Here is a 138,988-nt window from a genome sequence, read left to right on the forward strand (position 1 = left end):
TTTTTACATAACTTAAATTGTGATAGTTTTGGATGTATACAAAATTGTCTTTAGTTGATATTATTACGTAACAATTATTGTAGTTTTTAGCAAAAATGAATGGAAAATTCGCGTTCTATAAATTATAACGTATTTGAACTCACTTTGTAGATTTATTGGTTTTAAATTAATAATAAATTGCACTAACTTTGTGCAATAATGGAACAAATAATGTGTCCTAATTAATTATTTACGCTTATAATAAATTCAGTTATAGTTGATGCATTAATTATAAAGTTTGCTTTATACTCATGAATTATTAAAGTGTGTTGCAGCGATTTGTTATAGTTTATTACAAAATAATCTAAAACTAGTTTAATAGTTTTTCACGATGCAAAAAGATAATTATAAAAATATTTAAATTTAGTCTTTTTCATTTAATAATATGGAAGTTTATAATAGTCCATTTTTATGATTATATAAATACGTTTATTTAACTATTTCAATAAACGTTATTAATGTATACAAGAATGTATACAAAACAAAATTAATTATAGTATTGAATATGTTATTATATAATTGTACATGATTTTAATTGGAGTTACAAAGAGTTAATTACATTTTTTTATATATTATATTAAATTCTTTTAACACATGTTATTTCTGTTAGGTGCAAACACTTTCGAAAAGCAAAAACCTTTCCGAAGTCTGTCAGATTACAAAAGATATTACTCATCGAATGGAGGTATGGCGGGACTGGGTTTATGCCACCTGTCACACCGTACCCAACGACCCAACAGATTGCATTTTGGAAACTGTGAATACAACCGTGAGGGTGGTGATTAAAACGCTCAGGTATTCATGGAAAATTCCAAATTTCGAAATTGTACATTTTGAAAATCTTGAAGAAGAACTTATTTGCATACTAAAATTATCAACCAAATAGAAAAAAATACACTATATAAAATGTATCTATGAACAATTTACAAAAAGAGTTTAATATTTTGAAGAAATAACGTATACAAAATAATAATAAAATTATATAATATTTAATACAAAATTATGTAACTGTTACTGTAAATTTTAATATCTTACATTTACATGTTTAGTTTAATATTGTATAATATTAGCCAATAGTTTGATACAAGTGTCAATTCGTGTTAGTATTTTTTATATAACTTTATAGTTTTAATAAATTTATTATTAATATAATAAAAGATAATTCAAGATAAAAGTCATAAAATATTTTATTAAGAAGATGCATACATTCTGTTAAATAAAGCATTCACATTTGACTGTATAAAACCTATTACAAATTGTATTTTTTTCTGATAGTAAATATTGTTATAAAAGTCTTTTGCATGAAATGAAATTGCAGTTAAATGTACTGTTCCCTTTAACTTTGTATTTGCGTTTCTTTGCTTTGTTTTCAATAAATAGTTTATCCTGGTCGAACATTTTATTACAAAAACTCTCCTTTATACTTGTAAACGAAATTAAACGACAATAGCGTTTCACCGCTCAGTTCTCTTTAATTTTTCGTTTGCTTTGCTTTTTGAAGGGAGAGAGAATTTCGTATTTATTTTAAATTCGCATTTGCATATGGCACGCGTAATTAGCTTATCTTGAATTTCAAGCGTGTACGTTTCGCATTATAAATATTTGTGGTAAATGGAATGGAAAATAAACGCAAATCAGAAACAACGGAGCATTAAGCTGTGCGATTTATGGATGCGAAAACCATAAGCTTCTTGCTGTTTTTTTATATATAATATATTTTTTCTCGTTACATAGTGCATAAAAATCGGTTGCAAACAAGTTATTTTAATTATACATTTAAAAAAAAGTAACAAGAAGAAGAGAATCGGTGGTAGAGGCGAGGAGGGTCAGATAAGGTCCTCTGGGTCTGGTTGTCGAACTCACCCAACCCTTTGGTACTCGGTGTTCACCATCTGCCGTCTACGTCATGACCTGTTACGATCAGCTGTCACCGTTTTTAAACTTTCCTCCGGTCGTTCTACCTTTTATTTCGCTTCTTTTTTTGTTTACCCCGGACTCAACGTCTCTCTCTCTCATTCTTTCTATCTGTTTTCCTTTATTATTTGTTTCCTTTCATCATTATCATTATTTGCTTCAAAGTCTCGCTTAAGTTTTAAAAATAGCAACGTGTTTGAAGGAAGAGACGTTTTATTTATACAGCCAAGAGACTTCAATGAGACTGAAATTAAATTTCGCATCCGATTAAAATTTACCACCCCTCTTTGGCCCAAGAAACAGATCCACCCTCTTCATCCCCCTTATTTTCATTATTAATATATAAATACGCTTTTTTTTTATTTTTCAAATTTATATTTTGTTATTGGAAGAATTCATATTGTGGAAACTTTTCTTTCCAAAGTTCAGCTTATTATTTGATTACTTTTTACAGTTTATTGCTTTGAATTAATTAAAATGTTTGATCAAAGGCTGTTCCAGGCTCAGTATATTAAATTGTCGAATTTAGTAGCAATTTTCAACGGGAATTTTATGATCTACGTAAATATTGAACTATTTTCTGTTGTTTCCAATTTACATTTTTTTTATTTTCTTATTTATATGTTTTTTAGAATAATTCGTAACGATGAAATATTTCTTTGTAATTAAAGTTTAGTGATTTTTTTATTTCTAAATCAGTAGCAATTTTGTACGCGTATTTTATAGTCAAAATATTGAACGAATTTCTTCTTGTTTCCATGTTATATCTTTTTTACAAAGTTGTTCTCTGAACAATTCATAGTCATGAAAATTTTCTTCTCGAATTGAAACTCAGTTAATTATTTTATTACTGTAAATAGTTTACTACTTTCAATTAATTACTTTCCAGCTTAGTATATTAAATTTTGAAATTTAATATCAATTTTTAATGCACATTTGATGGAATAAATATTTCATGAATTTTGTAAATACATTTATATTTTGTTCCCTAAATAATTTGTAACAATTAAAATCTTATTTTCGAATCAGTAAATTAATTGATTCCTGATTACTACTTCAATTTGACAAAAATATTTTATTTAAGAATACTTGAAGCTTTATATAATATTTTCGAATTCCGTAGCAATTTAGAATTTATAACAAAAAATATTTCCAAATTTGTTTTGTTTTCTCTGAATATTTTTTAACGATGAACGATGGTTATTAATAATTTTTTAAATTTATTTAATTTTTCGTTTCCATGTTGCATTATTTCATCAAATTTATATTCTGTTCTCTGATCAATTCGTAAAAGCGAAACTTTGATGTTGCAAAACGAAATTCATTTCATTATTTAATTACTGTTGACTGTTTGAAATTAATTAAACTATATGCTTCATACAACTTCAATTATCGAATTCAATATCAATTTTGAATGAGTATTTTTATGGTATATAAATGAGTGAATGTATTTTTGTTGTTTCCATTTTTTTGTCGCGAAAGGAATTCTCGTCGTGATTTATGCGGGAGCCGTGGGGAAAACGCGAAAGTCAACTGTAATATGAGTGCTTCAGATAAATGGCCCTTTCTGCCGTTTTCAGAGAACGAAATTCAGCCGAAGGTGGTTACTTCGGCTCCGGTAAGTTCTGCGACTTCATTCACGAATGAAGCCCTATTAATGATAAAATAACTTAATAAAATTTTTATGACATTGAATAGTTCATACTAGTATGAATAGTATAGTCTGATTAAATCACGACTATTGAACGATATCATTGTATTATGTTGCATCTACACAACGCATGACTTGGAACACAGATATGTATCAAGTATACCAATCACATTTGGTAATCATAAAGTTGGATAAGCAACTGAAATTGTAAGTTGTGCTGCTATCTATATATATTCAAACCTACATTTTTTTGTAACATACCAACAATCGTGTGTAGGCAGCATTATATAAATTACAATTAAAATTTGTTACATTTTTTTTATGAAAATCCGCGTTAATTCTATATTTTAAAACATTTATTTATATGCTTACAAATAAAATTTTCATTTTAACAGTGATTTATAAAATTCACCACGGTTCCATTCACCGTGACGCCGTGGAACCGTTTTGTTAAGCGAGTTCTTTATCTTGAGTTTCAAAAAGTTGGTTGCACCTGCCCTTTTTAAGGATAACTGATTTACAAGCTACTTATGCTTTAATAGGATAGTGAAGAATTCCAGGTCATTGTTTCTTTTCTTGATATAATTTAAATGTGTATACCTGAGTCAAATGAAAATCAATAGTTTAAGATTTTACGATAAGTTGGGTTTTTTTACTGTAATGTTCTGATTATCAGTATTGATTTTTAGTTTTTTTTTTCTTAATTAACTATTTTGTATAAATTGGAAACTAGTTATAACATTATTATATGGCAATACTTCGCATAGTGCGAGTAATTGCTTGAAACCGGACTAATCGAGGACGCTAAAACCGCATAAATATAAACTTCATAATAAGAGACTGGACTGTTTGAATAAAGGTAATATATGTATAAAGAAAATAATTTTATTTAATATTTTTTTTAGAATTTATTTTAAATTTTTCAATTAAAATTTAGTTTCTCTTGAATCTTTCAAACTTTAGTGAATCGGTACTATAAAGGTATATCTGAACTACTAATTATAGAAATATATTTTTATATATTTATAAACATTATTTTTCCAATTATGACCAAACTAACGTAAAATTGATCCCATGACAAAGTGTACGTTCGAATGGACGTAAAGTATATTCGTATACACGAACAAATACATGTGAAGAATAAATAAATACATACTTTTAAATTGATATTTACTTCTTGATAATATCTTTCTAAATATTTACCAATACGTACTGTCATTTATGTACGGTAACTGAACACTGAATGTATATACATTATAAGAAAGTAATTTGTATTCATCATAATGCTTTCAATTAATTTGAAAATAAATTAAAATGATTGATATTTACTCCATAAAATACCACAACCACAAACCAATAAAAATTCATGGGTTTATTTTAATATATACTTAGTTTAAAAATATGTATAATTGTGGGCATCGTGTGCAAGTTTCCCTTTTTTCTCTTCTTTTATTATAGAGGTCGTGTTTCCTTCGTTTTTTTTTCCTCTCTCTTCATTTTTTTCTTCTCCTTTCTTCTTCTTTTCCTTTTCTTCTGAGAGGTGCATTTTGATGTGAGGCATGTGCCTTCGGAAGACAGCTGCCGGCCCGTGCGTTTACATGCAATATACACCTGGCTCCTACGCCATCAATTATATATAAATAAAAATCGTTCCATTTCTTTTGGACGGTGGTTGAAGAAGGCTGAGTCCTCTGCTGCTGCTGGTGCTGCTTTTGTTTACAAGCCCACTTGTGTTTACTAGCTTTCCGAGCAGCATCAGACGTCGCCGTGCCGGGAGGCATGTTTGCACAAACAAGTGGCCTTCGAAAAAGGAAAAGACAAAAACATGGAGACTTCCTTCGTGCGATTGGGAGTTGCACATTAAAAATTCTTGAAAATTTTTATTATGATAAATTCGCGTTTTCCTCAATTATATATAATTCTCTTATATTATAATTTTCGTCAAAGTTTTACAATGTAATTCAATAAGAATGACGTCAAAATCTGAAGGAGTCTAATGAATACGAGTTGGAGAAGTATTTAAAAAAGTTTCGACCATTGTGCATATTCAATTGTGCTTTAGATATTAATTGAATCTTTCAAACTGTAACATCGCCAATTATTATGTATTTCTTATTTCCAGCAATACTTTGATAATAGAAGATGATGTGTGTAATACATCAATCATGACATTAATTTACCGAATTAAGAATAACTAAAATTATAATTGACAAATATTTAAATTAAGATTAAAGGCTTATTTTGTAATATGTATACATTGTAAGGTGGAAAGGCTGAGGTCATTAAGGTCAGTTGCCCTATTTCTTTGTATACTTTTATGTTATAAATATTTTTGACTAATACTAATTATTGTCATACAATAATATTTAAAGTCTACAACAAAATTTGTTTTACTTACTTATATACTGTATTTAGCAATTGTATTAGTACTATCGCTACGACATAAGCAATATTTTCCAAGTAGATAAGAAGTATTTGTGGTGCAACTGTATAAAAACTGACTGTAAAGCAATTGAATCTTACAATTTTTTTTAGTTGACCACACATTCTAATACTTGAAAAAGTACATTTTTTATGTGTAAAGTCCTTTAAACGATTTATCAAAATTTACACTTTTTTGTTTGTAATTTTACTAAAATAATTGTTGCTATAAGTATTTTTATACAAGAATACATCTTGTTCTTATTTTATTTTAAATCTTTCACAAAATGAATGTTCTGTAAAAATAAATCACATTTTATTTAATAAATATTTTTCGAAATTTTTAATTTCTTACTTATCGTTCATTGTAATTTAATGCTAATCTAATACTAATTTAGAAATTAAATAGCTGTAATAAAATTTCTAATTATTTAGTATTTCCATAGGTTATTATTATACAACAATTCTATGAAAAAAAACATTTACTTTCAACTCATTCAAATTTTAAACTTTAGATTAAGTAACATTAATTGTGGAAATGAACAGTCTTATTACCAATTCTGATTGTTTATCAACCTTTCCATAGTTTTCCAATTCCAATTTGGTTTGAATCTACGTCAAAAATGTTATAAGTAATATATTTTCTTTAAATTTAACATATATGAGAAGCTGTCCAAATTTAGATGTTTACTGACATTCCTCTTCAACGCCAGGTGTTTTGGTTTCAGGCGTAATCTGAATGGAACAGGTCTCGGATGTTGTTTATTTCTGGTGTATTAAATGTCCATTGTTGTGTGCATAACACATTGTTTTGTTATTATTTATTGCAGCCAGCGTTACATTGAGATAATACATTTTTAGTACACTTCCAATAGTCCATGAAACTTCAAACTAATTACTATCTATTAGATATTTGATTTATTCTATTTTTTAATTTTTTTTTATTTGTATGAGCAAAAGAACAATAAATTGTGTTTACAATATAAATTTACATATCAAGAATTAAAATTGTTACGTTTTTACTTTAAAAAAATAACACAATTCCTCGCAAAGTCCAGGTATTCCGCCAGGACTATTTGAAACAGGTTTAATATAGAAACTTAATACATACAAAAATAAACAAAAATAAAAATCTGATTATTTATTTATAAAAAATAAATTTTTCTACTAGTTTCTTTAGAATTTATTTTTGTTTTGCTTAATTAAAAATCCGGATTAAAGAATTAAGATGTAGTTAAAACATGTACAATTTCATTATTACATTTCATATAATTATGAAATATAGAAGCTATATGCCTGCACAATGTGCAACATATATTTACTTACAGGATATAAATAAGACTGTTGAATCAGTCTATAATGCGGGTTTTATATAAAATAAACAATTTATAAATTCAAGTTAATTTAACAAGAAAAATATCTAGCATAGACAGATGTATTTACAAATAAATGACAAGCATTTAAACACAGGTAACTTTGTTGCTACGGTACAATGGTTACAATAATTAATAATGATAAATCAATGAAGTTAACAAATTAAGTTTATTTATTGAAACTTATACAAAATCTATCAAAATACTTACCAAGTTAACCAAAAGTTTTAATATAATCTACTTAATTTAACGGTTTATATCCATCGCCTAAAACGAGGTAATAAGGAATATATTATAACCACAACATTATTTAATGTGTGACATATGGTAACAATAGGATAAGCTTGGTTTGGCACAACTAAAACCATATGTAGATCAATTTTGGTGTATCAAAAATTTAATAATGTACACGGAAGGAGAAAATATTATTATACAAATTCAGAAAATTAATCAAAGAAAATTAAGTTGTAGTATTTTTTTATTGAATATTTCCATTACATCTTAGACATTAATTTACATACAAACAGTACACACAGTTAATTTCCTCGTGAATAGAATAAAGAACATTTTGTAACAAAAATTTAAAAGGACATTAACTCATGAAAAAAAGCATTCTAATTTCGCAATTAAGCTTTAACTTTTTTTATCTTTTGTTCGACCGAAAGAAAAATGTAATTTTGAAGATGCAAACCGAAATAAAGCAAGCAATTTGCGCAACACGGTATGAAATAATTTCGCGCCTGAATAATTGCTCGCATTTTTTATACGGCTCGGGCGTCAAGAAGAGAAGCTTAAAACTTTCAGATGTGCTCGAAACTTTGCCCATATCTCTTTTGATTTCTCTCCAGTTAACATTGTACACATACAGCTTAGAATAAACTTTAGCACATGATCATTTGTATCTATCCACTTTAGATTTAAATGAACAGCCATAATAATAATAATATGAACGTGGTAATTGCTCAAGCATTACGCGAAACAATCTGACATTTGTCAAAACGATAAAATAAAATGTAACATGGAAATATGCGAACTGATAAAGATATTAATCTGAAAGGAATACGGGCATTTTATGCTTGAACGATTAGAAATCACTTCAATTATAGAAACAAATTTATCACTGTAATATATGAGATTTTCGGTATATGAATGATTTATTTTATATACGTTTAATTTGTATTAAGAAGTGTATTCAAAACTATTACTTTTCATCAAAATAATGGATGATATTAATAATGTATTATAATGCACAGAAGTAAGATAATCCATGGTTTATGATAGTATAATGATATCAACAGTTAAGTAGATGAAAACGGACTCAAGAGGTATTCATGTGTCGGTATCTCAGCAACTTAGCAACAAAATATATATTGTTGAATTCTAATTCAATATTTTATCGTGGGCCCCAAACTATCTCGTGGGCCCCAAACTATCTTCTAGGCCCCAAACTCGTATAACGAGTAACGATGTGAAGCGCGTGCTAGATCATTTTTAAAACTTATGTACTCATATTTTGTGTATTTTGAATATGTTTCACTATACGAGTATATAAATCAAAACAAAATAATGCTTTTCTTTGGTAATGAAAACATTTATTTTGAAGTAATAGCGCGGTTATCAGTTCCGCTAATATCGTGCATTATTTGAAACCAGACTAATCGAGAAATTTAATAAAATAAAAAATAAACTTGTATTTTGCTCTATTAAAGTTCGTGTTGAAATTTTCAAACCATACTAATGAATCCACATTTTTCAAATTTGAATTTTATCTGTAAACAATAATAAATTACAGTTTTATAATGGCATGTCATTTGTTTAAACAAAGTAAAAATTGGGTTTAAACTAATTTTTGACAAATGTTTTATTTAATTTATAATATTTATTGTTGTGATGAACTTAGATAATTTATTTTATTGATAAGAACTGTCACAAAATTTATCTTCTTATTTTCTTTATTTTTCGACCAAATTGCCACATTTTACTTTGATTTTAAGCAATTTATAGAAAATAATGTAGTACTATTTTTAAATGTTTATTAATGTTTTATTATGCCTGAAAGTTAGTCAATTTCTTCTTAAATTTTTGCATTCACTGGGAATCGCATAAATTTCGATTTTAATCAAACGAGTTTGAAATGTGTTCGAGTCTTGGTGTATATTTTTTTTGTAAAAAGAAAAACAAAAATGTTACATAAATCAAAAAGCGGCAATGTGGGAGGTATTCTCTCTCATTCACTACTTAAAAATGCGACTCGATGAGTGTTCTGCATTTCGTTGCAGTGAAACTTTCGTAAGGTCAATGGCGTCAAAAGTTTGGAATCGATTGTACATCTGAATGTCTGTATCCTCTATTTTCTCTTAACAAAGTGATTCATTTTGTAGTCACGTTCTTCGAGAAGTTTCACCCATCCCCATTACATTTATATTGAAATAGTTTTACAAACGTAATATCAAGTCAATACATTAGTTATGATACAAATAAATTCCACTAAAATGTTCAAAATAAATATTTTATTTTCTGTTTTGATTTGATCAGTGTCACATTAGTATTTATTTTATATCTAAAAAAATACTTGAATTATAAAATACATTTTGGATTATTATTTTTATATATTTACGAATCCGTTCCAAAGGGTTGTTCGTAAGTCGGTGGAATTTAAAAAAATTCAAAATATACTTATCTTACCATACTTTATCATGGTTTTTAATTTTATAAATGTTAAATTCCGTATTACTGACTGCATAAATTTGATTAAAATAAACAAAATACTTACTTACAAATACTTTTCAAAGTAGACATCACAATTATTTAATAAAAAAACGACAAAAGAAACAAATGCAATAAAACAGACAGTACATCTTCCAAAAATATAATATTTTATTAAAGAAATTATTATTTTTTGTTTAGACAGTTACTTTTTTTTATCACTATAACTAGTTAGAGCTTTTAGAATTTTGTTCGTAAGTCCGAAAGTTTGTAAGTCGAGGAATACTTGTACTGTTTTCTAAATTACAACAATTTAATAAAATCGTGTACAATTAAATATTAGATTATACAGTTTTTTTGTATTAATATTTAAAATTATAAAGTGAAATAACTATATAAATGTATGTACTTTAACGTAATATGTTGTTGGGGAAAATCAATAATCAAGCTTGAAAGTTTAGTAACTATTCAAAATAATCCCATCAACAACAAATCGACAACCTACTTAATATGAAGTTACGGAGTTCACATCAAAATTATCGATTGAACCCTAATTGTTCTATCAATTACGACGTTTAAATTCAATTACGAAAGTTTTTTAAACGCAGTTTCAATATAAAACTTCTATTAATTTATAAGAAATAAAAATTGCTTAAAGGATTTAATTTAAATTTATTACAAGAGCGGAAAGTCTAAATTTTAAAAAACACACGTTTCTTTTTTTTTAAATATCGAAATATTAATTGTAAAGTACATATGTGGAAGTTATATATGAAACAACACATCTGATAAATGCCTTGGTTTTGCTGGATTGCTGATTAAGCTTGCTGACATAAATTGTTGACTTCAAAAAACCACAAAGGAAGAGGTTCAAAGACGATAACTCTTTGAGGGGAGGTGGTAAACGCAATGTACCACCTTTTTATAATGCCTAGTAGGGCATTATTATAATTTTCTAGAAAATGTACAATGTATTTAGTTGGTATGTCATGATACGTATCTTGATAGACCATGCCAGTCGATGTTGATTTAGTTGACGAATTTGACTGATTCAGTTGTCTAAAAATTTGTTGGGTCTAGAAATTTAGGAATTTCTTGACTCTCAAAAAGTTAAATCGCATGACCTGAGCACATAATTCTAGTCAACCACGAATTGTCTCGTGCAATAATGTCATTGTTTCACTTGATGTTTTGCATGTAGACCTATCCTGTCTTCGAGGTCCATATCATCCATTTGAGATACAAAAAACTGGGTTATTATGTGAAAAAAAAGATGAACGGTAGCTTCACTTTATTGGAAAACTCACTATTCACTTGTTGTTAATGTGCCAGCAAAGCCTAGGCATTTATCGGATGTGTTGTTTCATACCTAACTTTCAAACGCCTACTTTACGATTATATAAAAATTTCGGTATTTACTAAAAAAGAACGTGTGTTTCATTTAAAATGTAAATTTCTTGCTGTGACACCCTATATTACAAAATTAGAAAAAATAATCTTTTAACAATGAAAGGGTTTAACACCATAAGATTTCTCAAGTTTCTTGTTATTCATACAAATTTTGCTAAAGTCCTATTATTTGCTTCTTTTTAAAATAATAGTTGCAATCTCCTATTCTTATTAATTTTTCATTTTACACTTACTTTTAGTTAAGTGTGATTTTTTTATATAATTTATTAAGTAATCTGGCATAAACTTAGACCGAAATTATTTTCATAGATCAAGCTTTTTATTGTTTTTTTATTTTTGCTCGAGAAACAAATTATTGTTAAAGAAAGATTTCACTGAATAATAGACAATTATTATACAAAAGTGACTAGCCTACTATTATGCTTTTCATATATTGGAATAGATAGATCAGTTTTTTTGTCAGGATATGTAGTTGAGATTTAGAATTCAGTGTTTTCCAATCTACATGAAAATTGTTTGCTCATTCGTATTTTTGTGTTGTTTTCAATTCCTACAATATTTCCTGTTATATTTGCCGTGTACAGCTTACATATTTAAAATACATAAAAATAAAATGCAAATTTACCGAGTTGGCCAAAAAAAGAAAAGTCGAGAGGAATCCCCAAGAGTGCTTAATGATTAATTTAGCGTTGATATTTAAATTTCCATCTGAAGAGAGGTTACTTTAATCATCGTCACTGCTGAACCGACTTGTTCTCTCTTTTTTTACCTTATTTTGTTTATATAATTTTTTAATTAAAACGCATTCTGCTTCAAGTAACTTTATTTAAATCTTTTTGGTTATTTCCTTCACAAAATATCACTAAAAAAAATAACTACAATTTGCTTATGTTATCATTGCTCTATTTTTTTCTTAAATATATTCAAAAATCGACTATTCCTATACACAAAACTTTTTGATAAATTATGATATACTAGACAAACTAAAGATAAATGTTTCATATAAATTTTACCTAAAGTTATCTCTAACTGATAAAAGTATATACTAAAACTTGAATAACAAACTAATCTTAGTCCAATTGTATCAGACGTTCCCGAGTTTATTGACCTGGGTCCATTATCCATTTACTTCATAAAATTTTCAAAAAAAGAACTTCCTTTATCAAAAAAAATAAAAAATGTATTCTCTTTCATATTAATCAAAACACGGGATTAGAAAAGAAAAACAAATGTAAAGAAATGCTTAATGAAAATAACATATAAAGAAAATAAATTAAGTTCGCTTCTCAAATTTTCTTTGTGTTAAATTACTTTTTTAATTATTATTTATTAGTTAAATTTTGTTCAATAATATTAATAAAGAATAGAACAAATGGAGATATTTTATATTTTGATTTTTTTAAATAAAGCGAAACTAGAATGAAATTGAAATACTTGCAAAGAAAAACATAAATTTTCACTCACTGTAGACAGCTAACAAAAACTGCACATTTATAATAAAAACGATTCAACTCCAAACAAATATCATGCATTTCTTTTGACTTTCAAACATTACTCTCATATAGCATTTTTAACTCCCCTTTTCACAGAAAAAGCATCATTAATTATCCAATGCTTCACCATAGTAATATTTCTTTTTGCGCTATAAATATGCTTTGTAATATGGAAACACATTTAATAACTCTCATGTAGAAAATTTAATAGAAATATATATATAGTAAAAAATACTAATTACAACAATACCTCACATAGTGTGTGTGGTAAACGCTTCCGCCAATGTCCCGGACTGATTAAAACAGGACTAATCGTGGAACTAAATACATATAAAATATAAACCATGTAAAAAGAATTTGATTGATTGTTTTAAGAATAAAACACATTATTTATGTACACAAAAATAATTTAGTTTACAATTAAATGAATGTTTAAACTGGACTATCGAGAAGATGCACTATTGTGCACTATTTATGTTAACAAACAGTTCAGACTGCGAACAAATTGGACAATAAACATTTTTGTGTAAGCTTTCCATGTTTAACAAACATCTTGTAACAGAAGAATTGTTATTAAGGAAGAATTCATTTAGCGAATTTTGTTTTAAACGGATTATGTTTGTTATTTGAATGACAAATAATTAAATGTCTCAATAGATTCTTTTAATAAAATTCATATAATTTAATAATTTTTACGTATTTTCATTACAAATTGATCACAACTTATTAATTACATGTATATTTAAAGAAAATATGTTTTCATAATATTACAAAGTAGTTACAAAAACAACTAAATCTTTCTTAGAGGTTGATTAAGGTTGAGATTTCGAAATGAATTGCAAAAAGTCATCCTTAATTAAGATTGAGTATACAGCACCATCATCATTTGATCCTAAACATTTTTCGGCAGATATCGTCTATTATTACGAGCATCCTAAAACCGAAACTCTGTGAGTGGAGAGACGTAGGTATAAAATAAAAAGGAAACACTGAAGACTCGTCTTCCCCGCCCTTTCTAAAGAATTTCTCTTTGTGAATATTACCTGCTTTTCAGGTATTACAGCAATTTCTGAGTAAATGAGATTTTTGGACAAAATACAGCCTTCACATATAAATATACACACACACACTCATACATATATAGGCACTCACATATATAAGTATATGTATGTATATGTATAGGTGCGTAAAATTATGTTGCCTGCTGATAATACACTTTCGTGTACATATTTAATTTAAAAGTAATAAACATCTTATTACAAAAATTGCAAACACTTTCAGGCGAACGTTTCATTTTTTGTTGTTGTTTTTCTTTTTATATGTTCGGCTTCGACTTCTGTTTTCTGTCTCTCTCTATGCTGGATCAACTTTCATACGTTGTCTTTCTCACTTCAACCTCGAAGTAGTGAATGGTCCGTGCAAGTAAGATTAATGTAATGAGGGCCCAGGAACAATGCAGATTTGAGTAATTAACGTTGTGTGTAAATGAATATTTAGTAATTGCTGCATATAAAAATGAATCCGTCTGACCAAAGCCGTGCAGCTCAGTTGCAGCGGTGTCTATCTGTATATGTGTGTGCTTCTCTGTGTACGTGTACGGATCTGTGTGTTGTGTATGTGTCGGTGTGTGTCTGGGTTCGGCAGCCGCAATAAAAAATGGCAGGTGCGGTCAACAATCACCTGGCGTTTTGGTCGTGCAGCTTGCATCTCTCAAGGTGCCACATTTGATAATGCATAAAGAGTCGTCCACTGCTAATAAGACGGTGGTGATTTCGAAAGTAAAAATTAACCCAATTATGCAATCGAAGAACGATACGGGCTCGAGGAAGGTAATGGTAATGAGCTGATTGAGATGGTGCGGGAGAAGCGATCGTAATCCAAAGTAATTGAAAAAGAAAAATTATCATTTCTTTATATGTACATAGGTATACAGAAAACGAGCAAAAATATGTCATTACAGCCTTAAAAAGTATGTTTGTTTAACTATAGTTTATAATAAGAGTTCAATTAATGCAATTAATAATTAATCTAAGCTAAAATGTTTGTAATTATTTGTAGAAAAAGCCAAATTATTAATTAGAAAAAAAAATATCATTGCTTTATATGTATTCAGATATACAGAAAACGTGCAAAAATATGTCATTACAGCCTTATAAAGTATGTTTCCTTATCTATAATTTACAATAAGAGTTTAAATAAGGCAATTCTTAAATAATGTAAGGTAAAATATTTTGAACTAGAAAAATATATCATTGCTTTATATGGACACATGTATACAAAAAAAACAAGCAAAATATGACAGTACGGTCTTATAAAGCATGTTTATTTAACTATAATTTAAAATAAGAGTTGAAATAATGCAATTAATAATTAATGTAAGGTAAAATGATTGTAATTATTTGTAAAAGTAGCCAAATTCTGAACTAGAAAAAGTTATCATTGCTTTATATGTACTTAGTTATACAGAAAACAAGCAAATTATGTCATTACAGCCTTATAAAGTATGTTTCTTTAACTATAATTTTTAATAAGAGTTGAAATAATGCAATTAACAATGTAAAATGTAAATGTAAAAGTAGCCAAATTCTGAACGAGAAAAAAAATTATCATTGCTTTATACAGGTACAGTGAAATCTTTTTTGGTGCGGTAGATAGGGACCGCATAAAAAGAATCGCACAAAAAAAATCGAGATTTTCATAAATTCTTACATATAACAAATAACTTTACATAACAATAACAATACATTTAAAAAAACGATGGATAGGTACCGCATAAAAAAATCGCACTTAGAAAATACGTCAAAGATTTACGAAATATATGAGAAAGTGCATCCAAACAAAATAAATAATTAAATTACACATGGAAATATTTTAAAAATATTTATTTATTTTTCATTGTACATATGGAGAAATTTTCAAAATGAACATACATAATTCACTGCTACTTCAAAATCGACTAACAGAATCGTTAGAGCAGGCTGTACATATGCACACTGATAGAAAACATTACAATGGTGCCAATTCCGGTACAATTCATACCAAAAATCTCATAAAAACAGGTTCTACTGTATACAGAAAACGATCAAAATATGTCATTACAGCCCTATAAATTATGATTTTTTACATACAATTTACAACGAGAGCTTAAATAATGCAATTAATAATAAGGTAAAATGTTAGTATTTATTTGTAAAATTTGTGAAATTCTGAACTAGAAACCGTTGCTTAAATTGGACTTGAAGAAAAAGGCACTTAGAGAATATAGCTCAAAATTTTATTTTATGTAAAATATTTGTAATTATCTAGAAAAGTTGCTTAATTTTAGACCATACACAGCACTTTCATTGTGTTTTTGTATTTTATGTCAATAAACTAACGAAAAAGCAATTGTTTGCCAATTTTTAATATAATTTTGTAAAATTTCAAAACTGTTATAGAATTAATATTTAAAAATAAAATCTTTCCTTTTTATCCAAATAATAAATCCAGTCTTGGATATGTTTTTTACTGCTTAGAGTTGATTGTTTTTTTTATATGTACTGTTTTGTATTATATTAATTTTATATGCACAAATTTGAAAATTGGATTGAGCACAAGCATTTAACTTTAGCAAAATTATGTATAGTTGCTTTGATTGGATCGTCGACTTATTTTATTTTCAAGTTTTATATCATTTTCCAATTGTATTTTTACCTCACAAGTGATAATATATACAAATCTCAGTAAGTAAATGCATATATTCATTATAAATTCGCACAAAGGACACAACTATTCCTACAGTTTAAGTTATTTGGGTCGAACAATTATTACCTCTCTTACACCTGAGACGTAAAATGCTCTCTCGTAGGTCGTTCTCATTCTCCTTACTTATTTCATCTTTTTTTTGTGTTGTTACTGTATTTTTGTTTTCTCCTTTTCTCTCGGTCGCTCTGGTCCGAACCATTACGAACATTTTAATAACCCTTTAAAAAAATAATTATTCTTCTGAATGTTACCGTTGTGAAATGCTTCGCGCTTAACGGTCCCGGCTTTGCCAATAAAAGGGCTTTAAAACAATCACCGATATATTTTCGCCGTTAAACCAAAACCCGTACAAATGTTACCCCGGTATTTCTACCATTCTGCCAGCATGTATAAATCACATTCCTCTTGCTTACATGTAAGACAAGAGAAATGCTGTTTATTGTAATCAACGATAACATTAACCGAATGTATATAACCCGAACGACAACATTTGAAATACGCAATATTTGAAGGAATCGATCGATACGTGATATGTAATGGAAAAGTACAAATAAAATAGATTGATTTTTAAATAATTACAACTAAATTTTCCTCAATATTAACTATGATTCATTTAAATTTTGTTAAATCTATATAGTAAGTATAGCATTTGGTACCAGTAGTCACGCAAAATATCACTGTTAATTACACACAGTGCACGAGAAACATAAATATAACTAAATTCAGTTTAATTGCAAATAATACTTTTATTCCAATCTATTATTATTATTAATTTAATTAACGAGGTAGAAACATGCGATAGGAAAAATTTAAACGTTATTCTTTGTATTTCGAGTTCCTTTTACTATTAAATTAACAAATTGTTTATAAAAATATAGAAGATTTAGTTAATTAGTTCATTCAAAACTAATAGTTCACTTTCCGAACATAAAGAAAATAAAAACGAATTTATTTCCAATCAGTATAAATTCGTTTTCCAAACTAGTATAATTGTTTTGATATTGGTATTGTTAATTTTTTTTGCCAACTTTCAATTATTTTTTAACAAATGAAATACAATAGAACCTCGTTTAACGAGTTTAATCCGTTCCAAAATTTCCGGATTTTTACTCGTTTAGTGAAACATATTTAAACATACACATAATATGTGTACATAAGTTTTAAAAATGATGTAGCAGGCGCGCAATCCTGGTCTACTCGTCTCATCGTCACTCGTTATGTGAAACGTCGCTCGTTAAGCAAAATGCTCGTTATGCGAGGTGCTCGTTAAGCAAGATTCCACTGTATATTAAATAAATTGTAGTATAAACATTGTTTCAATCAAATGATGTCTTTTTTATGAAATCTTCCACGTAAAGTAAAGATATTAAGACCAGTGACCTCGTCGAGCGTAGAAAATAAAACTATCAAATTCAATAGTTTCCAAGAATTTATTTACAAACTCTATCCGAGTTCTCATAGATAGGTGTCCAGGAACTTTATGAAGCTCTATTAGTGTCTAAAACGATCTAATATATATTTTTTGTCAAATAATCAATTTTTATTTTATCTGTCTACTACTGACATTTTCTATTACCAACAAAACATCAATGTTATTATTGATTATAAAAAATATTCTGTGTTTTACTTATATACCAAGTGAGTCAATTATGTTTTAACAAATGCAAAAATATTGAATAAATTGTAGTATTAATATTATTTTAATCAAATAATGTCTTTTTTATAAAATCTTCCACGTAAAGTAAATATATTAGGAGCAGTGATCTAATGCAGTGTTTCTCAAACTTAAAGGAACCCCATCATCATCAATTTTACTGCGACCCCCCTGACGTGCACGACCCACACTTTGAGAATCACTAATAATCAATTGATCTATATATTTTCCTTCAAAAAATCTATATTTTTTATCTACTCTACTCTAATTCAAAACTACCGACATATATTAGTAATAGATTACCGGTAAATATTTTAAGTAGAAAACCGCTTAACAAGTAAATTACCGGTAATATTTTTAATTGAAAATTTTGTATGATATAGTACTACTCCATATATATAGTGTGTGCAAAAGGGTAATTAACAATAATCGATTAAATTAATAAACAAACGCAATTCATTCAAAGAGATAATTATAAATAACAACAAATATATTTTTTTTTAATATAGTAATAAAACAAAAATCAATTCTTAGCAATATAAAAGACAAAACATTTTTTTAAATGTTCAGATCCACAATTAAAATGTGCACGCTGTAGACAAATCGAATCTTATGTCTTATAACTCAAACTTCTTCGAATTTCAGTACATTCTGGGGTTTCATTAAGACAAGCTAGAAATTTAAAATTTTTTTTTTCTTGATTCTTATTCATATTAAAAACCACTGAAATTAGCGGTATTTGTTGTCAAAAATTACCGGTAAAACCGGTTAACCGTTTATCGACAATAGAAACTCATTATATAATATCTTATTTAGCTAAAAATATTTGTATACAAATATCTAATATTTTTGTAACTTAAAGCTTATCTCTTTGTTCTTATCGTGAATAGTTTTTTTGTATTTTTTTTTATGTATTTGCAGTGATAAAATTTATGATTGAAAATTTAAAAGTCATTGTTATTTATAGACGTTTCAAAAAAGTACTAGTTCAATTTCCATAATAACCAACGTAATTGATATATGCAAAAATAAGCATTTTAGTTTTGTAGATATTGAACGCAGTTTGCATCCACATATAAATTCATACAAAATGAATATATCATGTGGCATTTGCAGCGAAAAAGCAAATACTTTATATATGTTTCATGTAAACTACGCAGTTTAATTTACCCAATTATTTCATGATTTGTTTTATTATACGAATTTACAAATAATTAAATGTTTTCAATCTTCGTTACAATAACAGAAGCATATATTAATGTATATAATTAGATATAATTAAAATAATAACATAATTTATTGCAATAATAAAAAAGGACTCCGGGCAATAATACTTTTAAAAAGGTCTATTTTTGTCTAAAATAAATATAACAATATTGTATTCTAGTGTTATTAATCACTTAAATATTGATTTCTGTTTGATTTAGAAATATGTTTTGCAAAGAACTAGCCGTGAACTTATACAATTCAGTTTTCCATCTTTCTCTCTGGTTAATTCACTTCGCTCCAGTATTTTCATTCATATTACCCAATGCCACGCTCTATTTCTTGCGATGTGTATTAGTCCTTTTGGCACTTTTACATCTTCACCTTTGATGATTATCGGTATTTCAATACTAAATAGTTCCCAATGGTTTCCTCACTATAAATGTCGATTACATTCTTGAAATCTACTTTAAGCAATATTTACGTCTATTGCGTCCTTCAATACAACATTCGCAACTTTTAATCATGAAATTTTATTTAACATTTGTTTAGTTTTGAAAATAAAAATATATTAAAGTTTATTATTAAGCACTTGACATAATTTAACATTTTTTAGTGTAAAACAAAACAAAATTTCGGACAATTTTTTTTTAATTGAAATTAGAAATATGTCAACACCTTAAACTTCAAGTTCTGTTTTCATAATAATGTTATTGTTCTTATATTAATTGTTAATAATTGTTATTTTTGTCTTTAATTGTATAATTGTTTCAATCAATATCGTTTTTATTAAGTATTTGTTTTTTATTAAAAAATAAAATCGTCTTTAATATTCAAATTGAAGGATTTATATGAAATAATTTTGCAAAATTCTTGATTGAATTGACTTATTCGATTCATACATTTGTTAAAAAAAAGTACAATAAATTACTATGTATAATTAATTTTCATTTTATTCGTGTTAATTGATGATAATCCTTTAATACCCAACTATAGTTTAATGTAAATAATCAATTTAAATCAATACTAAATATATTATACTATTTCTCTAACCATACTCATATTCAATTTCTCACAACCTCACTAATTGCAAGGACCCCTTTTTAACAACCCTTGGCTCCCACTATTATCTGTACCAAAGAGGGGTTGTTTTTTATGCAATATAATATATGCAATGTTGACTGTTTGAAGTTCTTTCTGCTCCAAAACTTATCGGCATATTTAAATATCAATGCGGAAAAAGCAAATGTTATAAATATGAAACATACGTTTCTCGAAAAATACGAATGCAAACCTTCGCAGATGGAGTAAACATTTCAAAGGAAAGTCATCAGCGATCTGAGATGTAAACGAGCAAAGGGAATGTGTGACCAGAGAACCGTAAAAAAGCGCGTTTATATAAGAAGCAGTCAAAATCAAGAGTGTGTAATCCGATCAAGACAAATGACTGAGGAACATGTTTGTAAAGAGTGTTTTTTACTTCTTCACGTCTTCTTTATCGACCATAAGCACTAATGATATAAATATTAAATAATAATGATACAGTCGATATTTGAACAATTTATTCGCTTGAATATAATCTAATTAATTCAATATTTGTTTTGATGTGAAGAAACAATGGTAATTAAATATTACAATTTACCAATGAGAATGGATAAAAGGTCCTGAACAAATAAACTTTGTTATTTTCCCCTTTCATTTCATTATTTAATCACGAGTATAATTGACCGAAGTGGATTCATCATGGTGATTTTCGAAAAATCGATATTTCCTACATGAATGACATATGCAACCAACTAATCATTTTTGTATGAAATATATCTAACTGTAATAAAATTAGTAGAAATTACGTAACATACTATGAAAATATTAATATTTTAAGATCAATATAAAAATATAACCTTTCTAATCTCACAAAATGAACTCTAGTTCTAGTCTAGTAATAATTATATCAATGTAAATATTGTGTGTTAAATGAAAATCTATATTAAATGAAAGAAAACTATTTTAAATATAAAAATCTAAATCTATCAATAATATATATATTCAAATTTTCTGATTATTGCTTTTAGAAAGTCATAAAACTTTTAAAATTTTCTTCAACCTAACGAATAAACTGGTTTAGCAATATCTCCTGAAAAACAAAATATTTGAAAATTACTTTGCTCAACTTTTTGAGTATTTCCCAATGGAAGCTTCTGAATAAGAATACGTTATCATCGATTTCCTGGAAACGTCGTTCCAGTTGGGTAAACCAATTCAGCTACAATCTAAAACCAAGCAAAACTTCAGATCTACTGGAAGAGTTTGAGTTAAAGGATCAAAGTTAGTTAAAGTTAAATTTATCTTCTTTATTGCTCAGCAGCTTATAAAATTTGTTAAACTTTATGAATGTGAGGAAGAATTTATATAATTAGTTCCTAGAACTGTTTTGTAACCCTTTGAAATGATTGATTTAATTTATTTCATAAAAACTATTTTCAAAATTATAAAAACTTGTCCGCAAATTAAATACGAATGTTATTATGAATCGTATCAATATGATTAAGAATATATAACACAATTCTGAAAAAAAAAATATGTATTATTATTTACAACAAAAAAAAACAATCATTATGCACATACTTGATTGTTATATAGATATAATAATAAATCGCTTATTAAGTACAACAACTTCTCTCTATTCAGGACAACTTCAAAATGAGTTAAGACACAATTCATTCCGAGCAGAAATGAGACTCATGCAAAGATCAAGATGAAGTGCCACGGCATTAGTCTACGTTCTTAATTGGCAATTAAATAAATATTGACTGTAAGCTAAACGTAATTACGTAATTAAATAAACACTGACCTTCTCGCATTAGTTACAACATGTTAATCATTTGCTCGGAGATGAGATTTATTGCGTCGTCTGTATTTATCGCAAGTATCAAAACGAATAGGTAACACATTATGCCGATTCGAATCGATTTTATAATAGATTTGCTTTTAGTATTGTTTTTACAGTCGAAGTTAATCGTGAATAGACAATAATGTTTGTAGTATTTTAATTTCAGTGCCGAACGATCTGGTGGTAAATTAATATTGCCCAAATTAATTGTTATTTTATCGAAATAATTTCCGCGATTCAGCGAATGTATAATATATACATGCGAATATATTAATTAGATTGAATTTAATTGCTTGGTAAATTTAACATAATTTTAGATTCATTGATGTGTGCGTCCCTTTCAATAAATGCAAAATTTGATTATTGCATTGCGTTTTCGAAAATCCTATCAACGATTTTTGTTTTGTATTTAAAAGATTTTAATAGAATTATTTAAAAAAAAACTTTATAAATGGATTTAGATCAATAATTTAAGTTCAATTATTTAAATGAAAAAAGTTGATAAGACTATTAAAAAGTTACCTTTAACCTGGCTATACAAGGTTGGTATTATAACAAATTTCTAAAGTCCAGTTTGAGTTAAATTAGGTTATGTTCGATTTAGTTTGGTAGGTTTTATGTTAAGTTGTAATCCAGTGGCGTATTTATTAATATTGGGCCCTTTCTCAGTTCCAATTATGCAATAAAGATCATGCTTGGTCCAAAACCAGGGTCCCACACTCGCGGACCCTTCCGCATTGCAGACTCTTGCTATGCAGAAGCTACGCCACTGATGTAATCTACAAGTTAACATAATTGAAGTACTATTATTTTGACTATTCGAAGATAATTGTGGTTAATGACGAATTGGTAAGTAATTTGTAACATATTTAGTATTAAAAATTATAATCAAATGGTTTTAATAAAAATATAGATTTATTAGTATAAATAGTAAAAAATAATTAGCAAACAACATTTACAAGATTTAAAAATAGTGTATTTCTTGCATTTGTATATATTAATAATTAAGTATTTCAATTTCAGTTGTTCTTTCTAATTAAATGCTAATTAAACACATTAAATAATTTAATTGTTGTGAACATTAAAATCAATGTTAATGGTTGCAAAAGCAAATCTTCAAGGGCGTGAAAATAAAGTTGGTCCTTCAATGATTTTAACAGAAGGGTGCCGTACGTTGAGCTGCTCAGAAAATGCAAATATATGCATGCAATTAGCAACATTGGAATTTAAACTGGTGCCAATTGTCAGAAACATTAGGCGTTTATTTTTATGTTCGATTTAAGGGTTGACAGCCGGGAAGGGAGGCAATTCAAATTTCGCAACGTTCATATTGCATAAATGAAAACAATTCGAAAATGTTGTGAAATGACAGCCCCCCGATGGTATTATAGGAAGGGGGAGGAGGTTGTCCCAGCGTTTTTGAGATTGCGAGAGGGTGGCATAGAAGTTGAGCGATCCTAATACTATAGTTAGCCCGGAGTTCTCCACCGGGTGAATTCTAAACGGCCAGAATGTAATTAGACCGCAGTAATGAAATTCCATTACACGGGCTCTGCAACGAAAACTTTTGCCACCCTCTTGCCACTGCCTCCGCTACTGCTGCCCCTTCTGAACAAAAGGAACCACCGAATTACACAGTAATTTGTTATATAAGAACCCGTTTCTTCAACGGCCGATGTCGCCGTAGTCCGTCCGAGCTTAGAGATGGGCCCTGTTTGGATACGCAATTATGTTTTTAGCGTGAAAATTTCAACCAGTTAATTATTATCTACTTAATCTGCTCCAATTATACATCAACTTGACGTTTATTAAAATTATATGGTACCAAATTCCGGAAATCATTTAACGCAACGTTCGATAATACGTACATGATTATTTACAACAATTTATCGAATATCATATCTTTTATAAACAGTTTGATTAACGTATATCCATGTACCTTCTATGATACGTACATGACTATTTCAATTTTTACTGAACTAACATACCAATATACAAATATATGAACACAAGGATGAAAATCAGAAAGTCAGAAAATATACACTTATTTTATATATTTGTTTTAATTAACAGGTCGACTAATAGCCAAATGGTTAAGTCCCCCTACCCACGATCGAACCGGCGCCGGTTCGAATCCTGGTCAAGCCAGGCCCTTTGTGAGCCCTCTCTGTGCTTGCAGCAATAGGACCTTCAGCCAAGTCGATGGACAATGACAGTTTTAAGGATAGCTGAAGATTCACAGTCAAAAGAAAATAGTGGAATCGCAGAGCATCAATATACTACTAAAGATAACCTACAAGACGACAGCCAACCAACAAATTAAAATCAAATCATCATAATGGTAACTATCCACCGGGAAAGATTATCCATTTAATGTCAACCGCGATTTTAAATTTACTCAATGTTCACAATGATGAACAGATTGTAATTATACGACTTAAAAAATATTAATTAACAAATATTTTAATGAACTAAATAAACATTTTTATATATCTTAAATAATCGTTGATGCTACTATTTTCGAAATAAATATAAAAATAGTGTATGTTCGTGCTAACGATTAATATTGGAATTTACCTACAATTAATATATATTTGTATTGATACACATTATGTACGTTAAAGTAAGCGTTTTACTATACAAAATGGATTTAATAAAATTGAATTTATCCTATTAATTTTGTATATATTAATTCTATTAATTTCGTATATAAACTAAACTAAGATTCAGAATAAAGCAAAATACATTTTTTTCTAGATTGTACATCAGAAAGAATTATTTTTAATGTTATTTCATATTTTTATTAAACCAAAGGTAAATATATATTTTTATAATGAGTCATTATTTGGCTAAGTAAACAATACTCGTTATAACATTGACCCTTTGCTATTTTAGCAAAAAGTTAATCACTGTAGAGAAAGCTATCTGGATCCTAAATAAACATTATCACTGATTTTCCTATACGGAAACAGATACTCAACTAAATCTTAAAGTAACGTTTTAAGCCATGTTTTTTTTAACAAATATTGTTTTTCAATCTACAGCAATACCTTGCATAGTCCGGACTACTAGATGACTTTAAAATAAATGAGGTGACTTTAAAATAGAATGAGACTTGACTGGATAAAGTGATTATTTATGTATAAAAGTAGTATTTTTATGAGATATTATGGTGAATTAAAATTTACTTTGTTTTGATTGACAGAGAATTATAGTTACAAGCTAAACTATTGCTGTATTTCTAAATTATAATACAGCATTGTTTAAATAAATATTAGAAATATTAAGGAACTAATATTGCGATTAATATAGATATTAAATAAATAAATAAACATAATTCTTAATTAATTATACCAAGTTTTTCTCTTAGAAGTAATAATTACGCCTCTAAATGACTTTAATATTATGCAATTGAGGTAATTTTAATGCAAGAACTGTAATAATATTCCGCAACTTCGGTTCCATTTCAACCACAACGTATGTGATTAATAACAAAATGTATGAAAGGTGCACATGTTGTTTATTGTATTTTTTTTATTGTGGACCACTTTAAAATAAGAATTTATATTCAACAAACGTAAATTGAATTGCTATCGCTCCGTCCACTTTTATCCGACGGAATGGAGTAAAAATGATAATGGCTCTGCAATATACGGAGAGAGAACTTGAGCGCAGGATTTAGTTACATCAAACAATTAACACAATGTTTCGAATGATTGAATATTAATGAAAGCAAATGCATTCGAGTACGTGCGCCTATTGATTTCTAAAGTTAACCGTGGAATTGCTTAAGTATTAAAATGCACACGGCTCTCTTGCATTGCCCGCAAACGTAATTTATCAAATCGAAACAAACAAAAAATGAAACACTTTATACAGGGTGATTCTTTATAATGCGTTGTAAATAACAATACTTTCTATTGTTAAAATAATATTTTTTATGATCTATTAATATGAATAATAGTTTGGATTGTATTTTACTAAATGTAACTTGTACAAAGTTAAAAGTAAGTAATAACCTTGAAAATCTTCTGCCGCGTTATGTGATGTTAAGTTTTGTTACTCAAACAAATATATTATGTTATACTAATACATTTTGGTAAAGCGCATCCATCCAAATGCAATACGTTTCTTTACTTTCTCAGTCGGTCTTTATCATATTAATGATATGGTAATATTTGGAAAACTCAAATAATGTCTCAAGGACAAATAACTTCGCTGCCATGTCTAGCCTAGAGAGTGTATACATTAGTATACAAGGATCACTTTGTAATATAATTTGTCATTCCATGATGCAATCAGTATAACAGCAAGAAAACGATAACTTAGTAATCATTAAGTAAAGGCTAGTGTTGTCATAACAATTTTATACCTATCTATAAAAAATATCTCGTAAATATTCTTAAACCTTCTTAAACTTAGTTATAACCATGTAAAAATTAGTAGAATTCTATAAATTTAATACACGTAAGGTAAACTTAACTACCTCTTTTATTTGTTTCTTAAATAACAAAATTATCTTAATAATATTTATATAACAAGTAAATATTAAGTAAAGCAGATTATTATTATTTTATCCCTGTATAATACAGGTGGGTGTTATACAATTCCGCATTGTGGCCTTAGATCGAATCAATTATTAAAGCAAACCATTTATTACCTCGGGGATATAAATTAAATAGCACCGTTGTAGTTTCCAATGTAATGTTATGAAGAAGAAAAAACTACAATTGTATCACACATTGTACCAATTGTATCACACTTATTTAGCAGAATCTTGTTAATTAGTAAGTGTGAGATTTATAATTCCAACAAATGTTTGTAAATGTAATCTATTTTCATAAATATCAGAAGTATCAACAAGGATTTAAATTTCAAACAACTATTGAATATTAAATCGTTGAATATTTCAAACTACTAAATTTGTTATAAAATAATTTATTGTATATGAAAACACATAGGGGTATTGACCGCAGTTCATCCACCCTATCTATTATTCAAGGTTACAGATATTTCAATAATATTTTGAAGTATAAATAAAAATGGACACGTTTTATTTGAAAATCATGTTTTTGTTATAAAATGGTAATAATTTAATGCATTCATGAAGACACATATTGACTGCAGCCTTTCCACCCTATGTAGTATTCAAGGTTGCAGATATTTTAATAATATATTGAAGTATAAATAAGAAATCGTATGGTTTATTTCAAATTTGGTTCTGTTATCAAATAATTTACTGAATATATGAAAGCACATGTTTGATATTGACTGGAGTATTTCCACCCTATGTTATAATATTCAAGGTTGCAGATATTTCGATAATATTTTTATGTATAAATCAAAAACTTCTCGTTGCATTTGGTGGATGCAATAAAGATATTATGTGGTATTGTTACTTTTTTCTTTCTTGTGTGTTATGGGCCATTATTGCGACGTCTAACAGCTATTAAAGCAGCGGGTATGTGTAGAAAAGAAAGGCTCGATATCGAGAAGGAAATCTGTTACATGCAGCTTATCTAGAATCTATCGCGTGGAAGTCGGTTATTCGATGTCAAGGCTGCATCCCTGCAGAAAACAGGGCTGTACCGAGAGTAGCGTGTGCTTGTTATACACATTTCCTTGAGCCATTCAAACGACAAGCAACACAACAACAACAACAAAAAATATGTATTTACATACACACAATAACTTAACACGAATTGCACAGCAGCGAGAATAACACAAATGCCCAATATACATTGTAATTTTCGGGATTGTTTACCATGGTAAAGACGTTGAAGAATAATGAAATAACGTAAATAAAAAAAGTAAAAGGGAATTGGCCTCCATCTCTTTTATTTTGTTTTTCGCTTTGTCGTTGTTCTTCTTCCTCTCTATGTTCATTCTTTCATAAATCTAACCGGGAATAAAAAGGCAATTTCAATTACATGGCCAGTTTTTCTCTCTTTTCATATCGTCATGTTTGTGTGAGTGTTCATAATAAGAATTCTTTGGTTCTTCCCTCCCGTAGAAGAGAGGAACGAACGGGTCGATATGGCGCCCTCCTGCCTGCAGGAGAGGACGCGCTGTTGCCAGACCATTCATGCATTCACCCTGTCCTCGATCCTGCTGCTGCCTCCACCGCCGCCGCCTCTGCTGCTGCTGCTCTATCAACCCCCCAGTCCCTACGATCCCTGAATTATAATGCTTTATTACTCCTGCCAGACTCAAACATGAATTGTTGGCGTTTGCGGACTTGATTCACTCCTTATATTGCACATAATGCAAATGCGATGATGATGATGCACCGTCGTCAATTGCAATCCCAGAAATTAATTTCACCATTATTTACAGGCCACTCTCGAAATATTCTTCAGCCACTCAATCTGCCTCGCCCACCCTCGATATGGTTTATCGATATTTTTACAAACACAGCCCCTAATCATATTTACATACTTCACTTCGTAGTGTGCTACATGAAGCACAATTTCTTTAGTCATGCAATACGTTTCACTACATGACTCTATGGTCATATTCGTCACTGTCATCATAATTATGTCTGCTACCATTCAACACACTATCCTTAATATTACTTAATTATCCGTTTGTCAAAGGTTGAATATTTTTGATGTTTTCATAGAAATTATATATCAATTATGTCACTTCCGAAAATAAAACATGAAATGTTTGTTATTACATTAATTTCACTTATTGTAATATGTTTAATTTGTATCTGATGTATCTACCTACGTTTTGAAATATAATATATAAAACATTTAGACATATAGAAATATAGACATGATATTGAATGTTTCCTCAGCAGATTATGTTTGAAGTATATAAATGCAATAATACATTTCGATACTTCGATTTTTAATAATCTTCATTAATAAATTAATAGGACTATTGCTATATAATTATAAAATTTTAAAAATCTTATATAATTGATGTTATATTTCATGTTGTTTTGTGAAATTGTGTATAAATGTAGGTGTCAGCTGATTGAATCGAATTTTTGTTTTTATTTGAAGTATTTGTTTACATTTTCTGTTATTATTGATCCTATACAGAAATAGCTGGTGCACGAAATGCGGTCGGTGATTAGATTTCAAGTTTGAATTTCCTCTCATCGGGATTTCGCATTAGTTAATCGATGATCCAAGGGAAAAAATGCAGGTGCAACTGAATCTCCTTCGCGACGAGATGATCTCGTTTCCATAAATAGCTCAATTTTAATCTCTCATCACTTTGCATAATATTATTTACGTATTTTTAATGAGAAAATATTTACTTCAATGCATCCGTTTGAATGATAACGTAAATTAAATATATAATCGTTACAATAAAATTATATATGGTCGTAGTAGATACGTGATGTTTACGAAGGTGCTTGAGTCGTGCATCATATAACAATGTTGGACCACTCTTCCTGTTTCCCCCTCGGTATTCATCATCAGTTTTTATTACGTTATTTGATGACACCATCGAAATGTGATTACCCTCGGGAGTAATTAGATACACGGAGTATTATACATCTACGTGTATCCCTGTACAAAGAATTCCTGATTAACCTGGGGCTTCTTCGGAGGATGAGTCTGCAAATCTCGTAATTGCTGTGATGATATTAAAAAAAAAGGGGGATGAACGATGAACCGGGTGTGAGCTTCGAGAGTATGGATTTAGTGTAAATTAGTTACGTAAAAATTGCATCGATTATTTTAATCCAGCTGTATTTCGTTACATCAGCGTATTAAAGCAGCTTTTACCAATATTCCTAACGGAAGCTCGCCTGTTCCTGTTAACGACATTGATGGATGTGAACGTTATAGTAATTTACCTGCGTCTTTTACGCTAACTGCACCTGCTAATGTTTTCAAAGTGTTCATAGAAATATACATGGAATTATAATTTTTAAACAATTCTAATTAATAATAATTAACAAAATTTATTCTGCATTAACATACAAAGACCTATTGACCGCAGTCTTTCCGCCCAATTTTAATTATTTTGACAGTAATTCTATTAATTAATTATATGTTATTTTTTATAATTAAACAGTGCGGTCAACAGCCCTTTGTGTATATAACCAATACATTTTATTTTACACAAACTGTGCGCTGTACTACAGGGGCTCTGCGAAAATTGAAGAAAAACTACTATTAATAGACAAACAGACCAATGTTTTGAATTGGAAAAATTCCCCTAGTATAAATAATTAAATAAATCAAATATTATTAGCACAATTTCGTTTATTTAGAAGACATGCATTTTATGTTACTTAGGCTTTATGGGCTGCAGCCCACTTTCTAGGGCCTTCAAGTATTTGTTGTCGGTCGAGATATCTCAAACAGTGTGAGGGCCCCAAACAGTGTTAGCCTTCAAACTTAGCGGTTTCCCCTGATTTATTGTAAATATTTAAAAAAATTACCAATAAATAGCGTGAATTCTGAAATTTGAAATTTTCTATAATTTATCTAATATTGCAGCCATATTTATTTCTTTAATTTCGTTAGAGTGCGTTATTTAGTATTCAGTAGGAATATACATTTTCGAACGGATCATTCCGTTTTACTGGCAGTGGGATGCAGGTTCGTTGGACCTTTTATAAATATTTCAATTTCTCGAGACGTCCATTAAGATTGGTTTATCCGTCATGAAATTGAATTGCAGCGGAGCCGTCAATGTTTATGGGCCACGCATTAAAGCCCCCAAGTGAATCAGTTACCAATATTAAGTAATACTTAATTGAATCATCGATTATCCTGTTTAAGGGTGTATTTGAATCTTTATTGATGGCGCAGAGAGGAAAGGGTTTTAGGGTTTGAAGGAAAATGACCGCGATGTCACAGCGTAACCTATTGTGTTGCTCTAATTGCAAGACTTAATGAGTGTATGGTGTAATTAAAGTCTAGGCTAGGGTGGTGTGAAATATGGTTTTGAACGGCACCTGGTGCACCCTCGCAGATGCGCCCCTAATATCTAGCCTCGCCTCCGAAAACTAAAACTTCTCGTTATCTTCCAACCATGCGCGCATTGTTTGAAGCACAGATTAGACGGCTTTTGTCATTGGGGGGGAAATGAAATGCACGAAGGTTTTATTTTAATTTTTGCTAAAAATAGACTATAAGCAAAAACTAGTTCGCAGTAATGAGGGTGGAAGGTAGATTCTACTATGTATATTTTTTTTCTGAATTAGGCTTCGCTATCCGGAATAAATATTTGAACATTCGCACCCTTCATATTCCCCCGTGTACTATCCTGGATCGCAAGGAGCAGCAAACTTCGTAGACTTTGTAGATTCGCGCGACGAGCCAATAAAATATATAACTAAAAGCATACTCATTACGTTAAATTCAACCAATCGAAAAAGTTTAAAGTTTTTATTAGTATATTTTCTTTTTTTTTAGTTTTAATCAAGGCATTTCTCGATAAAACAATAGTTTTATTTTATAATTTATTAAAATTAATCACAATAAAAGATTGAAGAGTGACTTTTAGTAATTGAAGAAAATATAGTTAAAAATATGTTCCTATTTTTTTGAAAATTATATTAGTAAATTAATATTATATAGGCAGAAAGACCTATTATTATGTTATTTTGTTGCGTTTGTAGTATGGTCATTTGTTGCAATAAATGTTTATATTCTTTATTAATACTAAAAAGATAAATAAGTATAGAAAGGTTATTGACCGCAGTCTCTTCGCCCTTTAAAATTATGTTGTCATAAATCTAGAATATAAATTAAAATACTCATTCACTGATAACTTAGTATTCAATAAGTAATAGACATAGCTTTTATTTTAAATCGTAACAAAATATATACTTCTAGAAAATTGTAACATTAACGTTTATTAGGAAATTTACCATAATAATTTATTGAAAATTTTTAATAAAAAATACATTATTTACTTCAAGTTGAAAATATACGTATTTCTGTAAATAACCATGACAAATAATAACATTAAAATAGAATTTTATTTAATAAAATATAAAAATAACTTTTTTGCTATAATTATTAATGCTTATATAATTACTATAGCAAATAAGCTTTATTCATGACATTGAATAATATAAAACCTAAGGAGATGTGAATATGTTTTATTATTTGACTATTAAATTTCTCAAATATTTAATTTGTTATATCGAAAAAAAGGATAATTTAGATTTACTTGACAGTACAAATGTGTATTTTGCTAAATTTCATTAGGAAATATTTGGATTTTTTTCTATACATTTGAGTTTTATTAAAAAATCGAATGTACTTTTTATTTCAAAGTTTGTGGATGATTATACTTGAATTGAATTTTGATTTGAATATTAGCAAAATCTAAATCTTTATGCACAGTTTAATTATATGAATATTTACTTTATTTGAGCAAATTATAAAACCGAGAATCGAATTCAGGCTTCTTCTAACTCGTTCCAATTTATGTTTGATACAAGTTTTCATTTGGTTACCGGAATAGATATTACCTTTATATTGGACAAATCCAATAATACAGTGTGATTCTGCACTGAATATATTAACTAAATTGAGTGTGGAAGATGATATTGCACTCAAGAAAATATACTTATAAAATATTCATTTGTAATACACAGTTTTCTTTATCTAAAGAAATTTACTTACAATTGGGATTCTTTTATTTTGTTTTTAAAAACAATTGAAAATTTGGGTGCGTCTTATAGTTTTAGAAATGTATCAATGGTTTTTTTCAAATGTAAAGTTTTCATAAAATACTGTAATTATAGCTGCAAATAAGTATTTGGCAGAAGGAATTATTAAAAAACATTTAGTTGGCCATTCACAAGTATTTCGATTTTTGCGCAGCTATATGTTTTCAGTTTTCGCTGTGCTGTAATTTGCAGACACGTCGCACCGTGAATCCAGAGGAGGGGAGATTTCTCCCGACAGGAATCCATGGCAACCATGAATGGTGAAACACTGCCGATAACATTTCGCTTCCACCCTCAGCCTTTTGAAGATATTTTACTTTTAATATGACTATTTTCATCAACATGTTATAATCATGCATACACCTTACTCCAAAAAAGAAAATATCTTAATACCATCGAAGTACATTCCCCCAGTGTTTTTCATCATCATCGTATGTCTGCTCCATACAACCAGTACAATTTTTTCCCCTCTCTTTCAACAGAAAATTTCTCATTCCATAGTTCTATGCCCCGTTGAATGCACGTATATCCGACAAACTGCAAAAATATGTAACATCCGTGCAACATAAAACAAATATTCGACTAATTGGAATTCAAACATATTTCGAATAGGTACTAGCTTTTTGTAGTCTGGCTCGCAAATCCGGTGCGTTTTTGCGATGCGAAATTTTTGTTTCCACAATTCGCTCAGTAGCATAATATGGAAATATCGAAATTATTTTTTGCATCAAAATTTTTACTTCACAAACAAAAATAATACGATCGGTCTGTACGTTTGTTTTATTGAAATTCCATAATGAATACGCAATATTCATTAAAAGTTATTTTTGTTTTTTTAATGCAAGTTACATGTTACATCATTTGCTTAATTTTATTCTGACCAATTCTGTTGAAAAGTTATGAAATATTCTTCGTTGAAAAGTTATGAAATATTTTGTATATGAAGGAAACGCCTGATGCTTACGGCAGACATCAAAAGTGAATCACCGAATGGCTTCTATCTGCTATGTGTAAGCTGTACCTTAGAGCCGTGGGCTAAGCATCAATATAATCTCTTCAGTAAATCTTATATCTAAGTATATTTATACACTTCTTTAATAATCCTCCCTGGAGACACAACCTGAAAGATCTTAATGGTAAAATTATTAGCTAGTAACGCACATTTTCAATTGTAATAATTGAACATCAAAAAAGTATATTGTTATCATATTCAAAATACTTTAAATTAGTAAATATTATGATTTTTATTAATTAATTAATCATTCCGCCATTTAAATATTATTTTACTTTAATTAATAGACAAAATTTTTAGTTGAAATGAAATAAGTTGTAATATTTGTATGGCAACTATAATAAATTTAATTAAACAAAACAGAATAACAAAATGATCAATATTTATTATTTCTGTTGAACACACTTTCGTGCTTATAAAATAGAGCCTACTCACGCATAAAAGAGTAATTTAGTGTAAGCTTTTACTTTAATCCAGTCTGAGAAATGCAAATGTAAACCGTTAACACGTTACCTTCATAAAAAGATTTTATTATAATATAGTTAAAACACAACAAAACTCATATAACATAATACACTTCATTTATGATAAGCTAGCATCTTTGAAAAAAGAAAAATACAAATTTATATAATCATAATCATAACAATAATAAAAATATTAATGTATTAAAAGATTAATTAACTACTATCAAATTATTTTGAACATGAAAATATGTAACGTATTGTGTTTATCTGTTTTTAGTATTACGGTTGCAATATTTGGATGTTTGTCAAGTAATTTATACTTGGTTACTTGAAGAAAATCAAAGAAATAGTCGTACGTAATTATAAGATTTTTATATTTACATATTGTTTTTTTTATGAAAGTATTATATTAAGTAGATTACTCTCTACTTACCAAGTAATTTGTACATGGTTACTTGATGTAATTCAAAGAAATAGTCGTACGCAATTAATAGATTTATAAGATTTTGATATTTTCATATTGTTTTTAGGAAAGCATTATGTTAAGTAAGCTACTATCTACTTGCCAAGTAATATATACTTGGTTAATTGAAGTAATTCAAAGACATTTTTTTAGGAAAGTATTATATTAGGCATGCTTCTCTTTTCTTGCAAAGTAATTTTAATTTTTTACAAACAATAGTTGCAGTATTGTACACAATGTATATGTTTTGTCAAGTTTTGCATGTTGAGTATTTAACATATAAACACATTTATTTGTAACAAAATTTTGATTATAAGATATAAGGATTTACAGAACAGACATAACTAATTATAAATGTGGTGAAGAGGAATTTTTGTAGACGAATACGTAGGTACTTTCCGTTCCCTAAATCGAGTTAGGAATAATGGCTAAAGTTTAGATACAGGGCTCAGGTTCTCCCTTTTAAAATGTACTGAGTCATAGTAATCTCAACGCCCTTCGCAGCACACTAAGAAAATTCGGGTGCGAAAGTGGAAGAGGGTCGACGGAGAAAATCAATGGCCTCTGTTTTTTTTGTTCTGTTCTGTGTGCGTGATTTGCCCTCGTCGAAATTGTCTCGCTGAAAAATCGCTTCTTGCGGATGGCAATTAATTAAAAAAAAAGAAACAGAAGAAGTAGGAGAAAGGAACACGTAGAAACGTTTTTCATCCTCGCAGAAAAAAAAATAAGAACATAACATATAATAAATATTTTGTTTCCTGGATTTTGTCTCGCGTGTAATCGATGATGAATTATCTAGCATATTGAAGCATAATGTGGAACAAATTGAATTTTTTGGAGGGTGAGTTTTCAGCGCGTGGGGAAGTGGCGCACGTGGCCGCACTAACGCGATAATTCATGCTTTTTTCCTGTTCCATTTTCATACTTCGCCTTTGTTTTATTGTTAGTTTTCCCGGCGGAAATCTGGACAGAAAATTGTATTTAGTTACATATTTAGGGCCGCGCGCTCCATCAATCCCAGACGTTTCTCAACTAATGACGACGGAATACAGGCAAACAGAAGAGAAAACAACAACATTCGGAAGAGAAAGAACCCGCACATCGATCAATCGCAATCCTCGCCCTCCCGGCAATGTTTAACATTCCTCTTATTTACGGACGGAGGAGGAATGGTAATGTATGTGATTCCTGTTCCATTGGTCCTATTTATTTATCAGCTTAACATTGAAATTCGATGTCTGATATATTTACGAAAGACAAATTAATGCAATATAAATACTGGCAGCGTTCGGTTAACGTACATAATGTATATACTAATTAATACACACCCTAAACGAATGTATGTAATTGATGAATTATCAAAAAAATATGCGTTTAATTTATTTACGTTCATTTCATGTATTTTTTATATATGTATTAAAATATACCCATAAAAAATATCATTATTTCTCTAATATTTATTTATTAAGTCTCTAATACAGTTTATATTCAAATATTATTTAAATGAGACATTTTTTAGTAAATTTAAATAATTTTAATTACATTAGTATTGTCATTTGTACGTATTATCGAACATAAAAAATCCTTTGTCATGTCCTTGAATTCCTTGGATAGTGGAATAAAAATAACACGTCAAAAGTGTTATCAAATTTTATATATAGATTATAAATATTTTTAATTTGTGGTTTCTTATATTTTCATTCCTTGATTATATTTCTAGACAATATAACATATAGAAAAAGTGATATAATTCATGTTTGATGGTCCAAGATATCCCATAAAACTGTCTACCCTCGTTTTATTTCTAATAAAGCAATTTTATAGCATATTATATAATTGATTTATTTGATGTTGATGAACTCTAATTAATAATAAACTGAGTTATTCGTGATAAAAAAAAATCACATTAAGCTAAACATAATTTCTACACAATAATTATTTTTTTTTATTTTACAAATTTTTGTTTCTAAATATTTACGTACACTCGGTCCTCTTTTTATGCGGTTTTTATTTCAAGAAGGATTTTTTTAAATAACTATTTTAGGCCATTTTGACATGTTTTGACACAAATTGGCAAACCATTTCATCGAAAAAGATGATAATTCGATAAAAGATGATGAGAATTGCATTTCTGGATATCAGGAATTGTACAAAAAAAAAAACTAGCAAAGCCATCGCAAAGTTTAATCACTGATTATATTGTCAAAAGGAAAAAATCAACATGCGAAGTTGAGACTAATTTTAATTGTGAAGTATCATTATCTTTAGGACATAGATCTGATATGCTGACTATCTCTTCTAGTAATGAAAGTCATTTCGAACCAGTTCGCAAATTATGCCGAACACTCTCATATAGATTTGAATTTAGAAGGAAGATTATATTTTTCTAAAATTTAATAAACTTGTCTATGATTGTTAATGTTTTTATAAAATTATGAATAAACATTTCAGAAAGAATATAGTAAGACTAATTATTTTTCTGAAATTTAATAAACCCTTTTTTATGCGATTTTCGGTATATTGTAACTCATTGATTTAGTTTTATGTGGTTTTAAAAAATTATGGAACGTATCCTTTATTTTTATACGTGTGTCTAGTCCTTTTTTGTGCGATTTATTTTTATGCGTTTTCCTGTGGAACGTATCTACCGCATAAAAAGAGAACCAAGTGTAGTTGTATAATTATAATTAAAATAAAACTTATAGCAAAAGGCTTATTTTTTAAAGTTAAACTAAAATATAAAAACTATCATGTATTTGAAATTTTCTATGTTATATAAGTATTTTTTTTTCACAAATAGTCATTAATTGTCGTGGAAATTGTAGATGTAATTAACAGCCAGATTACATCTACAATAATATATAATTGCGTATTAGTTATTTAGGTATATTTTCATTAAATGTTACATTTTAGTATTGCAATTTTGATGATATGACTTACTCAAATTAACGTACGTTAAACTGCACGTTTATCAAGTACAAACAAAGAGACTACTTGATAAACGTACAGTTTCCATGTTTTGTTTTTTAATGGCTGTAGAAAAAAAACAATATTTTTTGAACAAACATAAGATCGGTGTACGTATATATTGTACTTCATTTATACGTAAGTTCGGACAGAGATAAAGTAAATAAATAATTTATAGTAATTACATTAAGAATTTGTAAGCAATTAAAATATTGTTGGGTTTTTATAACAAAGAATAATACATTTTTGAAGTGTATCCTTTTTTTATCAAAATTTTTTATATTTATTATGACTTAAATAGCGAGAGATTAATTTTAAGCTAGTGGCATTATGTAAAGCAGAGCCGAGGAAAAAGTTTCCTGTTTGAAGTTGTATAAAGAGAAAGGTGGCCATTGTTTTATTTTTATTGCTCACAAAAGGGCCTTTGTTGGGTGAAATTTGGAGGAGAAGAAATTGCAGTCAGCGGTGGCTGTGCTATCTATTATGTATAAACTACCACCGTCTTTTTGTTTTCGGTCCGAATTCATCCGTAGGACGAGAATAAGGAACGGAGGATAGAAGAAAAAAAACAACAACAACAACAAGGAAGCCATCCAATCTACATTAATTACTGTATTATTAATGAGAAAGCCGAGTGTCAAAATGGGAGTGATTAATCGAGGGAGGCGTGCATTTCGGGTGTTTAGATGCGGAGATTATTTATAAATTAATATGTATTTTATGAAATTAACAATGGAAATACTTCTTTGGACTTTTGCAATATCATAATTATGCAACTAATGTAACCAAAATTCAAATTACATACATATCATTATTTTCTGTACATTTTTATAAATTATTTTCACATAATGGACTAATTCTACTTTCAACATTAGTAAGTTTTAAACTTCATAGAAATAAATAATAAAAGATTTATTTGATTTGATAATAACAATATTTATAAAGTTACAAAAATAATTACAAAAAATGTAAATGTTTGAAATATGTTTATTGCAACGTGATTTATAGTCATTTATTCATGTTTTTCATGAAAGGAAAAGTTTATAAAATATCTGAAACATTTCAAGAAATGGAAAAATAATATAATGTTTTTGTAAGTATCATTTTTATATAATATTGTGTATTTAAACTGACAAGTGATATTGAGTTTGTCAGTCAAACGAAATCAGGAAATTGATAAAAGTAAGCGTCACGTGTCAAATCTGACGCGTCGTTCAATATTACCCATGAGTAAATTTAGAGTTATTTTTCTACATAAAGAAAATCTTCCATACAGTTTTTCAACTTATTCTCTTTTGACAGCTTATCGATATTCCACAATTTATAACTTATTAATTGAGTTGCTTAGTTTGTTATGTAAAAACAATACACTATAAGTAATCAGTATAAATGTTCTAGCAAATACAGTGGTGCCACTGTACAAAGTTTTTCTATTTACTGCATCGAATAGCTATCCTTATAGCCAAATCAATACATCTGCCGCCACCACAATGTCTGGGATAAAATCTCTGAAAGTATTTAATAAAAGGAGACATTGTATCCTTTTTACAATTAATACATGTAAATAACATAAATGTAATCAAATACAATTCCTTACTTAATGACGTAAAAACTTATCGAATTAACTTGTACATAAAATAACACCAGTATTATTTATCAATAATAAACGCAGTAAATTAATAATTATCTTATATATGGAAAATTCAATTGTATATTTAAACCTTTATTACCTGTACATTGTTAAATTTAAAAATAAGTGGTACTTCTTTGTAAAATCAGGCAATTTTAAGCTTAAATCTTATAATAATTGAATTATAGTGATTTAGATACAAAAACGGAACAATTTTCATATATCTATTTATTAATAATATTATTATATAAATTTATTTCATGGCATTTTCATATAATTTTTCTTTTCTTTTCGTTACAAGATAAAGTATTACTTGAATGTAGGTTTATACTTACTTTGTGTTTCCAATTGCAAAACAAATCTTCAAGAGTCTTGTTGTGGCTAGTTAATTGTTAAATATTAGATAATAATTAAGAACAAATAAATAATAAGTTAAATATATTTTCTTCTTCAAATATATATTTTTCAATAATTTAAATAAATTCCTCATTTTAAATAACATAAAATATTTTTAAATATTGTTACAATCTAATAAAATTAGAAAATATACACCAGTTGAAGAATGTATTTTTTTTCATGCGAGAAATTGCTGAGCTCCGTGATATATAGTGTGGATAATGAAGGTTTTAGTATAATGGGGTAGTTTCGTGCATTCGATAGTAAAGCGTTTTTGCTCATTTGTGAGATCCGCCGTCGATAGGGAAGGAGTCCGCGTGTTGGAAATGCACCGGAGTTTAGGAGGTTAGAGCCGGGGTAATAACAGGACATACATCCTGCTGGAAGGTTACTACCCCTTAGCCTTGCCCGGGCCGCCGCAGTAGAATCCAGAGAAACGCACCACAGCAGAGAAGGATAACTCGGTTCTGAAGGCAGCCGAGCCGAGCCAAGCCTTGAGAGTTTCCTGCACTGCAGTATAATTCCTTTTTACAGGGGGCGAAGTAACATAAAATCGCCATGCTTTTCACATCCAGAGATCTACATACGCAATTAAACTAATTGGAAGAGACCCGTGCCTAAAGCAAACCCGGAATCATAAACAATCGAAGCAAATCCCAAATGACCATCACCGAAAATCAATGCCAATAGAAACACAGCCTCTCCACTTTTTCTCCCCCACAGGATTTCCTATTACAATTTCCCGGAGTGGTTTCCAGCCCGGAATATAGAACCTTGATAATTCAGAGATGAACCCATGCATCACTCCCACTTTTTCCTTTTACTACAGTTATATCCAAGGTTTTTTTTCTCTCTTTTATTTATTTATTGATTTACTTCTTTCATGATTCAATACAAAATAAGCCTCCTAAACATTCGCATTATATAGGGTTTTTTTTTATTATATAATCTGTAATTAAAATTGTAACAGCAATGGCAGTTAAAAAAATCAATTCATCCAGACCCCTCGTCACAGACTAATGCAACCAACTTCCCTCCACGCCGGGTTTATTCCTCTTGTTCTGTCTGAATTCCAAACTGTCTGCTCTTTAAATGAATATTTGATTCACAAATACTACAGCTTACAGAAGCGTCTCCCCGAAAATTCCTTTATAAGAAAAAACAAATAATTACACTTTTACAACGAAATAGAATTCACAAAATGCTGTTCGAAATAGATACACTTTGGGTTCTTTCAGTAGAAGGAAAAATACTTTGTAATAGATCTTCTCCATATGAATAGCTTTAGCCAATTTATTGCTGAAATCCTACAACTATAAAAGAAACTTTTAAACCTTAATTTTCAAAACATCTGCATACATTCAACGTATCTTTTTTCATATTAGTTACTTCCTCTCATAAAAATTGTATACTGTACAAGGATAATCAATTCAGGAAAACCATTTTGAATATGTATTCGGAAGGAAAATGTACGTGGGTGGTATTCACTTTAGTCTAAATATATTGGAATCCTGTGTATGTTATTTATCAGAAGCATGGAACGCATTCCGCCTCTTTGAGATCGAGCATTTTCAATTCGTTTCTCTCGGAACGCTAAAGAAATCTTGATGGTAGGTGAATACGAAGATTTTACGGTTCTACATGCAATATTCTTGAAGTAATTTGCTACATATGTGATTTAGAATAAAAAAATAGCAAGTGTTAAAGAAATAAGTAAAGAATATTACATTCCTCAACATAATATTGGTTGCATTATATTTATATTAAAAAATAAAAAAAATATATTTATATCGTAAGTTCTTTTTATTGTAATAATGAATAAAATGTGGTATTTATATATGACAATATTGACTGCATTAAAGAAACAGATCGAAAAAAGGAATCACTAGCTTTGTGCCTTTTACTGTACAAATTAACTAGAATCCGAAGATCCGTTATACATTTTAAAAATCTCTCTACTGTCCTTGCAAATGCAATTCCAAGATTCGGTGGATTATGTAGATCAGTGCTTATCGCTGTGGAAGTCATAAAATAATCTCATAAAATATACTTAAATAGATTATTTTGACGCTAAGAATTCTGAATTTGCTTTGAATTTTTGTATATACTTTAGATAAAGCTAGATTCACTATAATACAGTTATTGATTTTAATTCGGATGACTAAGTATAGTATGTGCTGTCAAGTATGACCTATCATCGATCTCAAGAAACATTAGAAATGTTTTTTTGAGAATGAAGTAGGTGAAATGATGTGTATTTAATGAATCGATATATTTTTTGTTTGATTGAATAGTAAATTAATTAACTACAACTTTAGAAATTAGTCAGTAGATGACACTTACTTATGAAGAATACTGGTACATGTATTATTTTGATTTGTCGCCATTAATTTATTCAAAAACCTACTTTTTTCGAATTTTCCCAAAAAAATGTATTGTATAATAAATATTATTTACAACTTATTTTAGAACTTTTCAATTTATTTCATATTTACAAAATTTCAGGAGTACTGCAAAATAAAATGGACCAATGTCTGCATAAAAAATGCTTAGTAAATGCTAGTATATCACATAAAAATAAACAAAATAAAATTTTCTACTTAGAAATCCTTAAAGAAAAACGAATAACAATAAAGAAAGAAAATATTATTATTATTTTAAAAAGTATATACATTTTATAGATTATTGTTCAACCGTGTCTTTGTTTTGCGCACAAAACACATTTAACAAACCTCAGTTTTCGAATTATACAAATTTCTTCAAAAAACAAACTAAAATTATATCATATAAGCTTTTATCTGATGATTCTATAGTAGGGACCAATTTAATCCTAATAATATTAAATTGTTAAAAACGAATGTAGAAACAAAACTATAATAACAAAATTCAACGAACCACTATGAAATTATATAGTTAGTTACAAGCAAATAAATTACATAAAATTAAAAAAAAAATCATTATGATATATTATAATAATTTAGTGATAATTTAGGTCTGCACTGATTTATATATAATTTATATAATATATCCTTAAAAAATAAAATCATTGTTGTGCACTGCAGCAAAATATTACAGTTAATTATTTCATAATTACCTTGCAAACTAGGTAATATATTTTCGTTATGACCGGCTAGTCCCTCGGTAAATAGTAATTAAACTCAGCAACTAATATTTTTTAATTAAAAATTAATATTTCAAGCGAATGGACTTATCGATCTTCACAATTATTATCTTTATTTTAGATTTAACCCTGTACCTTTTTTTTATATTTACATAGTAATTATTATAATCCAAATACAAATAAATTACTTTAAAGCTATAATTATTCATAATTGAAATATTTATTTATTAATAACTATTTATTTTTTATTTTGTTACATTATTTATTATCCATTTAAAATGTCTTTTTAATATACATATTTCATAATGAATTATTTTGATATTTTCATTATTATTTATCTCTCAGTCAAATAAAAATATTAATGATTAATAACATCAGTGAAATGACAATGATAAATTATTTTTTTTACTGAATTAAAATGTTCAATTCTGTTTTAATTGTAATAAAGTTTCAAGGTAAGTTTTTAATCATGTCGCAGAAGCAAAAGTGTGAAGAAACCGCAAGATGTGTTTAATTAAACTTTAGGTTGTAACTTTAAGAAGGCAATTTGGCGTTTTAATTTAACGTCTACGCATAGTTCCTTATATAATATAAATGTAACTAATTGCAAGGTTTTAATTAAACTAGAAGATCAACTTAACAACACATATAAATTTAATACAGTGGGGACTCGGATATCGGAAATACGAAAAAACGAAACTATTTTCCTATAAGAAATAATGTAAAATTAATGCAGTCTAAGTATATTAAATTATAACCAATAATGAGTTAAAAAATGTGGGCAAAATTTAACATCATTTTATATGAATAGAAGAGAATCAAAATCCCAACTTTCAATATCCCGACAGTATCAACCATAATCCCGACAGTATCTTTAGACCCAATGTAAAGGGAGTAAATTTTCGTTCAAGAACTGAAATTTTGTTGCAAAGCCTTTTTATACTAGTTTTTTTGGATTGTATTAGTTAAAATCTATTATGTATCAAGAAAAATCCATTTATAAATGTACCCAATAAAAAAAAATAAATTGAGAAAGAAAAAGTTGGAGAAAGAAATAAACAGAATAAACATACGTCTTAACGATAAAAGCAAACGTAATGATTAAATTTAGTATTGATCAGATTTGCAATTTAAATGTGTCGGGAAAGAAGTTGTACGGTTGAGGTGAAGAACTTAAAAAAGTCCCATCGTTGAAACGTTAGGGCGAGGAGGGAATCTCGACTCTAATCCTTATAAATGAATCTTAACGGGACGCCGCTTCTAAAGGAAAAACCAATTTCATCGGGAAACAGGAAGAGTTTTCCTTCCCAATTTCCAATAAATTAAAATGCGATATCGCACAAATCTTCCTCTTTTCTCCATACATACATGTTGGTTTTCACTGTGTATTTTTTTTGCGGGAGAGACAGATAAGCGAGCAATAAATTTCCCTTGGGTATATGTGGAACTGTTTTATATGGGTACACAAAAATGATAGACGGTCCTCGATGCTGGCTGGTTCTCCACATTGCTTGCTTTTATTTCGGTCATTTTCAGTTTACTCGTTTTTTTTGTTGTTTGTTTTTTTTTGTTCGCTTTTGAATGATCGATTCTGCAATGTTAATGAGAAATAATAAGTTTACCACAATGCTCCATCCAGTTTTTATGGTCCACTTTTGGACATAGTTTCATGAGATGACAACACTTGCAGCAATTAACAACCCCGCACAATTGCACCAATTACACACACTTCCCAAGTTTTAACGCACTCCAGTTCCTCTTCGCGTTATACAACAGCCCTCTGGACACTAATTACTTAAGCTAACTTTTCTATTTAGTTCAGAAATTAATTAAATATAATGTATTAATAATATAAAATACATTTAGTTCTACAAATATACAATTTCATAAACAATTAGACTATATTTGTACATTTACATTTATTGATGCATATAATAACAAAAAAATAACAAATACGGATATTTGTACGTTACTTTAGTGTGTAAATAATTATGTACGTATTATTTAAAATAAGTGAGTGCCAAATGGTTTAAGTGAATAGAAGCTCAATAGGTGAGCTTTATGAAGGAATTAAACATTGTCATTTATTTATATAATTTTATATAAAATTTTAAATTAAATGAATTGAAGGAATTTTATTCATTTATATAAATATAGGGAATTGTAATTTATATTAACTTCTGCTAGTTTACTTTTCTATTTAAGATTATAAAGTAAGTAGATAGAGATACCTCGCCACTATCTTGGACTATTTAAAACCGGACTAATCGAGGAACTAAATAAATACAAAAAGAATCACACAGACTGGGGAAAAAAGTATAATTTATATATTAAGTATTTATTTATTAGAATTTATTTTTGCTCCATTAGTTGAATCTAAAAAAATAGAATAGTTCAATATTATATGAAACTTTTTTTTATTCTTAGTTAATTTTATCAACTGCCACTTAATATACTCTAAATTACTGGGCAAAAAAAACTGGCCAATATATTTTCATGCAAATAATTATGCAGTTTATTTAATTTGAAATTATTGTTGTTTTTAATTAGAAAATATATTTATAGTTGTACCGTTGTATATAAATTATATCATAAGTGCTATGTAATTATGTAATTACTTTTGACCTAAAGCCGTTGGCGTAGACAGTGTATCCAAATAACCTTAGTCTACCATTTATATTAGGCAATGGTCAACTGGAAGCCCTAATTAGATCCTGCAGCGAATAGTCGACTTACGATATTTGGGATAATCCAGTTGGGTGCGTAATTTGTTCCTGGAACAATTCACTTACATTTAGGTGAAGCCCAATTGAAGTTAATATAGGTCTGCACAAAACAGCAGTTAGTTATAATCAGGGGTCGGCAATTTATCTCTATAAGTAAATACGACCAGAAACGGATAATACCACGCTCCACGTTCAGTGTGATCTGAAACCCAACAAATGCAGATACTGTAATAGCATTAGATTTAATGCGTTCAACTTCTTTCAACAAGCAATCAACTATAATAGCATTTCATATAAACATTATATAGAATCTTAATATTCAAAAAATAAATTTGATTATAATATCTTATGTCATTTAAACAAATACAATAATAAATGAATAATAAGACCAACTATCAAGCAAACAATGAAACGGTTCTTGTACTTTCGATTCATAATTATATAATATTTTTTGTTGCAAAAAATGTTATTAATTAGTTTATTTTTAGATTATTTTAATGTTACGTATCTATCTATAAATTTAGGCCGAAAACTGCGCCCTTTTTATATTGGATAATAATTGTAAATATATATATTATACATAAAATGCACATTTTCAGTTTTACATAGTTTTTTCTATTTTGAATTTAAAATGTATATTATTAGGTATATTTCAGATAGTAGCATTTAGTTATAATTTTAAGTATACAATAACTCGCAAAGTGCGGACTGTTTGAAATGGAAGTAATCAAGTAATTTTTATAAAATAGATTGTAACTATAAATTAACGTTAAGTACAAAAAATATTGTAAGTAAACTCTAAATTTATTATCAAGTTTTACATTTGTTTCTGATTTTGATGATATTATATTTTTATAATAATAATTACAATAAATCAGGTTGTTATTATAAACTATGATTTATATTTTGGGAAATTTCAATTATTAACATGATTGAGTTTGATATTTCCCATTAGTAAGCTAAAAATAATAATATGTATTTCCTGGAAAATGTATTCCCAATTCCCATAAACACGTCATCACAGATATTCTTAAAGTTCCTTGTATTTAATACAAAATAATTCTATTTAAAATTGATTGTCATAATACTCAGAAATAAATTATATAACCTTTCATACATTCATATTGGAAAATTCTAAATATCATTTTTTTTTCTTATATTAAGTATTGGAGTTTAGTATTCATAAATCAAATATTTTAAATTGCAAAACTTATAGAACAAAATTAAAAAAATAATGTAATTATTTGCACTATTGCAAAATAATCCTTTTATAATAATATTATAAATCATCATATAATAAAGAACACGTTTATTATATTAATTCAACATTTTTATTGGAAAAAACATAAATTTTGTATAAAAAAAATAATTTTGTCTACTAACTTTTTATTCAATGAAAATCTTCAAACCGAACTGATCGAGTCCACAAAGTATTATTGTATTTAGAAAGTTTATTACATTAATATTTCTTTCAATGCATTAAAAAATTCTTAGTGAAATAAATTTTATATTATAAAATCAAATAACTTTACCTTTTAAACAATGTAGTTTTTTTTCAAAGTTTCATCGCGTTTTATTTCCTTGTTGAACATACATTTTACATAAAAAAAAACTCGCATTGCAATGTAAGCAAATAAAACATAATTGTTTTTTTATTAATATAATTCTTTGTTCTTGACAGACGGAAGTCACAGCAGGGGAAATACATAAGCCATTACGTTTTGTAACTGTGCCCAGGGATATTTGTCTGTATTTTTTCTTGCTGAATTGCTGTGTTTGTACAAAAGTTGCTCCCCGTCTCTGGGGTAATCGAGAATGCACGATATGCTCTCCTGTTTTCCTCTAATTATATCTGTATTCGTCGGGTAAAATAAGAACAGGTATTTGTTTGGTATAATTAATAAAATGCAAATGTGTTTGAAAATATATTTTTACATTCTAATAGATTTACATAAAATGTATAAGTTTAAATTTATATTATAAATACAAAATATTTTTACCCTATATTTTTAGTATTCTCGAAAATAATTGAAGTTATAACAATAAACAAATATAATAGTTATTAATCTACAATAAAATATACACAAATACGCATAATCCAACTAGTCAATTCCATCAATATGCAGCACTATTTGAAACCGCACTAATCGAGGACATTAAAACCGCATAAAAATGTAAAAAAAATAAGTTCTATCCGCCCAAAACAATATTATTCATATATTAGAACTCTGAAAATTAATTTTGTTTTTAAATTGTCTTAATTTGATAGAATCTCATAATTTACTCAATTCAGTAATTTCAGAAAAATTGAAATTAATTTGCATTTTTTCTTGGCTTTTCTAGTAGAAAACAACATCATACCTGAACACCAGTTTGGATTTCGAGAGTGCTATGAGAAGGAGAGTGCTGTGAAACAGGTAGACAGAGTTGTGGATGTAGTCGGCAGAAACTTGGCTGCTTTTCTTGACATCTCTCAGGCTTTCAACAAAGTATGAAAGTTAAAATAAAGTATACTACAATATATATAAATCGTACCTGGTGGCAAGAGAGTATCACGTGAAAATAAAAAATATAATTGGGGGCCTTATTGTACCTGATCTTCAGAGCAGATTTGCAAACAACACATCAGGTCACAGTGGCTACCTTTGCAGATGACACTGCATTCTTGCATACGATACTGACGGGGTACATGCTTCAAATCTGCTGTAGGAGACCCTTGATATTATCCAATATTGGATGAAAAGGTGGAGGATAAATGCGAATCAAACTAAATCCGTATAATTACCTTTATAATACGTAGACAAAGGTGATCACCAATTTTTCTAATCAACACCCCCTTACATCAAGCTGAAGGAGCCAAGTACACTTAAAGCCCAAGAGGAATCAAGTTGGATTGCAATTTAGACTAATGTACTGGCAATTGTAAATTATATCTGAGATATAGATGAATGAGGTACTAATATATAAAGCCATCCTATGACCAATATGTATAACATACAGTTTTGGGGTCTGCTTCCAACTCGAGAATAGATATAATACAGACGTACCATCGAAGACATTTCATTTTTGATACCTAGTTAATATGAGTTCAGAAAATCTTCCACAAACTACCATCAACAACTAGAAGTCCAACCAAACCATCTAGTCAACCCTGCTCACCAACACAACTAACCATCGACGGAGAATCAAACATACAAGCTACAAGATTTGCCAAACCGTTTCTAACTACTGTGTAAACTGTGCTTGTTCGTGTACATATAGATGATATAAGCTAGAAGTGAAGGATGGACTAATTATTTAGTTTCTTTCTGAACAATCGCAGTATTACAGCTTATTGTCCTGGTATATATATTGCTCAATTTGAAAAAAAAAACGTTTCTGTTCAAAGTAATTACAATTTTAATACTAACTACTATTTAAAATACTTAACATTATAACAAATTAATATAATTGTCGTTGTCACAAATAAACAACTATTCATGATGCTACATAATCCGTGATGCAATTACGGAGACAAAGTATAAATGGTGGCATCGCCTGGCACTATAAATGATGTACTTTCATATTTTATATTTCATAATAGAGTATTTTGTTTTATGTTATTTGATACAGACAATTTAGCTTAAGAATGTTATAACAAATTGAGATACGCTGGTGAACGTGTGATTTAAATCATCGTATAATAATGTCAGATTACGCAATGCACGTAGTTAATTATCCTGTAGTTGATTAATCTGAAGTATAACTAATATCCATACTAAATTGAGCCCGCCCGCGGTATATGTATTTTATATCAATTGATCCTAAATTTGAAATTCAATGAAAAAAACATAAAAAAATAACTATTCATTATTACTCAAGCAAATAAATATATACATTTATCAAGCTTCTTTTCCACGTATTTAATTATTGCCTAAATAATTATTTCTATACGTTTCTTTAAATGAACTTCTTCCATTTCCAGCCATTTACATGTAAAGAAATTGTCATAATTATATGTAAGAAATATGCGTAGTAAAATTTATCAAACTTTTTTTGCAATTAGTTGATAGCATGTAAATGCCTTAATAATTGCTACAAACCCGCTTCTGATATTGACTATTTGTAAGTTCCTAGCAGTTTGTAAATTTACATCTTTGTAATAGAGTCTTTTACTTGTAAAGTAATTGTCATGTATAATTGTATGTTCAAATGTTGTGTAGTAAAATCTACCATAAAATATTTCTACATATTATTATTTTCCAATTATTAAGAAGTATATATTTGTAAGTTCATAGAACTAGAATATTTTACTTGTATAATAATTGTCAGGTATATTTAAATCTATCATAACTTCTTTTGCAAGTATTCGTACAAGTTACTTTTCAATTGTTTGGTAGTGTGTAATTGCCTTCAGAACCACTTCTAATGTAGACTATTCGTGGGTGCATAACAGTTTGTAAACAAGTTTGGTATATTATAGAAAATTTGTGGAATAACAAGAGTTTGGAGGAGCATAACTTCTAGGAAAAAAGTAAATCAATGGCCTAGATGTGGCGTGCACATATTCTGCTCTTCGTAATTAGGACAACTTTTGGTATTTGTGTTTAGCCTGTGCTTTTTCCCTCGTCGCATACTTTCGTTTCTGCCACTCGAAAATTTGTTTTAATTAAGCAAACACGTCCTAACTAAACAGCGATAGCAAGGACCGAAAAGATAAGAGGCTCGAAGTTGATCGGTTACGTAACCCATCCGCCCCCTCACGCCGGGTCTGTGCTATAATGCAGGAACGAAACAATGCGTATACACAGCAGCAGCAGCAGCAGTCGGAGAGACATCGGGCTCTGGGGGGGTTGATTTTGGTTTGGATTCGAGGGGTATGGGGTTTGGTTGTGGGTGGTTGGTTGGCAGCGGCAGCGGAGTTGTTGTAGGTGAACGACCGGGAACGACCCAGACCGACGGCGGCAAGGATCGATTCCTGCACTGCACCCGGCTTGCGCATTGCGCACTTCCTCTACCGGGGGGCGGGAGGGACGCCCGGATTTTCCACCCTTTTTGTGCGCCAGCTCCTGCTCAGTTAAAATCATCCTAGGACTTATCAGAAGACCTAACGAAATTAACGGCCGCCCCTCCGCTTCTTTCAGACCACGTACAACAATAAACAAAAGGAGCGGCCGCCGTTGCCACCGCCACCCCTCGATCGCAACATGATTTTCTGTTTTGTTACAAATAATGCGAATCTCTGCTACATTATTAATTAGCCTTTTATATTTTGGCGGGTAAAACCAGCAGCACCTCTGCACACACACACACATGCACAGACTCATACAACCCCCGACCTGCAGCCGCAACGCTCCCCCCAACACCCCGCAGTCGGGCTGCCACCAACTATCGAGCTACGGTGGAAAACCTGCTGTCCATGGAGTTCCATAAACGCGTGCTAAAATGGAAAACCGGAACTCACCCCGCCTAGGCGCGCTTACACACACATGCACAAACCCATCCATACATACACACACCGAGAGGGCAGAGCTCCACTGCAGCACACATACAACCCCTCCGCATTTATGATTTATTTATGCCGCCAGTTAATATTAAAGTCCGCCAGTTATTTCCGTCCTCGTTTAAATGTTGCCTGCTGCAATCTACCACCCCCTCCCCATACGAAGGGAAACAAAACTTCATCCCCCCACTCCCTGTCTGCTTATTTTTGTTGCTGTTGTTCATTTTTTTTTGTATGTGTTCCATTCGCACTATTCTGAACCCATTGTTTTATTTCGGCCTCTCCCATCCCATGCGTTATTAATTACAAAACCTGGAAACATCCCTCATGCATGCTCATTTGCTACGGCCACCAAAACAACAAAGGCTTCTAAATTCAATTTCGCCCCAAGTCCAAATTTCATAACAATAATAATGGGGAACGTCGGTCTACTTCGTGCATATGCATTTGCAAAATGTGATAACATAACGTACACCACGCCATTTTGGGTTGTTTAACATCTTTATATTCCTTTGCAATTTCCATCTAATTATTTATAATATTTATGTAATAGCAATAAATAAACAATATATATTCAGAAAATATACATTCTATAAAACGCTGCTTACAATAAATTTTCTCGATTTATGTAAGTTTTCCTATTTTTAATATCAATAAATAATTATTATCTTTAGTAAGAAGATATAAATTGCTGCGCTCAGTAACACTATGTATTTGTTGAAAACATTAAAATTTATTTTACTGATATTATATAAAATACTATTTATAAATATTTTATTCGATTTATGTATCTTTTGCAATTTAAAAAAAAATATTTTTTTACATGTGGCTCTTTACAAAATATAAAAAAAAACGAATTGCGACCTCTTTGGCCTCATGTGTGTCCACCCCTATTAAATACTCAGTTCAGTTGACGTACACAAATTGCCGTTAAGCAAATATACATTAATCAGATGGTGAATTTGCTATAAATGCAAGTATTTATGATTTGCTAGTGTTTTTCCTATGTTTGTTCACAAGTCACGTCTAATCCAGTGTTTCCCAACACAATTTGATTTTTAAGCGAGACAATTCGAAAATGGACACATTTAGAATTTAACCTTATGGCGTATTATGTGTATGTTACATAGGGGTATAAGAATTTTAGAAAGGTTTTGGTGAGGCATGACGCAAAATAATAATAATATCATAGATATGACCGGATTTGAAAATTATTTGCAGTTAATTGCAGTATTCTAAATAGAAACTTAAATTGTGATTATGTTAAAATACTCATAAAAATGCTAAATATATTTATTAAATACTTAATTCTATCAGACATATTTGTAGCACCAAAACTAAGAAAAAATAAATAAATAAATGACCTATGCGCTTTGCAACAAATATTTTTTTTATTTTATTATTATATTATATTAAGGTTTAATTTTGTTTTTTTTATTGTCGCTATAAATGTTATTATTATTACAAATAAAATAATTTAAAAGTTGCATTCATTCCGCTTATTTGGTATTTTATATTTTGAATGGGGGAATGGATTTAAAGGTTTATGGAGAGGGTTATTAGATAGTCGGATTTCATGAGAATGCGGGGATCTGAACGTTTGGATATTTGGAGGCTTTTCAAAGTAGGGTTTCTGCATTAGAAAAGGATGAGGAATCCGTACGTAAGCAATTTATACATGGACGTACAACATTTGTTATATATCTATAAGTTACGAAACATCAAGCAAACTAAATCACATGAACTGGATTTACTATTATCTATAGAATTATAGAGGTGGTGAACATAATTAATCGACTACAGAAGAAAATGAGTGCGCAAAATAGGTGTGATGTTATTGGCATACTGAAGGATATATAGGTTATGATGGAATGTGATTGACGTTGTACATGTAAGCACAATGAATTATGTAATAGGTGTCAGATCGAAGAACCTTGGGGAACCTCCTGTCCGCAGAGAAGGATTTGGAATAGGTGGAGCGGATCTCTACATCATCTATTAGAATGACTTTGAAAACATGATCGAAGGAAGTTAAAAAAAAAGAAAAACAAGAGAATATTTGAAATAAATGTATTTTAAAACTTCATACCGGCAAAATAGACTATTTTGTCAGTATTAAGTTTGGAAATTTGAAGTAAAGATTGTGAGAACAACGATTTTAGATTTTCTAAATATATTCAATAAACATATTCAATATAATAATTATAGAGAAGTAAATATCTTTATTTAAATTTGCTATTGACCAGTTCTAAATATAATTATTATTTAATGAAAACAATCGAAATTGTTAGTGCAATGCAAATGACAATATAAAAATAGTCACAATAAACAAAGTATGTGAATTCCAAAGAAATGCAAGTGTTGATAATTGAAATATTTGCTGATCCTATACTTATTATTTATTATTCTTATAAACTTTTTTTTATTAATAGTATACACAGCTAAAACAAACAATGAAAATTATGTATTAATATTTTGGATTAATGATCCGAAATATTAATAACAAACATGTTAAAAACGACGCAATTTCCTGGCAATACTGCAAATAATAACTTCTCTTCAAGTGCGCAAACAACATAAATGTAGCTGACTAAGTTCAAATATCATATTTAACAATGGAAACACTCTCAGCATAAATATTCATTTGAGAAACACGGAACATCTGTAAATAAAACTTCCACGTATTCCAAATATTTACATTATTTCATTTATATAATTTCTTATTTATAAATATATTTAACATTTTTTAATTTTCTAAACATAATATAAAACTACAAATTATTTACAATAATTAATTTCATTATTTTTCATATCATGATCTAATTTGTTCATTTTTTTTTGCTTTTACATTAAAACATTTCTACCATAATTTTCCTTCATCTAAAATTATGTTCATATCCTTCTAATTTGCCCATGTTAATCCATTTCTTGTTTAGTTTGTATTTAAAACAGCTTCTACTTAAAGTACAACAATACCTTGTGCGGCCAATATGCCGAACTATTTGAAACCGGGCTATAAAGTTGAAACAAAAAATGAATTATGTGTACAAGGATAATTTTGTGCCCTGATTATTTGGAATTATTTTGATTATATTTTATTGAATCAAAATTTAGTTTGTTTCAAAATTTTCAAATCGAAACTGATCGAAGTCGCACTATGCGCAGTATTGGAATATATTGCAGTATTGAGTACAACATTGATATATACATTTATCTTTAAATTATTTTTTTCGGATTTCGATTTGATTCATTTTCTTTTTAAATTTCAAATCTGAATCTGTTGTCTTCAAATACAAAAGTTCTTTCAATAACAAATATTTTCAGAAATTGTAATATTACATCAAATCCGCATTTCAAACTTAAAGTCACTTAAAATCACTTAAATATTAGATAGAAACTTTTATAATATAAGTATTTTTTTAAATTTATAATATTCAGATGACATTTTACCTAGTAAAATAAAATGATATATAAGCAGAAATCATGACTAGACAGACAGCAAGTAATATACGAGAACTTTAGCTTTTAAAGTTGGTTCTATACGGACATTGAAAGAGATATATCATCAAAGGAAATTACATTTTGCACTGAAATGCATAGGTTCATGCGATGAACAGTTTTGCACTATGGAGTGAGTAAAATTTCACTAACTAAAAATGTAATAATCTTTGCAATGATATTTTTACATTACAATATTCGATAAAAGCCTATTTAATCAAATTATATTTTTTGTAGATTCATCAGCTAATCTCATCATAAAATATATTTTCAATTTTATGATCATGGACATTTCTGATTTATCAAATGCAGCAATGCCTCACATAGTGTTGGTAATCGGTTCCGCACTGTTTTAAACCGGACTAATCGAGGACTTTCAAACTGCACAAAAATAGACTTGACCATATAGAAGAAGAAACAAAAACTGATAATTTAAGTATAATATTAACTTTGTAAACTAAACTCTTAGAATTTATTTTTATTTTGCTCAATTAAAATTTATTATACTAAATAATAAACCAATTTAAATTGAATAATAATTATAAAATTAATCTGATATAATTTTATTGTATTCCAGTCTTATATGTAAGTGATTTTAATTACATAATAAAGAAATATTACAGAAAATATCCTGATGTTGTGCTACTACATATTTAAAACGATATTAATAATTATGGTTATCTAGTTTGTTAGTATAGTAATTTTGGTGCAAAGCACCGTATTATATAGGCCCATTTTCAAATACCATCTACAATAATGTGCTTACACCGCGCAATATTCATAAAATTTCATGAATAGTATGGACACATACAAATTGTTTGAAAAATTGCCTTTGGTAATACTACACTATAGTACGATATAAAAACATTTAATCAATTTTAACCAATTAAATTCTATTATGTAATAATTACATAAACCTAAACCATATAAAATTGGAACTATTTAATAGTAGAAATAATTCTCTCTTTATAAAATTCTAATTCATAGATTTATAAGAACATTTCTCTGGTGTAAAACCAATCAAAGTTTATGTTATTAATATATCTTACTTATCATAATTATTTTGCAAAATGTATGTATTAAATGTTATGATAAAATAAAGTAAAATCCAAAATAAATGTTTAATCTAACTATAACTAATTATGTATTTAATGGCACGTCTACTTTTTCACCTTGAAATAAATCTGATATCGGCTAATCCTAATCGATATATACGTTCAACTAATCTTGACCATCTCTACACAACGACAACTTTTTCCTTTACTTTGTATAAAGAAAGTTTCATTTTAAGATTCTTTTAGTATTGTTGGTTATTTATACTTAGCTCTTTTTACTTATTATTAGTATATTAATTCTGTATGTTTATAAATCTTCTTTTAGTTGTTTATTTTGTTGGATTCATTAACATATATTCTTTAATTTTATTTGTATATTAACACCACCTACATTAATATTATAGACTAAAATATGTTCTATATTATAAACATCTATACATAAGAAGAAGAAAAAAAGTACAATTTATACATAAATAAATTTTAACATACAATAAAAAAATATATATTAATAGGCTGGCAAAAGGGCTAACGACCGAGGTCTTTCATATAAGTATCTATTTATTCAGATAATTTAAAAAAATGTTAATAAAAAAGTATTGGATTTTTTTTACAAAACATACATTAAATTTTTATGTCTAGACTAGACAGCAGCTCCAATTTTAATAGTGAATAAAATAAAATGTACTATTGAGTATAGGAGAATACTGAATCAATTTGAGAAATTCCAATTCAATTAGATAGCTTTTTAAACATAATAATCATCAGTAATATATTTTTTTAATTCAGTTCAATAGGTGTTTATTTATATTTCAGAATATTAATTAATGGATGTTACTTAAAAAATGTAACAAACACCAATTACATAACGTTCAAACTAAATTTAGAACAGATATATTAAAATTTAAATAAGTGCTTCAATTTTGGTATTCTTCACAGAGTGAATGCACACGACACCTAGATTGTAAACTTCAATATACAAATATGTGCGCGAGTACAGATAACTACAGAGCGTGGATCTTACACGCTCACTAAAAATACAATCGTTAAAAGTCAAGAGCAATTTTAATACATAAGATACGCCAAGATAACAGCATTTCTCTTGTCCTTGATGACGTATCGTGTATAAGAGCGCGATATCTATACTACTCGCGTTAGAACTTTCTAAACAGCTGGCAGTCAAGTATAGACAACTGCAGTGAACGGCAGTTATCGAAATGGCTTCGCAGGGTCACCCGTTCGATTCCGATTGCATTACTCTCACCAGATTTGTTCTGGGTGAGCAGAAGAAATGCCCAAACGCCACCGGAGATCTGACCCAACTTTTGAACTCCATCCAAACTGCCGTCAAGGTGGTGAGCTGCGCCGTAAGGAAGGCTGGAATTACAAAATTGTGAGTTAACGGGAATGTCAATTCAAATAACGACTTGACTAAAATTGTGTTGATCGGCAGGTTCGGAACCGTCGGCGAAACCAATGTCCAGGGTGAAGAGGTCAAGAAATTGGACGTCCTCGCCAATGATTTATTTATTAACATGCTGAAGTCGTCCTATACGACGGCCCTCATGGTTTCTGAGGAGAACGATAACGTTATCCAAGTAAGTTTCCTGTGGTACGACGAGAACGCTTTGAATTAATAGTAATCCAATCAGGTGGAAACTGATAAGCAAGGGAAGTACATTGTTTGCTTCGATCCCCTCGACGGCTCATCCAACATCGATTGTCTCGTATCGATCGGCTCGATCTTCTCCATTTTCAAGAAGGAAGACGATAGCCCGCCTAGCTTGAAGGATGCCCTTCAACCTGGCAGCAAGGTCGTCGCAGCCGGCTACGCTCTCTACGGAAGCGCAACCATGATGGTCTTGTCCACCGGAAACGGAGTGAACGGATTCATGTTGGACCCTTCCATCGGTGAATTCGTCCTCACCGAAAAGGACATGAAAATCCCATCCAGAGGAAAGATTTACTCCATCAACGAGGGATACCAATACATCTGGGATGATGCAATCAAGGAGTATGTCGAGTCTAAGAAAGATCCTGCTAGAGGAAAACCATACGGCGCTAGATACGTCGGATCCATGGTAGCCGACGTCCACAGGACCATCAAATACGGCGGTATTTTCCTATACCCAGCTACATCCGCCTCTCCAAAAGGAAAGGTATTGCGTTAAACAATTAAATGAAACACACTTATTTCAACTGTTACGTTTTCAGCTGAGGTTGCTGTACGAATGCATCCCTATGGCCTATCTTGTTACACAAGCTGGTGGCTTGGCAATCGATGGACAAATTCCGATCCTCGACGTCGTACCCGAAAACATCCATCAGCGTTGCCCCATCTTCTTGGGCTCGAAAGAGGACGTCTTGGAAGTTGAATCTATCATCAAGAAACACGCAAAATGAATGTATACAAATACTGTGATAATTTAAGAAAAAAGTAAATGTTTATTTTTTGAATTCGTTCGACAATTTTCCAAGTATACAAATTAATGCAAATAAATACTTTTTGTTGCTTCCATTCAGTGTCACAAAAAAAAATCATTTCATTACAAAATAACTTAATCGCTTGTGGACATTATCTAATCGACACGGCTTACGTTACTTTTAATCGAATGTAAACAATGTACCAATATTACGATAACTGCCGGGTTTATCAAATACTTATCATCTATGATGTGTACGTTGTTTAAACTGTGAAATGTAAGACCTAAAAGAACAAAAATCAGAAACATCACTTCAAAACATTGTACATATACAGTAACACGGATTAAGTACAAAGTCCTTTATATATTTTATCGTTTGCAATTTTTTTTGTATATATTAGGATTTGTTATATGTCTATTATATCTACAATGTCTTGGTTGAAACGTAATCTTATACGAAAATATACAGCAATCAGATTTGAAGGTCAAGGTCACTAAACTTAACTTTAATTTAATTTGAAATAAGTAATCATATATATTGCCTAAACCACAAAATTCGTAACTGTAACAATTTAACCATACCTTATAATATATTTGATTGAACTGATATAAACTAAATTAAAGAATGTGATAATTTGCAGATAATAGTAACCTTAAATATAATATAATTCGCGCCATCTCAGTAGTAGTTTATGAAGTTGCTTGTTACAAGTAGTTGAGTTCAAAACCATTTAACCCTAACGGCCGAATTGTTAGTAATTGCTAGTTATACTCAGTTATACTGACAACATTAAGGAGAAAAAGTCCCAAAGTTTTAAACAGTTAGTGATAATAACAGAAAAAGTGTTCAGTGGTGTTAAGAATGGCTTGCAATGTGAGTTTATTCAAAACAAAAACAATTAAAGATAAGGAGAACAAGATCCATGAGGAACTGTACAATAACATTTATTTGTTGACATTAATGTATCAAACTTCAAAGGAATTTGATCATGTTTTTAAGAAGGATATGTTTACGAAGAATAACAAGGCTGGTTTCCATCAGGTGATATATTATTTGCTGCACATACTAAATCCCAATGTGATGAAACAGAAGTTACCATCATGGCCTCCCTTGGATATAAGATCTGAAAATCAATTCCGCAATGAAGTTATGAAATATTCAAATGAGCTGAATAGCATTTATGAGAATGCTAATATCCCGACAGTGCTGACTTCACACTTAATTTCACCAGGGGGTTATAAATTTGTTAAGTTCATGTTGAAAATTTCACAACTTGTTCTGTATGAACATCTAAAAGAGGCTAAACAAGATGTAATGTTGACAATGATTAAGCCAACAAAATCAAAAATAATGAATAAAAGGAATATAAGCCATTTGGGAATCATACATACAAAGATACATGAAGAATGTGATCAAATTAAAAGTGAATTTAACTTAGTGTTTGCTTCTTATAAAGAAAAAGCTGAAAGTATGAAGAACCAACTTCAAGGATTTAATAAATCATTGCCTGCATTAAGGAATGAAGTAAGAGATTTAAAAGAGAGCAATACAGACATTGATATAGATGAGATAGACTTAAAATTAGAAGGCATCAAGAAGAAAGTGAATGAAGTGAATGATGTTAGGGATAATTTTGTTCAAGCTCAAAAGTTGCTGAATTCTTTACTGTGTAAAGAAAATTTGTTGGAGTATAAACCTGGTGAATATAAAATTCCACAAGAAATATCTCACCTTATAAATCCATATGCAAACCAATTGAATTTGTTTAACATTTTGGAAAGTTTTATACTATTGATGGAAAGGAAATTCTTCCAAATAAAACCAATTGATGCCAGTGAAGTTACAGCCAGTAAAGAAAAATATGAATCATTTAATGAGGAATTGGAGAAACTGCTGAAGAAGCTTCATGGAATTTGTGACCATCTAACTATGTTTAAAGCAACACTCAATCATGTTGCAATCATCAAGAAGAATAAGTCCAAATCACTTGATATGGTGGAATCTGTAGAGTCATTAGATTCAGTATTGGCTGTGCCGTTATTGGATACTCCTCCTAGGAATCGTAGTATCCTAAAATAACTTTGTAAAAGGGAATATATCAAATAAATCTTACTTTTAAATACGAAATTATTGTTTCTTTGGTTGCATATATCACTGAATGTTTCAATGTTGGCATTACTTATTAAAACTTCGAGTTGTTGAAAAATGTCAGTTGTTGTGATTAATCTGTCAAAATGGCACGTCAGCAACAGGACGTTGATGAATTGTTCGAAATTAAGAACTTTTTCTATATTGGAAATTACCAGCAATGTTTGAACGAAGCTCAGAAATTGCGCAAGGTATGTGTACCATAAAATTGTCGAAGCATCATTACTTATTCATCACATTTATTAGGTGTCCACTCCAGAAGTGGCTGTCGAAAGAGACATCTTTACCTACAGGGCTTACATGGCCCAAAAGAAGTTCCTCGTAATTCTTGATGAAATCAAGCCTTCATCTCATGAGAAAATTCAACCATTGAAAATGCTTGCTGAATATCTCCATCAGAAGAACAGAAGAGATGCAATCATTGCAGATTTGGATCAAATGATGTCTGGCAATGTCAGTGTTGATAATGACACTCTTATTATTGTTGCTGCAACAATTTACATGAATGAAAAGAACTATGAAGCTGCATACAGAGTTTTGCACACCAGTGAATCTTTGGAGGCGATGGCATTGATATTAGATATATTGCTGAAGATTAATAGACTTGATCTTGCTAAGAAGAAGTTGAAGGAGATGTTGGAGAAGGATGATGATGCTACTTTAACTCAACTAGCACAAGCCTGGTGCAATGTTGCAATTGTTAGTATATTTCATAAATGTTGTTTTAACTTAATTAACTGTTTTTATTGAAGGGAGGTGAAAAAACTCAGGAGGCCTTTTATATTTACCAAGAGATGGTTGATAAATATGGTTCTACACCTATGCTACTTAATGGACAAGCTGTAACTTTTATTTCACAAGGAAAATATGAAGAAGCTTCTGTTGCTCTGCATGAGGCTTTAGATAAAGATCCCAATTACCCAGATACTCTTATTAACATGATTGTTTTGGCACATTGCACAGGAAAGGAAGCTGAGGTATTTAATTCTGCCAATTCTTTTTTTTTTAGTAAATATAATTTTATTCTAGGTTTCAAATCGTTATCTGTCCCAGTTGAAAGAGTCTCACAGTGAACATCCCTACCTCAAAGATTTGCAAACCAAGGAAATGGAGTTTGAGAGACTGTGCACACAGTACACGTTTTCTAAACCAGCTTCTGTTCAGGGTTAACATTCCTGTAATTAAGTATTGTATTCATTTTTTTTTGTATATTTTAATGTAATAAACCTTTAATCATTATTGCCTTGATTTCTATTGACTACAAATTTGTGATTGACATATTTCGATATTTAGTTGATTTAATATATTAAAAAAAAAATGGATTTGAATGGTAAGTTCTTTATATAAATATACAATTCGCGCTGATGGATTTCGTTTAAATATTAGATGATGGAATGCCGAAGGTGAAGAATAATCCACCGTTGTATCCGATTTTCGTGATTCCCATTTTTCTGATGCTCAGCATTCCAGTTCGAATGCTCATCAAAAGATTCTCGCTGCCACTTGCTCCAAACGTTTTCCATGTTATTCTTGCTGCTATTTTCACCGCAATTTTGTGTAGCTTCAGTGCGTTACATGATAGTTATTCCGGCATATCCGGAATTCACCCAGACTACTTTCTTTCCATATTCCTTCCGGTTTTTATATTTTCACGTATCTACAGAATGGATTTTTACATATTTGTTCGTTGTCTTCCACAGACTATTATTATATCGACTTTCGGTTTTCTCCTGAATGCCATTATACTTGGTTACATTATTCGCGATATTTTGCATCCTAAGTGGAATTCAACTATGGGCATAATCGCTGGTATAATCGCGGTACCGGTTCAGCCGAATTACATAATAAATATGTTCAAAGAATTGGCTAAATATAAGTATTTAGGAACGATGCTTGAATCGGAAACAATTCTCACATTTATTCCAGTTATTATAAGTTTCGATTTAAGTACTGGTTACAACGAAGGAATTATTTCCAAATGGTATCATTTCCTTTTAATAACTATGCGATATTTGATAGGTGGAATAATTGCAGGTCTTATAATGGGGAAAATAACTGCATTATTGATGTGTTGGTTATATAATGAACCACTTGGAGCATTGAGTGTATCTATCGGTATGACCTTCCTTACATATTACCTTTGCGTTTTCATCTTTGCATTTTCTGGCATTTTGGCTATTATTTGTGTTGTATGTTTTATAGCTGTCGAGAAGCATAGGTTTTCATTAGAAGTAGATGGATGTTTGTTCAGTTTCTGGGGTACTTTGAATTATGTTGTTGAAATAATAATTCTAATGAATTGTACAACTGAAATAATTATACATATCAGTAGGATATTCGATATTCGCGAGATATACGGTACAATTATCACGTATTTTGCTGCTAATATCACCAGATTTTTTGTGTTCCTTCTGATGGGCTTAATTTTGAATAGACTTGCGTATGACGTTAATTTGCGATGTTTGATGGTTTTGGGATGGAGCGGAGTAAAAGGTAACGTGAATCTGTTACTCATTCTGCTTTTGCTTGAGGATGAATATACATTTAACATGGCACAAGAATTTATATTAGAAGTGATGATTTATACCTTTCTTTCATTGGGTATAAATAGTACTTCAATGAGAATGACCTTGAAACTAATTGGTTTATCCGAACTATCCACTGCTCGTCGCACAAATATGAATAACTGTATGCGATTTATTATGGAAAAACGACTTTGCATCATCAATATTTTGAAGTTGAATCGTTATCTATCTGATGCCAACTGGTCATTGGTTAGATTAGAAACAGTCATGAAACATCCATACAAATTGAAGGTGAGCGATGATGTTGATGATGACGAGGACGATGAATTTATGTGGAATTCACGTAATATGATTTGCCCCGACTGTTTGAAAGAAGTTCCTTTGGAAATATCAGACAAGGAGATGGAAGAAATGCTGAAGTATTTAATATTTGCTCTTGAACAGTATTCACTTAAAAATATTGTATCTTAAATTTTAGGGATGCGCAGGTTAAGATTTTGAAGGCGAAAAAGGTTTCCGTAATAAAACAATACGAGAAAGGAACAATAAATAAAAATTGTCTACAAGTGTTAGCAAACGCTTTAGAAGTTATGATCGAATCAAATCCGAAGAGTAATTCATTAGAGCTTAGAGCATATTTAAGACAAGATGTAAGTTTAAAATTTATTTACTATATTTATTTACTTTTGTACTACTTTAAATTTTAGACATTTCTAGTTTTTATTCATGGTTTGCTAATGAAAGTAAATAGTGATCGTCTAATTAAACCACCAAAATGCACTTTCAGAAGACTATGCTTTTACTTGATGATGCACAAGGGATATGATTTTGTTAATTATTTGATAATAATTATATGTACAGTGATGATAATTCTAATTCGGACACATCCTCTATATACATGGAAAATGTTCCAGCTTTATACAATGTGGTTGTTCTTTGTCATTGATTTCCTAATCAAAATATACGGATTGTCTCGTCTTGGACTTTGCGATGGCGTGAAGAAATATTTTAAGTATAGTTTTTAAATATATAAAAAGCGAAAGTTATTAAAATAATTTTAGATCATATTGGAATGTTTTCGACTTCGTAATGTTAACCGAGGAATTTGTTTACCTCGATTGCACACTTTACATGTATATTAGAGGAGGCAGGATAATATATTATTATAAACCAATGAAATATATTAGAACTTTTAGAATTTTCAAAATAATTTATTTACTACGTAGTTTATCTCGAAAAATGTTGCAAGTAATTGAGTACAAAATAGATACAAAAATTTGCTTCGGTTATGATTTAGCTACTGTACGAATTTAGATACTTATTTAATATCAATATAACATTAAGACTTTTAGGCAATTGTCAATAGCTGCGACGAAATAACAGACATAATATCGCAGTTGATTGAAATCCGTGTAATTCGTGATATACTTTTGAAACAAGTACGTGATGAAAAGCATATTTTGATTAAAGAGATGGAACAAGTACAGAAAGAGCGACCTTGGATTGCGATAACTGTTAAAACTAAACAAGCCATCAGAACAACTTTAAATGCAATGGAAGAATCACTTAACGACTTGAAGATGTCCGGTTTCGTTGATAATATTGAGTACACATTGATTTTCAAAGAAATATTTGAAAAGCAGAAGTTTCTACGAAATATGAAATTCGTTCAACCTAGTCCACCTAAAGTTATCTTTAATGAAGTACCGTGGATGGCGGAGGATGAAGAAATCATTGATTTCTTATATAAACATGTTCAAACCGTTTCCTGGGATGCTGGAGAGGTGGTTTGCAAAGATGGATCCTTCTCGAGCGGAATTTATATTGTAGTTACAGGTAAGTATTCTAGATAAAAATAAGTAAATTATTGGATATGTAAAATTCAACTAGGTTTGTTGCGTTTGAAATATAAACCGAAGGAACAAACGTTAGAGAATCTTCGTGAGTTTGGAAAAATACCAGTCGTGGATTATTTATCAACATTGAAGTTCGATACAAAATTAGATGATAATATTATGTCTGGTAATAGTATTGGTGAATTAAGTGTTCTTACTGGTAGACCCTATGATTGTAACATAATTACCGATTCTCCGAGTCAGGCTTACTTACTTACTACTGAAGTAATGAAAGAAGCTATGAGATTGAATAGTAATCCAGTTAGAGGGTAAATTTGTATAGATTAACAAATTGTTAATAAATAATTAAATTTGTTTAGATTGGAAACACGAATATGGAAATGCTCTACAATTAATTTAGCTGTGGCATTATTAATGGATATTCCTTTATATCAATCTTTCACTCAAGAACAGATTAAATTCAAATTGGAAAAATCGTTCGCGCCGAACCTACGTTGCTACAAAATGTTTGTAGTTACTGAAATGATGGATGACATCATATTGTTAGAAGGTATTGCATCAGATTACAACAGTGGAGAATTATTCGTTGCTCCAATGGTAATACCCAGGTAAAAAGAACGAAAAACTAAATCAAATCAAGATATAAAGAATTATTTCATTTTAGGACCATACAAAAATTAATTCTTCCTCAGAGTAGTTATTTAGAAATTGAGGAAAAAATTGATACCAGATTATTAATAATACCAATGGGAGATGCTAAAGCATATGAAATAATGGAGTTTGAAGAAGAAGTTGCTGAATTGGTTACTTAAAATATTGGCAGTTTTTATTTGAAAATAATAAACAAACATATATGTTTTAGGTATCAATTGCGTCCAGTAAATGCCTTTTGCATTCGGTCCTGGATCATAATGCCAAAAAGAAGAAGTTGAAACGAAAAATGGAAAAGGAATCTCGCATGTTTACTAAAGAATCTGTAATATTATTATTAGTTGTAGTTGAAAAAATATAATATACAATATTTTGTAGGATCTAACTATATTCAACGAAAGTGATAACAAGTTTGAGGTGTTGGATGATGTTCAATTATTACAAGTTCCTGTTTGTAAGTTTACGCGTTTTTTTTAAGTTACTTAAATATACAATATTTCATTTAAGCTTCAAAGAATACAGTAGTTAGTGAACAATTGATAGACAAATTGCAAACTCTACAAAATTTATCCGACGAAGATAAGATTCAAGCTGGCCCATCAGCAAACAAATCTAGTAAAGATTCCACAAAGCAGAAAAAAACAAGCAACTGATTGTAATAATTTATTTTTATTCTATTTAGTTATGTATTTCTTTAATTTCAATGTTATAAAATGTAAATACAAATGAAGTCTGGATTTAATTAGATTATTTCATTGTTTTACAAACATATTACACAAATTATAATTTTAGGGCGCTAACAATCGGTGGTCAGGGATTGAACGTTACAACCCAAACATTTATATATAAAATGATTCATCGATTTTGCCTTAATTTATATGTTACCTACCGAAAATAGATATGACCAAGCTTACACACAAGAACAATCCAATACATAAAACTCCCAACGAACTGCTGTATGAACATACTAATATTACACCTATTTTGAAACGCATTGGCAGAGTTTTGCTCCAGACCGTTTGCATGTTAAAAGACGGAGGTGAGTCTCTAATCAGCTTTCCTACTCTTACTATATACGAGAACATATCGGCAACTTAAGAAGTACTGTTAGAATTTTGGTGTTCTTTATGATCTTTTGTACATTATATTATTATTTCCCGGGCAAAAAGACCTATGATCAGTAGCCCTTTGTAGCAATTCAATTTAGTTTTATTTTTATTATGTTATTTTCTTAAATTTGTATTATGTTTATTGCAATAAATATTATTATTATTAGAATTGATGTATATATTTCAAATTTTGAAGGATTGAATTTGATGAAAGAAATAAAATCATCAATGCTATGATCTCTATTAAAAAAACAGATAAGCAAGACAGGTTTGTCATATTAGATATATAATTAAAAAAAATCGTGATAAGTTTTCACTAAATAACAATGGATGCTAACGGTGAGTAAACTCTAATATAATGTATTAAGTAACTTCAAATCATTGTTCTCTTCAAACAGATGACAACGATATGCCCAAAGTTAAGAACAATCCTCCACTTTATCCGGTATTCGTAATCCCGATTTTCCTTCTTCTAAGTATTCCAGTGCGTATGATGATTAAAAAATTCACTCTACCATTAGCACCAAACGTTTTCCATATTTTCATTGCTGTCATCTTTACTGCTATCTTACTTTCTCTGCCAGTGTTTAGTGACAATTACTCTGGAATATCCGGAATTCACCCAGAATACTTTATTTCAATTTTTCTCCCAGTATTCATAGTCTCTAGAATATACAGAATGGATTTTTACATATTCATACGTTGCCTACCGCAAACGGTAATAATTTCCACAGCCGGTTTTCTCATAAACGCTATCATACTTGGATATATAGTACGAGATATTTTACACCCTAAATGGACTGCAACGATGGGAATTCTATCTGGAATAATCACAGTTCCAGTCCAACCGAATTACATTATTAATATGTTTAAAGAATTGGCTAAATATAAGTATTTAGGAACTATGCTTGAATCCGAGACCATCCTCACATTTATACCTGTTACTATATGCTTTGATTTGTGCACGGGATACAACGAAGGTATTATATCCCAATGGTACCATTTTCTCATCATATCTATGAGATATATTATTGGTGGCATAATAGTAGGAGTTATAATGGGTAAATGTACTGCAGTTTTAATGTGTTGGTTATACAACGAACCACTTGGTGCTTTGAGCGTTTCAATTGGTATGACCTTTCTCACGTATTACCTTTGCGTTTTCGTTCTGTCATTCTCTGGTATTTTGGCTGTGGTCTGTGTTGTTTGTTTCATTGCTGTTGAAAAGCACAGATTCTCTTCAGAAGTGGATTGTTGTATATTTAGTTTTTGGGGAACTCTTAATTACATCATCGAAATTGCGATTATCATGAATTGTACGACTGAGATCGTGGTGCATATTAGTAAAATTTTTGATATCCGTGAAGTGTATGGTACAATTATCACGTATTTTGCTGCAAACATTACAAGATTTTTCTCGTTTCTTTTACTTGGATTGTTGTTAAACCGATTGTCTTACGATGTCAACTTAAGATGTTTGATGGTTCTGGGATGGAGCGGCGTGAAAGGAAATATGAATCTTCTGCTTATTTTGCTGTTACTCACCGATGAACATACCAATGTTATGGCACAAGAATTTATATTGGAAGTAATGGTGTTTACTTTTCTTTCGCTGTGTATAAACAGTACATCCATGAAGATGACCCTAAAACTTATTGGATTATCCGAGCTTTCGACGGCGCGTCGAACTAACATGAACAATTGCATGAAATTTATTATGGAAAAAAGAATTTGCATCATAAACATATTGAAATTGAATAGGTACCTATCAGACGCAAATTGGTCGTTGGTTAGGTTAGAAACGATCATGAAGCATCCTTACAAGCTAAAAGTAACTGATGATGTGGATGAGGATGACGAGTTCATGTGGAATTCTCGTAACATGATTTGTCCCGACTGTCTTAAAGAAGTTCCTCTGGAAATATCAGAAAAAGAAATGGAAGAAATGCTTAAGTATATTAAATATAATTAATTATTAACTAATAACTAAAAACATTTTCTTTCAGAGATGCGCAAGTTAAAATTTTGAAAGCAAAGAAAGTGTCTGTCATCAAGCAATACGAGAAAGGAACAATCAATAAGAATTGTTTACAAGTGTTGGCAAATTCGCTAGAAATTATGATTGAATCAAATCCTAAAAGCAATTCATTGGAGCTTAGAGGATTTTTGCGGCAGAACGTAACATATTTTTATTATAATTATACACCAATATTTGTATAATTTACGTTTACAGAGATTCTTAGTCTTCGTACACGGATTGCTTCTAAGAGTAAACAGTGATCGATTTTATAAACCTCCAAAAAGCATGTTCAAAAAGCTTTGCTTCTATTTAATGATGCACAATTTGTATGATTTCTTTATATATATTGGTATTATTGGGAGCATCGTATGGATTTTCGTTGTACCTACATTTCCACAAACACCATGGAAATTTATTATAATACTTTTTATTTGGGTTTTCTTCTTAAATGATTTCTTGATAAAAGTATTTGGATTATCTCATTTAGGATTACGCGATGGCCTTAGAAAATATTTCAAGTACATTATAAAACCAATTTTGAATATAAACCTTACATTTTAATTCATATTTTAGATCTTATTGGAACATTTTTGACTTTGTCCTCCTGGTATTTGAATTAGCCTACTGCATCTTCTATTTGTACAATTATATCGCAGAAAGACAACGTCGCTATTATTTCTATGGCCTGAGATATTTTAGGGTAATTAGAAGTCTTAGATTCTTCTATCTGCTACGAAGCATGTCTCCAAAAATGTTACAAGGAGTTGAATATCAGATTGATTCAAAAATTTGCTTTGGATACGATTTGGCAACTGTACATAAAATTTACTTAATAATTACAAATTTATTATTTTTTTTAATTTTAGGCTGTTGTTAACTGCTGCGATGAAATTATAGATATAATATCGCAATTAATTGAAGTACGTTTGATTCGTGATATTCTTTTGAAACAAGTACACGATGAGAAACATACTTTGATCAAAGAGATGGAACAAGTTCAGAAGGAACGACCTTGGATTGCAATCACTGTGAAAACTAAACAAGCTATCCGGACAACTCTGAATGCCATGGAAGAGGCTCTAAATGAACTAAAGTTTTCTGGTTTCGTTGATAATATAGAGTACGCTTTAATTTACAAGGAAATCTTCGAAAAACAGAAAGTTTTGAGAAACATGAAATTTGTTCAGCCTAGTCCACCTAAAGTCATTTTCAATGAAGTTCCATGGATGGCCGAAGACGCTGAAATTATCGAATTTTTGTATAATCATGTTCAAACGGTATCTTGGGATGTTGGTGAAATTGTTTGTAAAGATGGTAACTTTTCTGCAGGAGTTTACATAGTAGTTACAGGTGAGTAATAAATTACAAAATACCTTTTTTTATATTTATTCAGTTATTACAGGTTTATTACGATTGAAATACACACCAAAAGATCAAACTTTAGAAAAATCTCATGACTTCGGAAAAATACCAATTATTGATTATTTGTCTACATTGAAATTTGATACCAAATTGGATGATAATATAATGTCGGGAAATAGTATTGGAGAACTGAGCGTTTTGACTGGTAGACCTTACGATTGCACAATAGTAACTGATTCACCAAGTCAAGCTTATTTACTTACATCAGAGGTGATCAAAGAAGCAATGAAGATTAATAGTGATCCAGTAAAAGGGTATTTTTTATATGGTAACAGTGAATTTGTAACGTAAATGATATCATATTAGATTGGAAGCGCGAATGTGGAAGTGCACTACAATTAATTTGGCTGTAGCAGTTCTTATGGATATCCCTTTGTATCAATCTTTTACACAAGAACAAATCAAGTTTAAATTGGAAAGAGCTTTCATGCCTAATTTGCGTTGCTACAAAATGTTTATTATAACAGAAATGATGGATGATATCATATTATTAGAAGGGGTTGCTTCGGATTATAATAGCGGCGACTTGTTCGTAGCTCCAATGCTAATTCCCAGGTTACATTTAAAATTAATATCATTGTAAAATATCATTTTTAATTTTATTTAAAGAACAATTCAAAAATTGATATTGCCTAGAAGCAGTTATTTGACATTGGAAGAACCCGTGGAGACAAGATTGTTAATTATACCTATGGGCGATGCTAAGGAATACGAGATAATGGAATACGAAGAGGAAATTGCAGAATTGGTTATAACTATTTACTTAGAATTTATTGCATAAGTGACCAGTAAATTGTTTTAGGTTTCCGTGGTATCGAGCAGTTGTTTACTGCATGCTTCACAAGATCAGCCTAAGAAGAAAAAGAAGAGCAAGAGAAGAATCCATAAAGATTCTCGTATGCTTACCAAGGAATCCGTAAATGCTGCACATACTAAAGTTAAATTACAAGACTATAATTATCTTTATGTTGCTTTTAGGATGAAAGTTTATACCAATCGAGTAACGTTAAGTTTGAAATCTTAGATGATGTTAAAATGTCTTTCCGTATAAGCTCCGCTAACAGTAAGGTAAAGTTAATTTAATAATATAAATTATCTAATTTGTTTAATGTTTGTAGTTGAAGAAAGAAAGAGAAAACAGTTGGTGGATAAATTAAAAATTCTAGCAGATACAGAAGCATTCCCCGCGGATGATAATGTTGATGAAACAAAAGTTACTGATATTAAATAATGTTTATACTATTTTCTTTTTAATTACATGTAAGTTGTGTATTTTCAAAAATAAAATCTAGTTGATACTTAAATAATACAAATTCTATTAAAAATTTAGTTGAATAACTACAATTTATAAAAAAAAAATGTTACAAGAAGAAAACAATATTTATGATTAACACTTTTATATAAGTGATTATAAATTATATACATTTACAAAATATATTGGTCCATAGCAAATGGTTATCAACCGAAGTCTTTCTGTTTGATTGAATCTATTTTATAATCGATCAACTCTTTTGAAAGAAAATCGACAAACTAAAAGTATTATCTTAAACAATAAATTTATTCAAATAATTAATTATCTTCAATTATATATAACATATATATTATCAAAAATTAAATCTAGTTGGCAATTAGGAACAAAATAATAATAAAAAAAATAATCATAAACAAATGTGATGTCGCTGAATTAAAACTTGTAGTGATTTAAATGTGTTAAAGTTTAAAATGAATGACAATAGTGAATCCGAATTAGAAGTGATCTTTTATGGGAAAAAGACGTTTGATATTTGGCCAGCTGCATTTGCAGTCACGTTATTAAGTTTAACAATTGCAATACCCACATGCAAGATAATTGCGGTCTACACGCGATTCCGTATTCCATTGCAATGCCCCTGCTTTGTGTTCACCATAATATGTGCACTCCTTTTTCAAAATTTGGAGTACCTATCATACTTCATGAGATTCGACTCGTATTATTATGGTGCTGGTCCACTACTTATGGGGTTTTATTTTCCGCTGTTTGCAGTTAGAACAGCGTTTAGTATTGACAGAAGGAAGATTTTGAAGATATTGCCGCAGATGTGGTTGATATCGCTCAGTGCTTTATTGATAGGAGTGATGCATGGATTTATCATGAAGGTAGTAAAGAATTCATTGAAAGCCGATACTCTCGATGCATTACTGCAAGGATTCGTATTTTGCACAACTCAACCGCATTTTATCTCTCAAATCTTTCGAGGAATGGAAAAATACAAATACTTTCATTACTTGTTAGAGGGTGAATCTGTATTGACGAATACCTGGATCTTGACCTGGTTTCAGGTATTGCAATTGATATATAAGTTTTATGACCATTCTCTCTCAGAAGTCGCTTTCGTAGTATTTCTTATGATCTTCGGTGGTTTTATATTAGGTTGCATCTGCGGAAAACTCGCCACATTTCCTTTAACATATATGAACATTGATTTAAAAGGTTCTACAGGTATCATTATTTCAATGACTATTATTACATATTACGTTGCTAATTTCATTTGTCTTTCACCTTTTATTGCCGTTACCACAATGGTTTTTGTTATTTTAATTGATAGAAATAGATTCTCTAAAATAAATAATGAACATTTTCATATCATTTTCGACAACCTTTTCATACTCTCTGATGTTATTGTATACAACATTTGCGTTTTACAAATCAGTTTAGTAATTACAACAAATATATTTTCTATAATACATTTGATGTTCTTTAATTTTATTTCCATTCTAATTTGCCGATTCGTTGTTCTCACAATAATGTATCCGATTTTAAGGAAAATAGGCTTTGGCTTCAGCTACAACACCATTTTAATTCTTTCATGGTCAAGTATCATGAGTACAACTACTTTAATAATGACATTGATGTTGATAAACGATACTTTCACTCATCGCGTTACAAACTCTTTAATGCCTTACGTCCTGTTCAACCTACTTGGATCTGTAGCTGTAAATGGACCAGGCATTGCTGTCTACATCAAAGTAATTTGTTCTCAATCAATTTCTCAATCGAAAATCGCAAATATGGACACAATTATAAAACACATCACTTCTACAAGAGATCGATACATCTACCTTATGAAGATGGATAGGTAAATATAAACAGAATATAATTGATATCATTTTATATCATTGAGTTTGTTAGATATATGGCAGATGTTAATTGGACTTATGTACGAGAAATGACAACGATTATACAACCTTATGATACCAACGACATTGAGGTTTCGAACAAGAACAAGTTGACCACTTCAACAAAGTGCCCCTTTTGCTCCAAAATCATTAGTCTAACACTCAGCAATAAGAAAATGATGGATTTGAAAAGGTTATTTAATCATATCTCAATATATTTATTATTAACATATATTGCAGGGAGACTAAGAAGCAAATTTGGAATTACATGAAAACAATTGTTGTGCGTCAACACGAAATTGGAATGGTCTCAAGGGAATCATTGCAGATGATTTTAAAGAAATTCGACCATCTTCTGAACGATGATAATTTTGAGACTGTTGATATTGCAAAGTTAAAAGACTTTTTCGCCAAGAATGTATGGTGATTGCTTATTAGTTATCTAATTTATTTAAAAAAATATGTTTCAGAAATATTTGGATTTCATTCAACGCATTTATAACAAGTTCTTCAGCTTTCAAAGGGCCAATGTTTTGATGCCCAGAAAACGATATAGGAGAATTTGCTATAAAATCATCATGAACAAAATGTTTACAATTTTGATTTACACAATTAATGTTGCTGTTACAATACCGTTAATTTTAAATTACTTTCGGGATCATTACAATTTTCAAAGGGAGAAAGTATATTATTACTTATTTTTGGCTTATCACATAGCAGTGCTAATTTATATAGTTGAATTTGTGCTAACAATTATGGCATATTCTTGGGTTTATTTGTTCAAAGATGGAGTTCGCACTTACCTACGGTAAATATACTTTATTTAAAGATGTAAAATATATTATAAATATATTTTAGGTCTTTGTGGCATATTTTGGATTTTATTACTATGATTCTGTGCATAACAGAAATCATCTTGATCTGGGAATATTATAATAAACCGACGCCATCAAAATATGTAATAATACGGAGTATACGTTATCAGAGATTGGTTAGAGTGTTAAGGTTATTCAGTAACCAATTTCCTAAGATTCTGATTGCACTAGAAGGAAGGTTAGAGATCAAATTTCTCTGTGGATATGAAATTGCAAGGGTAATAAGGATGCATTATTACTGCTTTTTTATTTTAATACTGTATTCTTTAGGCTTTAAAGGAAAGCATAGACGAAATGATCATGGTTATGAATAGAGTTATTGATTCATCTGATACTAGAGAATACTATCTACGTAAATTTGTTCAAGACAGAGATGACCTTGGGCAATTAATGATGAAAATACAAATTAGTTATCCATGGATTCCTGTTACTATAAAGACCAAGCAGATGATCACTTCCTGTCGATTTGTTATGACTGAGGGTCTGCTCAATTTGAAAGCATCTGGTTTCGTTGATGACATCGAGTACTCGCAGTTGATGCAGTCAATAAAAAGCAAGGAAACACTTATAAAATCTGTAAAAAGAGTGAAACTACCTTTGGCAAAAATCATATTTCTGAGTGTTCCTTGGATGCGCATGGATGATGCTAATACTGCCGAGTATCTTTTTATCAGATCTTCGGTAAGAGTCTTTGAAAGCGGGTATGAGTTTTGCAAAGTCGGTGATTATTTGGATGGCATACTTATACTTCTCACAGGTATGTTTTTTTTATCATATTTTATCATATCAGTGTATATCTTAATATTCACTGATACGTTTTTATAATTGATATTTTTGCTGTATTAATGTGAACAACATTGTTTCTAGGGGTTTTAAACATAATTTATGAACCTACTGAGGAAATTTTAAAGAAAAACAAAGAATATGGATATATACCAGTTGTTGAGTGTCTGCGATCAACTATTCTAGAAGATAGTTCAAACTTTCATATATTACCTGGAAATACAATTGGAGAAATTAACTTGCTTACTGGAAGACCTTACGATTGTCGCATAGTGGCTGTATCTAATGTTAAAGCTTATTTTATCAATATAAAATACATCATGGAAGCAATAAAACAAAATTCTAATTTGGCTTATGGGTACTGAAATGCTTATAAATATTTGAAATTTGAAATAATCCGTACTTTATTTTTAGATTGGAGAGTAGTATGTGGAAACATGCAGTTATGAGAATTGCTGAAAAATTGTTAAAAAACACGCCCGTTTACGAGTTCAACACTTTACGAGAAATACAAACTAAATTGGAAAGAAGTATAATGCCAGATTTCAATGCTTATGAACATTTTCTAGTAACGGATATAATCGAAGATGTAATTTTGATAGATGGCATTATCATTGATTCTTATTCGAGAACCTCGTATTGCGCTCCTTATTATATACCAAGGTTGGATTTTTTTTTGTAAGAGAAAATAATAGTTTTAATTATTTTGGTTTTCAGATCTGTAGTTAAAATTAATCTTCCTAAAAACGAACACAGTAAACAGGTAGCTAAGCTTTTGATAATACCTATACCAGATGTGGACTATTTGACTATGATTAATGCTGAACCGCGTGTAGTGGAATTGGTTCCATCAGGAGATAGTCGCTGCACGTATGGTCCTAAAGTTAAGAAGAAACGCAAGAAGAAAGGTAAAAAAGGTAAGAAGGAACTCCTCCAGTCATACAGTTCAGTCGTCAGTAAGTCAATTGGAAGTATTGCGAGCTTTCATCATTCATCGCACAGTTTAAGCATCGGCAGCAGCAAAGATAAATCCATTACTTAAATATTTATTTAAATAAAAATGTTATTGCGACACAATGAGTTTAATACCTAAGTTAGAAATATCACAATATGCGGAAACTTTAACATTATTGTACATTTCAAGCATTTTACTTGCATTCTTCGATAAAATATTTGTTTTGTTAATAACCGTAAACGTCGCCGCCTTTTCGATGATCGGCATTGGCAAAGATGGTGTCGTTCTTCTTGAACAGACCACATATAACAGAGTACGATGTAAGGCGAGTGGTATTATGTCCGAGCTTCTCCAAACCATCAATGATTTGCTAAAATCAAATGTATTAGTTATAAGCTTTAATTAGAAAATCATTATATTACCTGAAGAGTTCCGTATTCATAACCAAGTTGCATCGGGTATACTTGATGATGGATTCTTGGTGAATCTACAGCTTCTTTAATATTTTGTCCAAACCATAGTATTCTCATAATAACCTAAAAAGGAATGGTTATATTTTTGAATGATAAAAGTATTGATTTTGAATACTTGAGCTATGCCAGTTGTGATTTGTGTTCCTCCAGATGCTCCGACTACCAAAATCACATCACCGTTTTTGTCAGTCATTACGCTCGGACTCATCGATGACAAAGGCCTTTTTCCTGGTGCAATTGCATTATTTGGGGATCCTGGTAAACCAAAATAGTTCTTGAATCCGGGTGTTGAAAAATCATCCATCACGCTGTTGAAGGTGATACCTGTGCTTTCGGAGATTACTTCCGATCCAAAACTGAAAAAATAATTAATTTATTAAAATTTCTTGCTATGAAAGTCGTGGAATAACTTACTATAAATTGATGGTACTAGTAACAGAAACAGCATCACCGTATTCGTCCAGTACAGATATATGAGCTGTACCATTATCACCAGAATCATCGTAGAAGACAGCACCGTAATGAGCAGGATCTGTAAATGTTTGATTGTCTCTAATTTTCAATCGGATTTCTTCAGCGTATTGAGGCGAAGCCAATTTGTTGATCAACTAAAAAAAACACCTATGAAAATAATTTACTAACAATATAATTTTGGTATATGTACATTATCGATATTAATAAATTTAGTATCTCCCAGTTCAGTTCTCTTGGCATACGCGTATTTAAATGCTTCGATCATTCTATGATATGTTTGAACTGTATTTTCAACGCCATCAATACTTTGCCGAGTGAAATTAAATCCATCGAGGATTTTCAATATAAAGGCCAACAAAATACCGGAACCGGGTGGAGGAGTGGAGTATAGCTGATCACCATTGTTCAAAGTAACGGAAATTGGGTCTGCCCAAACCGGACTGAAATAACATTAATTATTATTTAAAGTAGGAATATAAAAAGCAAACTATTCACCTGTAGTTTTTCAAGTCCTCTGCCGTTATTATAGAGTTTGCCTTCTTCAAATCGTCCAATATCATTTTAGATAGTGATCCTGTATAGAAATCCTCCGCTCCTTTTTCCGCAATTATCCTCAGCGTGTTGCACAATACTTCCGGTTTCACCGTTTCTCCAACCTTCTTCAGATTACCATCGTCATTGTAAAACCATTTCTTGTAAGTCGGAGTGGTGAAATTGATTTTTTCTGCAGTTTTGTGTTGAGGGATTGTCAGTTTGTATCCTTTGTCGCACAAATCTATTGTCGGTTGGATGATCGTTTTCCAGTCGAGTTTTCCGAACTTTTGGTGAGCTTCCCAATAGCCTTTCAATTCTCCAGGTACTCCAATGGAAAGTGGTCCTTTAGGGTTCAAGTATTATAATGTATAATGAATTCTTAATAATAGAATACAATTTTTTTACCTTTTCTTGCTGCTTTCGGTTTGTTTTGGAACATGTTTGGGGTCGCAGCTAATGGTGCCGTTTCACGTGCATTTAGAGTGTAAGCCTTGCGTGCATCCTTCTTGTAGATAGTCATCAGAAAGCCGCCTCCTAAGCCCATACTCTGCATGTTCACCAAACCATTACAGAATAATGCAGCCAACGTTGCGTCAACAGCGGATCCTTTCTGTTGTAATATTTGCCTATTAATTACAAGGAGAAAAAAATATTAATAACTATTATTGTGCTTAAAAAAGTACATAATATAAATTGTCATAAGATAATGGATACAAACAGTTAAGAACTCCTGATAGAGTAAAAGATGAAAAGAAAACATCAAATATAAATTCTACTATTTTTCTTTCGAATTGAAGTTTCTATAATCATAATAATGTGTTTAAGAGTGAATGTATATTTCTATTTATAATACAGATATTTTTACTTCCCTTTGATTTTACATTTTGCTCCTATGATAAATTATTTTTTCGTCCTTTCAAGTTTTTTGAAAACCATTAAAAAAATGAGTAATCTTCATTTGCTGTTATATAATATATTGTTATATGTAATAACTAATACATAAGATAAAAAAAAATAAATAAATTGAAGATGTACAAATATTTTGTACAAATCATACAAACAAATTGTAGTTATATAATCTTAGTTTTTAAATTAATAAGTCAATAATCAATTCAAAATAAAACGATTAAACTTCTTGATGGACCTAATATAAGTATTTATTTAAGAATCAACATAGGCTTATGTTATAAACAGATAAGCCATGCACCAGAAAATAATAATATAAAATTTGTAAACAAACAACACGTGTCGTCAGATAAACACAGAATCTTAAAATTTCATCCACAATTTAAAATCGTATGAACGACCTCAATTTTAGATTCATCAATGGCGCATTTTTAAACGTCTCTTACAAGGCTAACTTATATTTTATACGAGCATTTGACCTTCTTACATGACCAAAATATGAATAATTTAATTAACCGTAGCAAAAACTCATCTTTATTTAAAAAAAAAAGTAATTACAAATTTTAATTTAAAATTATTTTAAATTTCCATTTCAATGACGATAATTACAAAAATAACATATGGAAACTTAATTTATTTTCTTACAAATATACAAATTTAATTAAAATATCTGTTTTTTTCTATATTTTTTGTAAGAAACAAAATAAGTAAAATAATTTTAATTTAAAAATGTTTGATAATTGTTTTCTTAATGTTGTTTGTAGAAATGATTACTTGTAGAAATAGATATTGTGTTTTTGTTTAATTTTTCACTACACTATATTTCTAGTATCTTTGAGAAAACCAATAACGTTGCAAAACAAAAACTATAATATTACAGAATAAATTTAATTAAATTAAAAAAAAAACATTAAACAAAAATTGTCAAAACAGCTACATTTATAAATATAGTAATTAATTAAACATTCAAGATTTAATTAAGTATATATTTGCTGTTATTATTCTGTATTTTAAATTAATCAATTTATTATTTGAGATTATTTGTATTGAAGTATTCACATTTAAAATTTATATTGTCAACAAATGCAAGTAAAATTATTGTTTCCATAATGAATAAATTACTTTATCGTTAGCTTAACCATATATATTTTCATCATATTTATATTAAAATATATACAGTACTCAACGGATGTACGTTTCAATCCATCACACAGACAGACTTGACAGGATTAATTTAATTACTATTATTATTGAAGCAATTACAAAACGGATGGGAATTAAAACCTGATGAAAATGTCCAATCAAAGTGAATTAATTCTTATATAAGTAAAAATATATAGATATTAAGAAGAAAATTAATAATAATATTTAATGTATTCTGGAAAAGAAATGATTTCCGCTCATACAATTTTTATGTAAAACTTTAATAACTTGTATTAGTAATTTTTATTATTAAAGCATTTTTTTTTATTAAAAGTAATAAAATTATACAACGCTGGAAACCTTAAAAAAAAACCTCAAAATGTACCCAGATTCAAATTATCGCGGCATTTCATTGATTCGTATTATATAATACGATTATTCCCGAACACGATTATGTCCAGAATCTTTGAGATGTAGATGAGCAGGGTATTAAGGAGTTACTGCAGGTTTCTAGTGAGAGCTTTACCAACAACGACCTTCAGAACAAGGAATGGAAGAACGCAAAAATAGTGATTCTGAATAGGATGAACCAAAGAACAGATTTTTTTTAGAAAAAGTTTAGAAACGATAACCGAAAACGTTGATGAAATTGTAGCAAATGATCCAAATTTTGACAAGAGTGCAAAAGTAGTAGTAGTAGTAAGAGGAGTTTTGCTGCCAACATTTGCTTAATGAAAGAAAGAGAAAGTGACAAAAGACTAGACGATTTTATCTCCAAAAAAATAAAAATATCAGAAAAGCCAGAACCTTCGTCATAAAGGAAACTTAATATTTCTATGTACAAATGTTTGTATTATATAAAACATATTATAATGCAATTTGCTATGTGTTAAAATGACCTCCTTTAACGCTTTTTCGTTTAGCGTTTTATCTTCAGCAACGCATCTGCAGCGGTAAACGAGGTATTACTGTATTTGTATCGTATACATTTATAGTTGGCTAAGTGTACAAATCAAAAATTCAATAAGATTTGCTCAACTTTCGCAAGGTGTGTAACGTTAATACAAATTTGATAAAATAAATAATCAACAAAATTTATTATACACATACATACAAACTGGTATTCAATGCAGTCTTTCCGTCCTTAAGAAAATATTATAACTTAATTATGAAAGAAATATATTTGTCAAATTATTTTTTTATGATCTTAATTTTCTTCATTTAAATTACTTATCTAATTGATTATGTCACTGAATTAAATATGCATTAATTAATTAATTGATAATGACATGGAGTATTTCTCAAATCTTTTAATGCATATCTCAATATTTATTAATTTAAATTATATTGCATCAATATTTATTATAACCGCAAATATATACGGGACTATACCCGAATAGTAAGTCCTCGTTTAGCGATTTCTCAATTAGAGCTGATTCGATATAAGTATACTTGTCTGCCTCGAAGCCTAAAAAGGCTTTAAATTTACCTCTTTACTATATGTTAACATAACTTGGTTTGATGCTATTGTTTAGCGCTTCTTGTCTAGGAACACATTCAAAGAGATAAACGAGGTCTTATATTAAGAAAAATAACATACGGATTTACATGATATAAATATCCTAGTAAAGTATTATATTTATTCTACAGTATTAAACTTGATTTGGTTATGTGCCAAATGTAAATATAAACATCTTGAAGCGCTGCTATCATGGAATTTCCTATTTATTTTGAAAATTGGTCCATTTCAAACTAAATGCTATTAACCAAAATCTTTCTGTCCAGAATAAACTATTTTATGTAACATTTAATTAGTGGAATTTATATTAATGTAAGATACTTTTAAATTATTTATTTACTAATTTTTATTTGTTCTAATGTGGGCTAACATTAAAAAATAATGTGATAATTAAATATATTCCATAAGAAACACATAATAGAATTACAAATAACATAAACATTTGATAACCAGACAGAAATTTCAAAGTAGATCAAAAGAATGATTAATTTCATCTCTAACAACTCAAAATCTTAAAAATTGACGATATATATTCAATAAACGTAGACTTATTTATATTTCATAATTATATATTGACATAAATAAATATAATTTGTATCTTTTCATTTATATATGTATATCTATTATTAAAATGTGGTTTAAATAATCACATAAAAATTTCACAGCATTTAGCATAAACTATATTCATTTTGCATACGTTATATTCTGCGTTTCTATTTAGAAACGCACGCGAAAAATTCAATCTTTGGAATTTGAATATCAGCAAACTGCATATGCACGTTCAATACAACGTGAATATTTCTGCAACGTCGTCAACATTTCCAAAACGTACATGTGGATATTATAAATTCGCTTATTTGTACGTTCATTAATTATCATGCATTGTGTTGTATCATCAAATTTTACTGCAACATTTCATCATACGATTTCCTTTATTTACAAACAGAAATTAATGCATTTATGAAGCTATTATCTCTATGTAATCTGCACATGGAGAGAGAAAGAGACAGGGTTTATCTCTAGACGAATGCAATAATAATATGTTTATAAATAGTCGTTGTTTTCCATTGCTCATTATTTATCATAATATGCATTTTTCTATTGAAATAAACAATATAAGTAACATAAATAAATTGAAACCTGTAAACAACAATGGATATCTTCTTCCATTCTATCTTATTTTGGTATTATTGAGTCATCTGAAATACGTCATAATTTTTTGTGAGTCATGATTTCAATTGGAACTTAATAGATATTTTGGGGAGATTTAGACATGTTAATTATTCCAGTTTTAAGTTATCCAGTTCATACTTCAAAAGAAAAAAATAAACAAATATTAATATTCATTTTGTATATGTTTGATATTATGAAAGGATTGTTTAAATAAAATTGAATAAATCGTTCATAAATTGACTTGAGAATGTTCGTGATTCAGTCAATTAAAATTTTGAATAAAGTATTTTATTTGTTTATATTTTTGAAAACATTTTGTATGCTTTTTTTACTATAGTCTGTCATTGATAAAGTGTGTATCTAGAAAGACATGTTTGGAATAAATTGGAAACGCAGATTTCCGAACGTGAGGAAAGTATGAATAGGATAATTGCGTAAACTACAAAAAACAAACTTAACATATAAAACTACTCGAAGTGTTATTTTAAATAACATTAATTACATAAGTCTAGTACCAGATGTAAATGTTAATAACAGTTTTATAAATATTACAACATGTTTCTTGTACACACTTGAGATTTAAATGTATTATTCATGTTATGTGAACTATATTAAGTTTTTTTCTTCTCAGCTACATTTTCAAACAAGTATGACATAATGTTGTAATTATTATACATTTATGTGTTTTATACATGTTTAATATTCAAAACCGTATAAATTTTCCTAAAATAATGTAATTCTAATTAAAATTTGTAATTATTTTAATAAAAAGTTAATGTACTGGTTTTAAGGTGTTAAATTTTCTTTTTCATATTTCGTCTCAATATTTATCTTACTTTCCATGTATTTAGTAATACCTTATGTTGATTATTAAGTTAACTAAACATATTTTAATTACACATTTTTTAATAAATATATTGATTAGATATTTTGGTAGTGAAATGAATGAGATTTATATAGAATTTCATAGTATTAGAGTTAGTTCACACTATGAGGCAAGGATCAAAGAACGATTGAAAATACAGGTATAAGACGGTTAACATATAAAGTATGAATCACCATTATTTGCGCGATTTCTTCATTATTCAAAGCTACGAAACATATAATTACAAATATTGCAATTAGTATAAAATTCAGAGTATATCGTAATCAAGTCTCAGTTCTATTCAATGTTTATTTATATTAAGATGATCCATTTCGAGCAATTTGGAAACCAAATGATTCTAGTAAATAAAATAATCAGTGATGTTTAATGAAAAATGAGCAATGAATTATTTTTAGATTAAATACAATAAAATAATCTATGAAATTATTAATAATAATTCCATTTACTTCAGAAAAAAAATCGTATTATTGCAATTTAATGCAAGATGAAACAATTATTCGTTATACAATGAACAAAGCGAATGTGGGACGAATTATTCAATATAATTTCGTCTTTGTTTTCAGTCGAGCTCGAAGGTCGACAACTCACCGAATCACAACGTTTGTTTTTGTTATTGCCACCGAGATTGGACCCGGTCCAGGAAGCAAACACAAAACAAAAACCAAAATAAAACTGGGATAAAAGGAAAAAACAATGATATATTACATTTTCATCAATTTTATTCAACCATTTCATTCCCATCAATTAAATTCAGGAAACGCTAACATTATGAGTTTATATGTAAAAAAAATAATATATAAACGTAATCATAATAATTATAAAATGCGAAAATAAGTAATAACAATAATTAATATTAATAACACAGAGAAAAATGTTATTCTATATTCCCCTCTCATGCATCAATACACGCTCCACCTCTGCATGCATTTCCACGTACATTGCTTGTACGTACGTAACCTTCGCGTCTCGTGATATTTTTATACATATCCAATCCAGTTTATTGCGCCTCGAACAAATATTAGCAACAATGAAGGAGATATGGAAACAACAAGAAACAAAAAAATGAAACTGAACTAAACGCTCGTGCGTAAGAAGAAGAATAATCTGCAAACGATTTAAGCAATTAAAATTCAAGTATATGCAACGTTCATCTCCGAAGATACATTTTTATTACGTTTTTTTTTACTGAGAGGGTATTTATGTATTTTTTTTGTTTTGTTTTTGAGTCTTTTTTTTGTTGTTGTTGCAGTAGGAAACCTCACGGCTGTGCTGTGCTCATTGTTTCGCCTTCAGATCTAATTTCTTGTTGTTCTCGGTGTTCATCAATTTGGTGACGATCTTTCTGGAGTGTCCGCTGGGGTCGAAGTGGTTCGTGTGCTCGCTGACCTCCTTCTTAGATCTCTGCTTACCACTGTGACCGGAGAACATGTGTTTGTCGTAGTCGAAGGTGTACATGTCGTATTTGTCAACTGCGGACATTTTCACGGGATAATTGGAACTGTTTATGGATTGAATTCGAACTGAATTGCACTTGGTTACGGTGTTGTCGAGATGACTTGGTTTGTCGGTCGATGGCTGTCGTTTTTATACGTGCGTCGGAGCGGGGAGGATTTTTAGCAGGATTTTCGTTGCTGTCATGCGCGCAGGATTTGTGTGTCTCCCCACTGCGATCGTCCTGGTAACTAACTATATCTGCCGGCTGGGCAACAACAACATCAACAACACACTTGCGTTCTATTCGATTTTTCTCACAGCACTGTCAGAACCTTTCATGTTTTTTTATTTGTTTATTTATAACATGGCACACTTTAATATTCCATCGATAAACCCACCGTATTTCACTCATATCTAAATTATTTGTGTTTAATTTATAGTTCTACACTCATAGTAGAATAATATTAAAAAAAAAATCAGTAAACAATAATTGTAATCGAATGGTTCCATATCAAGTTTTTAATTAAATTACCCAATTTTGTGACATCAACCATAAACAGGTTAAAATATTTCAAAACAATCAAATATTCTCGAATTGATTAGTCATAAAATTCCGTGAAAATATTTATTTAAAAAATATATCTATAACATCATTGTTTATATTTCATGAAATAATGTGTCATAAATTTAACATATGACTAACTATAAAAGATTCAAATTATTAAGTACTCCTATAAAAAATAGATTTGTCTTCATTTTACTTTTATATCTTGCAGCTGCATTCATATTTTTTTAAGTACTAATCTTCTAATATTACTCAACTTCAATAAAAAAAAATCAGTTGAAAACGAGATATTGAACAATACGAGATATTTATGCAAGTAATAGAATGAAGTGATAAACTTTATTTTAATATTTACTTATGTCAAATTATAAAAGCGACATCTTCAACTTATTTTATCACTTCAATGTATTTTTTTTAATAATCTGCTTAATTTCAATTATTTCATTAATTTCTGAGTGCCCCAAAGTTTTTCAGGTCGTATCAAAAATTGCACAACTATACACAACAGTTAAATTCATAAAAATTCACGGTCGATCTTTGCTTCGTCCTTGCTGCAATTATCCTGACTGATATATATTTTAGACTCCAGTGTACGTGACAATATACACACTCGCAAAAGATGTATGCGCATTCTGTATACAGTGGAAACTCGCTTAACGAGCATCTCGCTTAACGTCATCTTTGTTAATAGCGGACTATACTTTGCAATTATAATGTGTGTTTGTTCTAAAAGCAAAACAAAAATGTGTTGAGTCCAACCACTATTATATTATAAAAACAAACTATGTACTCTTCTTTATATAAACAAATATAAAACGTAAAAAGAGACCTCCACAATGACCGGATCAATGCAAGTAATAGAAATAATGGAATTAGGCGTAAATTCACTTCAATTAATGGGAAAACAGTTCCTGGTGTTAGTAGTCATTCTAGTTTCATCTTAGTGTTGTTTGTGATCACTCATATTTTCAAGCTTGTGTTCGGACATTTTTGTTATTACACAATATCGTAAGTTTTAGATATAAAAAATTACAAAAAAGGAAAGAAATATAAAAGATCTATAAGTTATTTGGTTTTTGTATACAATTACTAAATAACTTGTTTCAATCAGGTATAATTAAAAATATGAATGAATAATTACTGACAAATTTATTTGAAACATAATATTGTGCAATTATTAATTAAATTAAAACATTAATTTTGCTTGGTTAATTATTTTATTGTAATATTGAATTAACAGTCAGCTATTTAATGAAGATCTTAATTCCAAAGAGTTATTTACACCGTTACATTTTAATATAGATAAATCTTTCTTTACGGTTTCTTGTTGCAAGAATCTATTTTATGATAAACTGTTGTTATATTAATGTGCATTTATTTGATTATTAAATATAGTTATTACTCATAACAGAAATATTACAAGATATATATTTTTCAGAGTAAAAGTAAAGATATACAAACATTTACAGATATATATTGATCACATAACATGATCAGTAAATTTACAATAAAACTAACATCTATTCAAAATTTAGCTTTTGCAATAATATTTATTATAACAAATTTTAAATGTATTTTTTATTTCTTGAAAAGTTAGCAAAAATTACAAGTAGTAGACATAATTACCAGTTAAAATTCTATTTTAATCTGTATATGTTGAAATGCTATACTAAGCAAAACCGAAAACCAATGAAAAACAAGTAATAACAGCTCATCGAAAACGTTAAAAAAAAATGCTCATTATAAAAATGAAATAACAACTTTATCATTGACGTCTAAAATAAAAGACTGGACATTTTAGTAAATATATATATGTTAAACAAAGAATTTACATTATTATTTTGTATAGTTAAATATTATCACTTGTTCGTATTGTATTAAATTTTTTGTTATTAATAAAATTGAAACATATTTTTTTTTAATATATTTATTTGTATATACAAAATGTGTTATTGTCATCAAATTATTGTAACGTAATTATTATATACGATATAGATCAAAGCAACAAAATATAAAATTGCACAACATCCAACAAAATTAAATCATTCATTTGCAATAATTATGTAAAAGTAATATTGTCCATATCAATTTCTGGATTATTTGATTACGTACTACGGATGGGTCAAAATGACTCACCTGCTATTTGGTTTCATTTGCACTCTATTGTAATTTAATTGTGGGGTTGACCTTCTAGCTATTCTAGTATTTTATAGTGCATTTTTCAGTAGGAGCAAAGCAGTCGCGGCGAGAGGTACTTATTTAATTGTAGAATGTATTTCGGGTTAAAGTGACCCATCTATAGCAAATACGTTCTTGAAATATCATCAATATTTTTTTTATGTCGTATAATTTTATTCATAATCTGTTCATCAATGTGATCATTGAGTAAATTTAAGATCGCGGTTGACATTATCAATATTTGGATTTCAAAGTGGAATAACTTTAGTTTCCTATGTACCAAAACATGGAAAATAAGTAATTCTGATATCCAGAATCCTCTCCATGTCTTGTTTATCAAAGAATACTCTTTGAATAAACAAGACATGCGTCGTGTGAACGATCTAACGTGCATCTAAAAAAATCCCTGAATCTTAGAATTCTGATTGCAAATAGCATGCATGTTGAAATGGCTGTTTAAACAAAACATATTGAACGGATTCCTACATAGAGAAGGAACATGTGTTTTTTTGTTCAAGCAAATAAGAAAACAGCAACGTTTTGTGACATATGTAATACTTGCTCAAAAGAAAAAATCCCAGACTGTTTGGAGTAATTAAATCAGTTTATTAACTAATAAGAATTAATATGTCTTTAATGAAAAAATCAATAATTTGTTCTATTTTTTATATGTTCATAATAGTTTCGGATCTTATGCTTTTGTAGTTTTTGCAAAATTGATATTGCTTTTTTATGAGAAAATGAATATAGATAAATAAAGTTAAAGTTTTAGTTTTATAGATATTTAATTTATTTTTTGTTTTTAATTACTATATAGCGATAAATATTTGTAAATTATCATGCGTGCTTTCTAAGAAGTGTATGAATCTTGTATTTCTGGGGTATTTAGAAGGTTAAATCCTTGTGCCCGTTTGAAACTAAGTAAAGAGGAAGAGTATAGTATAAAACATTTCAACGTAATTTAATTGCTACTATTTGTGGCAGGGCCATTACATCGGTAGTTGCAATATGTTAACTGATACAATAAATAAACTATACTCTACTTACGAGGATAAAGAAACAATTTTGTAGTACCAAATAGTAAAAAATACTAAATTTAAAATATATATATTAGAATACAGATGAACCTTGGTGTTCAACGCTTCCGGAATGCATAAAATTGTTATTGATATTTTTTTACTGAGAGAATCCAAAGAATATCAGTGTAATACTTTTCAAGATTTGTCACTTTATCACTGAAATTATTATGAAATTTATTTTTTCATTTTTTTTCAAGTTAGAAAATACGTAAAAGTCAATTAATTTAATCGTCCAATAATACTGCCTGGTCATTGTTTTTCCAATTTTACATTTAAAAAGAACAATAAAAACGGTAATTATAATACTTCTATTTATGGTTTATCATGGTAGAAATATGTATATATATTTATATCATGATTATGGCTCCATTTTTTCCAACCTTTTACTGCTTATTACTTTTTTGGAATGAGATTCAAACACAGTGGAACATCGGTATTCTACGGTTCTGAAACTCGTGAAATTTGGTAGACGATATTTGTTTCTGAGTGAATTCTACGAATATGAATATGAGTATGAGTGTAATACTTTACAAGATCTGTCTTATTATCACTGCAATAATTATCAAAAATATTAAAATATGTGCTATCTTCAATATTATAAATAAATTTATTTCTACTTAACCATTTTTTCAAGTTATAATGTACGTAAAAGCCAATTAATGTAATCGTCCAATAATACTGCCTGGTCATTGTTTTTCCAATTTTACATTTAAAAAATAAAATAAAAACGGTAATTATAACACTGTTTTTTATGCTTTATCATGGTAGAAAAATGTGTTTATATTTGTATCATGATTATGGCTCTATTACTTCCACCCTTTCACTGCTTATTACATTTTTGGTCTGAGATTCGAACGTATTGGAACCTCGGTATTCGAAAGTTCTGAAACTCATAAAATTTGGTACTGGACATGTTTCTTTATAAATATAATGAATATCAGTCTAATACTTTTCGAGATCTGTCATTTTAACACTGAAATAATTATGAAAAATATTAAAATATACCCTAACTTTAATATTACAAATAAATTTATTTTTATCATGGTAGAGATATGTGTCTATATTTGTATCATGATTATGGCTCTATTACTTCCACCCTTTTACTGCGTATTACATATTGGTCTGATTCGAACGTATTGGAACCTCGGTATTCGAAAGTTCTGAAACTCGTGAAATTCGGTACTGAGTGAATCTAACTAATATTTGTATAATACTTTTCAAGATCTGTATTTTATCACTGCAATAATTATCTAAAATATTCACAAACTTCAATATTAGACATAAATTTATTTCTACGTAACCACTTTTTCACGTTATAAAATACGTAAAAATGAATTAATGTAGTCGAAATTTATTAATTTTATAATTTTACATTACAAAAATATAACTATAATACTTCTCTTTCTGCTTTATCATGGTAGAAATATGTATGTATATTTGTATCATGATTAAGGCTCTATTTCTTCCACCCTTTGCTCCTTATCAAACAACATAACGCAATAGATTTTTATAGGTTTGAGATTCTAAGTCATCCTTTCATATCGAATTATTATCAAGAGTTTATCCTGTATATTTCTACAACTGCCTCCAAAATAATTAATATTTGTATAGTTTAATTCTTACAAAAAATACATGTTTTTTTCATGAAATTTAATTTTAATGGTAGTTGTCAATTATTTAATCTTGTAATTTTATCTTTATACCTAGTGTTAAAATTATTGTAAATCTTTGACACGTATTACAACTCTCTGGACAAGACTTAACAAACTATCATAGAGTGACAAGTTGCTTAAGTTTCGTAAGACATTGATAAACTTCAAATGTTTGCAAGAAATACAATTTCAGAAGATATATAATATACATGAATTATTGTGGACATGCAGAAAATAATATTTATGTAATGTATATACATGACAGAAATGGAGTAGCTTCAGAAGATTATAAATCAGGTGAAATTTGATAACTTTGTTTCTTACGTAAATAAATTAAATGTTGCGTACAGAAATACAGTACATCAAAACAAATATAAACTACGCAGCATGCACGAAATAAGGTAATCTTATCTAACAAAAAAAAAACTACAGTTGGCCGATATACTTGGACAGGTGAAAACGACGCAATATCTTGAACATTCTGTGAGAGCCACAACAACAAACATATCGCTATTTATTTACTTTTCTGCTACAATTTTTCTTTCATATGCAATTTTCAAGACCTTGAACGATGCTCAGAACATTACTGATTTGATAATGAAAATGTTACGAAACGATTTTCGTGCACTCTGGAACGTTCTCACGCCAGTTCAGCACAATCTAATCGGACATGGCATGGCGCATACGAATTATAATTTCCTTAAAAAAAAACAAAATATTTATTATTTTCATGACCATCGTATTTTTAAAATGAACTACAACAAAAAAAATAACAGCAAGGTGAGTCATGGTTTTAAGTAGAATTTATGCAAAAGTAAAAAAGACACGTGCGGTCGTGTTATTTCACCTCGCACAAATGGAAACGTTGAAAAGAAAACTTTAATGTGGCGCTAAATTAAATGTAATTACAATTGTTATTACAGTTTTTTAGAGCTCATTAAACTATTGCGACGTTTGTTTGTTAAGGTACAAATATGTTTAATACAATTTTCATTAACCTTAGTAAATTAAAATTTATCCGAAACATTTTATTTTATTAAATATATTAATTTGAATATTTTAGTATTAAGCCTATATTCTAAATGCAAGTTATATTCACTTATTTAAGTTTGTTCAGTTAAACACAATTTGACATCAAGATATATTTCAACTAAAGGTATATTTATTGAAACTCGTGCAGTTTGGGTCGATATTTCAAACCTATTTATAGGAGGTGACTAATGTTATTTTAGTTGCGCACTAACTAGCCAGTATTAACTTATCAATATTAAATGTATAGATAATTATCACTTTGAGAATTTACGAATGAACATTATCACAACATATATCCATTTTTTAAATTTATTCAAAAATATTTTCAAGCGTTTATTGTGATTTAACAAAATAGTAATATAAACGAATTAATTTATAAAAGTTAAAATTACGGATTTTTTACAATAATCATTAAGTAAAAAGTATTTTAGCTTTTATTGTATGACGAAAAATAAATTCTCAGTTTACGAAATCTCCATTTTACAATATTTTAATAGTATAAAATTATTCGATAAAAATAAGAATTATAAAGTTTTGATAATGATCGTCCTCTAACTAAGTTATTTGAGCTTTGATATTGGAATTAAAGAAATTAAGTTCTCATTTTACGAAGTTTTGTTTTACGATTTCTCAGCATTGATGTTGATATTGCAGTTAAGGAAAGTAAGTTTTCGCTTTACAAATTCCCAATTTACGAAATAATAATGTTCATTATGATAATTTATAAACGTGTGAATTACTGATTTTTATAAATGTATCAACATTTTCCAAGTTTTCTTAGCATTCACAAACATTCTGATTAAGAAAATACGTTATCACTTTATGAATTCCCGAATATATTGGAATTAATTAATTTGTAAATGTTGAAATTATTCATTTTTAGGTTAATTGAACAAATATTTGTATAATTTATGTGATAATGTGATTCAAGAATATCGTTTACTTTACGAATTCTCGTTTAACAAAATTATATTAGCAACGAAAACAATAGAAATGTTTGATTTATTAATTGTCCAAAATATACGTTCATTGAACAAGTTTTTTTTTTGTCTCAGAAATATTCTGGTTAGTTAGTTTTACGAATAATATTTGCAAATAATTAATTTATAATCAATAATCAAAAACATTCTGATTAAGTTATATAAGTTTTCATTTTACGAATTCTCATTTTAAGTAATATTAGCAACGAATTAATTATATAAAAATATAAATATGTATCCACTGAACAAGTTTTTTAGGGCTCAAGTAGACATTCTATTAAGGAAAACATGCTTTAATAATTGCACTTAATTTGAATGTTTTAAACTGAACATTTACTAACAAACAATAGAGACAGATCAGAAAAAAAAAACAAGAAATAGGAACATTTAAAAATTTCTACGAAATTTCTAATATAATTAATATTATTTACTAGAAATAGGTAACAATTATTAAAAAAAAAAGATATACACTAACTTGCAATTAATAAATTTACTACATTTCCTTCCATACGTTTTAAACTTGCTGTTTATTTAATTCTGTTGTGTGGTATCTCCTTATTTATTTATATTTTTTTACAAATAATATTGCTTTCTATTCGTTCACATTCGTTCCTTTCTATCAGCATTTGTATTGAAGGTCAAAGTCAAGGAAGGGGAAAATATCAACGACCCCAATAGATGTTACGAGTGCATTATTCTGGTCGTCACAAGTTATATTTTTAACATTATTAGAATTTTCTATCATGTGAAAATCGCTTTAGATATTAAAATAATTTAACCAATTCACCGCCATTATTGTCCTATCTTAGCATAACATGATCTCGTTCATGGAATGAGTTCGGTCAATGACATTGTTGAATCGCAATGTGTTAGGCAATATCATATGAAACAGGTAAGTATATTGATCTTTTTTATTGAAATTCAATATTCCAATTTAAATTAATACCGTGTGGATGGGCAAAATATTCGACACTATATAATATATAAAATATAAGATGTAATTCAAAAAAATATTGTAACAGTCCCACATAAACAAATTAGAAAATAAAAACAATTAACTGTATATTAAAGAGTTATTGACCCCTAAAAAATATTATTAATCTTTTTTTTGTACAAAAAAATGATGTGAAATTGATACAACGGTATGAATTTAATCTCTACTATAATTTATAATATTAAATGCTTTCCCTATAGAGATTGGTAGAGAATAGCTTTTCTCATAAATGAGAAATGCACTTATTAAAAATACATAATAATTTGTTTAACTAGATATAAAAAAAATAACGGTAATTAGTTGATTGTTTTATCGAATTCACAGTTAAATATAAGAAAGTTATCTTTGTGTAGAAGTATAGACTAAAAAAAAATATATGTTTCTGATAACAGTTATACATCTTTTAAGGTAAATGAACTTTTGGTTAATAACGAAACACGTTCCATATTGTTCTCATAAATATAAGTATATTTTTCTATTTGAAAAGATTGCATAGAATATTTAAAAGAAATTAATGATGAAAATTGATAAGTTGTTAAATATACCTTTTTTTAATTAGAATTTTCAATTTTTTGTTATGGTATATAACCTGAAAACCTTATGGAAATTTATTATCCGAAAGTATACAAATTCATATCAAAGAAAACGCCGCGACTTTATGCGATTTAATTGATATGAAAATTTTAAAAGTACTTGACAAGTACTGTTATTTACTTTTTAAAGTCATCATCAACATTCTTGAAGAAATATTATACATGTATAACTTTATACATATTGGCTTAACTTACCAATTAAACCACAAATTACTTGGTAAATTAAATACAATTATAAAGATAATTATAAAAGAAAATAACTATGAATATTCTAGTTACTTACTGTCCAATTTGGGCACAAGGTGGTCCATCTGCACAAACTGCGGCCTTGGAAAAGGTGTGCAAGGAAGATACTGAAGGTCGCATTGGCATCGTCGGATTCGCAGGAGAAGTTGTCGTCGTCTCGTTTTCCGATCCCAAAACTCCCGTTAGATATAATATTACTATGACTATTATCACTAAAATCACGGCCACAACTGGTAACACTACTGATTTTTTTAGTCTAGGTCTGAAAAAGAAATAAAAAAAATTAATATCCAATGTATAAAGGTAATTTTCATCATCAACATTCTTGGAGACATGAGGTTAAGCCACTCATTTAATGATAGAGGCAGTATATGCACGAAAGGTTAATGCTCCTAAATACACCTTTCGAAAGATGAATAATAGGCCAAGTACCCAATGTACTTTAATTGTATACCTTCAAGAGGATGTTCAACACGAGTGCATTTATTAACTTAATAGAAAATAGATGTTATATCAAATAAAAAGTGAGTGTCAATATCAATTTTTTATTTGACATTTTAATGTATATAATTATTTTTGTAATTACATAATTGATGCAATAAGGATTGTTATTATAAAAAAGTAATTAAATAATGAGTACGCAAATTTATTGAATGATATTGCTTTATAAAATATTAGATACATTTACTTAATGGTGATTAAACTGAGAATTTTCCACTTATAATCAGGTCATCGCACTTGAATATTAGAAAACAACAAAGGAAAAATTATATTTACAAAATACCACGTAGTGCGGATAAAGACTTTCATAAATGAGACGAACAAGTATTAATATCATCATTTATATGGAACTTTTAATTAAACCGTTTAGGGAAGTTAAGTCTTTCAATGGAATCCAATCTGATTACAATGCAAATTTATATGATATTGAATTTGAGCTGGGTTTTTGTAATTTGTGAATATCGCGCGGAGATTAAGCAAAGTTAAATTAGTTGCTCATTGCATAATGCGTTAGTTGTTGCTTTACATTAAACTTGAAATTTTGTTATAATCAGATTACTTCAGCTGGCTTAATCTCATAGTCTCATTAATTAGGTACAAAATTACCTTTTATTAAAATATGTTCTTAATGAAAACTGAAATTCGGATGTGTACTTTTTTGATATATGCAACTTTGTTAACAAGTGATATAAGTTATAAACTTATATTTCAATGTATATGTATATATGTATGTTTATATTGATGGAAGTTTGACAAGTAATAGATATATTGCTTATAAAGTACACGATACTTAACAATTTATATATGTATCTTGATTTCATTTATTTTTACTAACTGAATTAAAATTAATTTTAAATTACACTCAAATACTAATTCTGATAAGGTTTATACATTTATTTTGTTTAACTATCTAATTTTTATCAATAGAATATATAACAGTTAATTTTGTTTTTTTTAATTTGATTTATGACTGTTTCTAAATACTAACTAATTTTCATGTTTAAAAATTAACAATTGTTTTCATATATGCTAACGAATATTTAAGACCATTATAGATAACCTGATTTATAGTATGAGTTATAATGAATAAAAAACAACATATTTTTGCTTTCCACACTAACCATGAAGTAAGCCATGATATAATTATAAGTATTATATAATGCTAAGACATGTTACTCTAATAAATTATCTGTATTTTACTAAATTTTCATTCACTATCTTTAGACAGAAAAGGCTTAACTGTAAGTGGATAAACATCAATTTAAAAATAAAATAAGCAAGCAATATGTCTTCATGAATTCTATGGTTCCAAAGGAAATAGGAAATCCTAGCTATCTTTTACAACAGATATTTTCTTTTCTTCAACCGCAATAAATCTCCCTTGACGTAGGAGCACTTCATCTGTTTCCCGTTCAGTTTACTTGCTGACAAGGTATATAATATGTGTCTAAATGTAACGTCTTCATAATCAAATATTATTTTAAACCCTTATATAATTTATTTAAAAAATATTAAAAACCTCAAATGTGCTTAAAAATTACGATGATGTAAAGTGTAAGTAAAAATGTCAATAATTAAAATTTATTTTGATATTTTTATGTGCGTCTCACATTTATCAGAATGCAACTTTATTGTTTTCTTCTTTTTGTATGATTTATGTATGGAAATTTGTATGTTTAATTGTATCTCTGCATGGAAAGACTTAGGTATTGTGACTAATAAATACAGGTGTCCCCCGACTTATGAACAAAATTCTAAAAGCTCTAACTTGTTACAACGAGATATATAGTGATAAAAAATTAACTGTCTATACAAAAATTGATAATTTCTTTAATATTATATAATATTTTTGGAAGATATACTATCTGTTTTGTTTCATTTGTTTCTTTTGTCGTTTTTTTATTAAATAATTGTGATGTCTACATTGAAAAGTATTTGTAAGTCAAACGGAATTTAACATATATAAAAGTAAAAACCATGATAATGTGTGGTAAGACAAGTATATTTTGAATTTTTTAAAATTCCCCCGACTTACGAACAACCCTTTGGAACAAAACTAGTTCGTAAGTTGGAGGATACCTGTATATTATTTGAAATTTTACAAATTTAACATCGATCCAGTTATCATCAAAAGTTAATTCAATATTTTCATTTTAATATTAATTAATTTTCATAATATTAATAAAATAGTTTTTGGGCGGAAAGACTTGGTGTCGATAGCCCTTTGGTAACAATTGTGACTAATAAAGATTATTATTATAGTTTCTTTAATTCGGTAAAATATTTGATTATATATATTCGTTAGGCCTTTGGCCAGCTTATTAGTATATATATTTTTATTGTATGTTAAAATTTATTTATGTATAAATTGTACTTTTTTTCTCTTCTTCTTATGTATCGATGTTTGGCCAATAAATTATTATTATTATTATTTGATTATATTTTATTTTTTCATTATAATTAAGAATGTATTGTTTAATTAATGAAATTAATTTAAAGTTGAATACATTTATTTCAATTAGTATAAATAGATAGGAAATGTAATATCATATTATGCAATATATGTATGCTGCAATAATACAGATTTATTTGAATTTTAGTGTATATTTGGTTGCCTACAGCATAGTTACGTGCTGTAGGAAATACGCAGAAAAATTTAAAATATCTGGGTATTTCTTAATGAATCAAAGGACATTAATTTAACAATTGGATGAAAATAGAACATAGTTCAATTATTTAATATATATATTAATAAATTGAAAAATACTTCAAAGTTTGCATATATAACAAAAAAGTATTGATATAAAATATAAATACATCTATCCCTCGTGTTACACGGTCAAAAAATAATTATTGAAAATAACCAATCCTATGCGTTTTTTTGCTATATTTCGATTTACACGTTTTTCTCAGGAACCGTGTAAATCGGGGGATAGGTTTATATTAACTTATATATTTAGCCATTTATTGCAAAATTTTGGATTGCATATAAAGTAATGCTGTTGTGCATTTTAATGTCAATAATACTAATAAAAAATATCCTATTGAACATAGACTTTGCTACAGTTTAAACTTATTATGTTTTAAAACTAGATTATATTTCTAAGTATAAAGTGAAAACTATTATTTATAATTAAATAAAATTACAACTTAATGTTACGAGAACACAATAATAAGTACCGTAATTCTCCAAGTATATGACGTTCCCATGTATTAGACGCACATTATTTTTTGGGCCCGAAATTTGAAAACAAAAGTATCTCTTCATAAGACTTACTAAGTTTTTAATCATTTTTTTTTTCTGAAAAAACTGTATAATCCTTTAAACTTATTGTATTCAATATTCAATTAAATGTTAAAATGTTCTAGAAATAAAAAAAATCGTTTGTATTTATTGTTGTAATCTTTCCAAGTTAAATACATTTATTTGGTAAAAATTGCTTTGAAATTTGTTTTAATGTCGCCATCTGTGGTATTGCGTATCAACTAAAACGGTATCGATCTCTTCACTATTCCCTCTTGGGATTTGTTTGTGTGCATAGAACTTAAAATTTAACAAGAACTTTAATATATCTACAACCAACAAAGAAAAAGGTCCTTACATATTGCTAAAAGTTCGATTGTCTTGCCTCGTCCTTTCCGTACCATTGACAATAAGCGTTTGCTCATTTCTAACCTCCACGAACCGTTTCCGCTTTAGCAATGTCGTGTGGGGCTGGTGGTTCGTCTGCACAAGGTTCCTAAAGTCGACCATCGTTCGCTATTTGCATACTTCATGTGTTGCTGGAATTTCGCGGATCGCCAAAATATAATAAAGAAAATAACACCGAACACACTGCACAATTTCGTACGTCCGTCGGACGTTTCTATCTATGACATGTGAAATTTCAGTTTTGAAATTGCGCTCGGATCGATAAAACCACGTCACTTGTTTGAACGTGGGTGGTGGATGCAACCACCAGCGACTCTAAAACTGTTACTCTCTCCTAAGGGATGTCAACAGATATACAATACTATTTTTTTAATGCGTTTAGTCTCTTATTATATTCACAGTTGTCATGGCATAAATGTACACATTTATTATTGGTATCGCGATGTAGAATAATATGATAAACATTTGAAAGAAAATCTTAGATTATATATAGTTTCAAAAGCAACTGGCAATACTCATTATATTGGTATCGTTTACATTGATAACTAAATAACGTAACATATTTGACAGGCTTTGTGTTTCGAATAAGTTGGAATTTGAAGACCAAAAATATTTTTTAAGAAAAATAATATAGTTACCGCTACAATTTCAAAATGGAAAATTTTAACCCAAATACAAAGAAGAGATGCCAAATCGATGTGATTTACTAATGAAGAACGTCGTGGTATCTATACAGTATATATAGAACAAAATAGTATATTAAAAAAAAATAATACCATGTATCCCGTCTGACCGTAAGTAAAATCTGGCATACAGCACAAGCTCAATACAGAGAAGGAAAATTGTATCTTCTAAAGAGAACAAAATATACGGAAGAAAACGAAAAAAATATTCTGCCAATTTGGCTGAAATAAAGAATATACCGTTAAATCGTCTATGAACGATTCGTTGTCCTTCTTTCGCAATTGATATTGAAAAAACAACACTTTTTGATATCTTTATACGACGAAAGTATGAATCCCTTTGTAGCAAATCATTTTGATTTCAATTTTCTTATTGTGTTATTATTATTTTTAAAATGAATTTAATATTTTTTTATATTTAATTTTAGTTTTATTTGATTTTTTCGCAAATGTACACCATATTTTCGGACAAAAATTTAGTTATAAATTGTAAAACAATATATTGAAATTGTTTTTTTAAAAAAATAAACTGAAAATTTGCTTTTTAAGGAAACATACGATATGAATGCACTGCAGAAAAACTAAAAACATATTAAAATTTCAACAGAATCTAATATTTTACATTTATAAACTACAATAAGCTATTAAGATTTAGTTCTGAAAACAATCATTTTGTAATTGATCATAAACAAATATTAATTAATTTAATAATAAATTATATTGTTTAAAGAATTTCTTTGCTGTATTTATTGTAACATCAAAATTAATAATATTTTATTGTTTTGTTCTATATTTTTTATATATTTGGCTTTGTTTTTGATAATGAAATTCAGATAATATTATTATAAGCAGACAGAAACTTAAAGTACTCGATTTGTCCGGTTACAAACAAATATGTTAACAAATGATTTATTTTACTTTATATTTAATTTAACAATAATTCTATAAAATAAATAGGTTTTTTTATAATATGCTTATAACAAATAGTTTGAGTATAAAATAACTATTATATACTTAATCTAGTTATTCTTATTAATAGTAGCTGTGTTAATAATAGCTATATAATGATATTATGTTTAGTAGCCCTTTGCAACAATACAATTTAGTTTTATTTTTCTTTGTTAAGTTTGTATTATGGTTGTTGCAATTTTTATTATAATGTAATAAAATTAAACGCTTTATTATTCCCAGTAATTGTGCATTCCTCCATTTTACTTGTTTACGTTTATTTTTTTGGAAGTTTGATATTGAAAATCTTTATTTGCTTTGGTTATTTGTATACATTCTGTTTCTTCCTATAATTTTGTGAAGATGGACATATTGTGAAGATGGATATAAAATAATTTACAATTCATCAATTTTTAGTTTTTTTTTAAAAAAAAATTATTATATAAATAGTTGAAGGACTATTTTTTTTACTATTGCAATAAAGATTATTATTATTTATAATTGAAAATATATCTGTATATATAAAATAAAAATGCAGATGTTATTTAATGATATTACAATATAAGGAAGTTGTTTTTATAAAATTATTTCCTCTTTTTTTGTTCACTCCCTGTTTTTGCAAATAATTTTATAAATATATTCCACCATAAGATTTCGATACCTTTAATACTGAAATATCCATATATGAATGCTTTTTTTAACATATTTTCAATAAAGAGATATATAAAATTATTGACATGTTTCTGTACTATCACAATCGAAATTCCAAACAAGGATGAAAGGTGTACAGCATCTCACAGACACCTTTTATGCATACACTGAGAGCAACATATGGGATGAATGTGGAAAGCGTGCATGCGAAAATTTGCATGAAATTTGCATGTGAGAAAATTGCATTAGTTAGGATGGCAGATATGTTACTATGGTGAGGAAGATAAATGCAACAAAAATAATTGGTGGGATTATGAGAACATGTATATATAGTCAGTTTTTTTAAAGAAATACCTAAAAAGTTCAATTTGGATGCAAATAAAGTCAACGCGTATTCAAAAGCTTACAAAGAGATTAATCTAATAATGAAGTTGCATATTTTATTAAAATAAAAATAGTCAATAGTCCATTGAAATTGTCCTATTTTTCGTGTGGTTGTAATTATAAAAACAGAAAAAAATAAAAACAAATATTGCAAGTCCTCGACTTACGCGGTTAATTCGTTCAAAAAGTTTCAGTCTAAGTCGAAAATCGCGTAAGTTGAAAAATATAAAAATAATATAATATAAATTTGTGTAAAAATGCAAGAATGTTAATTTGTGTTTAACCTTCGCTGCACACACGAAATGTAGACAATTCGCTCAACCATGTATGTATGAAACTGTGTAAGTTGAGGACCTACTGTACAGCAATATCAGGTTGTTTGAAACCGCACTAATTCAGGAGGTTATGCTAATAAACTGCACAAAAAGAGACTTTTCTTTATAGACAAAAAATATCATTTGTCTGTATACTGTATTTTGTGTAGTAACTTTTTAGAATTTATTTAAAAAAAAATAATACCATTTATTGCAATAATAAAAAAAACTTAATACAATAAAAAATGCCCAAATCTATTTATATTTTGTGGATTAAAATTTCATGTCTTTTGACATCTTTAAACCGGAATATAGTGAATCCGGAGTAAACGAATCCGTACTATCCAACGAGCTATAATAAGTTATAATGATTTTTATATTAATAAACTAATGGAACTTTATAATTTGCTTTTAATTTATTTTTATTACTATTGAATTAGTCATTTATGTGAATCTAATCATAATATACCAAATATAAAACGCTCCCATGAATAAGACGCACTTTTTTATTGTGAACCGAAATTTGATAAAAAAAAAAGTTACATAAACCACTGCTAGGGTTTATACAAAAAAATGTCGGTTTTCGAGAAAGGATTTGTACAACTTATTTTTTATTTATTTATTTATTTAATATATATGTTACGGTAAAAGTACAAAATCTGTAAATGTATACATTTAGCGGATTCGTAAATGTAAATTCAACTTACATTTACTCACCATTTCACCAATTATTTCGATTATTAACGCTGAGACATACGAATAAAATATATTAATTATGTAACAAAAAAAAACAATTATGTTAAGGTAAAAGTACATAATCGTTTTTTTTCTCATACAAAATTAAAAAATATATCGAAAAAAAAAACAAAACTTAATAAATTCTAGAATATTATATAAAACTATAACAAAATCAAATTTATTCAATAGAAAGCTATGTAATAAATTACTATAAAATATTATTGTATTATTTCAATAATTAATGAATTTATTTTACGTTGTGTTTATACCCTATAATATTAAGAACTCCAGGTTCTTGAAGATATTTTATGAATTGATTTTTCTATTATACTTCTATTCCATCTTGTTTGAAAGTTAAGAATGAGACTTAATTCGTACCTAAGATTCTGTTTATTTCATCAAACAGACGATTTTGTTTCAAAGTGTTAATATCAAATAATTAATTCATGTTCATATTTTACATCTATGCTCAAAAACTGTTTATTTCGTTAAAAAAACCTTTAACTTTAAAAGCGACAAACCCTAACACTGCATAAGGCGCACCCAATTTTTAGATTCCAAATTTTTCGAAAAAAAAAAGGAAATACGGTAAATCTTCAATTTCTGTCATTTACTTATCAACAAATGCTACAATTGTTTTAAATACAATATTTAATGAGTTTTTTTTTTTGATATTTTTATTCTACAGTAATAAAAAAATATATCTAAAATGGCACAGAAATAATTGCAAGTCGTCACATAATTACATTTTTATTACCATGAAGAGGTTTGTTGATTTCCATGTCATACAAATCTGCAATATTGCGTATTAAATGTCTTTAATGCGCATTATTATTGTTTGTTATTAGTAGCTCTGATTCTGTTTATTTATCATCGATTGTTTGTAATTAGTTAAAAATTACTTTAATAATAAATGAATAATGCTTTTAAATTGTAAATATTATTATAAGGATTTTTGTTTTGTTTTATCAAACTTAAACATTTTATAACAAGACAAAACTACTAATCGTATATTTTTATTTATAGTTCAAATTAGATTTACTTTGAACTTTAAAACTCACTTTTGTTTTCAGTATTATGACTAATATTTCATAAAGGACGAAAAGTTCTATAGTCAATAAACTTTAACTATTCTTCTCGTTTATTATCATTATATAAATACGGCAATACCTCGCATAGTGCGGCTTCGAGTAGTCCGGTTTATACATGCTATTTTTTCTATTTATACAGTCTCCTTTTGCGGAATTTATTGTGTGTATGTATTTATGTCCTCAATAGTGGGGGACTTGAAACGAGACTAATTCAAACAGTCCTGGATTTTGTCGAAATCGATTACTCGTACTAAGCGAGGTATTTTTGTATATTCTATTTTGTAATTAATATACAATTTGCAACTAAAAACATCGTAGAAAGATTTTTGTCTTAAAATTTTGTAAGATTTAAATTTAAAAAAAGTAAATATTTCTGTACAATTATTATTACTTTTAAATTTTAGAATAAATGAAAAGCTTATTAATTTTTGAATTAAAATAAATAGTGAAGAAAATGATTTTTTATATATATTACTCTATACAGTCAAGTCTATTTTAAAGTCCTCGATTAGTGCGCTTTCTAAATTTGTGGTAGAGGTATACCTATTGGAAAGATTACAATATTTTATATACATTTGATTAAATAAAAGTCATTTCATGAGTAAAAAAAAATGATTAGATAACACAAAAGAAGACAATAGTGATTTATATTGTATAATGTTCTTATCAATGTGAAATGAAAGGTACATATAGTAGCATTTACAAAGTTTCTTAATACAGTTACGATACGAACAGAATATCTAGTATTCAATATTATCAATTTTGAAGAAGTAATGCGAAACTTACTTAATTACACGAACATTATAATTCGAATGCCTTCGAACTGGATTGTAAGATAAGTCTCTCTCCATTATTTTCACGAAGGTTGCACTCGAGTCCCAGTAAATTAAATAATTGTCTTCAACATACAGTGCTTGCTCGGTCACTGTTCCAAGCGAATTCCCGTTGACAATATAAATTGTGTACAACGAACGAAAATGGCAACGTTTCTTATCTCTTCTCTATTATTTACTTTGTGTGTACTAATGTAATTCACTTGCATTACAAAAAAAAATATATAATACAATTGAAAGATTATATAAAACACATCATCATGATTAGTCTAAATACAAAATGATGTAAAACGACTTGGACATTTTAAAATATTCTGATCATTTAACTTTAGAATATTTATATCTGTTTTTATCAACAAAAAGTTTATTTAAAACAATAATTCAAGTTATAATCTTCGATAATATATATTTATTTTTTACTTTATATTTTACATATTATGTTGTATATTTGTACAATATAGTATAAATATTCTATAAATTAATGCATTTCAATTACCTTTATATTTTCAGCTTTTGCTAATAAACTAACGTCGCATAATATTAGTTTTTTGTTTACAGTATTTAATTTATTAAGAAACTCACCAAAGGACTCTTTTCCAGTTTAATCCAAAATTTCCGGATTTTTACTCGTGTAGTGAAATACTCGTATATTGAAACATATTCAAAAATACATATAATATGTGTACAAAAGTTTAAAAAATGACGTAACAGGCCCACAATCCAGGACTTCTCTTCGTCACTCAATAACACTGATAAAACTTTAATCCACCAAAGTAACAAATAAATTATAAATTCATCAATAATTAAAATACAAAATAATAAATATTTATTTTTGAATTAATGTGAATTAAATTAGGCGAAATCTCAAGTTATTTCAAGCCACTTTATATTTTTTTCTGTATTGAAAGATGTATTCAGTTTAACAAAACTTTTGAATGAATGTGAATTAAATTAGGTGAAATCTCAAGTTATTTCAAGCCACTTTATATATATGTAACTGTCAACGTCACCCCCCTAAGCAGGCCGCGATAAATTTATCAAACCTTGACCGGTCCGCGACGATAAAAAGGCTGGGGAGCACTGCAGTACAGTAATGCAACAACAAAGAGTTGGTTCCAACGCTTCCGTTCTGGTAATATGGACGTATAAGATGAGACACTCTCTGGTAGCCAATCGATCGATAAAATCATGGAAATCGTCGAGTCGGACCGGCATGCAAGCACTTATTCCATTGCCCAGGAACTGAAGATTAGCCAGAAAACAGTGTCGAACCATTTGCATAAGACTGGTCTCAAGAAGAAGCTCGTTGTATGTGACAAAACGCTCAGAACTATTTACTTCACAAAATATTTCAAAATTTCTGTAGTTTTTTCTTTTAGTTTATTATTTAATTCTCAAATGAAATTAATTTGTCTTTCACAAAATTATTTTTACTGAGTATCTTCTATTGATTGTATATAGAAATAATTCATAATGAGCATAAATACAGCAATATCCCTCTCTGTTTTAAACCGGACAAGTCAAGGACATAAAAAGAGACTTCACTGAATAAAGAGAATTTAGGATTTTAAAAAGATACAAAATGCACTTAAAAATAATTATCAGTGAGTATTATATACAAATTTACTATTTTTATAGTAGATATTACGTATTATACAACCACCAACTATTTTATTTTTTTTTACTCATTTTATGGTAACGTATGAAATTTTATGAGCAGATATAAAGAAATATGATCTATAAGCTTTCACAAACTGCGGAAGCCAAGAAATGAACTAGCAGAGTCACCAATAAAAGCAATACTGCAGCATTCACTGTCATTAAATTCAATTTGTTACGTTTATTAATTGTACAAGTAATTTGGTTTGACATTTGTCCTTCACCTTTTTGTTAATTACGAAATCAAATAGACAAAATCAAATGAACAAAGGTGTATTGATTTAATATTTACAATCATTTATTATACAAAATTGTTTATGAAATGACTGCAGTTGAAGAGCAAAAATATCTATAGATAGAAATATATAAAAAATAATTACTGTTTACAATTTTTTTGATCTAAATAATATTGAAATTTTTATTAATTTTCTTTTATAATAATAACAATACAAAAATTGATGTTTTTGAAAAAAATAATGGATTTTATAATTTTTTATTGAATATAAACAGTTTTATATGTTATTATATTAAATATTTGTATTTAAGTTATAATTATATATAATATATAATGTTTGTAATAATTCAAAAAGCTTCGTGCAAATATAAGAAAGTCATCAATTAATTACATGGTTATATATTGATCATCGAATTCTAAGAATTTTTACTGACTCAGACAGAATGCATTTCAAATGATGTAAACAATTTATTACCACTTATTACCTACTCATGTACAAGTTTCAAATTGATGATGAACAGTGAATCATACGCAAAGAGAAGATTGGAGAACAGAACGCTTCTGTGATTTTATTTGATTTCGAATAAATGGCATTGATCAAGGGGAAACCAATCCCAGTTTTCATGCTGCGGTATCAGATCCTGAGCGAGGAACCACTCCAATCTCTTCCTGAAAACCAATATATTGCAAAAAGGCTTTCCAACGCGTCATCATTCTAATGCCTTTGCCATGCTGGGACTTCCTCACACACAAGATTTTATTACACTTGCACCATTTTCCACCGACACATCACGAGTTTCTCTATGGGGAAGATTTTCCACTCGCTTTTGTCAACTATCCATATTTTTAGTGCTTCAAATATCAAAAATAGTTCAATTATTATTTATTATAATAAAAAGTACACCAATACTTCATGTGGCTTCAATCAGTGCGGTTTGAAAATTCTAAAAGATATTACACAATATTACATTCCATACAAAAAGTACATTCCATACATAAATAAATACTAACATAAAATAAAAAAATATATTAATAGGCCGGCCAAAGGGTGATTTTCTCTATAATTTCAAATCTATTCGGTTTTGAATTACTCGATTATTCCGGTTTCAAACAGTGCAGTATATTATTGAAACAATACCCGCACTATGCAAGGTATTGTTGTACAAAATGTGAACATAATTGAAACAATGTAATTCTTGTTATATAGATCAATTTCATTTTAATCATATTCTACATATGTTTTATTTATAAATAGTTTTAATAGGCATATGACTCAAGAAATGATATTAATTGTGAACAATAATTGAGTTCCTTGACATTTGTAAAAATAAATTATGATGTAGATAAAATCATCAATAAGAGCTGTCACTGCTGTCAAACGATTATAATTCCCATTAATAATAATTATCGTTTCAATTAATTTTCAGCTGTTCATTGTCAGCACGTCTTTCATTTTCTCGACAGCTTTTGTACAAAATTTGCATAACTAATGTATCTTGAAATTTTCATTCCAGGTTTTCTCAATTACAAAATCCATTACTTTTATTACATGGACATAATTTAATCAAGTTTATTTATTAAACTCAATCGTTTTATAATAATTTTGCAATGAAATATATGTATAAAAAGAGAAAAATAATAATATTTATTGTTACAGTCACCTATAAAAAAATAATGAAAAAGAAAAGATTTACAAAAAAAACTATTCACCATAGGTTCTTTAGTACAGTAATACCTCATACAGTGCGGCTACAATCAATGCGAATTTATTATAGTATGGTTTGAAAATTTCGAAACAAACTAAATGTTAAGTAAAATAAAAATATTGTTTTTTCTCTATATAGTCTTTTTGTGCTGTTTATTTTAATGCAGTTTTGAAGTTTTGTTTCAAACAGTACGGAACCTGAACATATTGGTTGTATATTCAAATCAGATTATGTTACAATTAGATAGATTATATGTTAAGCTATGTGCGTTTGAATTGTAGTTGGATGAATGACCTTTGTTAACTTTGCACATATAGAATATCAGTATTGTGGAAGGATGACGCACGTTTTACTACAAGAATAAATCGCAACTTATATAATTTTATCAGCAAGAACCGTAATTTGCATTAACGTTTATTATCAATTAAAATTCTTGCAATAATTATAGGTTAACAGTTGTTTATAATCAATTACAAATTAATTACTTAAATACATTATTCAGTGAATTTGCTCATCACTTCAAACGAAATTAATTATTTAAAGTTGTTATTCCATATTTATTAAAAAAAATATTCAGTATAATATGGTCAATCTGCAAAAGGACGATTACACATTTAATTTGAACTGTGAACGAGCAATACACTTGGCCTATATTCAGGAATTGCAATGCAACCATGAATATAAGCGTGATGCATTTGCTGTTCCTTATAAAGCACCGGTAATGTACTTTATGTTCGAACATGCACATTTCTCATGGGAATTTTGCCTGCATTTCCATAATATAAAATTGATACGAACAAAGGAAAAAAATGAATACCAAAGCAATGCTGCTGCAATTAATTGATTACTATTTAATGGTTGCTTTAAAAACAAGCTTCTCCCATGAGATTTCCATATTTACATCTTCTATTTTATTTCAAGTACAGCAATTCATTGCAGGTAATCAGTTGCGCCAATATCAAAGACAGTTTGAAACCAGACTAATACGATAATTTATGTATAAAAATGAATTTTGTTTACTAATTTTTAAGTATTTATTTTTGTCAATTAAAATTTAGTTAGTCAATCCGGACTGATTGAAGCATTGCTATGCGAGGTATTCTGTAGCAGTAGTCGTATTACTTATAAAAGCAACAATATTTACATTAACTAAAAATCAATAATTTATTTACATATACAGTAAAACCTGTTTTCGAGCGGTAGATGGGGACCGAATAAAAGAAACCGTACAAAAATTTTCAAAAATTTTATAATTTCTTGCAAGTAACAAATAACTTTGAACAATGCATTATAATTTTTTTTTATGCGACCACTCTCCAAATCGCACTTAGAAAATACTTCAAAAATTTACGAAATACATGAGAACGTGCATCCAAAGAAAATAAATAATTAAATTACACATGGAAACATTTTAAAAACATTTAATTTCTTGTGATTAATTGGTTCAAAATCGACTAACAGAATCGTTTGGGCAGGTTGTACAAAACAAGTTCTACTGTACTTCCTAGTTATTAAATATCACACAAACTGTTGATTATGTTTGAAAATTCATAAAATTGTGTATTTCTATGTTAATGTTTCTATGGTAATATTAATTATATAAAAGTAATATACTTTTGGTAAACATTTTGACTAACATAAAAATCTCCAAAATGTCTCAAAAATTAGAATGTATGAATAATTATCTTTTCATTCTTAAGTTACTTGTTTTCTACTTTATGCTATTTATTAAATAAATTTTACAAAAAATGACATTTTACTTTGATTGCCTAAAATTGACAATGTTTGTCAAGAAATGTCAATGGAGTATTGACATTTATACAAAAAACATATATATTGTGTGTCTAAATGTTAAAACATAAAGAAAATATAATTTAGTATTATCTTTTTAACTATAAATATTATGCATTAATTTTATTATTCAACAAAAAATATACATTCCCTAACTACATTTATAAAAAAATATTGTTTTCACTAACAAACAAAAGTTTTCAATATAAATGTGCATTTTAATAAATATTTTATATAATCTCCAAGAAAAAGCAATAAATAAAACTTGATTGATTTTTAGTAAAATTGTGCACTTTTTATGTTATATTTTATATAAGAAAAAAAAGTAAGTGTGAAATTAAAATTAAATTATATCAAAAAATTCAAAATATCGAACTAATTGGTGCATGATTTAATTTGTATTATAATAATTTATATATTATATAATATATTATTTAAGAATTTTAAAATAGATAATTTGTACTTACGAACAACTTTTTTTAACTTTTCCTCCTTCGGAGATGTTAAGTGTGGCACCTCTATCCAGGACCCCCATGATGTTGGTCGCTCTTTAAACGTTCTAAAACACAAAAGACACACTTCTGTAACACCGAAACAATGAACGAATTGACTTCAATTCGGAAAGTGCGTGTACATGCGAATTGTAATTGTGCAACTACAATGAACTCGAGCGCTTTGAGCAATTCCGACGACGTCCAGCAAATCACTCAGCAAACCCACATTTTCATGATTACACACACTCACATAGTCCAACAGACGAACGCCTACCAATTCGAATCACACATATTGTAGCCACAATTCGCACAATCCTCGACCTTGGATCCGATTTTTTTTATTTCCGAATCCATGAAGCCTCGAAATTCTATTATTTTTCCTCCAGGACGTGCCTTTTAAACATTCGCCTCTTTCTTATTTGTTTGCTTAATTCCATGGGTGTTAATAATAACACAGTAATAAACTTACCGAGAAGCTAAATAATTGCAAGTGAACTTGAAACACTTTATAACGTGTTGCTGTTTGCCGCTTTATAATAAATAGTGATGCAATAAGCGCATAATCTTTATTTAAAACTAAATTTGTGTATAGCTTTGCAAGTGGTAAACATTCATAGAAGTAAGATTTATTTTGAGAAAATGTGTTACTTTTATATTTTTATAACATGATGTACTAAGTATCGTAGAAAACTAATTCTATTTTAAAATTATAATAATAATTTTTATTATAGCTATATAAAACAATAAAAAATACAACTTAAGCGAATTCATTTGAAAAAAAAAAATCCAAAATTATGACACATTTTTATACTAAACTCTTGTGTTACGTTCTAGATTTTATTCTCAAAAATTATTTTTGTGACAACAATTAAATATGAAGAACAAAAAAAAGGTTTATTCAATAAAAATAGTAATGCGTTCTTACTTGTATAACTAGATGTTAAGTTGCCAAAATTATAGAAGGAATGAGGACTTTACAAGGAATTGTTCGTATATATACTGGGTTCATATGTACTGATTATTGTATATATATATATATATATATATATATAGGTTACATAATAACGGTAATCGTTTAAACATATTTTGGGACCGGAAGGGTCTTAAGTAGGAGCGATACCCAAGTATAGATAACAAACCAGTGCAGAAATTTACTAAAAGTAGATAACAATTCCTATACATATGCACATTTAAATATATTGAAATTTATTTTTTACTTTTATATATTTAGTTACGTAAATAAAATTATAACTACACATTTTTAAATAGTAAAAATTTGAAGATATTTTTCACTTGTAAAATGTGTTAATTCTATATATTAAAATATCTATTTTGTATTCAAATAAATCAATTGCTTCAAGAACTTTCAGATCATTATTTCTTTTTTAAATATTAATCATTTGAGTATAAATTTATATATGTGTCGACATATCGATATCATTATTACTTTAAAAATATAAGTTTAATCCTTGGTTTTGTTGTAACATATTGCGATAAACAATGTACTTGATTATTTATGGAAATACGTGTTTTTTAAAATAATGGAAATTCCAGTTTATTTATATCATTGGAAATAAATTATTGAAACACAGTATTTGTTAACGACAGTACCATTACGTGGTGGACAAATTATAGCTCATGCATTTTAACTGACATTGCATAACTTCTGAATTTCATCTAAATTTTTATCATTTTTTAGAAATACTTGTATTTTAAATGACATATATTGTTGTAAAAGTAAATTATTTTTTATATAGTTATAATTATAATTTTTATATATAAATTTAACATAATTCAGTATTTGAAATTGTTTATTTATAACATAAATACAGCATTACCTCGCATAGTCCAGGTAATCGATTCCGCCAATATACCGGGCTGTTTGAAACCAAACTAAGAACTTTAAAACCGCATAAATACAGACTTAACTGCATAAACACTATGTGAGGTATTCATTTATATTCTTGGAAAAGTTAAGTATTGATTTGCAAATTATATTATGAGAATATGTAAATGGAAATGCATTATTCAATATCGGTAAGAAATAGAAGCGAGATTGATCAAAAAAACATTTTATACCTCCGAAAAAAAAATAGAAAAAACAAAAAAAATCGATAGCTTTGGTGGTTTTTTTTGCATTGTTTTATAATGAAGGAAAAAAAGCTAAAGGTTTTCCATTTCCTCGTCGACGCGTATGCACAAACGATTTTCCTTGTTACGTCTTTTCTCATCATTTTGCATATTCTATTTACTCATGCATACAAAAAATGTAATTTGCAGATGATTCACAATATAAAAAAACAAAATATACATGATATCTTGTTTGTTCTGTTAATTAATTATGTAAATAATAATGCGCATAATTACACCTTGCATATGTTTCAACGGAAATGTATAAGTGTTTTGTATACATTTTTGGATTATTTTTTTATTTGAATATCTTTGATATTGACAATAATATTTAGTAAAAGTAGTTAAAAATTACTTTAATTTAGATCAATAACACAAATTATGAATTAGTAAATAAATAATAATGTATAAAGAAATCAAAAAGATTTGAAATTAAGCAATGTAATATCATAATAGCAACAATGACAAACTAATGTAATGAAAAATATTTCAATCATTTAATACAACAGATTTGCAGGTTTCAAATGTTACCTTGTAAATCATGATCTCATATTCAACGAAGCACAACTGTTTTTCACAATATTGAAGCATGAATTAAAAAAATATCTTTTTTAAAGAAAGTTTTACTGATAATATTTTTTTTAAGTTTTGTGGAATATCCGTTTGATGGTTTTAAATAAATGTAAAGAAAAAAATGATATTGTATAAACTATTCAAAACGATTTGGATATATTTATATAATAAAATGACAGAAAATAAAGGCTGAAAAACATTTTGTTGATATTAGATATTTGATTTTGAGAAATTAAATCTACTGGTTCTGCCACTAAGATTTTATTGATTCAGAAGAAATTTTCAGTGAGTGTTTTCCAATGTTTATCAATGAGAGATAATTTATTAAATGGTTTTTTTTTTCGAATAGTTGTAAAAGATGTTAAATAAATTAAAATAGTAATAGCTATTAAAAAAATGGTTAACTATATATTTAAATGACCCATTCTTTATTTTAGATATTAAAATTGCTTAATATAAAACGTTTGGAATATTTATTATTTTTATTGTGCTGAAAATTTGAATTAAGAATGATGCATACACATATTTTTTAATATGTTTATCTCTATAATATATTATAAATAATATTTTAAAGTCATATTTTATTCCATAAGTTAAAGGATGAGTTTAACATAGTTTATCTTTAAATATTTTATTTGTGAAATGTGTTGACGTAATATCGTTTACAGTGAATTTAGAGGCAGGTTTATTGTATAGGCATGAATAATACAATTTTTGTTATTAAAAATTTATGATGATGATTATTATACATTGTACATTGCTTATATTTATAACGTTTAGTAAATCTTTTGTTGCATCGTAATCATCAAGGTTGGTTCTTAGCAAATTACTCACCGATGTTCATTCATATTTTCATAACATCACTAGTATAAATAGACATTCATTCAACAGGTAAATAATAACATAATTTTATTTATAGATCAATTCTTTATGTTTCATTAAAAATATATTTTAAATTTCTTAAAATTAAGATTTTATTTGATTTTTTTTTTGTACAATTTACTTAATTTAATAATATTTTTCTATTGTTTAGATTTGTTATTAAAAATCTGTAGAATAGATTTTTTTCTTTATTGTTTAATAATTTGTTTGAATTGATATTTGTAACATTTAATTATAAATATTTGAACTTACGTTTCTACTCAAATTCCACTTTAAAACTAAAACCTTTCAAATAATCACTTCAAATGTGCGTTTACTAGTTTTCCACTAAAAAAACTGTGTTTATTTAAGTTACGAATCCAAAATATAATCATTCGTCACCAGTGTTTATTTTTAAAAACCGGGTTTCGCGAAAAGAAAAAATCGATTCTTGACGCAGGTCTGTTTCTCTTTCTTTTTTTACATTTATACTTTGAATTTTTCCAGCATTCCAATAATGCATTTGTTAATGCTTTATAATTAGTATTTAATGGTATGCTTTGTTGCAGCAATTACGTGGCATTTGCTTTGTAGTACAGTCATTAGCACTCGCGTTTTTATCGCACAATTCAACAATAATCTTATGATAATTGGCCACAGGAAAATCTTAACAACGAAAATTTGGAATACAAAATTTGGAATACGTCGTTTCTTCAGTTTGTGTCTTTGCAATAAAATATTGGAAGAAAATATTTCACACATTGAGTTTTAAAGTATTCTTAATAGATTTAAAGTTTCTATATTTGCTGTACAATATACCGAAAATTCCAAATATTTTGTTATTTGACCTTCCATTCGTTAATTATGAGTTTATGTACTTCAATATATACCAGATAGGTTAATCTATTGTTTATCGTAATGCTAATGCATGATTTTTAAAGTAGACATATTTTTATCGGTTGTCTATTGTGCTTTGCTTGATAATTATTACTTTACTTGTATCATTATGTAACGTAATTCAGTAAGCATTGATTATATTTTTTTTTATATATTGTTTTGTGTATTACTGGTTTGAGTATTCATAAAATTGTTATAAATAATAAATTAATTGCTATAAATATAAATTTAAAAAAAAATAATATTCGACTTGTTTTCTGTAGATTATCTAAGTATGGTTTTGGAAATAGTTTTTTTATATATAATAGTGATAAAACTTGTACTGGAAACATTTAATTTTTTTATAACTTTTATTATAATAATAATAAAAAACTTTATTAGTCACCAATTATAACCAAAGGGCTAACTTTTATTATTTATTCACAATCTGCCAAAACTTTCTGGCAATAAGCCGAATGTTTTTTTGGAAAAAAAAAGAAAATAAAAACAGAAAAAACAAAATATGCTATTTCCCATTGGAAATCTTCCTATAAACAATTATAAATTTAACTAAAAAGAAATAATTCGATGACAATAACAACCCAATTTAATTATTCAAACTACATAAGTATTTCTAGAGATTGAATATTTTTTAAACGCAAAAGAAAATAAAAAGTTGGGAATTTCTGCCAAAGTCTATTAATACATTTTTAGATGCTTTCATATTGTTATTTTCTAACAATATGTACTTAGACAAAATTAACTCTATTATATAATTACTCAGAAAGTTGTTTAAATTTTGTTTTAAATATTATAAAATCGTTATCTTTGCACTACTAGACAAAAATCTTGCGGAATATCCAGAAATTTAGCCTCATATAGTACTGAAGATATGTACACATATACTTTCTAAAACTTCAAATTGTTATTTTTTCTAATATTTTTAAATAAAATGATTTAAAATTGCACATAAATATTAATTTCATAATGTGTAATAATTATATAAAATTAGGCAGAAAGACCTATGGTCTTTTTTGGCTTATGATATTTATATTATTGTGTTGTTTTTTTTAAATTTTGTAATTTTACTGTTTCAATAAATATTATTATTTTTTTTATATAATAATACGTAATCTAACAGAAATATTAATTTAACAATTATTAATAATTATATAATATGTCAGCGGTTCTCAAACTGTGGGACATGCCGTAACTAGATACCCTTCCCTCTCAAATTGTACAAGGAAAGCATTACAATGAAATATTTTTAGGAATTACATTTAATGACTAATATGTGTCTATTTTGAAGTGCACAGCCTATCCATGATTGGTTTTATATTTGAGATAGTCACTCTGAGCCATAGGATTTGATCAAAACCGTAGGATTTGATCAAAATTTATATTAATTTTAAAATTATAACAACAAATTTTTATCATTTTTCAATTTAGTTTTAGATAAAGTTATACAATCATTAAAAGATAGGTTTGAACAATTAAAATCATAATGAGTTTTTGGGAATGTTTCAAAATATTTTTTTTTGTATGTCGTGTAATATTTATTTATAATCTGTTCATCAATGTGAACATTGAGTATATTTAAGATCGCGGTTAACATTAGGTAGGTAATCTTTCCCGGTGGATAATTACCATTATGATGATTTGATTTTGAATTTGTTGGTTGGCTGTCGTCTTGTAGGTTAACTTCAGTTGTATATTGATGCTCTGCGATTCCACTATTTCCTTTGACTGTGAATCTGCTGCTATCTTTAATACTGTCATTGTCCATCAACTTCGCTAAAGGTCCATATGCTGAACCTCATTAATTTCACTGTCCATCTGTGATGAACGATGACCCTATTGCTGCAAGCATCGAAGGGGCTCACAAAGGGCCAGGCTTGACCAGGATTTGAACCTGTGACCACTGGCACATGGGTAGGGCGACTTAACTATTCGGCTATTAGTCGTCCTTTTTTAAAATATGAAAAAATAACTCAAAAAACATGCGGCAGATTTTGAATTGAACTGACAGATTCTCAGATTAATGATACATCTATTGGTATTGTCAAGGAAGCATACTTAGCTGGTAATATGTTAGTTTCGTCAAAATATATCTTCCAATTCCTTAATATTCAAATTATGTTGAAATTTTTATGATAAAATAATATATATATAATAATAATTTTTGGTAGTACAGTAAAGCCGCACAAAACAAATATTCGAAAATAACTTTGTACAATATATTACAGAATTCGCACTTAGAAAATACGTCAAAGATTTACACATAGAAATATTTTACATTTAATTTCTCATTGTGCATATGGAGAAATTTTCAAAAATGCACATACATAATTCACTGCTACTCGTGTACTACTCCACTGATAGAAAACATAACAGTGGTACCAACCAACCGGCTAGAAAAGAACCCCAATATATTAGCTATGAATTTATTACACAATAGTAAAACCCCCCATAGACTAAAAAGGTATAGCATCCTTGAACTCCCTTACAGATTTTAAAATTAGAAGAATGTTTTTAGTTTAGTTAAAATTAATATTTATTTATATTATATTAGGTAATTTGGAAGGTTGTGCATGGAAAACTATTCGGCCCATTCACTTGTTGTGCTAGCAAATAATTTTTTTTTATTAAATCATAATTTTGGTATTTTCTCAACAAAAAAGTGTGTTTTATTTGAAATTTACAATTTCCGGATTTGCTGGGATACCCTATGCAAAAATACAAATTATTATAATTGTATATTATTTTTACATATACTACGTATCCAATTACGTAATAATTGTTAATGTTGCTGTTTCATATGATTGACACTAAGTGCTTATAAAAATTAATTTAGTTGTTAAGTGAGAATTACAGTTTTACTATAGTTGAGAAGAATTCCGTTGGATTTACAAAGAATTGCTTTAGGGTATCATTCAACTATGGCATTCATAGTGAAGTAGTTGAAATATTAGTTTAACTGTCAGTAATATTGAAATAATTTATTTACAATTATGAATAATTAAAAAAAATAAAGATTGTGAATGACTTGTTTGTTAGGTGTTTTATTTTCTAAATATCTATTGATCACAAAGTTAAAATTTATATTTAAAATGAAAGTATAATTTAAAAATCTTGATATATTAATAATAATGTTTATTGCAATAATAAATCACAAAAATATAAACTCAATTCAATAATAAATCACAAAAATATAAACTCAATTCAATAATACAATAATAATAATTAAATTATTGACCATAGGTTTTTCTGCCTGCATTATGTATTATTTCCATATTTTAAATAAAATAACAGATATTGTTTTAAGCAATAAATGAGAAATAAAAGCAGTCAATGAAAAACACATTTTTTAATGAATTGAAATACAAATAGTTTTTTAATGGAAGCCCCTCCTAAATGAAAATATACCCACGTAACTACAGATTTTAAGTGTACCTCATTGTTTTAATGACGTAATTTGATTTTTAACAAGCAAAAACAGGTATTGTTTATCTATAACTGTGAATGTGTCATGTGCAGTAAAAAGTGTAATTCGATTTCTCCACGTTTTCCATTATATTGTATATTGTATTCATCTGATTCTTGTCGAAGGAATTCCTTTTTATATGTCGTCTTGCAATTTACAGTAATGTATGTGTTCCTTCCGACAAGGCGCATACGTATATTGACTTTCAAGACGAAGTAAAAATATGTCAATCAGATGTAAATTCAAGGCAATTTTGTAGCTCACTCGAACACGGCCAAGATAAGAATGCGAAGTGAACCAGTATTTGTTTTTTTTATTATCCATGAGACAATGTAAATGGATTGACACAATACGTGAAAAAATAAAAATACAGTTAAGCATTTGCTTCCAAAGATAATACATAAGAACAATCGAGCATTAGAGTTAAATATACAAAAAATAATTAAGTAACTATAATGAGTATATTAATAATTCCTTACATAATGAAGCTAATGGTTAACTTTTATAAGATTTAAAAATTTAACTCTGTCTGAGTTTTGTATGCATATTGCTGCTTTCTATTTCATTTTTAATTAAACTGTAAATTCCATTCATTTCAATTATGATCTATTTACCTGCTTATATACAAAATGATTAGTTTAGACAATTATTTAATAATAGTTTCTACGAATTAGTTTTTTATACATTCAAATTAATAATTGTAAACTATTTATTTTACTCCAATTGAGAATATAATGGTTAACTTATGAATGTAGAACATACATATAAATAGATATGTACAGTCATACCTCGATTAGCGAATAACCATAAAATTACTTTGTTTAGCGAAGCTATGAATATGGATACCTTCGTAAAGATAAGTAAATGCTTTTTTTCGTTTAACAATAACCCCACTTCCTTAATTAGATTAATTTTTAGGTAGGAACATTTTAAATTTCGTCTTCATTTTCCATATATCAACAGGCTGAAGCGTTGCAATCCACTAAATTTAGTATATATATTTAAGTAATTATTAATGTTCAAATCATCATAATGGTAACTATCCACCAGGAAAGATTTCACATTGATGAACAGATTTTGAATATTATACGACATATTTTTTTCTTTATTAACAAGGTTTTCTAAAATCTACTAAAAAACCGTCATATTCTTTATTCAATGAATCCCTTTCATTCACAATTTTAAAACCTATTGGAAATATTATAGATAAAAATGGTATTTATTAATCCCCAAAATAATGATTAATATTTATTAATTGAATTTATTTTAATTGTGTAAACTACTCAATTAACTCCAATTGAATACATACAAATACAGTGGTACCTCAACATACGAGTTTAATTCGTTCCGTAACCTTGCTAGTATGTCAAATTACTCGTATTTCAAAGCATGCGGGACGCATGTTGGGGTCGTGTGCAGCGGTATATTGTGCGATTCCTCGTATCTCAAATCTTGCTCTCATCTCAAAGCAAAATATCGCTCTCTCGGCGGCTCGTATCTCAAAACACTCGTATATTAGGGCACTAGTATATCGAGGTACCACTGTACATATGCACAGTCATACCTCGATTAGCGAATAACCATAATAAATAATTACTTCGTTAAGCCAAACTTTGTTTTCAGAGGTAAAAATACTATGACAAGAATATGATAAATAGGATAAGTAGCAATATTTTTAATTTCGTCTTCATTTTCATTGTTTTCTTTGTTAACAAGGTTTTCTAAAATCTTCTACTAAAAAACCGTCACATTCTGCATTCAATAAATCCTGTTCATTCACATATTCAAAACCTATTGGAAATATTATAGATAGAAATAGTATTTATTAATCCTCAAAATAATAATTAATATTAATTAATTGAATTTATTTTATTTTTGCATATTTTACAGTAATTAATTGAAATCATTATTTTTTATCTCTAATCTCATGCAATTAGTGGAGTGATAAATAAACAAAAAATGTTGAATAATGAACAATCACAAAACTTTATCTAAATAAATCAAGAAGAGAAAGCAATGAATTATAAATCACAAACAACAAAACAAAAATCCAAAGCTTAAGATGTAAGAAGTATCATCATAAATTACTAGGAAACATGAAACTTTCCTCTTACAACACCTAATCCAGAGAGCTTATCATGTACAAGTGAATTTGATTAAACTAAAATTTAAAATATATATAAATAATGAATTCTAGACTTTAATATAGTTTACATAAAAATCACTAATTATAAATTATTATATATTTTTTGATTGATTTTTAATATCGTGTATGTTTTCTCAAAAAACTAAAATCATTTTTTCAAATAATATTGACAGTTTCATTGCGATTACTTCTAAATCTTAATTAATTGAAGAAATTAAATGGTATAATTTTTTTTTTTGATAAAATATGAAAAAAAAATAGTCACGTGAAATATTCCAAGCTGATTCAAATCATTAAGGCAAATAAAATAGGAAAATAAAACAAAAGCTTTACAAGAGAACAAATTAATTATACAAACATTAGTAAAATTGCATAATGTAATTATCGTATGTTATCTAATGAAAAATATAATAATTTAAGACCTACAAAGAATACTAACTTTGTCATTACTTATTAAAAGCACGAGATTTGTTAGTGTTTAATTTAATTTAAAGGAATAAATTCTTTTAGAAATATTTGTATTTTAATTTTGTCAATGTACATTTTTATTAATTTATCAAATATATTTTCAAACAAATAGTCAAATTGTCAGACATACCTTGTAAAGTGCGACTTCAATCAGTCAGGTCTCACTATAGTCCGATTTGAAAATTTAAAAACAAACTAATTTTTAATTCACAAAACAAAAATATATTCTAAAAAATTAATCTACAAAATTATAGATAGTCAAGTCTTTTTTTGTGCTGTTTATTTTTATATTCTTGATTAGTACGGTTTTTGAATGTACGGGATATTGGCGGAATATTATTACCCACACAATGAGACGTATTGCTGTATTTCAAAATATTTGATGTATTAATATATCTGATAATAAAGTATACAATTGCTAAGTGTAATTTACTATAAAGTATATTAGTTGTGAAAATACAATTTTAACAGTTTGTAAATAAATAAAAATAAAGTAAAAATTGATTAATTCGGTATTTAAACAAAATATAAGAAGTATAATTTATTACACTGTATATTTTTGTTAACCTAATCGACGAAAATATTGTCAGTTTGTGAGTAAATAGATTTGAAAATTGCATTGTTTTACATATTGCATCTTATATAACAGTATAGTAATATTTTTTGCGTTGATTGAAACTTAAACAGAATTGAGTGTCGTATGGACATTGGTGTAAAATTACTAAAATCTATTTCTTGTAATTAGAGGCGATTTCCACGGGTAAATAGAATGCTTTGAAAATGGAAATTTAAATGCTATTGGTATTGAATGCTCTTTAACTAGATCTTAGCGAACTTTCACTCCAAATCTCTTGCGCAGATAAATCAAACAACAAAACTAGATTTACTCCATTCGAAGATGTCTGTGTTTACGTGTTGTTTCACTGTTTCTTTTCTTTATTTTTCAGTCCTCGAATGTATGTTTACTCATTTATTTACCTTCTCTTAACGCCTCGAAGAATCCCTACTTTTCTTCAGTCTCCTGCCTCGTCTATATATTAAAGATTTAACGCGCGTTTGTTCACACGACACCAGTCACAAACTGCGGCCAAACGGAGGCCGTGCCTCCTTCCTCACCTGTTGAACTTTTTTTGTCGTCCTTCTTTCCTCTGCACTTCATTTTACGATGCACACGTGGTACGTCTCTAAAACACGTAACCCCATTTCCGGTTCGGGGGGTCGCGATTTGAGGCGCTATGGATGCACAAACTTTCCGGTTTGATCGTCGAAGCCTCAACCGGTTATTTTATTTTATTCAACGAGATACCCATTCGCCGTTATTGTCCCATTCCTCCTCTGACCTAAAAGACGTCTCCTTCGTTCGTCGATTATGCAACGCGATCATTAAGAAGACCTGATGCTGCGAGGGACCACAATCAAAAATTAGTGTCGTAAATCAGATTTGTTCGCCTCGCATTACATTGTTAAGGTTCCCATCTCGTTCGTTCATTTCATTGCGCAAATGTTTTATATAATCGGAATTAATTCATCGTTAACGGAGTGCTTTGTTGAACCGGGAAGAGCAATTCTCAACGGATTTGTACTCATTTGTTCTGTTTGATTTTCTACTTTAAGAACTCGCTTTTACTACAATTAAACATACTTCTTGCAGATGTCACGAGTTTAATATTAGTTTAATAATCTTTAAATTACATAAATGAAATTTTAATTAAAAACGTCAGAAGTTTTACTGCATTTAGATGATGTTAATTTATAAAGGTTATTCAATATTTTTACGTTTGGAAATTAGGATTAATACAGATACGCAAAAAATGAACATTATAATTTAAATAAGCTACAATTTTATTTGATTTTATTCACTTCATTTTCTTCTATTTGCAATATTTCTCCATTCCTTGTTTAGGTTAGATTTATAGATTCTGCCAATATCTGTTTAAAACTGTACTAATCAAGGATTTTAAAATCGCATAAAACTAAACAACACCAAAAGAGGCTTGATTCTATCAAGGCAAAAAACGATATTTTGATGTATAACATAATTTTGCGTACTAATGTTTTTAATTTATTTTTATTATGTTATGAAATTTTTAAACCGAACTGTAGTGAATCCGGACTGATCCGCACTATGAGAGGTACTGCTGTATTTGAAGCAAAATATTAATTAAAATGTATATAGAAATTCATATTTATATATTTAATAGCATATATAAAAAGTAATACATATACAAATCAATCCTCTTTTTTAATTGATATTATTTTTCTTATATTTTATAATATATTATACGAATAAATGTAATGAAATTATAACATACATATAAAATTATTATTCTCATTTGTCAAGTTTGCTTTTCTACATTTAAAACTCGCTTTTACTAGTTTCTTAATATTTCTCGCAGATGGCATAAGTTTAATATTAGTTTAATTGTCTTTAAATTGCATGAAATAAAATATAATTAGAAATGCTAGTAGAAATGCCAGCAGAAATACTTTTGTATATAACCTTTTGGTCTAAATTAGGACTAAGAAAAAGTTGTGAATGAATAAATAAATTATATATTAATTTCACGTATTCTTTATATTTTGGCCAATAAATATATTTATTATACGAAATGAAATATAATAAAAAAATCCAAAAAATATACATGATGCAAATTCTGAAAGTTAAGCATCTTTCTTCGTAATTAGTATATGCGTTTACAATTAACAAATGCTGTAGAACCTGTCTTTGTGCAGTTTTTTTTTATGCGATATATGAAATCCAACCAAATCCAACGTCGTTGGCACCACTGTAATGTTTTCTATCAGTGTGCATACGTACTGCCTGTTTAAACGATTATGTTACTCGATTTTGAACCAATTTATTTACATATTTACAATGAGAAATTAAATGTTTTTAAAATGTTTCCATGTGTAATTTAATTTTTTATTTTGTTTGGATGCACTTTATCATGTATTTCGTAAATCTTTGACGTTTGCGATTTTTTTAAGCGGTCTCTATACATCGCATAAAAAAGTTTCTGTAATGTATTATACAAAGTTATTTGTTATATTAATAATTTATGAAAATTTCCAAAAAAACATCGTTTTTTTTGCGGTCCCTATCTACCGCACAAAAAACGGTTTTTAATTGAATATTTAGAAGTTTAATCTCAATTTATTAATCTGCAATTTTTATATTTTGTTAAGTAAATATATTATTTATTGAACGAATCGAAATATAATTAGGAAAGCAAAAGGATACTCATGAGATAATTTACATAAACTATGTAAGTTAAGCATATGAAAATATTTGCTTTAAAAAATACTACAATTGAAAATATAAACATTGAATTGAAACCGGACTAATCGAGGAACTAAATACCAACACAAAAGAAATCACACAAAAATAGACTTTAAAAAGGGAATGAACAATCATTTATTTATAATAAAATAATATTGTGTACGATTTTTTTAGAATTTATTTTGATCAATTAAAATTTAGGTTGTTATGAAATTTTTAAACCGTATTATAATTAATCCGGACTGATCAAAGCCGGACTATGTAAGATATTGATTACTGTATTCTAAGAACTTTTAATAAAGTTATTTCATTTGGTTTTAGTACATTTTTTGAAGGATTACGGAGAAGATTATGTGTGTCGGGTTTTGTTAAAGAAGTGGAGAGCAGAAACTTCACATACTGAAAAGTTTTTCAGGTTAGTTTTGATTTTAGCCAAGGATTAGGAAAATGCGTGAATTTATTACGTCCATTTATAAACTCGCATATCTTTCTCAGTGAATAGGTCCAACATCGTTACGTTTGAAATAAAGTCATGTCCATCCCTTATATAATCCTATAATATATTATATTTTTCTAAATTTATTCAAGAATTAACCAGAAACATTAATTTGACATTGACCCACATTGAACGTTATATTTCTTTGACGTGTATGCAACCAAAATTGATGGCATGTTATTGCCTAGTTACTTATTATATACAGTAATACTTCGCACTTGTTTGAAACTGGACTAATCGAAGAACTAAATGCACACTTGACCGTTTAAATGCAAAAAAGAAGTTTATTTATGTATAAAAAAATAATTTTATGTCCTATGAATCCGATTGATTATATTGCTGTATATTTTTTAACAATCGAGTTTATTTCATAAACTGAGAATGATTTTAAGATATAAATATGATTCAAGTAAAATCAAATTTATTGAATGCATAAAAATACATATGAAATTTGCTCTAGAATATTTATTTTCCTAATTTAAAAATAAAATTGTAGAAATGAAAATTGCGGAAAAAAAGTATAGTTTATTTTTTTAATATTTTAATTTTTTTATTTACAATCTGTCATCTATGTGAACGTTGAGTAAATTTAAGATCACGGTTGACATTAGGTAGGTAATCTTTGTCGGTGGATATGATGATTATGATGATTTTTTAATTTGTGGGTTGACTTCAGTAGTATATTGATGTTTTGCGATTTCACTATTTCCTTTGACTGTGATCTGCTGCTATCCTTAACACTGTCATTGTCCATCGACTTGGCCTAAGATCCATATGCTGAACCTCATTCATTTGAATGTCCATCTGTGATGAACGATGGCCCAATTGCTGCAAGCACCGAAATGGCTCACAAAGGACCTGGCTTGACCAGGATTAAAACCGGCGCCCACGAAATCGTGGGTACGGCGACTTAACCATTCGGCTATTAGTCGCCCTTAAAATAGATTTGGATAATTAATTATATTTCCTAGTATATAATTCTATTAGATTTTTTAGTAAATAAAAAAAATACGTATAATTATATTTTGATTATGTTTTATATGGAATTTGCATATTCTGTCTTTTTTAATTTGTGTGTTAATTATAGATTGAAAAGAGACAAAAACTAGTTCATGTAGATTTGGATAGTGAAAGTATTTGTATAGTTGGAAATGTAGTCCCCAATATATCTGGTAGTAAATTTGCCTTAGGTGTGTTCCCATTTATATCGACATGTTAGTATAAACGGAAACGCTTGTTCAAAATAAATCTAACACGTTGCTCTCAACAATTAATTTGGATTTCAAAAGTAATACAGGTGTAGGTTGTAATTAATTGTAACATTACAATAGAATTGCAATATGCTTCAAGCGAAAACCGATTTTAGATCGGGCCACGTCATCATGTAATAACAACCAAGAATTACAGATCTTTTCTATACAAAATGGTCAGTTTATAAAATACTTATATAATTTTATACATTATAAATCATTCTAAATATGAGACTTATTTATTGAATAGAAAAATAATGTCGAGAAAACTAATTAGAATTATTCATACACATTTTTAATAAATATTATTTATTTATACATTTTCATTCATAATTAAAAGGAGCAAATGTGATTATTTAAAATTTAGATGAAAAAAGCAACATTTTCTGATTTCTATATATTTGTTTGTAATTAAATAAAGTTATATAAATTGTTACTTTCGATCTCACAAATTCGATTAATTAAAACACTGAGAATATTGCAATTTTAAATACATTCCAAATTTTGCAAAAAAAATGTATTTTATGTAAAAATAATTAAAAAATATATATAAAAAAGGAATGCCTGATATCTATGCAAATGCTTATTTTTTATGTATTTTATTTAAATTTCTTATTATTTGTTCAAAACTTTATGATAAAAATGGATAAAATTACATGACAATAATATTTCTAGAATTCATAAAATTGCATTACTAAGAATTATATCAAAGATAGTTGACAGTGGCTTTGTATTCCTAGAAGTCATAAAATTGTTTTACTAAAAAATAAATCATTTCCATGTAAATATTTTATTGAAACCTGAAATTATGATTTAAGAATTTCCATTTCAAGTGAATTATTGCTTGAAATTTACATATCTCTGAATTATAGAAAATGTACACGTACATACGTGATCAATCGATCCTATTCATACTTTACCTGCTAGTTTTCTACTAAATTATTGCGATTTTATTAAATACAATATTTTTACTTCTAATTATTTTGATAAAATCCATCAAACAAAATATAATTTATTAATCAAATCATAAATTATTAAGGTTTATTAATTAAAATTGTTTAATTTATTATTAATATATAACGTCCATATATATTTTACTATAGTTTCAATAACTTTCTTTTCTTCACAACGTAAGAGTTATTCGAGGTCAACGTTTTCTAATCTACGCATTGTGTAGGAATATGTCCAAAGATCCCTTTCGGTATTGATCTTCTCCCGCCTTTGCAATCCATCATTTGAGTATTTTCTTCCTTGATATAATACTTTGAAATTCTTACCTTACACAATTCATAAAAGCATGAAATATATTATTATTTATTGGAGTATTGCTCGAAATATAGGTAAAAAAAAAAGAAATATAAACAAATGTATTTCAATATGAAATATTATTGTAAATATAAAATATTATCAAAAAACAAATTGAGACAATCATAATAAATAGCAAAAATTAAATATAACAACGTTAAATCACGCATTTAAATTAATTTATAAATAATTATCTAATTAATGAAATCTAATCGAGGGGTCAAATAAATTATCTACTATTACGAATTTATAAATGCAGTGAATATTTTAAATTAAATATTTTTTTTATTTACTATATTATTAAATCATTATTCTTACCTTAATGGAGCCAATTTACTTAAAATTTTCTGAGAATAAAATAAATATTTCACCGAGTAATATAAACGACTTTATTGGTTAATTATTTGTCAGATCAGTTAACAAATAAATCGCATTTATACAGAGTTCATAAATAAATCATCAAATAAAGAAACGGTTGTATATTTTCTAAACATAAAATTCATCCTTCTATGTATATATATTATATTTGACTTTATTAATCTTACATTACTCATATGTTTGCATTTGTCACATAATACATCTCTGCTTAAAGACTAGTTAAATTACATTTACAATATTTTTATATATTGAATCTTTAAAATTTAACATTTAAATATATCTTTTATTTATTTAGTTAATACTGATTTTGTTTCAGGATATGTATTTAAAAATATTACATATTATTACATTGATTGTTACAGTTTGCCATCCAGAGGTTAATTAAATATTTGTTCATTTTATTTTGTTTATACCCTGTACGAATAAGCAAAATCTATTCATTTTTGGCGTAGGAATAAAAAGAGAATAACTGTAATATTTTCCATTTTACGTTACATTTCCAAACATTGAGTATTTACGCAACAGGTGAGAGAGACATTTAGTAAAATATATTTGGAAAATAGAGTTTCACATTTATTTATCGCACTAAGCTTCTTAATAAATATCTAGTTTAATATCACATCGAGACATCACAATGAAAATAAAATGAAAATCAAGCGGTAAATAGACTGAGGGGTGTGCTAATGTTATTTTCTCTACAATACGATCTCCGATTGAACGTTGATACAGTTAACAAATTCATCTTCTTTGGACCACATTTCGGAATTCTCGCTGTTAGGCCAACCGATTAATGCTTGATCATCCAGATTCATGTAGAGTCCGCTTGAACCTTCCGAAGCTTCTGAAGAATCGCTGCTTCTGTCTAGCAAAGGTTTGCATTTGGAATTCGGTCCATCGCTGTCGTATTCCGAATCCTTGTACTTGATCTGTCTCCATTTCTTTTCTAATAAGTTAGTGCTTGAATTGGAGATGCGCTTGGATGGGGTATTTACGTTTGAGTGAGTTTTGTCGCTGTCTTCAGAGAGAGCTCGAGTTATTAATATGCGAGGAGATTTCTTTGGTGTCACTTCAGGTTCCGTTTCAATTACTTTCTTATCGTTTTCCAATCCGAAGAACTTTTGTAGAAGCAAGTTGGCTGTGCTTACAGTCGGTTTGTTGTTTAACTTCTGAAAGTCATCTATGTCATCATGCCTTGGTATTTGTAAGGTGTTGCAGCTACTGGCTTGAGGTATTCGTTTCTCGTCGGTAAAATGTAGGCCGTTTGCAGACGAAGGGCGCCAGGTGAGTTCGGATGCTATACGTTTCATCTTAGGTTTCGAAGGACTGGACACCTTGTGCGGATCGAGGAAGGCTTCTGATAATCGTCTGGGGATGCTCGGACGAGTGAAGAACCCTAAAGGAGTCAAGCTTTGGCGGCGCGAACCGCACGTCGACGGTGTCCTTGCCTGAATCTCATGATTTACTTCGCTCTTCGTTAGCTTCTTCCTCCAATAGTTCTGGAATGTCTTGCGGAGCATTTTGTTTTTCAGCCCGTATAGGAATCCGTTTATCGAGGGCGAACAGGTCAGGAGGACTAAAACTATTCGGTAGAAGGAGGGGTGAGTTTCGGAAGTGTTAGAGTTCACTAAGAAAGTTATTGATGATTCCCATAATATTATAGTGTAATAGGGTAGATAGAGGATGAGGAATGAGCCTAGTAGTTGGAGGACCGTGGAAATTGGAGATCTTGAGCGGAATTTGGGGCCTCCCGCCGAGGGGGCCGTTACCGTAGGAACGAAAAATGGATTTCGTTGATGAGTTATCGTCACTTGAGCCGATAAAGTTACTTCGTAAATCGCCGATGCTATTCGATGCCGATGATAACGAGCTATCATCAAGATCTATAAAAAAAACATGTAGAAAACAACACATTTGTGAATTATCCGATCAATTAAAGCAGTTGCATTACCTTGATGTTGCAGCAAATAATTAATGTAATTGGCAAGAGAAGAGTAAAAGCCGTGAAAGCTGCCGAGTACCAAATAGCACCTTGTCCGGAGGAGAAATCGGGAACGCAAGCCCCTAAAGCTTTGTTAAAAGTATAAGGAGCTATAGTGAAATAAGGAGGAACGGACAGGGATAATGCTATCACCCAACCAACACCTAAACATAACAATACCTAAAAAGAATAACCATAACTAACCCAAAAAAAACAACAAATAAAATACTCACTTTTTTCGGATTAACTAAATGCCCGTAATGCAGAGGTGCAGCTATTGCATAATAACGATCAGCGTTTAATCCGCAGATCGTCCACAATACCAGTGGATGAAGAATTGTAAAGAAAAATCCATGCAGAAGGCACGGAGCTCCACTCGATAGCCACTCGTAATTTGATAGTCCAGGAACAGCGAAGAGGAGGAATAAGATCCCTAAAGCTACGTTCAGAGCTCCGAGATGCAGTAAAAGTAAATTATTCGCGGTGGTTGCCTGAAATTGCGAAAATTATACGTTCCAAATTAAAGGAAATTGCAAGACGTTTTTTGCTTTACTTGTCTGGAGAACGAAACTACGAGTAGGATGTAGGTGTTGACTACAATGCCAAAAATTGATATAAAAACGAGCGGAATCGTAAGCCATAATGAAGTCATATCTAAATGCTGTCGTCACATCTGAAATAGTGGATCGGAAATGCATCCGTCGTCCATGTTTCTCTGAAAAGAAAGAAAATATAATTAAATTGGTTATTCATAGATATCTAGAGGACGATGAAAGCTTCAAGATCGATATCAACATGTCTACTTTATTTTTCATTCAATTTGTGGACCCGAGTGTACCTGGACAGCTCCTAATGCAACCTTTAAGCGCTTGGAAAAGGGTGGCTCCTCTTGAAAGACACGATCTTGTTCAATTTCACCAAAGCCCCGAGAAGAATAGCCCGGAATTATTGTAAAAAGCAATGTAATACAACGGAGGGGAACCAACAATTCTTATTATTTAGATTGAGATAACATCACATTTGATAGCGGCAAAGCGTATAATTTGGTATTCTGCAGAAAACCTACGAATATTGCTTTATGTGTCGTGGAATTTACCAAAATACAAAAACATGATATGATATTTTATCAAATGTTGTAAGGTAATAAATTAGTTGTTAATAAAAATCGAACATTCTTTTCCGGAATGTCACAGGAAGGACTCTTTTATTACAACATACTTTTAAAGTATAGTTATTATTAATACTCATCTTATCATTTTACAGTAGCTAATGTAATAAGTTTTTATTGAATCAAATTTAGAACTACGTATAAATTTAAGAAAAAAACTTATTTGGTGTAGTGTTTGTAATGAATGTATATAAAAATTAAACTATACTAGAGTACAATATCAATTACCTATCTTTGATATTTATATCAATAATTTCATAATATTTTACGAATCAACATTTGAAAGTGCCTTTTATTAATAATATTATAAATGACAGGAATGAGAAATATGGAATCAGTCAAGATGTGAAAGTTCCAACACATTTGGAATATAATAGAAATTAGAGCCAAAACAGTGTTTATTATTTATATTGAGTTATCATTATATTTGTGAATATAAAACATTTATAAATTTTATAATATTTCTTGTAATAACGTGCCTTTTACTTGTAAAATGAATCATATTATAAAATGACAGTAAAGTAATATATGTAATATTATAAAGTATCTAAGGGACGGAACGTATTTCATTTCAAGTTGCCTCTCAAGATGCGCAAATGCCAACACATTTGAAACCTTTATTCGTACAGAAGAAAGAAAGGAACGCATTCGTGTCTTTGGCAATGCAAGGGAAATTTCTACTATGGTCTCTAAGGGTCTCTCTAACTGTTCAGACGGAAACAATAAAACTGAAATGCTAATATTCCAATCCGCTAAATTGGACTTAATTCGGTGTAAAGGGGAGGTGGGGGTTAGCTTCAAATTAATCAAACAGAGAGCCGAGCAGAACTTCAAGCTTTCCGTTTTCCCCAATACCGTGCATCCAGGCTATCTATTTAGGATACAAATATTCGATGGATGCACGAAGAGCGGACTACTCTCTTAATTTCAACTATCGAATGAAAAATCTATTGTTGCAATTAAGATGAGATTCAGATAGAATTCAATAAGTAATACGTAATTCTATTGACATTTGAAATGTCTTTAATTGACTGAAAATTAATATTTTCTGCCAAAATACTTTCTGTTTACGTGGAAATTAGTTATAATTAGATTATGAGGAAAAATAGCTTTATGTTGTCAAGAAATTGACTGAGTCGTATTTATTTTTAACTAAATATAAGTGAGTGACTATTTTTAGATTGAACATACATCAATGATGTTAAATAACACAAAACTATTTAAAATATATGAAAAGTAAGGATTTTTTTATACCTGTACTGAGGTTTTAAAGTTCACAGCATTTCAATTCCATGAATAAATAGTGATAATTGTTACTATGCAAAACAAAATAAATTATTTACAGTAAAATGTTATAAAAATGGTTTCAAATTTGGTGACTTCAGTTTTTTTTTTAATAAAATAATGTTTTTTTCTTTAGAAAAGTCCAGCTAATTAATTTAGCTCCTACCATAATTTCTATATAATACATAAAAATACTATGAGTTAGATACATTTTAAATAAAGCTTATAGTTATATTGTTCAAATTTACTTAGAACAAAATTGTGAACCAACAACACTTTTTATATTTTTTTTAGTAATATTTAGCTATGGAAAAATCATTTACCAAAAATCTTTAGCTGAAAAAGTAGTATGTATATTCTTATACCCAATATATGTACTTGTTTGAAGTTGTTTTACGACCCAACCTTTTCACGCCTTGACAACTATTATTTAAAAATTTAACGTTGTCATTTAAAAAAATAACCTGACCCAATATTGCGACCCATTTCTTCATTTTTGTCGCAATGTGACAGTTGTCATTTAAAAAATTAACGTGATCCAACAGTGCGACCCAATAGTTCATAACATACAATTTTTGACATAAAGTGATCGTATTGTTTTAAAAGTCTTTTAATTCTATTTTTAATAACTATCTACTATTTATAACTGATATTAAATGAAATAATATTATTTAACCTTTGACTCTGGACATGCAAAGATTCATATACATATTCGAATAACGCAATTTCAAAATCGAATTCTGAAAGATAATATTAATATTTTGCACGCAATTAAACAAGAAAACCAAAAAAAAAGAGATAACCATATAGTATGGTAATTATGTGTATTTATCATCATGTAGGTCGTATCCTTGATAACCCGTCAAATACAAGTGTTGTTTTTAAGTATAAATGTATGGGATTGCTTCCACAGATTTGCAAAGCATCATTTAATATCATACGATGTTGAAAATACAAGTGCTTTGGTTTTGCGCTTTCTTAGCTCACGCATACTCAAAAGGTAATAATAATTTAATATACTACACTAATATCGAATTGAATAACTTTTAATTGATAATTATCAAAATAATACTAGGAATAAAATTTCATAAAAACTCAATTCCATAAGTATGTTTTCCATATTTTTCAAACGGTAACGATCACGATGCTGCTTAACTATTAAGCTGCCATACATTAAGTACTCTATAGATTCTAATCATTTTATCACATTCCTTTTAATTTATTAAAATATTTTCTTAATATTTATATAATGATTTATATAATGATTCTAATTAATCGTTGAAACATTATTTTCATTGTGTTGATAATACAAAATTTCAAAGTACTAGAAACTATATCTATAAAAATAGTAATTCAGTATGAAGCTAATTGTATATAAACATTACAAACTCTCAAGTATTATATTACTCAGATCATGTAATAAAAATATTACAAGCAGTTTTAGAATACGTCGAAATAGATATATTTGTTGTTGTTTCAGAGTATGTGGTTTAGTTTGTATTTGGACCTACAATATCTTAACATATCTATTTTATTTTTCTATTTCTGAAATAATTAAATGTTATTTACAACACACAGTACGGTTTCAAATATTAAAAATAAAATATTTGAGTACTGAATGAAAATAAAAATTTCTCTATACAATCAAGTATATTTTTTTGTAATTTATTGTTGCAATAAATATTATTTAATTATTGTTTACATCGTCTTCTATTTGCTGTTTACCTTGAAAGAAGAATTATTAGAATAATTAGAATAATTTCATCTGTTTTTTTTTCTTTCTGAATAACGTCAATGCCAACCACGTACATATATTATTTGTTTAATGCATATTCAAAGTCTGAATTCGTATTCTGATTGGAATTTATATTTGAAAACATAAACATATTTTTTAAATTCTCCAACCATTTATTAATCTTAATTGAGTCAAAAAGTTATTGGTCAGGAACTTTCCACCCAGATAATCATGTAATATCCAAAGAACTGTCTAATTACAAAATGAAAGATTCTCGCTAATGCAAACATATTTTTTAAAGTATAAATTTCCTGCATTCATTAAATGATGTATATCAGGGTTTGTTTTTATTTCTATTTTAAATAGTTCCAAATAGAAGAATTAATCTAATAAATGATAAGAAATCATCTTAACTCGTGGCACACGCATTATTCCACCTTTTGAACATCCCTAGTGGGGCATTATTATATTTTTTTTTAAGAAATGTCTACCAAAGAGGAATTATCATTTCGTAGCTATGTGAAAGGATGAATCAATGTTCAACATCCTATATTGATTCAGTTGACTTAGCTATATGATTCAGTTGCCTAGAAATTTGCTGGGTCTAGAAATTTAAGAAATTCTGGCTTTTCAAAGAGTTAAATGAAAATATCTTAAATTATCAATATATAATTGTAATCATGACTAAATTTGTACAAGATACAATATTTCTTTTTTTTTGTTCTAACATAATACAGCAATACGTCTCACATTGCATTTTTTTATCAATCCGATTTCACTAAAAAATAAAATGTGAAAATTTCAAAAGGAACTAAATTTTAATGGACTACATAAAAATTTATTCTAATACATTAGAACATATAATTATTTCTTTATACATAAAAAATCGTTTTTCTTCTCTATTTATACAGTTTTAATTTCCCGATTAGACCGGTTTTAAACAGTCTGTGATATTAGTGGAATCGATTATCCGCTATGCGAGTTATTGCTATATGGTTATTGTTTTTAACTTGATGCAGCTTTTGTTTCTGTATTTATTGTAAATTAACTGATGTATAACGATAATCACGTTATAATTGTCGTGTAATGGTTGTATTAGCTTGAACAATTTTTTTTTAGTTATTACATATTTCAGAATAAAAGCAAAATCGTATTTTGAAAGACTTAAGTTGATAGTATTTTGGTCCAAATACATATCAATAAAAATTGTAATAAATAAAAATATTGTACTTTATAATAATAATAAATACCGGTATGCCTCGATTGACACAGTTACTTCCTAGTTAGTTAACTGTAGTGTGAATACATTTTACGATTCAATACATCAGTGAAAGTTACGTTCTAAAACCTACCATAAATATTACATAGATGGTGTGTCTTAAGTATTTGTGATGGAAAATCACCATAGATGATTACAAAATTTGTTGGTCATCATAACATTCGTTGAAAAAAGTACGAAATTTATATTTATTAAAAAAATACATATATATAACAGTTTATTGATTGTAGTCTATAGTTCTACTTAAGAAAAAAAAATAACTAACTAACAAATGTATAAAAAAAAATATTTATAAACCTTAGTTTAAATAAATATTATAGCAAAACGAGAATTAAATTTATGATAGTTTTACATATTACTTTTATCGAAATATCCTTTTAGTATAGAATTGTTATGTCACATTACGTTTATAAACAGAAGACGGGATTTTCCAAAAGTGAATGAATATTTGTGACAACATGTTATGCAAATTTACATAAGATTGGGTAGAATTATTTAACAGTCTTAGAATGAAATCATGTTATAAAAATACCGTTTTATACAAGTGATACTTATAAATAAATGAATTAAAAAATAAAATACACGCTACTAGATAACCAATACCATAGGATTTATGACAACTGTCTTATCTGATAGATATTTGTAGCGGCAATAACACAACTTAATGACAATTTGACTTTATCGCCTTATATTGTTTATTTATAGCTTATTTACAATCGTTATCATAAGGCACTTCGCTTCGTTAATGCATATATGTGTGTATATATTCCAAAGCCACGAAACGCTTTCGTAACGTTATTTTATTTTCTGTTTACGAAAGTGAAATCACTTTCGTTGCGTCGCGCTACACAATTCAGTGAGAGTTTCCATCCAACGCGATATGCATTCACCAGTGAATTTCGTGCACCTGTTATAGGATAAATAAATATTTTGATGGTTTCTTCAGATCTCTCAGTGGCCTTCAGGGCTACATTAGTGAACGAAATTCAACCGAACTTCGCAGAAAACCTGAGGCGGGTAAGGATAGCTAATTAATAGTATATAGTAATAGTATATAGTATAGACCTTTGATTTTAGGCGTTCAACAATGAAGGAATTAGGCAGCAGAACATGCAGAAGGTCAAGTACCTACTGTTCAGCAATACCGCGCATTCCAGGAATTCGTGTTACATGTAATTAGAATAGTTCGGAAAGTGACGGATATCTGTTTATAATGTCAAGTTTTAGGTCTCACAAGAAAATCCAGATGTTTCCGGTGCCGGAGTTTCGTGTAAATGAGTTCAAGGTTGATTTGGCAGAAGCCGTTATTCATATGAATTTGAATTTGGGAAATTCAACTATTGTTACTGACATGGAAATTGTCAATGATACAATGTTTAATGGAATGTACAACGTTTCGAATAACAATTTAAAGTTAGTTATCTGAATATTATAAGTTTATTAGTTTAACTTATGAGTTTTTCAATTTTAGAATTGATTTTATTGGATTATCTGCCTCGGTTGTCGTTGGATTCGCGCCAGATGAAGACAGTTTTGTTCCTAAAAACTATAATCTACAGGTCATACCTGATGAAATCAAAATTAATGTAAGTCTATAACAATTTAATGTATTTATACACTTCAATATAGTGCAGGAAATTGGTTCCACCAATATCCCGTATTATTTGAAACTGGACTAATCGAGGAACCAAATTCTGACTAAACAAAATATTTTTATTTTTCTCGATAAAAATTTAGTTTGTTTTCAAATTTATAAACCAAACTAATTGAAGACGCACTGTGCGAGGTATTGTTGTACTTCACGATTGAATACTATTTAATCACGTAAAAGTAATAAGTACGAAAACAGTTTCTACACACGTTTTTTATTCCAAACTCTTACCACGTATATACACAATAACGGAAAGTTACATATTTTGTTTTACATAAAAGCATATTATTGTTCCATAAATAATTGAGATATAAAGTGAGTTTTGACAGTTTATACCGAAGTCAGAATTCATTTAAGCTTATTATTCAGTCTAACAATACATTTTATTTTAGTAAATATACGAAGAAAAATATATTAATTATGTCTGTATTTATTTTATAATAAAATAATAAAATTATATAAATAAGTACAGACAGAAAATTATGATATAAAAATGACATTATTTTATTTTTTTACTGTCAATTTTATTTATTTATATAAATAATACTATACTAAATAATATTTCCGTAATGTTTTAAATAATGTCTAATACTGATCTGATACTGATTTTTAATATAATATATATTTACTAGGCATAGTTAAATCATGAGTGGACAAATTCAAAAGTTAAATAAGTACATTACTGATTGATAAAATGTTCCTTTCACATACAGTAAATTGAATGATAATATCAGTAAGTCAACTAATCCTAGATTTAGATTTTTATATTATTTCTGCTATCTGCTGTATTTTATTACAATGACACACTTTTTATTTCTCGGTAACAATTAATATGTTTCCAAGAATTAATCCATGTATCGTTTTATAATTATGTTCACCACTTATTGATTAGAACTTATCTTCAATTATTACTAAGAAATAAAAACTGGAAAACAATTTTATATATTATTTATATTTATTAAAATATATAGTGGAACTTCGCTTTACGAGCACCTCACTTATCGAGCAAAATAAATTCTAAAAATGATTCGCTTAATGACGTTTGACGTTTTGCTTAATAAGTGACGATTGTGCGCACGTTGCATTTTAAAAACTTGTTTTCACTTATCATTTGTATTTTTATATGTTATTGGTGAAAAGCAAAATCATTAAAAAGAGAGACCAAGTTATACTTTTTTTTTCGACATGGAACGCATTATCGTATTTTAAATTATATGGAGAAAAATCTATACTATACGATTAATACATTATACAAGTAAAAATCCGGAAATTCTGGAACGGATTATTCTCGTTAAACGAGGTTCCAGTGTATCTTTTTATCAGATTAAACTATTGTATTTAACATGAAGAATAATAATATTATACAAATAACTGTATTGTAAATAAACATCATGATTTATATAAAAAATAAGAGAATAATCAACAAATATTTTGAGAACTACTGGAAATTACTTTTAACAAAAATCTTACAGATTATAATATATTTCATTATTAAATAAGAGTTTAAATAAAAATAGACACTGTCAATATATTTTCTGTTACTAATTACAACTATTCTATTGGGTTTTCCGGAAAGTTAGTGCCGATTTTTTTGAAAATAAAAAATCAAAACTTTTATATTTAAATTTTTAATTGTTTATGGACCATTTGTAGAAATCGGAAATTGTCTGGTGAATACAACTCTGTCTGACTCCAACAATTTGAAGTACAAGAAATATAATATTACTACTCTCAGATTTCATGAAAAAAATGAAGAATTATTTGGATTAATTTTTATAAAGAATTTATTAATTATTGAAATTTAAGTTTGTAAATATTATTACTGATATTTTTGTTACTTTCTAGCTATTAGAAAATAACGTTGGAACACCACAAATAGTGAAGTTTTTAGCAAATGGTAAAAGCCAAACGTGAAATATTTACAAGTTGGATTAATATGTTTTTTTTCCTATAAGATTATTCACCTGCTACCATTTTTAAGAGTCAATTAAATGAGAAGATCCGCGGTATGCTTCATTGGCAGCTCGGATCAGTTTTGGTGGAATATTCTGTGAATGAGCTACTACTGGACGAGGATGATGAAATCCGGTAAGACGAATCTTCAGACATGCTTGGAAATATATAATTTATGTTTATTTTTTTTTATCACGTTTCCAATTAAAATCTAATTTTATTTTCGTTTTTGTGCAGGGAATACAAAGATTACCTCAGGAAGCGTGTGCTGAAAGCTAACAGTATTATTGATAATTTGGTTAACACAGCGAAGAGTCGGAAATTCCTGAAAGATATAGAATTCCCAACCGATTTTATGCTCCCTTACAAACAGGAAAAAGCTTCAGTGATGAGTAAATTAACAGGGAAGGGAATTATCAAGGACGTTGCGAACCTCACAAGGCTCCATGATTGGAGCTTACTGGAAACTAATAAGTCTATTATGGCTTTCGGTTCCTTGTCCATTAAAGATTATAAGGTAAGGAGTTGTCTAGCATAATTTAGTGTTTCAAGTTAATTTGATTTTTGTTTCAGTTTGTTTATGATTACAAGACTGAATATATGAATAGCAAAATACAGGGGAAAATTTCTGCTACTATTTATAAAAACCAATTGAACGTCGAGATGCTGACTCTCAAAGATACTTGTCAAACAAGAGTTGAGATTTTAAGTACTGAACTTAGGTAAGGACAAATATTTTAACAATTTTTTTTTTTAAATGAAAATTAATTTTATTTATTTATTTCAGTGATATTGAAATCGATATTTCTGGATTAGGAGGTTTAAGTTGGTTGCAGCCTAATATCCGGGATATAGTTATTGGTACCATCCATGTAGATACATTGTATAAGGTGGAAAGACATTTGGAGAAACAGTTGACTGCTGCTCAAAAAGGAAGTAGTTGTATAACACTTTAATTGTATACATATTCTTAAATATAATAATTTCTTTGATTAAATTATTTATTGTAGTTTTTTTTTAATTTAATAATAGAAAACAAACAAAATGTATACTTTGAATATACATAGCTTTATTTATATAAAATCATTTATTAGAAGCCTACTTCTTTAACTCAGTAAAGGACAGTAAGGTTCCAATAAATTATTAAATTCGTGAAATTAACATTAACAAAAAGAAAAATGTGATAGAAACTGTCTTTATCAAAGGAAAATATAATCGAGGTATAACTGTATATTTCATTTGATTTGAGTTTTTTTTTT

General features: G+C 28.4%; 9 protein-coding genes across 11 annotated transcripts; 6 read left to right on the plus strand and 3 right to left on the minus strand.

Moving 5' to 3' along the window:
- Window positions 1-56,966: 56,966 nt before the first annotated feature.
- LOC108558366 (fructose-1,6-bisphosphatase 1) lies at window positions 56,967-58,438 on the plus strand. The gene is made up of 4 exons (XM_017915261.1): window positions 56,967-57,362; window positions 57,423-57,567; window positions 57,622-58,128; window positions 58,184-58,438. The coding sequence occupies exons 1-4, from the start codon at window positions 57,187-57,189 to the stop codon at window positions 58,370-58,372; spliced, it is 1,017 nt and encodes a 338-aa protein (XP_017770750.1). The 5' UTR covers window positions 56,967-57,186; the 3' UTR covers window positions 58,373-58,438.
- A 786-nt stretch (window positions 58,439-59,224) lies between these two features.
- On the plus strand, window positions 59,225-60,520 carry LOC108558368. The gene has a single exon (XM_017915263.1). It carries the CDS (start codon window positions 59,255-59,257, stop codon window positions 60,470-60,472), a length of 1,218 nt encoding a protein of 405 aa, XP_017770752.1. The 5' UTR covers window positions 59,225-59,254; the 3' UTR covers window positions 60,473-60,520.
- An 89-nt stretch (window positions 60,521-60,609) lies between these two features.
- LOC108558367 (coatomer subunit epsilon) lies at window positions 60,610-61,780 on the plus strand. The gene is made up of 4 exons (XM_017915262.1): window positions 60,610-60,732; window positions 60,788-61,240; window positions 61,294-61,518; window positions 61,571-61,780. Exons 1-4 carry the CDS (start codon window positions 60,628-60,630, stop codon window positions 61,709-61,711), a joined length of 924 nt encoding a protein of 307 aa, XP_017770751.1. The 5' UTR covers window positions 60,610-60,627; the 3' UTR covers window positions 61,712-61,780.
- A 4,693-nt stretch (window positions 61,781-66,473) lies between these two features.
- On the plus strand, window positions 66,474-71,281 carry LOC108558364 (sodium/hydrogen exchanger 10-like). Its single transcript, XM_017915259.1, has 10 exons — window positions 66,474-66,612; window positions 67,558-68,635; window positions 68,689-68,860; window positions 69,569-70,052; window positions 70,105-70,378; window positions 70,431-70,679; window positions 70,734-70,872; window positions 70,927-71,040; window positions 71,103-71,192; window positions 71,243-71,281. Exons 1-10 carry the CDS (start codon window positions 66,474-66,476, stop codon window positions 71,279-71,281), a joined length of 2,778 nt encoding a protein of 925 aa, XP_017770748.1.
- A 1,702-nt stretch (window positions 71,282-72,983) lies between these two features.
- Window positions 72,984-75,980, plus strand: LOC108558365. The gene is made up of 8 exons (XM_017915260.1): window positions 72,984-73,240; window positions 73,294-73,473; window positions 73,521-73,698; window positions 73,751-73,903; window positions 74,426-74,912; window positions 75,023-75,296; window positions 75,353-75,601; window positions 75,656-75,980. The coding sequence occupies exons 1-8, from the start codon at window positions 72,984-72,986 to the stop codon at window positions 75,978-75,980; spliced, it is 2,103 nt and encodes a 700-aa protein (XP_017770749.1).
- A 21-nt stretch (window positions 75,981-76,001) lies between these two features.
- On the minus strand, window positions 76,002-121,393 carry LOC108558369 (gamma-glutamyltranspeptidase 1-like). 3 transcript variants are annotated; one of them, XM_017915265.1, is made up of 10 exons: window positions 120,951-121,393; window positions 109,408-109,499; window positions 93,792-94,016; window positions 77,780-78,000; window positions 77,336-77,717; window positions 77,031-77,280; window positions 76,781-76,974; window positions 76,482-76,722; window positions 76,316-76,429; window positions 76,002-76,263 (listed from the first exon to the last, which is right to left on the minus strand). In XM_017915265.1, the coding sequence occupies exons 2-10, from the start codon at window positions 109,473-109,475 to the stop codon at window positions 76,120-76,122; spliced, it is 1,839 nt and encodes a 612-aa protein (XP_017770754.1). In that variant the 5' UTR covers window positions 109,476-109,499; window positions 120,951-121,393; the 3' UTR covers window positions 76,002-76,119. The 3 variants fall into 3 exon arrangements, with proteins under 3 accessions (XP_017770754.1, XP_017770755.1, XP_017770753.1); XM_017915266.1 differs by lacking the exons at window positions 109,408-109,499; window positions 120,951-121,393 and adding an exon at window positions 103,503-103,594; XM_017915264.1 differs by lacking the exons at window positions 109,408-109,499; window positions 120,951-121,393 and adding an exon at window positions 97,858-98,154.
- Window positions 83,974-84,584, minus strand: LOC108558371 (nuclear protein 1). The gene has a single exon (XM_017915267.1). It carries the CDS (start codon window positions 84,478-84,480, stop codon window positions 84,277-84,279), a length of 204 nt encoding a protein of 67 aa, XP_017770756.1. The 5' UTR covers window positions 84,481-84,584; the 3' UTR covers window positions 83,974-84,276.
- Window positions 121,394-127,029: 5,636 nt separating the features above from the next.
- Window positions 127,030-129,736, minus strand: LOC108558374 (histamine H2 receptor-like). The gene is made up of 5 exons (XM_017915271.1): window positions 129,498-129,736; window positions 129,213-129,374; window positions 128,893-129,150; window positions 128,630-128,839; window positions 127,030-128,561 (listed from the first exon to the last, which is right to left on the minus strand). The coding sequence occupies exons 2-5, from the start codon at window positions 129,309-129,311 to the stop codon at window positions 127,377-127,379; spliced, it is 1,752 nt and encodes a 583-aa protein (XP_017770760.1). The 5' UTR covers window positions 129,312-129,374; window positions 129,498-129,736; the 3' UTR covers window positions 127,030-127,376.
- Window positions 129,737-132,014: 2,278 nt separating this feature from the next.
- LOC108558375 lies at window positions 132,015-138,729 on the plus strand. Its single transcript, XM_017915272.1, has 10 exons — window positions 132,015-132,111; window positions 135,072-135,142; window positions 135,203-135,297; window positions 135,353-135,538; window positions 135,597-135,711; window positions 137,622-137,673; window positions 137,732-137,864; window positions 137,967-138,246; window positions 138,303-138,451; window positions 138,517-138,729. Exons 1-10 carry the CDS (start codon window positions 132,054-132,056, stop codon window positions 138,683-138,685), a joined length of 1,308 nt encoding a protein of 435 aa, XP_017770761.1. The 5' UTR covers window positions 132,015-132,053; the 3' UTR covers window positions 138,686-138,729.
- Window positions 138,730-138,988: the final 259 nt, after the last annotated feature.

This window comes from Nicrophorus vespilloides, unplaced genomic scaffold (assembly GCF_001412225.1).
Source record: "Nicrophorus vespilloides isolate i.1.1-1 unplaced genomic scaffold, Nicve_v1.0, whole genome shotgun sequence".
Taxonomy (NCBI): Eukaryota; Metazoa; Arthropoda; class Insecta; order Coleoptera; family Silphidae; genus Nicrophorus; species Nicrophorus vespilloides.

Excerpts from the sequence above, each read along its gene's own strand:
- LOC108558366 (XM_017915261.1), top strand. The coding sequence starts at position 57,187 with ATGGCTTCGCAGGGTCACCCGTTCGATTCCGATTGCATTACTCTCACC. Across the intron at positions 57,568-57,621 it reads AGAACGATAACGTTATCCAA|GTGGAAACTGATAAGCAAGG; the intron begins GTAAGTTTCCTG and ends TAATCCAATCAG. Across the intron at positions 58,129-58,183 it reads CCGCCTCTCCAAAAGGAAAG|CTGAGGTTGCTGTACGAATG; the intron begins GTATTGCGTTAA and ends TTACGTTTTCAG.
- LOC108558368 (XM_017915263.1), top strand. The coding sequence starts at position 59,255 with ATGGCTTGCAATGTGAGTTTATTCAAAACAAAAACAATTAAAGATAAG.
- LOC108558367 (XM_017915262.1), top strand. The coding sequence starts at position 60,628 with ATGGCACGTCAGCAACAGGACGTTGATGAATTGTTCGAAATTAAGAAC. Across the intron at positions 61,241-61,293 it reads CCTGGTGCAATGTTGCAATT|GGAGGTGAAAAAACTCAGGA; the intron begins GTTAGTATATTT and ends TTTTTATTGAAG. Across the intron at positions 61,519-61,570 it reads GCACAGGAAAGGAAGCTGAG|GTTTCAAATCGTTATCTGTC; the intron begins GTATTTAATTCT and ends ATTTTATTCTAG.
- LOC108558364 (XM_017915259.1), top strand. The coding sequence starts at position 66,474 with ATGACCAAGCTTACACACAAGAACAATCCAATACATAAAACTCCCAAC. Across the intron at positions 70,873-70,926 it reads AAGAGGAAATTGCAGAATTG|GTTTCCGTGGTATCGAGCAG; the intron begins GTTATAACTATT and ends AAATTGTTTTAG. Across the intron at positions 71,193-71,242 it reads TAAGCTCCGCTAACAGTAAG|TTGAAGAAAGAAAGAGAAAA; the intron begins GTAAAGTTAATT and ends TAATGTTTGTAG.
- LOC108558365 (XM_017915260.1), top strand. The coding sequence starts at position 72,984 with ATGAGTACAACTACTTTAATAATGACATTGATGTTGATAAACGATACT. Across the intron at positions 75,297-75,352 it reads AATTCTAATTTGGCTTATGG|ATTGGAGAGTAGTATGTGGA; the intron begins GTACTGAAATGC and ends CTTTATTTTTAG. Across the intron at positions 75,602-75,655 it reads GCTCCTTATTATATACCAAG|ATCTGTAGTTAAAATTAATC; the intron begins GTTGGATTTTTT and ends TTTGGTTTTCAG.
- LOC108558371 (XM_017915267.1), bottom strand. The coding sequence starts at position 84,480 with ATGTCCGCAGTTGACAAATACGACATGTACACCTTCGACTACGACAAA.
- LOC108558369 (XM_017915264.1), bottom strand. The coding sequence starts at position 98,009 with ATGGTCGACTTTAGGAACCTTGTGCAGACGAACCACCAGCCCCACACG. Across the intron at positions 78,001-93,791 it reads CCTTGTGCCCAAATTGGACA|GCAAATATTACAACAGAAAG; the intron begins GTAAGTAACTAG and ends TGTAATTAATAG. Across the intron at positions 76,264-76,315 it reads ATGAATACGGAACTCTTCAG|CAAATCATTGATGGTTTGGA; the intron begins GTAATATAATGA and ends ATTTGATTTTAG.
- LOC108558374 (XM_017915271.1), bottom strand. The coding sequence starts at position 129,311 with ATGACTTCATTATGGCTTACGATTCCGCTCGTTTTTATATCAATTTTT. Across the intron at positions 129,151-129,212 it reads TAGTTTCGTTCTCCAGACAA|GCAACCACCGCGAATAATTT; the intron begins GTAAAGCAAAAA and ends TCGCAATTTCAG. Across the intron at positions 128,562-128,629 it reads TTATTTGCTGCAACATCAAG|ATCTTGATGATAGCTCGTTA; the intron begins GTAATGCAACTG and ends TTTTTTTTATAG.
- LOC108558375 (XM_017915272.1), top strand. The coding sequence starts at position 132,054 with ATGTTGAAAATACAAGTGCTTTGGTTTTGCGCTTTCTTAGCTCACGCA. Across the intron at positions 137,674-137,731 it reads AGTGAAGTTTTTAGCAAATG|ATTATTCACCTGCTACCATT; the intron begins GTAAAAGCCAAA and ends TTTTCCTATAAG. Across the intron at positions 138,247-138,302 it reads TGTCCATTAAAGATTATAAG|TTTGTTTATGATTACAAGAC; the intron begins GTAAGGAGTTGT and ends TTTTTGTTTCAG.